The sequence below is a fragment of the Amblyomma mixtum genome, chromosome 3 (genome assembly GCF_055824585.1).
Source record: "Amblyomma mixtum isolate Tamu chromosome 3, ASM5582458v1, whole genome shotgun sequence".
NCBI lineage: Eukaryota > Metazoa > Arthropoda > Arachnida > Ixodida > Ixodidae > Amblyomma > Amblyomma mixtum.
In genome coordinates, this window is record NC_143014.1 from 244961277 (window position 1) to 245102403 (window position 141127).

Here is a 141127-nt window from a genome sequence, read left to right on the forward strand (position 1 = left end):
CGAAACTGTGCTAAGGGACGACGACAGAGCAAGAATTGCTACCCTGTGCAGTGATGTTGTTACCATCGTCTTTGTTCCTAGCGTTGCTTTACCAGCTCCACAGGGCTTATTTTGCAGTCTGCAAGTAGTCATGTCTGTAGCAAGCAGTCACAGGCAAATGAAGGTGGTAGCAGACAGACATATGCAAGTGCATCGACGAGATCTTCTCAAAGCTTTGAGAATGGCTTGTTAAACAAAGTGCTGCGGCTGACCCAGGAAGCACCGCTGAACAACCACTTAACACCAATAAGGCCGATTTCGCAAGCAGCTCTGCAACAATAGCATTGCGAACACATCCAGTTTCGTACCACTGATCCCCGGATCGAAAAGGACCATGAGCAAAATCAACAACAGACACTGTCATTGCCTATGAGGTGCTTCAAGACCACTGTATTTTTCTGATTGCAGTGGAAACCAACATCCCACTTGAACTGAATACTGCCAAGCATTTGTCAATATTGACTTAACACTGCTATGCAAAAAGAGAAAAAAAGCAATGGCAAAGGTTTTCTCAATATTTTTTCTTTTTCATCAAGACTCGTTATGCTCAACTTGCTCTGTGGTCAGTTTTGATTGCATAAGCTGCTGCCACACTTTTTTTTTTTCTGCGCTACATCAATTGAAATGCTCATGAAAAACAGACTTATGAGTTGGCACATATTAGAGATTTGTACACTGTCAATCAGTCGTGATTCAAAAGCGGCAATGATTCTTGTTTCCATGTTGTTACAACCTAAACCGAAATGGCTAGCGGAAGTGTTCAGTCACCCATTCATCACGCCGATATGTTTATTGCAGGCAAATGTGCGCACAGCCGGCAGGAAATAAAAAGAAATGACGCTCCCGAAGATACATTTGCACTGCACCGATGTTTTAACACAGGTTACACAGTTTCTCCGGCGAGTCGTAACCCGAGTACCCATCATCACAAAACGTACTGAATGGAGCACCAAAGCGCAGAGGATGGCGACATCGCTGTTGTCGCCGCAAAACAGTCCTACGGCCGTGCAGCCAAGCTCGCGTCGCGTCACGTCGCACACACGGCAATTCTCAAGCACAGTGCCAACACGAATCGCGAACAAAATGGTAACGAATGCGTAGCCAGCAACAACGTCATGTGCACGCTTCGGTCGCGATCACTGCAACCATCGCAACGAATGCGACTAGCTGCACAACGCCACGCTCATTTCAGCATTCGGAAAGCACGGCGTGCGTAGTGAGCTCTCGAAGGCGCACATTTCACTGCCTTGACGTAAAAGCACTCGCTTCGATCGCAATCACTTTCACTACGCGGACACTAGTCACTGTGCTACGCAGCTCATGCACGCACAAAAGTTCACCGTGAGCAGCTGTTGTTCGCCGCTGTGCGTGATGATCCTCGCAGGAATTAGGAACCCTTGCAGCAACCACAAACAGCTCCATATAAACACTTCGTGACACAGCCAACGCGTAGGTCTTGCGTCGGTTTGAAGAGGCGCTCTGTCAACTACATCAGCGTCGATTTCAACTCGGGAAACTGTCGCTGCTCGCCGCTGCTGCACGCGGAGAAGTTCGCAGTCGCTCTGAACACTCGTAATATCAACATGTGGCCAATATAGTATGCCTCGCGGCATAGGTGCCACCACTACAGCCACGACCTATGCCTCGCTCCCTAGTTCAGTCGACGGACGGCCATCTTGCCCGGCAGGAGCGGATGCCTACGTCACGTAAAAAGCAGCCAATCGCTGCAATTCGGTCGCCGGGCGGTTCGCTCGTCCGCCCCAAAGTTGAAGTTCACCAACTTTCCTTCCGCCTGCCGAACGGGGCGAATGCCTATTGTCTGGTCGTTCGGTCCGCCAGTCCGCCTGCCTGGCGGATCCGCTTACGCGCGCGCGGAGGAGCTGAAACTGCCAGGATTGATTGGCTACAGCGGCCCAACGAGGTGTGCACTGGTGGTATGCCAAGCAGTCCCGTGTCGTGATCCCACTCACCCTGACGGAAAAACCTCGCACAGCCCTATATGTGAGAAACACGCTCCTGCATGATATCATCCCGGTAGAAGACATTGTAAACGACGCAGTTGAGTGCTGTGTTCTCATAGCGCGCATTCGTAACACCAACATCGCAGAGTCTTTTTTTTTTTATTCGTGAAGTCTGCCTTGAGGCATAAGTTGAGAAAAGGGGGAGTGGAATGTAGGTTACAGAAAGTTAAAAGAAGGAGTGTAGACCAGTTTCGGCGAGGTACTCGCATAGGCTGCTGGTGAAGTGATTGTCCATAGTCCACTTCACAGAGTCCCCGTCGCGGTTCCACCACAGGCCGACCTCCCTGAGGAGCCGTTTTCTAATAGGGGCCGTCGCTGGGCAAGTCCACAACAGGTGCCGCACATCACAAATGTCCGGTGCAGCGCCGCAGTGAGGGCACCTGTCAGTTGCTGGCAGATATTTATCACCCCACCGATAACGGACAGATGGGGTCAGGGCCGCCCCTGCCCGAATCCGGCGCACTGATACCTCCTCCTGCCGAGTTAGACTACGGGGGAGAGGGTGCGAACACGGAGGAATTAGAGCGCGTGTTCGCTGGCGCAGAGCTTGTGAATCGGAGACATGGGACAGGAACGGATCTGGGGGAAGAGGGGAAGGTGGCGGGTCGTCTGATGTGTCAATGTGAGTCATAGCATCTGCTTGAATGTTATGTGGATCGTGAGCATGACCGCGAATCCAGTGTATGCGTACAGGACATGGGTATTTTGCGCAGAGTAGGTGAATTGATAGTGTAATCTGGAATGTGCGTCGAACAGCCTTAAGCTGTTTAAGGGCGGCGAGGGAGTCTGTATAAATATGAACTGCATTGAATGTGGGAACGAGCGGAAGGGAAGCAATGGCATTGTAAATGGCTTGAAGTTCCAATGCCAGGGGGGTACATGTATCTGCGGTGTACGTCGCACGAGAGTTGAGATGCGGATGGGAGGGACTATATAGAGCAGTAACTCCCCGCTCTGCAGTATGTGATGCATCGGTGTACAATATGCACCCTTCAGGCAGATGCGCGGCTGATACCGACCACGGAGGGAGCGTCTTTAAACGATGAAGTTGTAGAGACTGTTTGCGAGCTCTGTTTGCCACCCGCTGGTCGATGAGTTCACTGAGAGTATTAATTTGGGCGAACTCCTGAAGCACGGGTATGGGTGTCAAACGAGGCAAAAATGTTATTGCGCGCATAGCCTCACGATTGATAGCTTCAAGGGAGTCCCACTGTCTGCGGGTGAGACGTTGAAATTGTGCCTGGTATATTATCCGTGGCTGAAGGATAGAGCGCACAAGCTGGCGGGCCGTATGAGCACGTGCGCCACCAGATCGCATAGCTATGCGACGAATCAGACCTATAGTAGCGTGAGCTGATTTACGTGTGGCTGTCAGCCAAGGGGTGCCAGTCCCAGAGGTATGAAGGAGGAGGCCAAGAATACGAACAGTTTCTACCTGAGGAATCGGAGAACTATCTACTGTAAAGTTTAAAGGGACTGCTTTCCGTAAGCCGGCTTTGTTTCCAATGCGAATGAAACATGACTTAGTAGGCGAGAGGGTTAGACCCAGAGGTGGGAGGCGAGATGTCAAGACATCTAGCGCATGTTGGAGGGCCGACTGATGGATAGACGCATCTGGGTGACAGCACCACAAGGTTATGTCATCGGCGTACGCAAGCACACGGATAGAAGGGATGGTTTCTAGGGCTCTAACAAGAGGAATAAAAGCCACATTGAATAATGTGGGGGCGAGAACGGAGCCCTGGGGCACTCCTCTATTGGAAGTGAAGTTACCAAAGGGCTTTCCATGGACCCGTACACTGAAGGTTCGATTTGTTAAAAAGGCGTGAATGGATAGGAGAAACCGGTGAGGGAGACCAAGAGTTTGAAGGGAGGCAAGAATGGCAGAGTGAAGGATGTTATCATATGCCTTTGTTATGTCTGTCGCGATCACCGTTCGAACGAGGTGACTCTGCGGAGAGTGGTGAAGCACGTCAGTAGCCAAAGTAGCAAGACCATCCTCCGTTCCAATTTGGGGACGGAAACCTATTTGGGAATCTGGGTAACAATCGTGTGATTCTAGCCACCACGACAAACGTGCGGCGAGAATGCTTTCGTAAAGCTTGCAGATGGTAGGCGTGAGAGAAATTGGACGAAGGGCCGAAAGAGATACTGGAGGCTGACCTGACTTGGGTATTGGGACCACAATAGAATGCTTCCACTCTCCAGGGATGACACCAGAACGCCACACTTGGTTGAAAATATCCAGTAGGGTTTGCAAAGCAGACCCATCCAAGTTACGGAATAAAGAGTTTGGTATGCCGTCGTGCCCGGGAGAAGTGGTAGTCTTGAGGCGTTCAATGGAGGCTAGCAATTCTGCCATAGTTAGATCAGAAGTAACCTCATCGGAAGGCTCTGTAACCGATAAGACTGGAGGAGACATCGCAGAGTCAAGTGTACACGTTCTACCAGCTACACAGAGGGATGCAAGTTTTCTCACCGCGCTCACAAATCGACTCGGAAACGATTCTATCTTATATTGGGTCTTCAATGCACAGAATGCCACCTGGGGATGTGCTAACACTGACCGACGAGGACGCCAACTCCTAGCAGCCGCTGACAGTGCAAACTAAACATTATAAACTCTGGAAGCCCCACTCGCGTGTAGAGAGTGGGCTAACACAGACTTAACTCTTGTCTCCGGAATGTGTTCCTACCAGTGGAAGTGGGAACCGGACACTCAGGGCTCTGATCACCTTCCCTATAGTTCTCGTCCCTTCATATACGAGAACAGCGTCCTCGTATACAGCGTCCGTGCAGCAACTCGCACATATAACGTTGTGAAGTGGGATGTGTTTCGCGGTTTGTGCCGTGTTGCGCAGCTCATCACGACAGACATTTTCACCCACGTCGTTTCATGCGCGCGTGCGGCCACCGTGCGCTGCACAGTCCCAGCGGGCGCACCGGCGCAGACAAAGTTCCTCAACCTGCGAGCGGCACGAAGAGTAGCGCAGCGTAGAGCTTCGCGCACTCAAAAACCAGAGCATTGGACTTTATGCAACGCCTGTCACTGGGCACACCTGTATCCAACTCTCAACGACACCCGCAGACCAGGACGGGCATGGAAAATTTTTCATGCTATGTTACACCCCCCTGTTTCCCGTTGTCCTGCCCTGGACGTCGCCATCGCTCGTGGCATCGACGTGACTGCCGTGGCCGAAGCCATGGCAGAACACTTCTGAACACCGAACGGTGCGTCGTACAGCCTTGCGCTACAAAGCTCACCTGTCCCGGCTATCACTGACCAATTTGCACGCATCATTGATGATTTGTGCAGTGTCGAAATTGCCCCCCACCGCACGAGCTCAACAATGCCCTCCAACGCCGCCGAAGATGCAGCCGCAGTGCCCCTGGCGCCGATGGGATCACGTATCAAATGCTGTTCAACATTTACACGTAGCAACGACTAGCTCTGTTCGCAGCATACAACAAAGTTTGGACCACCGGCAGCATTCCTGGTGGTGGTGGAAAACATTTATGTACAGATACACTTCAGTAGGTTATGCATGAGCTGCCCCAAAGGGGGACAACCCTTACAAGTACTATAGGTGGAGGTCCCTAGTTCGGGACCCCCATGGCGTCGGCCGCCGCCCGGGCTCGCGCGACCAGGGCCCGTTGGGTCTGCAGGTCAGAGCAGCCGAGCAAGGTCGCCTCGCACTCCTCCCGGGTTGGGTTGAGGTGAGGGGCGATACCAGGGTTGGAGGGGCAGGCCACACCATGTGGTAAATGTCCGAAGACTTCTCCGCCCAATGCGGACAGCTGCCAGAGAAAGAAGGGTGCTTGAGAGCTGCGGGCACAGCAAAGTATTTGTATACAGGCGAAGCAAAAGCCGCTGCTCCGCCTTTGAGAGACCTTTACACGAGCGGGGAGAAAGACCGTGGCCAGATTGATAAAGTAAAACAGCGTCTTTGAAGGAGTAACTTCGGGAGTGAATTCTAGCTCCTTCAACGACAGCCGAAATCGCTCCCCTTCATCTCGCCGCGGACATCATTGCTGAGCAACCTCAACTGACGCGGGTGGCAATGTTGACCGACTCACGCGTCGCTCTCATGCAACTGCAACACCCGGAACGCAACCTGTGTGCAATGGCTTCATCAGAAACTGTCTGCTACTTGCGCCCGAGGCTGTCATCTTATTCTTCGATGGATACCGTCACACGTGGGAGTGCCTGGGAACGAGTCTGCTGACAGACTGGCCAAAGCTGCTCATTCCAACTCCTCTGCCCCAAATTCGGACGCTATTTAGGCCTTCGATGTGGCTCGCCACATCATCCGCTACAATGCAAGCCTCTCCCACCCGGACGCACGCGTCGCATCGCGAAGGATGCCTTGTCCTCTCCCACTCCACGCGTTCGGTAACGCAGCCCTTTCCGTCCTCCTGCGGCTTCGAATTGGATGCGTGTGGACGGCGGAGCGCCGCCAACCCCTCACCGGAGAGGGCGAGTCTCTCTGCGCGGAACGGCGGCGACAAAACTGTCGAACACCGGCTGTGCCTGTGCCCTGCTCACGCGACGGGGCGTGCGGAGATGTGCTCCGAATACCGCAAGCCTGGTCTCCCATCGGACAGTGTCGGTGCCCTGACCTTCCCACAAGGCCCCCTCCGAAAAGCCCAAAGTGCGCTGTCAGCTCTTGTCAGTTTCATCGACAAAGTGGGCCTGCACAGACGCTTCTAAGACAATGCAGCGTCCCCTCCTGCTCACTGGCTTCGTTTCCCCCACAACGACTCACACGTGACCCGCCGACCCGCCTTTGTGGCTTTGTGCGATGGCGCCCCCGCTGTTTGTGCTTTCCCAGTGCCCTTCTGATTATCCCGACCTTCTCTCTTTTCCTCCCCTTCCCCTTGTGCAGCGCAGCGAAGGTGATCTCAAGCAAGAGAGACAGTTCGACATGCTGCACAGAATTATTTCCCATTCATAAGAACCACACATATAAGAACGAACGGCGCAAGGCCAAGTGAGAGGCGGACACGCCGGAGCAGAGATAGGAACGCCTGGCCAAGACACGGTGTCGGGACGCAAAGCGGCGTGCCCTGGCCTCACTGGAACGCGATGCGACGATGGAGGACAACATGAAGGCCCGCCGTGTAACCGATCACGTGATTAGACTGAGTGAAAGTGCAAGTGCGACTCGGACATTCGAAGCCGACTTCACGAACAATCCCTTTGGCTTTACCTCCCGCTATGTATATCCTGGCCACTGCCAACTTCTTCCTCAATGAAGGACAAAATATCAGCAACTCTCAATATGAGCACGAATAGGAACAGCCTTGTTTATCGCCGATGTTATTACATTCACCATTTTTCGAGTTCTTGTTGATTTGAGTCTGCATCAATTATTTCTTATTTTTCTTTTGGCGAAAAACGGGGTCTAGGCTTCTTCCCGTAACGTCCTGTGTATAACATAAGCGCTGTTCACGTGTTCTACCACGAGCACTGTTTGTCGACCAAGCACACGACGCACTGTGGGACAGTAATTCGATGCAGTATTACCAGAGTCTTTCCTAAACTTCGTAAGTCACATTTCCTGCATAGCAAAACCACATTTACCATGGTGTTGCGGCCCGCTAGAGGCAGGAGTTCGGTGCAGCACTGAGGACTGGCAAAGCTGCGTTACAGCCTTCCGTCTCGACTGCTGCGAGGGGGTAGCGCGTTTCAGCTGCGAAGAAATGGCTTGGCAAAGCTGCGCCTATCCCTTTGCACGAAAGGCGCGCGACGTGTTTCTGACAATACATTTGTCCAGTGCTACACCCCATTTCTGTCCCCCAAAACAAGTTTGGCCTGAATGGTAAAGACCCTTCCTCTGTAAAGAGAAGTTGGCTTCGAGAGTTTTGCAAATTAAGGGTCGTTTCTACAGAAATTCCCACGTCATCCCAGCGGGCCCCGGCCTGAATCGAGAACATGGAGTCTCGTTCTGAAGTCGATTAAGTGCAATAAGTACAGCGCTGCCAAATTACTGCGTGAATGGCATGTCCACAGGCTCGTCAAGCTGGTCAACCACATCTGTGGACACATGCGATGCCAACACTCCTCTTGACAATTCCCTAAAGCAAGCCCACGAAGCTATTGTGGAGGGTTTTATAATGGCCGCACACCGGCGTATTTCTTTCCCGCAGAGCAAATCTGTAGTTGAGACTGGCGGCCGCCAGAGGAAAGAGGCCCATTATGTTCGTAACGTGTTTCTTGTCCTCGCAAGCATCTGTATACATAAATTAATAAATATTGTTTGCTCGATTCAATATTCATATTTTAAGCGCTGACCAGATTTCGTGACACACCAGTTGCAAGGCCTACAAGTCAACTTTACTGTATGGCGAAAGTTCCTGTACCATGTCGGCATGGCCTCACCTCGAGGATTTAGTCCTTAGGAGCAACGGTGCCTTTTCTAGTCCGAGCAGATGTGTGAGCACTGCCTGCGGACGCCTACCGCACTGTATGAGAGTCGGCCCCTGACTCAAGGACGCTGAACCAGACGTTGTCTTCTCGAAGGACAGAGATGCGTACGATGACCATGTTTGTAGGAAGTGCCATCACTGCTCCTAATTATGTGTCCTGATGTGGAAAGGGAATGTTCGCACCCCAGAATGACCAGCTCCCAAGGAAAACGAAATTCCCGCCTCATGCCGCGGCAAAAAAAAAAAATCCTGCCAAAGCCAACCCAGTCCAATCCTCAAGTCGCCAGCTTCGGCGCCAAGGTTTTTTTTTTGTCGCGGGTTGCGTTCGGGCGTAGTTTTTTGTATTGCGCCTTGCGTGACCTTTTCGTGCTGTGGTTCTTCGAATATGCCACAAAATTGGTGTGCGACCTGCGCGCTTCTAGAGACCTTCTGAAGATATTGGACGTCGTACTGCGCCTTGCACCACGCCGTGACAACGCCGGCATCAACATGGAAGAAAGAATGACCTGTTGTGATTGCTTAAGAATGTGAGTAAAGTCCTTGAAATGATCTTCCAGAGCGTTGTGGTGGGGTGCGTGAAGTGCTGGAAATGGTGCTGAGTGTTGTGTGACAACTTCTTCGGAGTACAGTGGAAGTTCAAGTTCGGCGCAACGGCTTCCGCGAGTGCGCTGTTTTCACGTGACCGCAGGCTTTTCACGCAACCACGGAAACCGTCGCTTCGCGCCCATAACTCCCTCTCCGCAGCGAAGCAGTTCTGATATGAAGTACAGTTGCTTGTTTTTAATCGCATGGTATCGTTGGGCTCATTATTGCGATGAATGGGACCAACGCGCGGAAAGCACTGTGTATTGGAACGACGTATGCTCCTCAGTGGCGGTGTTTGTGTGTGTATGCGTGTGTCCGTGCGTGCGTGCGTGCGCGCGCGCGCGCGTTTGTGTGTGTGTGTGTGTGTGTGCGCGCGTGCGTGCGTGCGTGCGTGCAGGGTATAATTCCAAGCTGAACAAAACATGGTCTGCCGATTCCACGTTACAAATGGGCACAGTACGCAATCGTTCAGTGCGTGGAAGTAGCGTGATGATGTAGCTCCAACTGCTGGGGTGCGCACTTAGCATGCACAAGAAATGTTGCTGATGAGTTTCGCTTCACAAATAACTTTTGCTGATCACTCTCCGGCGTTGTTCGCTCAGAGAATTTTAAGCATTTTGTGTGCACTGGCTTTGATTAATTGTTTTTTTGTGACATTTCAAGCATACTTTGAACTGGTGCAGTATGAATCTTTACTAAGAAAAAAAATGGTAACACACTTACACCTTCCAGCATGTCGCTGCACTGCGCTGCGAATTCTTTCATTTTTGTAATTGCGCACTTTGGACTGCACCATCGCAAACTGCATGTAATGTTTTTGACTGTGGTTTTAAATATTTTTATTTCTAAATACTCTATGCGTGCAATGGTGACAAATGCAGTTTTGCCAGAGTTCTTCAATGAGAGAAGTGCTGAGACTTGGGTTTCGCAGAGATGTGTAGTTGGAGCTTCCACTCGCTATAGTGTCATGCTGTACAAAGATTACTGTTTTACATTACGTTTTGTCATGTCTGTGGTTTTGGCACGGGTTCATTTGCCTGGCTATATTATCATTGCTTTTCTGCAGCAACTGGAACATAGTTTTATTGGTCTCCCTACCAGAGCTTGAGATTGTGGGGTTCTAATGTGTGTCTGTAACAGAAGGAAGTCATTTAAATGGATGCGAAGGATTATATTGGCTAGCGGTTTAAAATAGTTATGTGACATTGTTAATACACATTCTGTCTTTCTACAACTGTTTCAGCAGTGTCAACACAGCATCAGTGGAGCAGGAAAATGAAAAGTTTTCTAACTGTAGCAGGATCAGAATCCATGAAGTTCTCTCCAAGGGGGGTTGTTCGGTGTCACCATCTTGTCAGATGCTTAGTGACTGCAATTACTGTGTTTGAGGAGGAACCCAGATGTAGACGCTTTGTGCTGCCTGTGAGCTTTTCAGGTTGGTTCACAGCTGTTCTCACAGTTTTCACTGCGCCTAATTTTCTTACTGCAATTAACCAGTCACTCGTAAGACACAGAAGGTGAATTAGATTTCTAAAACAGAAGGTGAATTAGTTTTTAAAAACAAGCGGTTGTGAATGTCGCTGCATTATAGTGGTAATAAATATTGTTATGCATTAGAAGAATAGTGTTACAGGCAAATATAATAGTTATTATTCATTGTAATGAAATATTCCAATATGGCAGAGGTAGTAGTCAGAGCTGGATGGTGTTTACAGTTCTTTTGTAAAGGAACATTTCATTTACTTTGAAATAATATTTTCTGTGTTGTGCTGTTTGCACTCTTTGCAAACCTAGATGGCCAGAGTGCTACTGCTTGGAGATACTCATATGATTGCTGCTTCTGTTTGCATTAGTGTGAAAGCAGTTGTGTACTAGGCCTCACTGACCGTTCTTTCTTTGGCCTATATGCAGATGTCTGGGTACTTTAGACTGGCAAGCCTCGGTGGTGCCTACCTGATACCTCCTCGTCTCTGCACAGACAACAATGATGCACCTAATATGCTACCAGCCAGGTCACATCATTGGCTTACTGCAAGTCATCAGAGCATTTTATGAAAGAAAATACTGAGATCTATGCAATTGAATGATTGTACTGTGGTTTGCACACAATGAAGATCACATCCAAAGCTTGGCTGGAAGGGCCGATATGAATTAATAACTGCCTCCTTATGACCAATATTTATTTTAAAAATCATGCACTCATTTAAAAGATATCAAATACAAGCTAAATATGTCTGCTGTATCGTGGTTAGAAAGGAAGGCCACATATTGGGCATATGCATATTTAAAATGTGTGCTTTGAGTTCTATTTTAATATCCCTGCACACTTATCATCCTTATGATTTACTACAAAGGAATGAAATGCACATCAAAGAGATTGGTTTTTGAAATATTTGTTTTGTTTCTCCTCTAAACTGTATTCTTTTTGTTCACATTTTTCTTTTATTTCACATGATGCCCACAGCATATCATACCTTTCTTGAGCAGTGAATTTGGCAGCCTGCTTCTGATGACCTCAGATGTTGGAAGCAAGCTAGCCATTTTCAATCCAGGCAGCACTTAAACGTAGTGTGGGAAAGCATGTGCATAGGTATAATATTAGTTGCCTGGTGACAGCAGCACTTCACTGAAAAAAGGGGGCTGTAGAAGATACATAAACAGCTTCTGTCGTCACCTAACAAGGACTATCGAACTGCTGACTGTAAAACGTCCTATTCTGGCTGCCCTCTATTCCCTATGGTTAGACAAAGTTGTACATGTAAAGCCATGCAGGAAAAGTCAAGTGATGGGTACATAAGAAAAGAATCATGCATTTTGTTGTGCACAGTCAGGGATTTTATGTACAGCTTTTTTGTGGTTAATAGCGGGTAGTGAAACAAGGCATAATTGAAATGCCAAACAAGGCGCACCCTTTTACTGTTGAGTAATATGCATGATGGTTATCTGGCTTATTATTGCTCAGTATCAGACATTAAGTACTCCTTGAAATTTGAATTCTCCTGAGACGATTTTTAGTCATGTAGAGTAGAAATGATTGTTGCACTTTTTCTTTTGCTCTAATTAATAATTTATTCTGCTTAAAGAAGTATAGACACCTTAATTTTGGGTGAGCATTTTCTGCTTTGTAATTATGCATAAGGCATTATTATACATGGACTATCATATGGTATTCTGGTACGACCACTGAATCATTTTATCGAATTTATTTCTCTCACTGTTTGTTTCAACTTCTGAACGATGCCTGTGACATCAATGTGTGCTTATAGGTCACATGAGACAAACTGCGGTATAATCACTGCAATGCCTTAGCCAGCCGGTCTCAACAGCCGGAATGACAACAAATGTAGTGCTGTTTTTTTTCATTTGACCTCTGAGCACACTTTAACGTTACATTCGTTGTTTGGCTGTTGAAACGAAGCAGCAAGACAGAAAAATTCAATTATAATTTATTTATCGGGCTTAGGTGAATACCAACCAGTAATCCATGCCCAGTAGTGTCTTCCACATCATTGTAGAGAAGAAAACATTCCACCAAAATTAGGTGTCTTTACTCTTTTAATAAGAGGCAGTTTAATACTGAACAGCAGAGCTTGCTTGTGCTCGTTAAAACAATTTTGACCCCTTCATCATGTTCACTTCTTTATATTGTGCTCACAATGCTTGAATAGCTGTAAATGTTATCCTTTCAGAATGCTGCATAAGGGTACACAGTGCTTTCTAACTATAATTCTCACAGAATTAACTTGCAGCTAGCCTTTTGCTGTGGCGCGCCACCGCGGTGGCTCAGTGGTTACGGCGCTCGGCTGCTGACCCAAAAGACATTCGACCCGGGCCGCAGCAGTCGAATTTCGATGGAGGTGAAATTCTAGAGGCCCATGTGCTGTGCGAGGTCGTGCAGATTGAAGAAGCACAGGGGGTCAATTTCCGGAGCCCTTCACTACGGCGTCCCTCATAGCCTCAGTCGCTTTGGGACTTTTAATCCCCATAAACCTTTCGCTGTGGCTCTGACTAGGATTTTGCACGTGATGTAGGGCATAAATGAATAAAAATTAAGGTAGGCTCATTCTAAGTGGTATCCAAGCCGAAAGGGTATTTGTTTTCAGTTGGTACGCCGCTGCTTTTTCACCAAAACATGCTCCCTTTAAAATCTGCTCTTTGTAGCACAGTGGTGGAGAAAATAATTTTAATCTAAGTTACCTGGTTGTCTCAAAATAAAATGTGCTGGTACTGCTTATATGCCATGCCTCCTCTCAGTTATTTTATCATAATTGCTGCAAATTACTAAGGCTCACCAGGAGCTGTAAACATCGATTTCCATAAGCTTCTGTACAAGTTGCTAAGTGAAATATAGTTCACGTCATGTGGAGTGCTGTAGCTCCGTATAATTTGCATGCTTGCAGCAATAACAGTGGTTACATCGTGTATGTACAGGCTCTTTTTCTTCCCACCAGGAAACAGAGATCAATGTGTAATCCCATTCCAGAGCAATGCAGTGACCAAATGCCTTGCAGAATTCCTTGCAGATTCAAAAGAAGCAGTCTGCAGCAAAAAAAAAGTGTGAAAAAGGATTCATAAATAACTCCCGAGGAACATTCTAGAGTCTTACAGTGTGTCTCTTCAAAGCCATTAGCTAAGCTTCTGCAGGAATGTGGTGGCCAGTTAGTTACTGGAACTCATTACTCAAATATTATTTGGTCAAAAGTGTCATATTCAGTGAAATGAATGCTTTTAAATGGATTCCTATGAAATACTTTTACTAGTTTGAAAAGTGAGTTGTTAGTGTTTCTTTTAAAGGACATCAGCCATGCTTGTATAACAATATGGTGACCTGTCAGTTATTGAAACATTTTACCGAAATTCTACACAGATTCTACGCAGATTCAGAATGAAACGAGTACACTGAAAAGGGTTTCTAAACATACGCTCAAGGAGGCTCTAAATCAAGTCATTACAGTATTTCTTTCAAAGGAGGTTAGCCGTGTTCCTATAACACCACGATGACCAATTAGGTATTGAAACTTTGGATAAAATTCTACTCAGATATAAAAGATACACATTACATTCTAATGATTAAATTTGAAAGATTGTTCTAAGGAATCGCTAAAGCAATTTTTGTAAGGGGTGACTCCAGTTGTGTTTTTATGTGCCGCGTTTGTTGCCACTAACTTTTTGGTGGCAATTAGCAATGGACACGTCGAGGCGACGGCCTGTTGTGTTTTCAGTTGAGAGTATGCGGCTATCTGGAGGGAAGGGCCAGCGGAATAAATCAGGACATGAATGTGTGCAACACGTTCCCACAATGATATACATGCTTTCAAAGTGATTAGGCCTTGTGCTTGGATAGAGCGTTCACCATAAACGTGATTTAAAGACATCCTAGTCTAAATCAAGAGGAAGAAATAGGCTTCTGCAGGCAACCATAGCAGGCAGCAGCACCAAGTTAGGTAGCCAGATGAGATTAAGAAGTTTGCAGGGATATGGTGGCCACAGCTGGCAGAGGATAAGGTTAATTGGAGTGCCATGGGAGAGGCCTTTGCCCTGCAGTGGTCGTAGTCAGGCTGATGATGATGAGTGTGACAAAATTTTTGTGTGATCAGTTGTGTCAGTTACCTCTCTCGATATTGTGAGTTTGCCTGTGTTAATGCTCAAGCCGAAATGGCTACCCTTCAGAGAAAGTTGACAATGTGGAGGCGACAACGCGAATGTAATAGGGGACACTCGAGAAAAGTCCATGTTCTACGTAGCCTTTTCTTTTTCTTTATATATCCATCCCAGCTATCGGACACCATATACATGTTCCCAATCGAGGGCCTCAGAAACTCTCACGCATGCATTCTGCTAAGCAGCCCGCCAGTAAACGGATGCTCACATGTGACTCGAACGACATACATCGAAATATACAGGGTCTGTTCTGAAAGTACTAGGACGCATTTTTTTTTACAAAATTTCTTCAAGAGAATAGTACAAATGATTAGAATTTTTCAAAGTAGCACCCTTCCACACCTACACGCTGCTGCCAATGAGTTTTGGAGTTTTCGTGCGCCGCCAGGAATGCCTGAACCGGAGTGCTGTTTAGCTCCTTCGTCACGGCCTGTTGAACCGCCTCTACCGATCCGTGATGTTTCCCCTTGAGCGTCGATTTTATTCTCCGGAATAGAAAAAAGTGGCGGGGCCAAGTCGGGGCTGTAGGGGACCTGAGGCAGCGTTGCCGCCTTGTACTGGGCAAAGAATCGGGGTCCTCATTCACATGATGAAGAAGATCCTGGCAGATCGCTTTCCGGTTGCCTTTTGCTCCTCTGACAACACTCCCGGCACCAACTTCGGGAACACTTTCTTCATGGCTAAGTTTTCTGTCACGGTCTAAAAAACTTGGGTTTGAGAAATGCTCATGTCATCAGCAGTCATTCTGATACTCATCCTACGATCACTGTTCAGTAAATGTTTCACTCGCTACACATTTTCGTTGGTCTTGCTGGTCGAAGGGCGTCTGAAGCGGTCGTCTTCCTCCACTCTTTCCTTACTTTCTCGGAAAAGCTTGTGCCACTCAAAAAACACCTGATCTACCCATGGAAGCGTCACCGTAGGCCTCCTTAATCATGTCGTGAGTCTCTTTGCCCGTTTTACAAAGATTTACACAAAATTTGGTCGCGTATCGCTGATCCAGTAAATGCTCTGTGATTCTGCGTGACGAGACGTTTCGACAGGGGTTCACAGTACAAGCCACCTGCTCTCTTCAACGGCCGAGAGCCGACTGCCGATTTTCCCCAGCATTCCCAATATTCCCTTTCAACGATCCTGCACGCGCAAACCACCTCTCGTCTGCCCGTTCGCCCAGAAAAAAAACAGTCCTACTACTTTCAGAACAGACCCTGTATGTTGACAGAAGCTTAGAGAAGCATAAGTCTATTGTCTGTTTTGTGGGGGACCTATGGGGGCATAGTATGTTGTTTTTCTTTTCTGAAACTTCACATAATTTTGGTGATGAAATTACAAAAAGTCTTTATTCATAGATACCCCTCTTTTCCTAATTGTGTGTAAGCAGGGACGGGTTGCAACGTGGAAAAAAGATCATTAGTACAACGCATTTGGTTACAAGACAGTTGGTTCCACACTGTTATGGTTCTTGCAATAATCAATTAACGTAAGCGTTTGTTCACCAAACCAAATTTTTTCACCGAATCCACTTGCCTACCTCTTCATGGAGTTTTTGGGTGTGTAATGCATTTTTAATTTTTATTAGCCATGAAAGCAGAGAGGTTATATGCCTTGATTCTTTGCCGAGGTTTTCTTCAGCCACAAGTTTTTTTATGCAATTTTTGCAAACCGTAGTGCTCTTTCGTTTGCAGGTAACAATTTTCAATGTTCTGATTGTGACTTTTTTTGACAGTGCAGCTGAAAATGCCTGTCATTCATGCCCGACTACTTTGCTAGAGGAAGCTAAATAGCATATATAGAAGACTGGAAGATATCTTGAGGCATGTGTATGAAATATATAGCACACAAAGTGGCCAGAGGCAAATCGAATTTGTGACATGTAACATTCTGTAAAGTGGCTCAGATACCTAAAGGGCCTCTTCACTGCAAGTACTGCTTATAGATTTTTTGTTTGTGCAAATATTCTTCCTTCAAAATTCACATCACGCATCTACGAGGTCTTTTAGAAAAGTATCCGACCTTATTTTTTTTTGCGAATACCTGATGGATATGAAACAAGCGCGCTTGCACCAGCAGACCTTGAACTGTCGTGCGCATTCACGAATTTTTTCCCGCCTGCCGATAGCGTCAGTCGCTGGGAGGCAGCGTTTGAGTGAGGTAGTGCGCAGTGCTCTCGTCGGTTTTTTAGTGCAAGCAAAATGGCGGTGCGACAGGAGCAGCGCTAATGCATCAAATTTTGCCAGAAACGGGCGACAGCCAAGTGGAAACCATTCGGAATATTTAGACGGTTTTCGGTGATGATGCTTAGAGCAGCAAACAAATTAAGCAATAGTACAACTGGTTTAAAGATGGCCGCACATCGGTGGAGAGCGAGCCACGCTCCGGTCGGCCATCAACATGCCGAAATGGCCAGGTCATTGCCGAAGTAAACGCTGTGGTGATGAGGGATCGTCGTGTGACTATCCGAGAAATTGCGGAAGAGGTGGACATCAGCAGTTTTTCTTTACATTCCATTATCACCGAAGATTTGGCCATGAAGAGAGTTGCGGCAAAATTCGCGCCGAAGCTGCTCACGGTGGAGCAAAAGCAGCTTTGTGTTGAAGTCTCGCAGGGCACGCTGGATTCCATAAACAGTGACCCCGACTTCATCAACACCATAACCACTGGTGACGAGTCTTGGGTGTACGGGTACGACCCGGAAACCAAATCCCAGTCGTCACAGCAGAAGCATTCCACGTCCCCAAGACCAAAGAAGGCCTGCCAAATGCTCAGCAACGTCAAAGTGATGCTGACTGCTTTCTTGGACTCTCGCTGTGTGGCAAACCACGAGTACGCATGCCCCAGGGTCAAACAATGACCAAAGACTCAAACAGGGATGTCCTCCGTCGCCTACGTGATGCTGTGCGGCGCAAGAGACCGGAGTTGTGGTCAACAGGAAATTGGCGCATCCATCTCGACAATGCTCCTGAACATTCTTCGCACTTGATTAAGACTTTTTTGGTGAAAAACCAGACCCCTGTAGTTCAACAGGCTTCTTACTCTCTTGATATGGCCCCCTGCGACTTCTGGTTGTTTCCCAAAACCAAGAGGCCATTGAAAGAAGCGCGATTTCAGACAAGAGAGGACATTATGGCTGCAACGACAGCTGAGCTAAACTCCATTCCGAAAAAGGCCTTTTCGGAATGCTTCCAACAGTAGCAGCACATCTGGGAGAAGTGTGTTGAGTCCCACGGAGACTACTTTGAAGGTAGTTAGGTTTGCAACGCTCCAGTTATGCCATTTTTTTTTCTTCGGCCAAAGGTCGGATACTTTTCTAACAGACCTCGTATCTATTCCTTACTCAGATCTAAAGAAGTGAATCTATCTGCACCCTAGCTGTGGCTTCTTCAACCACGAAAGATAACAGTGTATCTGTTTCATAGAAAAATGGCAAGAAATAGAGCCAAGGTCTTGAGATGTGCAGGATAGGTATCACTTCAGTTCTCTTGGGGTGCTCTCCTGATGGCGTCGGCCGTTTGTCATGGAGGTGGTGTGGAGGGCAAGAGATGGTTTGGAGACCATATGCCCAATGAAGCTGCAAAATTTCTTTAATAGTTACCTTGAATGGCACCATATGAAAGAGGCCCCTCATCTTCTGCAGTCAATACCTTTGCTATAATAGTGTACATTTTGAGGCCACTCCATTCCAGGCATTGAAAACCTTGATTGACGAAACGTACATGGTACAAGTCATGTCACAGTTCCTTAAGGAAGTAAGGTATTTGGCATCCCTAATTGATGTTGGCTTTCACACAGGTAGTTCATAAACTATTAATTTTTCAGTCACCATCCTGCAGCTTAACACAGTGTGCATCCACATTGGTAAATACTGCATAAATTTACCCGAATATACGCAAATTGTAAACTAGGGCCACGCTCTGCGTATGAGTTAAACCTGTACAGCATACAGTGAAATACCACCGGAATGAATGCCAATTTATCAGTTAAACATTTTCTGGAACCTCATGTCCATCACACGTTGTATCTGGTAGGCTGTAGTTTGGCTTCATAACTTCAGAATGACTTATGCTGTCAAGAAGACTTCATGTGGCTGTATGAAACCTGATGTCACTTTAATGCCCCTCAAATTTCTTATCTCATTTAGATATTTTAGATATTTGCTTTCAATCTGGTCGCTGTTTGTATTCTGTAGCTCTGCACGGATTCACATCAACAATGTTTTTGTATTGGTGCTCTGTAATTAGTTCAACTGAGGTTTCACTGTGCTACGATGTTCACCAGTGTTGTGTGGGTACTGTTGGCGGAGATTGGTATGCATTCTCTACACTGGGCTCAAATAATTGTGATAACGTTTTGCAAGTGAATGTGTGTGATTGCTGTGAAGTAGTGGTTGGAATGGTTGAGATAAGAGTGCCATAAGACAGCAGTGTAATTTTTTCAAAAATAAATACAACTTTGCACTTAGTGTGAACACTAGTCTCATTTATTTATTTATCAAACTGTGCTGTTTGATGCAAATGGTATCACTGACACTTAACTGTACTGTTCCCTCCCTGCTTAAAACTAGGAGAGGGCTTTGATGTGTTTGGCACAGCCGTATAAGTGAAAACTGGTGTGTAATTCTTCTGTGGTTTATATTAAAAATATTCCATGCATAGTGTCTGTGTGAATATGCTTACTCATGAAAATACAACATAATTCCTTCTCAGTACAAGCTGATTATAATGGTACTTTGGTCGAGGCAGCAGAACACTACTATAAAAACTGAAAATTCAAGAAAATAATCTTGTGTACGTCAACTCGAAGTGAAGGCTTAAGGTAAGCGCAGCTCCAGTGGTGGTGCAGACTATGTGGGTATGTAGCAGCCAATAGCTATGTTAATAACCTTGTCTCTGTGTGTGGTTAAGTTTTCCATTTGATGTAAGCCACTGTAGAGCAAGCCTTAACACATGCTTGTGAGTAATGCCACATGGCTTCTGTATCATATTTTCCCCAAACTTACCATTTTATTCTCGGGCACAACTCGAACATTGCCACACTTGTTGCAGTTGCCCACTAATCCTTAGGGAGAAGTAAACTACGAAAGTGAGACTAGCGTAGGAAATAATATCAAGAGAAGTACGTACATTGGATGCAGATGCATTATTATGTACAGCAGGTCCCTATCATGGGGACACAGAAACACCAGTGCCTTGTTATGACAGTGTGCAAATCTACTGACAGGAATTCCTGACAGCCTCCTTGGTTAACTCGCTGCTGAGCCTGTGTGGCTTATTATTCAGTGCTTAGCAGGTTTTTAACATCAAGTGTGGCTTGGTATGAATGTTAAAACTGTTGTGCATGTGGACGCACATCAAATCTAGAAGGAGCTCCTCCATGCCACCGTGACACCTCCTTCCGAGCGAGTAACGCATGCCTTCCAGCGCGCGTCTCTGCTTACCCACTGCTCTGTGCGTGGACTTGGCTTCTAGGCGTGCCGGCTAGTCGTCGCTTTGCTGGACTCCACGCAAAACAAATACGCGGCTCATGTCTCAAGGGCAAACATTTACAGTCCGCCGAGCGGCGCCGAACATGCGAACGATCTCGCAAGTGACGCTCGTCACAGTTACTCGTGCAGTCCAGTATTGAGCCCTGTGCCACTGGCTCGTTGAGAATATATTCGGTGAAATAAGCAGACAATCATAGATTGCTCCCCTGCACGCATTTAGCGATCGCTTTAACTTAACAGGACGAGCTTGAAGTGGGGTATGATCCGTGTAGTTCCAGTTCTTTATGTGCACCGACGTTGCGATCGCAAAGGTGAATATGAGCACAACAGCTTGCAAGACTTTCGGTCCTTTGGATACTTGGAAAGGTGAAATCGTACCCCCAGAAGTGGCGAAAATAGTACGGTCGGTGTGACTTTTACCAAATCCGCGGAAAAAGCAGTACGTCCAATCCTCCGGGGCCGATCGTTAGCACGAAGAACATTTATTAGACGATGTGCCCCTGTGTCGACACGGACTGCGGAAGGATGCAGATTTGTTTTTCCCTTCGATTTTTTCGTATTGTTTTCTTTTAGCACGTGATTCCAATAGGCTGCCGATGGGCTTCTGCTACTGGACCTCCACTCTTCGTTTCTTTTGCCTGCGCCGCCAGGTGCTGCATGGACAAGTTCATTCGCGAATGCCACTCTAACATTCTGGAACCAATGGTACACTGAAAAGAAATTAATAGAAGAATCGAATATAAATGAAAATATTAGGCATGCAGAATGATGGCAAAAAAGTACTTGTGTGGTCATCTTCCAAGTGTAACGAATAAGAAGCAGCAGCAGAGCAGCGCGTGGCAACGCAGCGCGTGCATAACTCGCGCGACAGCGTGTCATCGTTCCTTTGTGCTGCGGCCGTCGTCATTCTCACACGGCCAGTGACTGCGGCAGGACTTGTTGTGGGTGAGTGGCATTTCTCTTCTTGCTGGTCCTCAACTGACTGCCACGGCGGAGCCGTTAGCACCGTTTCTCAATTCTGCGCTGTCCTAATTATTCGTGCTGATTTAGCAGCATTCCCTTAGGCAAATTTTCGAGGAGTCTTGCTTTCTCGTACCGGGAGTTCGAACGCCACCCTCACCATCCCATTGTGATGCAGTGCCACGTTTCACAACGCATGACAATCGTCTTGAGCCTTTAGCGCTGAGCGCATTGGCCTCTGTTGTCAGAAGCTGAATGCTTTTCAGATGAGGCAGCGAAAAGAACTGCTAGTTCTGCAGAGCGCTTTGAAAAGGGACTTCGCGTTCCGGTGGTCGATACCGGGCGCTCATTTTACATTCGGCTGCCTCGCAGCGTCGCCCTCCAGCATGCAGCTAGGCAGACTGGATAATTTCATAGGCTATCTCGTCGTCTATAGTAGATCTAACCTTGAAATGCAGCGCAGGAAAAGCGTGACGTATTATAGAACTGCTCATATAAGTTGGTACCCGCAATGGAGTCTTGAATAGCAGCAGATATTAGCCATTTTGAACATTCAGGCTTATCTCGTCGTTGAGAATAGACGCACAGAATGCACTGCAGGAAATGCGTATCGTATTACAGAACTGCTTATAGACAATGGTAGCTGCAATGGAGTCTTGAAAAGCCTCCGAGATTACCCACTTTTTCTTTCGCACATTTTCTCTTGCGAGCCAGAGCGCGAGGCGGCGGCATCCTTCGCAGCTTTCTGTGTGGCGACGCGCGTGACAAGCTGTCGCCACGTGCTGAAAGAAGCGGGTTGGCGCCAGCACGTGCTGCGCAGAACGCTAGAACGTTCGCCTAGGCCGGTCGCCGCTGCCGCTGCTGCGTCGACAGGCTGTAGGTCGCGGTTGTGTGGTAGGAAGAACACGGAATAATCCAGATTAATCATGACATGCACTACGGCATCCTTTTTCTTCTTTCCCTCCTTTCCTGATAACATTACAAATACGACAGCTGCCATACCTGCGCATTCTTTCCTTCGAAAACCAATTTTTTTCTTCGGGGTCGATCTCCGCGAAAATTTACTGCGCAAGACGAACGGATGAAATATTAGAAACTTTTAGGTGGGCATACGCTCCCCTGCTTAATAATTAAGTAATTCAAATGTTTTTCGGGGGAAAGGAAATGGCGCAGTACCTGTCAGACTTATCTCTGTGGACACCTGAACCGCGCCGTAAGGGAAGGGATAAAGGAGGCACGGAGAGAACAAAGGCAGGAAGAGGTGCTGTAATCGCAGTGCAGGGCTCTGGAATAATTTCGACCACCTGGGGATCTCTAACGTGCACTGACATCACAAAGAACATGGGCGCCTTTTTGCGTTTCTCCTCCATAGAAACGCTGACACCGCGGTAGGGTTCGAACCTAGGTACTCCGACTCAATAGCCGAGCGCCCTACCCACTGAGCCACCGCGGCAGGGCACGCCTGCTCGCCCGTTTTGGAATAAATACCTGTCACCGCTGGATTCTTTGACGCCATAGCTCGCTCAAATGGTAGCGGTTTGGTTATATTTCGCACACGCTATCCCGCACGTAGAGGTATAAGCGATAAGTTAGCCCTGTTTTGCAGATAATTTGGCGATTTTCAAGCTCAGTGTTTTCCTTGTTACAACGACACCTGGCGAAGCAGTTCTCATTCAGGTCATTTTCATGTTTTACATTTTCTTCTAATCGCATAATTTTTCTTCTTGGAACAAAAAAAGGCTCGTAATGCGCCCACTCTCGTTATGAGTAATTTAAGGATGAAACCTTCTTCAACTCAGCGTTGATGTGCTTTAACGTGTTATCACTAGATGGGGCTACCATTTACACATGCCCCTGCGGGACACCACGGGACGGCCAAGTAAAAGTTTCGTGTTTACGCTATTTACCAACGTTACTAGAGTTGGTTCCAGTAACGTTGCTATTTACGAGTTGGTTCCAGTAACGTTGCTATTTACCAACGTTACTAGAACAAACTGAGTTTCACAGCTCTGCCCGGAGAGCTGTCCCAAGTGGCGGTCGCGCGAACTAGTGGCGCTGCGATCGAGTCTTGCTCCCTCGTCGCCGCTCGCTGCGGCTCGCTGGCTCTACCGCGCCCTTCGCTCGCGACAGCCGTTTTGTGTCGTCTGCTTGTCAGTTAATTTTAAGGCGAAAGCCTTTAATGCCTCATACTGTCGTTAGCAGCCGTGTCGGCAGATATGTCCGCGTTTCGGCGTCACTACTTAAAAAAAACTGTCGAGGCTGAGAATCGAACCAGGGCCTTTGACATTTGAAGTCACTAACTACTCATTTGGCATTTGAATTAATCATTAACTCATGACGAGTTAGTCATGATTGGTTAATGACTAGCTATCCAGTCATGACTGGTTAGTCATTAATCACTCATGACTAGTTAGTCATGATTTGTTAGCCATGACTAGTTATTCATTAACTAGTCATGACTGATTAGTCGTTAGTCATGGTCAGTCATGACTGGTTAGTCGTTAGTCATGGTCAGTCATGGCTGGTTAGTCATGAGTAACCATGACTAATGACACATTAGTCATGACTGGTTAGTCATTAGGCAGTCGACTGGTTAGTCATAAACCACTCATGACTAGTTATGACTGGTTAGTCATGACTGTTTTGTCATGACCAACGTTACAAGAACCTAGTTCTGGTAATGTTGGTCATGACTAGCTAGTCTTTAGCCAGACGTGACTAGTTCGTCATAAACCAATCATGACTAGTTGGTCATGACTACCTGGTCATGACTAGGTAGTCATTAACCAGTCATCAATTAACTAGACATGACTACTAGTTAGTCATTAAGCAGTCATGACTGGTTAGCCATTAGTCATTGTTAGTCATGACTAACCATGACCAATGACTGATTAGTCATGACTAGTTAGTCATCAAGCAATCATGACTAGGTAGTCATTAACCAGTCGTGACTAGTTAGTCATTAACCAGTCGTGACTAGTTATGACTGGTTAATGACTGGTTTGCAATCGCTGGTTAGTCATGACTAGCTAGTCATTAACCAGACATGACTAGTTCTTCATTTACCAATCATGACTGGTTTGTCATCGCTGGTTAGTCATGACTAGCTAGTCATTAACCAGACATGACTAGTTAGTCAATAACCAATCGTGACTAGTAAGGCATGGGTCAAGTCATGACCCAGTTAGTCATGAATGCTTAGTCATGACTAGTTAGTAATGAACCAGTCATGGCTAGTCATGACTGGTTAGCCGCTAGTCATGGTTAGGCATGACTGGTTAATCATGACTAACCATGACCAATTACTAATTAGTCATGACTGGTTAGTTATTAAGTAGTCATGACTAGTTAGTCATTAACCAGCCATTAGTAGTTGTGACTGGTTAGTCATGACTGGTTTGTCATGACTAGCCAGTCATTAACCAGACATGACTAGTTCGTAATTGATCAATCATGACTAGTTATTCGTGGGTCATGACTAATTAGTCTCGACCCAATTTGTCATGGCTAGCCAAACCAAGTCACCCCATAGCCGCCTCGTGTGTGCCAACGGCCGTGCGGCCAAAGTTGCGTGGCAAGGCTTTCGCCTTTCGCACTTTAGATCGTCAACGTGGCCCCTGAATTTTTGTTAGTATTTTGTGACATCGGGCCTCTTCATGTTGACCTGCTTTGCACCGGGATGCAATAGCGGGTATCCCAACGATGACTCCACGGACAGGCATTTCAGCGTTTTTGCAATTTTTTCACAATATTAACAGCCTAATTTCGCATCACACAAACGTGTTCTCCAAGATAACACGCAGCTTCGAAGGAAAAGCTGCCGTAGTGGATTGTATTGGATTGGAAAACTTTATTCACCGGCAAAAAGTGATTTAAGGTGAGTTCTTGGTCGCGCAAGATGGCCGTCAGCCCGTGGCTTACGGCGACCTCGATGGCTCGCTCCACTGCCCGGAGTTGGATACCCGGGTCGGAGCTGAGCAGCACGGCCTCCCACTGCTCGGAAGTTAGGAGCTGAATTAGGTCTGGGGGAGGTGGATCCTCTGGACAGTTCCACAGGATGTGGTCTAGTGTGGCTCTGTCGCCGCACTTGTTACATTGGGGGGAGTATTGCCCGGGGTACATGAGCGAAAGTACCGCCGGGTTCGGGTGGGAATGGGTTTGCAAGCGACGCCAGGTGGTCTCCTGGGTCTTCGTGAGCGATTTATGCGGTGGAGGGAAGATACGTCTTTCGAGGCGAAAGTGGTGTGTTATGTCGTGAAACGAGTTCAGGCCATCCCTCGAGAAACTCGAGTCAGAGGAGCCCACTGCCCGGCCGACGAAACCTCGGGCGTAATCGTGGGCTGCCTCGTTCCCCGGGTTGCCCGAGTGGGCTGGAACCCATAACAACTCGATCTCCCTTGCGGGGGTGCGGCGGGTGCTTTTGAGGATTTCGAGGGAGATGGGGGAGACGCGGCCCCTCGCAAAGTTGCGTATGGCTGCTTTGGAATCGCTGAAAATAATGTCAGCTGATGTGTTGGCTATGGCTATTGCAATTGCCGCTTCCTCCGCCGTCTCGGAGGAGGTGGTGTGTATCGTGGCGGCTGTTAGGGGCGAACCGGTCCCGGTCACTGCGCCTATCGCGTACGCTTTGTGCGGTGTTAGATATTCCGCCGCGTCCACGTAAGCGGTCGCGGGGTAGTCCTTGTATTTGGCGTGTAAGGCGCGGGCTCTCGCCTTGCGCCTTCCCTCGTGGTGCGTAGGGTGCATGTTCTTAGGTAGGGGTTTGACAGTGAGCAATCTGTGTACTTCGGGGAGGAGTTGTTTCGAGTCCTCGGTTAGGGGTTCGGCGTTTATCTTTATACGGTGTAGGATGGCCCTACCTGCCTTGGATCGCGTGAGACGTGCATACTGGGAAGTGAGGTGTGCTTCGCACAGTTCGGGTAGCGTGTTGTTTATGCCAAGGGCTAGCAATCTGTCGGTAGGCGTGTTGTGCGGTAGACTGAGCGCTGTCTTGTAAGCTTGACGGATGAGGCACTCTATCTTGATCTTTTCCGCTTGATAGAGGCGCAGGTACGGTAGAGTGTACACGAACCTACTGAGGACGAATGCTTGGATCAGTCGGCAGAGGTCGTTCTCCCTCATGCCGCGTCTCTTGTTTGCTATTCGTCGTATGAGCCGGGTGGTTTGATTGACCGTGGCGGTCAGTTTGCCTATCGTTTTGCTATTCCTGCGGTTGCTCTCAATGAGCATCCCGAGAATTCTAATGGTAGATACTTCCTTGATAGGGTGTCCTCCTACATTTATGTGTAGTGAAGGTGGGGGTGCCTGGCCTGTGAGGCTGCCTCTCGGTCTGTCTCTGAGCACAAGCAATTCTGATTTAGGATGCGAGCATTCGAGCCCCGCGCCAGAGGCATGCGACTCGATTACGTTGACGGCCTCCTGCAGCGTCTCCTCTATTTGGCCGCCACTGCCCGTGGACATCCACAGGGTGATGTCTTCCGCGTATAAGCTGTGTTGTAGACCCTCGATTGCAGCCAGTTTCGGGGGTAGCGTGATTAGGGAGAGGTTGAAAAGGAAGGGCGAGAGGACCGAGCCTTGTGGCGTGCCTCTGCTTCCTAGGGGGATGGGATCGGACGTGAGACCTCCGAGCGATAGCTCAGCCGTTCTCTCCGAGAGGAAAGAGCGAACGTAATAGAACGTTCTCTCCCCTGGGTCGATGCGCGAGAGGTTCGTGAGAATGGCTTCGTGTGAAACGTTGTCGAAGGCCTTTTTTAGGTCTAAACCTAAGATGGCCTTCGTGTCTTTCCTGTATGAAGGGTCTAGGACGTCTCTCGAGAGTTGGAGCATGACGTCTTGCGTGGATAGGTTCGCTCTGAATCCTACCATCGTGTGTGGGATGAGGTCGCGGTCCTCCGCGTAGCTTTGTAGCCTGTTGAGGATAACGTGCTCCATGAGCTTTCCCACGCACGATGTTAAGGATATGGGGCGGAGGTTTTCTATAGAGAGTTTTTTGCCTGGTTTCGGGATGAATGTGACCCTGGCGTGTTTCCATACCTGCGGGATCTCGCCTTCCCTCCAGTACGAATTCATCAAGTCTGTCAGTGCCGTCACCGACGTCAGGTCTAAGTTTCTGAGTGTCTTATTGGTTACTCCATCTGGTCCCGCCGCAGAGGTGGTGCGGAGTTTGCCGAGTCCAAACCACACTTCGGCGTCCGTGATGTCCGCGTCTAGGGTCTCGTTGGGGAGTCCCTCGTACGCGGGAAGCGGGTCTGTGTGTGACGTGTTAAGGTAACGGTTTCGCAGGTCTGCAAGCAGCTCTGCGTTCGTGCCTTGGTGTTGGTGTATGAGCTGTGCAAGTTGATCACGCTGTGTGGACTTCGTCTGCGTAGGATCTAGCAGGTGCCGGAGCAGGAGCCATGTTTTTTTGCTTCCCAGTTGTCCGGTTAGATTGTCGCAGATCTGTCCCCATTGTTGTTTCTCCAGTTCTAGCGTGTACGCTTCGATCTGTCTTTCTAGCTGCGCTGCTCGGCGTCTGAGCTGTCTGTTGTGACGCTGGGTCTTCCAGCGTTTGAGTATGCTGGCGTTCGCCTCCCACATGTGCAGGAGTTTCATGTCCGTGGTTTGATGTGGGTCCGTGGTTTGTGTGTCTACCGTGGTGGCTGAGACGTCCTCTTTGAGCGTGCGAGTCCACTCAGCGAGGTCGTCAATGTGCGTGGGTGCGGTTTGTTCCCGGAGGCGTCTGAACTTGGTGGTAGTGGTGGTGGTAGTGGTTTATTAAAAAAAATAATAAATAAATAAAAAAGTGAAGCAAAAGAGTGTTGCCGGCCGCGGCAATTGCTATCTAATATCTTAAGCACCCGAGCTGCAGCCGGCGGAAATGAAAGGGAAAGGGAGAGGATAGTGAGGAGAAGTATAGAGGGGAGCGACAGCAAGAAAGGACAGGGGAGAGCTTTGTACACTATTTACAAAATACAAAAGTAATCAAGTTCGCGCCGCTCGCGCGCTAATGTCCAAGCATTGTCCGAAAATAAGTGCGCGCGAGCGGCCATTGCGCACAATTACTTACACAAGAAGTCTGAACTTGTCCCAGTCTGTGATTCTGGTGCGCGCGGGTGGGGGTTTGTGTGGCGTGGTATTAAAAGTCGTGGATACGATGTAGTGGTCGCTGCCTAGCGTGTGTCCGGTGTTTGACCATTGCGCTTCGCGCACGTTTTTGCTCAGGGTGAGGTCTGGCGATGTGTCCGCACTAACACTATTGCCGATTCGCGTCACCGCTTGGGGGTCGTTTAGAATGGTGAGACCTAAGTTTTGGATTGTCTGCCACAGCCTAGTGCCTTTGGGGTTGGTATTGCGATAACCCCAAGCCGAGTGGTGAGCGTTAAAGTCGCCCACTACTAATAGTTGTGCTCTGGCAGCCAAGCGCGTGACTTTTTGGAGGAGGTCAGGAATTCCCGGCCCCCTGTCTTTTGGCGAGCTGTACAGATTCAGTACGAAGAGGTTGGCATCCCCCTTCTTTCTGGGTACGATTTCGAGGAGCGTGTATTGCGCACTCGAACTGTCTATGGTGTGTTGGATCGCGGTTATGTTCCTTTGGACCAGCGTCGCAGTGACCGGGGCTAGCGTCGCCGTCGAGTCTGCCGGGGTGAAGGCTTTAAAGCCCGGTAATTTGACCGGGCTATTGGATTCCTGGAGCGCTATAATGTCCGGCTTGTTTGCCGAGTGTTGAATGTGAAGCTGCAGGTTGCCCCGCTTGTTGCGGAACCCCCTGCAGTTCCACTGCCATACGTTAATTTGCTGCTGCCGAGGGGCCATGTTGCGGCAGTTGGGGAGTCAGTGTTTGAGATGGGTTTGGGCTGGGTGGGAGTGGGAGTCTAGCTTCAACGGCCGTCAAGCGGTCCGAGAATTGTTGAAAGACGTAATTTAGTCTGTGCGCAAATCTGGCCTCAAACGCCGCGAATCTCAAGTCTAACTCGGCGTTGAGTGCGGATTTGATAATCTCTTCCGAGGCAGTAATCTTTGCGCTGACTTTGTCCATTATGGTGAGTTTGGCTTTGGGTTGCGGTTCCTCCTCATGGGAGGCTTTGGCGGTGCGTTTCTGGCCTGCTTCCACTTCAGTGGGGGCTGGGCGTTTAAGGCTGGCGGGCGCGTCGAGTTCCATCGCTTTTGTGGGAGAGCTCGGGGTTTGCGTCTGCGGTTTGCGCGTGGGCGTCTGCTGTAAGGGTGGTTGAGGTGTAGGTTTGCTTAAGGGGGTTAGATTGGGTGTAGGTTGGAGACGGTTTTTAAGTTCTGCCATTTCTCGACGCATGGATGCAATTACCTCCTCTAATGTGTGTATTTTTCCTAACAGCTCCTGTTCCCGAGCAGTGGCTTTGGAGGCCATGGCCGCCCAGCTCACCTGTTTTCCGGAGCGGCTGCTGCTTCTGTCGGAGCGGCTGTAGTCGGCGTTCCTTCGGCTGGCACTCGAATCTCTACTTGAACCGAGCGGTGGATAGGATGTCGATCGGTCGCGGGACTTGCTCTGCTTGCGCTCCTTCGGTGTTTGATTGGAGCGTTCCTTGGAGCGGGACTTGCGAAATTGCAGCTGCTGGTCCGGTTGGGGGGTGGAGCTAGCGTCTTGTTCGTTCTTAGACGGCTGGTGCGGGCGCTTGATGAAGCGGTGTTTGCAGTTCCTCCCGCCCGTCATGTGGGAGCCGTTGCAAACGATGCATTTGGCCGTGCATTTGGGTTCTTCGCCTTCGGGTGGGGCTGGGTGGTTCTCGCCGCATCTGCGGCATAGATGCGTCGCAGGTTTGGGACACACGTCGGTGCGATGGCCCGTCTAGCGGCAGTTAAAGCACGTCTCAATGCGGCTGTGGAAGGGGAAGCAATTGAAGAGGCCTGCCCTGAAGCATATCGAGCGGGGGACTTTTCTTCCGGCGAAGGTGATCACGATAGAGGTCGACCTGCCGAGGCGGCGGGCCGCCACCACGGGAATGTCCGGGTTATAATCGAGGAAGCCGTTGATGATCTCTTCGGGCGTCTCGTTCCAATAGGCGTTGTATATGATGCCCTTTACGGACTCGTCTGGCGGTGGGATGTATGCGGCCATGTCGTACGTTTGGTCACCCAGCTTGAGAGATTTGAGGTTGACGTAAACCAGGACTCTGGTCTTTACGGGGGTGCTGATGGTAAACGTGTTGTTGATGGGGTTGATACGGATGCGATCATGGGCTGTTGCCTCTTGATGCGGGAGGTTGAGTTCACGGCAAACTGCCGCGTGTATAACTTGTGGGCTTATGGTGCGTAGAGCCAGGCTACCTCGGGGTCTGACAACGACTTTATATTCGTCTGTCGGCAGGCGGGGAAGCGGCGGCTGCTTGCGTTTCGGTGGCGATGTCTCCTGTTTAAGCGTTGACTTAGACTTGTCCGTGGACGGGGGGGGGGGGGGGGGGGGCGTCGACAGCGACGCTGCGCTCCTGCGTCGACGGCGTTCCCTTGGCGTCGCGGGCGGTCTTCCCGGCGTTCGGGCCGGTGCGTCGATATCGGTCGTGAAGCCTAGTGATGAGCTCCCAGTTCTTGTCGGCAAGCTGGTCTGGGGTAGCGTCTTCACCTACTACGGTGTATTCCATTGCAGCGTTCAGGATGCCGGGCTCCATGACTGCGGCGGCGGTGGCGAGCCCCGGCGGCTCCGCGGCCCGCGCTAGACCTAGCGTTAGGCCTAGTCAGGTGGGGCACGGAGCGGCGGTAAAAGCCCTGAAAGCGGGCTAAATTCGGGAGTCTCCGGGCCAAAAGTGGTGTCGGTGGGAGCGGACCACTTTCACTGACCTTTTGGGACGAGGCACGGGGCCGTAGGTTGAAAAGAATCGCCAAAGGCGGGCTGTTAAACCGGAGCTCATGCGACGCGCGTCCACACGGCTCGGCGGCTCCTGGCGTTCTCCTGCCGTAGTGGGAGTATTATTTTACTGCAGCCATGTAGAGCGCGAATGCAGCTCGCCAAAACCTCATATGTGCCGGCCGCTCCACGATTCGGCGCTGCGTGTAGCAGACGACGCGCCCGGCAGGGAGCAAGACTCAACTGCAGCGCCGTTAGTTCTCGTGACCGCCGCTTGGGACACTCTTCTCCGCTGGGCGGTATGGGGAGCTGTGAAACTGAGTTGGTTCCAGTAACGTTGCTATTTACAGCGTACGCCCGTCTGCTGCGCGATGTCAGTGCACGTTAATGAACCTCAGGTGGTCTGAATTAACCCCGAGCCCTCCACTATAACGCGTCCCTCATTGCTCGCCTGTCGCTTCAGGGTTCATTCGAATGCACGTGAAACCGGCGGCAGAGATTATGCGCAACTTCTAATGCGGCATACTATCCACGCCAGCACAAGCTTGCCTTTCGCGACATTCCATGTTTGCGTTCAAGTCATGCTTATACGCAGCACCCTCTGTTCCTGTGACTGTGCAATGTACAAACATTGACAACGCAGCACAAATAAATTAGTAAATATACAGTGACACCATACACGGTGACTGCGAGAAAACAGATCAATGAGGCAGTGGACAGAACCTCCTTGGGACAGGCATGCAGTGAAACCGGAAGTGGCTAGCAGATAATTTTCCCACGACCCCTCGCACTGCTGCCAGAAACAGACCACCAAAATCACGTGGCTTTTCTCGATCGGGAGACCGTATTGTCCGGCATGGAGGAAGAAAATACTAGGAGTGAGCACGGAGGAAAAAAAAACTAGGAGAGAGTGCGCTCAGCCTCTGCTAAAGTCCCTTTATGAGCTTTTCTAAAAAAAGCTAAGTACCGAAAACGTTTGCGGCGCCGCCGACGCACACTATTGGACAGCGCCCACTTCCGGTTGAGAACTGGTTCCGTTCCGCCATGTTCTTCCTAAGTCGTCCGGCTGCATAGTTCGACGGCGCTTGCACGCTACGTTTCTTCATGACGCGAGAAGCGCCCGGACTAACCTCGACTGATCGAAGCCATGCAGAGCTGCATCTACGTTTTGCCAGATTACTGTAGATGATCCTGACCTGGTTGTCTCGAAGTTTCCTTGCCGGCTTTAAATTGAGCGATGTCGCGAGCGGCGGGCATTTCGTAGTTCGGCGACTGACGAGCACGTCTGTTGCTTACGGCGCCGCCGAGTGATTCAGTTGTTTTGTGGGCGCAAGTCAGCCCAAATAAAGAGCTTCCTTTGCAAGTTTAGTTGCTGTCTTCCTGACCGCTGGACTGCCGTCACTACAACGTGACAGTATAGTTGGGCTGGCCACGGACATTCAGCGGAGGTGACTTTTTTATATTTGTCGCTGTTTGCTGGAAGTCACTTTAGTTTATCGGACGCTTTTTTTGTGTCCGCAGCAGCACATGAAATGCCGGGCTGTTGCGCCTTCGGGTGCTCAACCCAGTCAGGAAAAGGGCTGGCGTTGTTTTCAGTGCCGCTGGCGAAGAACGATATTGTGCGACAGAAAGCGTGGCTCCACAGGATTGGGAGAAAAAATTTCAAGCTGACGAATTCTAGCAAGTTATGCGATGTAAGCTCAATTCCTGTTTTCCATCGTTGAGATTCGATGCTATAGTAGCAAACTTTGTCTGGCGAGTCAGAATTGGTAAAGCTCCCAGCTCGCACTATGCTTGACGATTGTTTGATTACGCGCTGCTGTCCGCCTTTGTCATTTCGTAAACATGCATGTCAGTGCAAGTATGCGCGCGTATTTCAGCCTACGGCTCAATTCCGGCACCTACTGCAGCTGGCCCATTGAGATCAAGTAGCCAAAAACTTTTCGCTCAGTAATGCGCCCTGAAACCGTAGCCTCTTGCGAAGTGTTCTGCAGTACGCCCCGCCAATTCTTAAGCCGACCAGCCGGCTTGTCAGCGCCTGATGACAGCGCTGAGCGGCAAAACGAGCGAGAAACAGTGCATCTGAAACAAATGCTCTTATTCTCGCTTGATTCGCGCTCCGCGCCATGATAAGGCGCTGACAAGTCGACGCTCGCGCGGTACTATTAAAAAATTGGCGGTGTGTACATAACTCGCGCTCCAATTAGATGAATTTACATGTGTTCACACTCGCGCATAGCATGTCTGATTTATTGGGGTGTTAGCTGCACAAGTGCTCTACGTGCCAAAAGTTTGTGACGCGGGCGCAAAGGAATTTTATTGCTGTGCGAAACCAAGGGTCAGTCTCAGCGTCCAGTGCCCATAATATTTATTTCATTCTATTCCCGCCATACAAGTAATCCGTGAGGCAGCACCGCAATTATTTCGCGCATACCGGCCCCCCGCAGACATCGGCTTCCCTGTCTGTCCTAGAAATTCATGAAGGGACTTGAGTGTGCTCACCTGCACAGCTGGGTTTTTGTATTTTTCATCTTCATATATATTCCTAATACGACTACCCTTCTTTAAAGCTCCATTTTACTGAAGATCAATTCGAGCCCATAATTCTGAGGAAGCTTGGCATAAAGAAACTGAAATGCACTGCTGTCCCGTCAATATTCTCCCACCGGCCAGCAAAGCTGCCCCGCAAACCGCCGTTGGTAGTATTTGCAATAATATGCTATATATAAAGTTGCACGCGTGTCCGTGTTCTCTCGCGAACTGGCCGCCGCACCACAACTGCAGTTTCGCCGTCTCCGACAAAACTCAACGCAAATCACATTCGGAGCGCATTACTGGTACGTTTCCCTTGTTCTCATACCAAGCTCATTTACTACATTTTTCACTGCCCCTTACAGCAAAGCCGCGACTCTGCAAGGTCCGCCGTTCCAGTCCATACAACCGCGCCGCCGGAACGCGTTAGGAAGAACATGGCGGACAACGCGAGCCGCAGGGGAAAAGGGGGTAGGAGAGGAGGGACTTGTCGCTACTTAGCAAAGCTGATCTAGGGACTTTAGCCTCTGCAAGCCATCCTCCTCTGACGCCGCTGCCGAGGGCCCTTTTGCGCACTGACTCTTGTGAAATAGGCCCTCCACAGTTACCAGACTGCCAACCAGCGGTGCTTTTTAGTGAACGTCCGTGCTCCGATGTAGCGCAGAAGCGCAGCGCCTGTGTTGCAGCTTTGGCGGAATGCGTACCGAGCTCGAGGTTGCCTGAAGGCTCCACGTCTCAACACTTCTGTTGATTACACTCTTGAGTTTTTGGGAGCACTGTAGAAAACTGCAGGTGAACTTTTCATCAAAGATTGCGGCCGCGACCTCGTCACCGTTCAACTGTGGTTCATAAAGAGAATGGAGAGGAATTCCTTTCGTCGTTATACACACATACGGAGCGTTTATTTCAGCACATGCTATAAGCGGAGAACTCGAGAGTAGGCGAAGAAAACGAGCCTCTAAAAAAGGGCGCAGTGGCTTCCAGAGCGCTCACGGCGGACCGACGTACGCGTGTTTAACGAGCGTTCTGGCGCGCTGCGCAAGATTCTATTTCTCGGCAGGCGGACTTCGGCCGGCCCATGGGCCCGCCGTTCTCCGCTATTCTCGAAGCACAAGTCGCGCCGAGTACGCTCGCGAACAATCGCGGTTCCGACGTGAAATGCAGCAGTGAAGTATTTCTCTCTCTCTCGCTGTCCAGAGAGAGAGAGAGCCGGCGGCTTTACGTCTGCCCCTGCGCGGGGTCTCCCGGCCACTGCGCACAATCACTTACAAAAAGAAGTAAACCGTATGTACTACATAGCCGCGCGCACGTATCGTCCTGTCTCGGACTAATCACGCGCGCGGCACAGTGCACTAGCGGCCGGGGTGGGACGCCCGGCCGCGTATACCGTCCGAGGTAGCACCCACGGAGCGTTCGTGTCACGCGTGCACTACATGGCGAAGAGCAAGCGGGAAGTCAAGTCCGCCTGCTCGATGAACGCACAGAGGCTCACTATTGTTCTGTCACGGATGCGCGCACTGCCTCGCGGCCACAGGAGCGCTTCGAGACTGTCCGGGATGATTCCCAGCGCCCTGTAGGCCGCCAGCACCTCGCGACGCGGCACTGCACTGCAGTAGCGGCACAGCGAAGGAAAATGTGCTCCAATGTCTCCACTGCGCCGCAGTCAGCGCACGCGTCGCTCGGGGATGGTGGCCGCTGCGTAGAGCGAGCAGTTTGTGCTCACCACGGAGCCGTCAGTGAACACAAGCAGATGATCGCGCAGTTGCTCGTAGAGCGAGAGAGCGAAACCGAAACCAAAATCCGGTTAAGAACTACCGCTGCCTTGTCACGTGAGGGCCCTTTTACCATGATGCTTTCCACTATATTTTTTATGACTAGGCTTCAAGATTGTGACGTCATGCTCCCTCCTAGTTTTTTCTTCCTCCATGGGAGTGAGCCTTGCGTCTCTATTCTTCAACTTACAAATCTACTCCACCTTGGGGGATTCCCCTAAACATTTGACCAACACACTTCCCACTTCGAGTAACTGATCAATTCGCTCTCGCCCTATCATAAGCTTGCCGTCCCGGTTAGCTCAATTGGTAGGCGACTGCTCCGGTGAAGCGGTGGTCCCGGGTTCGAACCCCGGACCAGGACGAATTTTTCTTTAACTACGAAGTTTCTGAGAAAGCTGTATAGCTTTCCTTTGTAGCCGTATGGCTGCGCTTGGGTGGATGCCAATGAGTAATTACTCCCTTATTACAAATCTACTCCACCTTGGGGGATTCCCCTAAACATTTGACCAGCATGTTTTCCTATGTAAAATTCCAGGCTTTGGGAGGAGGGTGACCCCCCCCCCCCCCATAAATCCTCCTCTGCCGTGTTAATATAGGCACTGTCAGCCCTCGCCGTTTTTGTCACCTCTATGAGTGCCTCTTGGAGTTGTAATTGTTGGCACTGCCAGCATTATTAACCCATTATGATACGAAATTTTGCATTCAGGGACGAGAACCCAAACTTTTTAGTATATTTGCCCATCCTTTCTGCTATATGAGAAACCATTCCTGTTGTAGGGTTCGGCACGCTGCCACCTCTTTTTGCACATGTGTTGTGAACATTCCGCGAGAGGGCAGTGGCCTAGGCTGCGCGTCCTGTTTTGTTTGTGTTGTTTGGTTTTAGTGCGCGCCGTTAGAAGGGGAGGAGCGGCTCGAACGCCCATGCTCTTCGGTTGGTCTCCCCGCTCGTTCTTGCGTTTTCCCTTGCCACTCCAGACGGCGGGTCTCTCTGCCGACAGCGACCTTGGGCTCCTGTCCCCCATCTTCCCGGAATCCTGTCTCCCGGGGGGAGAAGCCGCCGGCCATAAACAAGCGAGAACGGTCTCGGTTTCGTCGCGTTACGCGACGTGCGGTATACTAGGCCAGCACGGTTAGGAACCGAAAGTGTCCGTTGGCCCCAGACGTCTAGCGCGCATCCGGTCCACTTGGCGGAGGATTGCGCAACCACGTAGGGAGGAATTTCGGGGTGAGGGAGAAACCCTGACATCAGTTCTGAGCTTTCCCATTCGTTAAAACTGACGTCAGGCGGGAAGCGGGAACACAGTTCACAGTTCAATTTTGCGTGTGGAAAGGGGCGCGGGATCGGGGTGAACTCGTGAAGAGACCCGCGCCCGAGGGCTTTTGTCTCTAGCTACTCGTAGCTGTCAGGCGCTCGGTCGGGCCGAGCGCGGAGGTAGCGGCCGTTGAGAGCTGGTGCAAGGCGCGCCGGTTCGACTGTTGGGACGTGGTGTCCCTCGCCTCTGTGCAGGCGGTCGGCTAGGCCGGCCGCGGATAGTTTGGCCGTACTGAATCTTGTACCCATCTGTAAATAGCCTGTATAAAAGTTCATCGTTTCTCTCTGAATCGCTTCGCCTGGAAGTCACTTCATCGAGAAGCCCTTCGAGCGGTGCATCCAGTTGCTGGAAACCACCGGACCAACACCACCGGCACAACTTTACTCCTGTCATGGCGAGCCACACGAAAACATGCTCTGAAGATAAATACAGTAATCAAGACCAAGAACAATATACTGCAGGTTTTTCTTGTCCTCAATGATGCAGCAGAAGGCACTGTTGGCACAACCAGCTGCCCAAACATATATCCAGTGGAGGCAGGTTGCAATATTCAACATCAAGCGCAGCATTATAAGGCAGGTTGACTCTAAGCTGTGGTGTGACCAGGCATGGCAGCATTCTTCATGACCTTGCTGAAAGCAGGCCCATGCACACTTATTCAGCATAAAACAGATGGTTGTGCTATCCACCAGAGAGCGTGATTAAAGTGTGGCCAGTATGTGGGCCACATTTAGGCGTGTATAGCAGGCAAACAACCCGAGATCAAAAACATTGCTCAATGATCTCATGCATGAAGTTCTAAATTCATTCTCACAAATCGACTTTTTTTACAACCTCACGGGCACGTAACAGCTCTCCTCACAAATATCATTATGTTCACAAATACGAAGCCTCCTTGCTTCGAAGCTGGACATGAAAAGCTTCCAGGACAGCTTTTCAGGAAGCTTAAGCTTAAAATCAGTACTTTTCACTGCATTAAGGCTAGGTAGTTGGTTCAGAAGCATCATGAAATACACGACATGATTTAAGACGCACAGTATGTAAAGAAAAGGAATGAAATATCATACACAGCACAGAGTAACAAGTTCGATGTGAGTGGCACCATCTGTAAGAATTTATACAAAAAAAGAGAACACAAACAAGCTTTCTCTTCAAAGTGTATGCTAAATTTTGTTTCTTCCTATCTTCTATATTTTGGCAGCAGCTGTGTATTTATGCACAGTTTCACTGAGCGAAAATTTTGTGCCCTTCACCTCATTTGTTGAAATGAACCTGCTAGACCTGTGATTAACACGAGACTACGATGAACCCGACGTAACTATAGCAGCATATTTCTTCAAGCGCGGCCTGCAAGTATACCCCAGGGGCGCATACCTCCGCCGTCGCTAAACGAAGCGGTCAAAAGCGGCTGAAGACACTGCGCACCATGGTGGGCTACCGCAATAAGCGAAAGTTCCTTCCTGCGCTTGCCGCATTTGCGATAAGTGCCTTCGCCGAATGCTACTTGATTATGACGAAAGGCGGACTGTTTGGTTCGAATAAGAGAGAGAGGGGATGATGCGGAGGCGACGCTGCCCAGAGCAATAACTGGAAGCAGCCGAGTGTCTCGCACGGATATATTTCCGAGGTCTGCTGTGGTAAAGAACGGCCAAAAACCAAGCGTCCCTCGCACTGGAGTGTAGAATAGCTCCTTCGCTTGGTTCGAAATCCAGCGAACAGTCTAATATGAATGGAAGACCATTAGAACTTCGGTTTTTCAGTGTTCAGCCTGTTGAATGCATTTGTGATGTATAACGCATGACTGAAATTTCTCGTAAAGCTTTTCCTAGCGAGCTGAGGTAACAGCGTTGAGGCGGGCGTGCAGCAGTTTATCGACGCCACCTACAGTCGCATAGCTCGAGACTCCGGCATCCGTGCTCTGGCGCAGCCTTACGTGGCGTGTTCGCTTGTGTCGTAACGTGTAAAATGCTCTATAGTGTTGGTTTCCCGAAAAGCTGCTCTGGATGACACATTTGAGGGAAACAGTGGAATGACTGCAGCGCAGGTCCTTGCCATGTCTACAATGAATGTCTTATAGATGCCCGTGTGATTTGCTGGTGGCTGGCGAGAGGTGCTTCTGGAGAATAGCTGGCTTTCCGACTACGTCCTTGATATTCAATTTCGTCGTTGCTTTTGATACGGCAGCATTTAGGTCGTCGTCACACTATACAGAAAGGAGAAAAAGGGAGTAAGCTCTTCTCCAGCGCACACCCTCGTTTAAAAGGCTGCACCCAAGAGGAGAGCTTGCCTCCTTTTTGCTCCCATATAGGTGTATTCCTGTTCAGAGTGCGCGCAGCTTCCGGTGTCTTCGCAACGAAATTCCCTGATTCAGTCACGTGACCGACCTTGCGGCAATCATCATCAACCCGCCCACCGTGGCAGGTGGCAACCTGCTCACCGGGTTGTGAGCAAACTGCCCACCTTTGCCAAATTCAATGCATTTGCCACCTGCCCATCGTGGCGCTGCGCATGAGCCTCACCGGAGCTTGGTAAGAGCAACCTGGGTCTCCCAAGCCCCACGGGTGGCTGAGTTTTAAGCAGCCACCTGCCGGGGCAGTGGGGCTTCACCATCGCACCACTGCACTAGCATTCGTACCCAGACTCACCGCGATCTAAGAATGCGTTTCAAAGGGTCATGACGTCTTCAACACCACGTGACCATCAGTGGACTTATCACAAGGCACAGCCAAATATGAAAACCTAAGGGCCTCCAAAATTTTGAAGATCGCCTAGCACAGAAAATGGATTAAAGTGGTTTGGTGGGTCAGATGAGCATAATCACATATTATAATCCAACGGAAGGTACTGGAACAAGAAGGTGATGACTCCTGCATACCAATCAAGGGCAACGGAACCTGTTCAAACCTCTGCCTTCGCGAAAAAATAGTATGAAGAGAAGACGATGACGAGTCCTTTCCCCTTCGTCATCCAGTTTGTGTGTGTCAAGAAGAACATTAGACAGTCATTGTAGACACCATAGCAGGTAACCTAAATGCTACCGGATTTTTTTCTTTGAAGAGTGTGGTTAAGAAGGCGCTCAAGTTTTTGTTCTTCCGCTGCTGCATGTGCTTCTGGTGGGTGGTGGATCGCTCTTCTCGAAGATGAAGTTGGGCGGGGGGGAGGGGGGGGGGGTAGATCGAGGGACACGGTGGGCGGGGGGGGGGGGGGGTACCCTGTATGAGTCCTACGGGACAGCTTTCTGTGGCTACTCTTTGGAAGCTACGAGCGCGTACCGGCAGCTTATGCGCCTGTCGCCAGTGTCTTTCGCTCGTTAGTGCGTGTGAAGTGCGCACTTGTGCAGGCCTCTCGCCTCGTGCTCATAGTTTTCATTGAATAGACACAGAAAGTTGTCCCCGAGTATGGAGTGGTGCAGCGGGGAGGTTTCTGCGGTATGTGCTTGTAGAGCGTGGAGGCTTCAGACACGACGCCAAGATTTTCCCTCAGTTCCACTGCTACTGTTATCGCAGTAAAAAAAAAAAGGGCAGGCATATTGCAGGTACGGCCTCGAACGTCCGTTGGTGTGCAACTACCTCAAGGCAATGCGACAGACGATGCACTGACATTTCCTGCGCTCATGGAAGGCGATGGCGCTTGGTAAAATTATAAAGAACGCTGGTTTTCTTGAGGGTTTCCTCGCCCAACTGAATCAAACTTGTCGATCGCACTCCGCTAAAACTTCCTGCTAAGACACCTGTCCTGCCTGCGCGGCGCTGCGGTTGGCGCAACGAAACCGAAAACAATCGTCGCAACCATTTTTGACGCGACACCACGCGTTGCAACTAGAGGCGGCGCCGTCGTGAATTCTCGTGCCTCGAGTTCAGGTTCGACCTTTGGCGCCACGGTGATAGTGGCTTTTGCAATGGAAATAAATACATTCTAGGGGTGTGCGAATATCAAATTCTTCCAATACGAATCGAATACGAATACTTGGCTCCGAATATCGATTCGAATATCAAATAATCAAGGACCGATGCATTTAACCACTACAAAACATTTATTTGAGCACCCAAGAACATCACAGTTCAACTATCGATGATTAAATGAACACAAAAGGTATGTGTGGCTGCACAAAAAGTATCAGACTCGAACATTATTTTTAGAAGAGTGGAAATATCAGAGAAGATGGCTGGTACACAGCATTGATTAAGGCTAGCTTGCAATCAGCACGAACGCGCGTTGCTGGGTTGAACATAAAAGGTTGTCGTGAAGGAGAACCCGCTGCTCCACATGTTCAGGCAGTAGTAGTTCCCTTCTAGCTGAAGCGACTCATCCAGCCACAGAAAATGCCCTCTCACTTGGCACTGAACTGGCACGTATTGCGAGGTACTTCGTCAACAGCTCTGACTATACCAGCTTCGCAGGTATAGCCACAAAGAAGCTCATCAGCGCAGTCAGCTGCGGCATGGCCCTCGGAGGAAGGAATGCGCATTGCTGCGGGCGCTGCCTTGTTGTTATGTCTCTGCCAATAGGGCTTGCGGACCGAAATAAACGACGGTGCTCACAATGAATTTTCGGCTAGATACGAATATTTCCGCCGGGTCGAATATTCGAGACAACACGATTACCTGGATTTCGAATCGAATACGAATACTAAAAGTATAATATTCGAATTATATTCGAAAATTTCGAATATTCGCACACCCCTAATACATTCCCTTTCCGCAATGGACCGCCTACGTGTAAGCTCTCTTGCCGTACACAGCTTCAGCGAGACTATTGGGGCTATGTATACGCTCGGTCAAAACTCAGCCGCATGGTCGGCTCTTATGAGCATTATAACGGAGGATTCACGGCACCCTTAAGGACTAATGCGGCTGGCAACGGCTAGACTAAACGCTCCTTTTGCCTTACATAATTTAACACCTGGAAGGGTGCCTAAAATCTCCTACGTGCAAGTGGATGCAAAGCAAACCCTGCGGGGGGTAGACTTTTGCCGGGTTTTGTACATGTCGCCTCCTCGCTGTTGCAGTCCTTGCGCCATTTGCGTTTGTCACACGTGCGTTTAGATTCGCTCTGCCTACCTGTCGCTGCTCTGACCGCACGGCCTGTCGTACACTGTAAATTTCCCATTGGGCAACGTGCACTGCAGTTTTGGCGGTGAGGCGGAGTCTTTTTTCTCTGCTTCTTCATCCTGGCGTTCCTCTGTTCGTGCAGACCGCTGAGAGCACTAAGCGATCCGCTCGACCTCGCAATCTTCGGTCTGCCGGACAGGCGGTGTGCCTCGATCCGCCCGTCTCCGTTTTTTCGTGCCATTCACCCTTTACAGTCTGTATGCATACGGATCGAATAACATTCCATGCGTGCTTTCAACTGTACCCTTTATTCTTCGTTTTTGTACTCGGCACACCGCTCACACAAACGTGTGCAACGTAAACATGTTTGTCACTGTTGCTTCTCGACTTCGTCTCATTCCTAGCTTACGAAAGCCTCGTCATTTTGGGACGCTATTCTTCCAGACTAGTTTGAACTTATGTTTGCCTATAACGTTCTTTAAATTAAAGAAATATAATTGGTTCTGCCAGCAGATGAGCTTAATTGTTGCAGTACACTCATGTGGGTCTGTTCAAATTTTCAGGTCGTTTTTGACCCTTTAAGCAAGGCGTCGTCGGCATGAGCCCCCATCACCACCGACGGGACAGGCCCAGTGAAGAATCCACACACGGGACTGTCCGCTCCATGACAAGTCATCATCTCATCTCCAGCAAGACGCGGAGGAGTCGGCTGGCGCCGCCTCTTGGCTCCCAAGCGCCAGCCACGGAGCCCGTGGCGAGGGCCAGCCGACCAGGCAGGAAGCTGATCCCGGAGTTCCTTCAGAGGCAAGAATCTCGCTGTATTCGTGGGATGCTTAAAGGGTTACAGACGCAAAATTTCGAACGCGCACAAGCGACATTTGTTTCATGGGCGATGCCTTCTAGAAAGCTTCGGTCGAAAGCATTAGAGTCGAACATAATTTAATATGACATTGAATGTTGTCCGAGGACCCGCTAAGGTTTTTGATCTGAGTGGAGGGACGTCAAGGTCAACCTGCTCCAATTCTGGTGACGTCACCGAAGCCAGTGGTTGTTCGAAGGACTTGCCCGCGATGCCGGCCTCCTCAGAAATGTGGGAGCCCATGCAGGTTGGCCGGTCGACCGTGACGGCAACGTGCACTTGAGCGCTGGCGCCGACCACGTCCGAAACTGGCAGTAAAAAAGCGTTTGTAATCATTAAATCTGCGCCCTGACGTTTTAAGCTAATTTTCATGATTACTACGCCCAAAGGCATTTTTACAAGGCGAAAATACGGACGCCCCATAATCATGTACCCTTTTCTGGGTGTGTTTAAAGGTGTACTGAAGAGGAATCTGAACTCTCCTTTTACCGCTGGAACTCGATCTACACGTTCCGAGCGTTCTTAGGAACTTCGAATTATTGCCCTGTGCGGCCGATTTCCAAAATTTAAATCCGATTAAACGTCCCGGCTCCTGCCTTTTTTTTCATTTCCGCCGACGGTGGGAGGAGTCAACCAACCTTTTAATCAGTCGCATGGCGGCTTGCCGCTCTGCCATCGGCGGAGTGATACGTAGTGATTGGCGAAAACAAAGAGTCCACGGGTATTTTATTTCCGTGGGCCTAATTCGCAGCTATGTAGTCTCTGACTAGATCTATTTATTCACGGAAAGCTAAAAAACAAAACAAAATAAAAGCGAAAGCAAAGCCGCCACGTGACTGCCTGAGAGGCACTCCATGCGCTGGATGACTCCTCCCACCTTCTGCGGGGTATTAAAGAAATGGCGGGAGCCGGACGTTAATCCGATTGAAATTAGGGAAATCAACCGCACAGGGCAATCATTCGAAGTTTCTAAGAATGCTCGGAACGTGTAGATCGAGTTCCCGCTGCAAAAAGACGAGTACAGATTCCTCTTTACTGCACCTTTAAGCTCGTTTTGCCTGCAGGCTATCACCGCCGAGCTCTTTTGATAGCGTTAGAACAACGCTGCTTCTTGTGTTTGATTCACGTTGGTGGCACAAGCACACTGCACAGGAAGAATAGCTTAGTAGAGTCCGCGCCTCGTCTCTTTATTTCTTCCAGTATAGGCAGCGCACGCGACGGCTACCACATGTGAGCTATAATCAAGTGCTCATGAGCAATCCGCGCTATAGATAGTCTGGAAATGCATATTGGCCTCCAGCGCATAGATTCTGCGCTGTTGTAAGTGGGTGGAGTCCACACTGGCTGGGGGAGGTCAGCGTGCACTGCATTTCTTTGCCGCATGCGATGAAATTCAGGCGCGAAAACGGGGACGTACCAGGTATGGCTTATTGATCTCCTAATCTGCTGGCGGCAGCTAAGGGCCTTGAAATTCTCGACCAGAGCGTGCTGTGGAACCCGACTTCCGCATTTGTCGCGTCTCGTAAATAACTGATTACAGCCAGCCATGCATGACTCTGTCCGTCGCCAACTGAAGGAACGGTGTTCTAAGAGGGAACAGCCATTTGAGAATTTGGTGCTTTGTGATGGCGTGGTGTTAAGCATTTCGCTTAGCGCTGGTTTCACTTGCAAGGTGCGCCACTGCGAGTTGCGCCATTGCGACGGTCGTGGAAAGCATCCACGGGGTGGTGGATGTACCGAAGGTCGCGCGCCCCTTTCACTTCGTTTCGTTCTATGAGCATTGTACATGAATTGATCACGTTAAAACTCCATTTGGTTAGCTAGATTCCGTTCACCCAGGCAATTAACTTGCTTGCAGTTCGGGGCTAATCGCTTGCATCTGACCTGTAACGTATTTTTTTTTTAATTTTCCGGAAAGGTGTATCTGTGCAAAAACACTTGTTATGCGATGTACAGTACTCACGGATTGAAATAGGACACTCGGAGCGCGTGGCCACGCGCCTCGAGTGTCCTATTTCAATCCGTGAGTACTGTACCTGCTGATCACTGCCAGATTAAATGCTATCGAATCCAGTAATAAAATAATAATCAAAATAATCAAATGTGCAAAGAAGTTAGCAGAAGCAATGAAGTACGGAATGGAAAATCAAAAAGGTGTCCATTACTCTAAACACATATAACGCCACAGCAACGAATAGCTCCTGTTCAGTCCGTACTTCTGCCCTCGAGAGCTGCTAACGCGCTGTCGAGGAGTTCTCTAATAGGGGCCTTCGGAGGTCCCCCCCCCCCCCCCTTTTTTTCATCCTTTTCTTTTCTCCTTGCTTCACTTCGTTCAAGCATTCTTAGGATCGTAGTCAGAATATTTTAGGGTGCTCCTTTAACAACTATTTTTGGCTGTGCATTCAACGTTGTGTACCTAAATCTATCTCATTTGAGACCGTACAGTACACTTCCCGTGTGGTTCGGGGAATCAGAAGAGCCCAGACATATTGCAGCTGCTCAAAGGTTCTAAACTCGAACCCTACAGGCAGTTTTTTGAGCCAAGCATATACAAGCAACAAAGCGTCTTCCGTTTCGAACGCCGTACGCTTTCTGGCACTCTGCCTTACAGGCGGCGGAAAAGAACAACGGCAGCTTCTGCCATGTCCACCGCTCTCTGCTGGTACACCCGTTCGAAATGGAAGCGGAACCGTGGATTGCAGCCCCTAGCGAGGCGCATGACAGACGGCTCTGCGGCTGTGGCTGCAACGGGTTCCACGGACGGATGTGATGTGGCGTCATCTGGCTTCAACAGGGCCCCGTCTGGGGCCCCTGCCTTGCGTAGACGCTCTCCCTCTCCTGCCCCATGTAAGTGAACGTTCAAGAAATGGGTTGCACACTTTGGACTGCTTTCTTCGAGGACACTAAACGGTTCATATGATCACAGTTTAATTACCGTAACTCTTATTTCTGATTCGTAGCATATGCAAACGAGTTATACGCGGGATTAATTACGCTGAATGGGTTGTTTTTGCGTTTTGATCTTTATTCTGCATTGTTAGACTTTTCGATGTCGGCTTGCAATCTGAACCCAATGGAACTCAGATTGTTGGATATAGTGTTTAATGAAGTCTGAAAATTCTTCATTAGATGGTAACAATGTTGATCAGCTGGCTGGACTGCAATGTTGTTATTTATCGAAGTTATTTCGTGGATCGGCTTTCTCTCTTGCATTCTAGATCATCACTGACTGTTTCATTCGCTCTGGGAAATGTCCTTGTGGGTGCGCGTGCAAGCGAATCATTGAGTGTTGGAAGGCAGCTACAACCGCTGGCGATTGGTGAATATGCTAGGCTTAGAGGGGCATAGAAAGCAAAATTTTGCTGGCGTGCTTTCATCTGTGAAATGACAGTTTAGACACTAGTATACTTGGATCATCTTGTGGTATTCCCGTACGATGGCTAAATTAATTATATTTGTATTTCTTGATGCTATTTCGGTTTCAGCTTCATCAACTGAACTATGGCTTCGATGTCACAGATGCTTTAGGTCAAGTAAGGCATAAAAAAAACGGCAGTATTATCGCTGATATGTGATTTAAATTCTCTACAACGGTTTAGCCACCCTACTTCAAGAGCCGAAAAGGCAACGAACGACGCCTCATCGATGATATTTCTCGTTTTTTTGTGCTTCACGTTACCTCAAGCCACTTTTCCCACCACATTTATTTCGGTTGATGAAATCGAAACCTCTATTTAGTGGTCCCAGGCGAATACCACATGACGATCCAGGTATACTAGCGCTTAATGCGTCATTACAGAGAAGAAAACATGCAACCGAAACTACGTGTCTGTAATTAAAGAACCACAAGCGGCCGAAATTTCCGCAGCCCTTCACACACGGCGTCCCTCATAGCCTGACTCGCTTTGAGACGTTAAACCCCATAATCCCAGTCTTTTAACAATTTTTGAGTAATAAAAATCAACGCACTAACATCAGTAGCTCCCGCTATGCACACCAAACTTCTCGGAGTCATTGGCAAAGATATGCAGACGAGGATTGATGTAGTTGCAAATCAACTCGGGTCTAGCCGCTCCTGCTGCTGGGCTAAAATAGAAAACGTCGTTTTCAGATTTTCATGTCTGGTCGTCGTTAATGGCGCTTCGCTCAGGCAGCTTGATAGTCTGTGAAAGGATGAATCAGCGCGAGACGCAAGGGGGAAGATAATCGAACGGGAGGTCCCACCTACGGTTTTTTACCATGGGATTTGTTGCTTTATATTCCTTGTGCAATTTGTTGTTAATTGTCGCTACACTTTCACCTTCAACCCTAATATAGGGCGTTTCCTTGGAGCAAGCCGACGTGGACCGGTCGGCGTTACTCCGAGCTGTACTTCAGCTACACAGGGTTACAGCTCGGGCCGGATGACTTGTGCTGCTGGCACGCAGCCCGACTCCCGACCTCGCAATGGCGCCGTAACGGGAGCGGGAAGAATCCCTGCCATCCGTGCGTGCCGTGCGTGCCATCCGACTCCATGCGCCGGCCACCGATCGGGACTTCGTGAGTGTGCTGGCCATTCTTTGTGATTTTCTTCCCCTGTCTAAATTGCGACAGCCAACGAGAACTGTCAGGAGCTGCTACGGGGCATCTCGCCGGTGGCTTGCTCGAAGTTTGATGTCTGGCTAGCGAAAAAAAGTCACACAAAAAATTACCGAATAATCAGACAAAACGACGGAGACCAAAAATAATCGCGTCCTAGGCACGAAAAATAGTCGCGTAAAACTTTTTTATAACCAGAAATTTATATCAAAATTAGCACTTGACGTTTTGCCAGAAGCTATATTCAGCGGCCAGAAAACCGGCGATGGACTTCGTGAAACGAGGCGGGATCTAATATTGTGTCCTCCTCCTCCCGATCAACACTAAATAACACAATGAAAAGAAAGAAAGGAATACAATGCGCAGCCTCCTCCCCACGCAGTCAGCTCGCTCAAGATTGACTGGAACACACAAGCCTCGACATGGCGTCGGCGTTCCCGTTTTGGACCCGCTTTTGGTGTCGCACTTTTGCAGGGCCAGCGGCCATCGAGTGAGCATACCGTATGCGGACTTGCTACGATGACGTAGCGGAGAAGATTATGATTGGTGATGATCTCTCCCACCTTAGTTCCGGGGTGGATTATTGAAACCCGTGATTAACGAATTAAATATCGTCCTATTCGATTCGCTGAACGAAGCAAATATTCATTCAGAAAATTATTGGAAAGGAAGAGAATATGTTTTAAAGATTTGGAATAGTTTTGAAATAATTCGGGCTAACTGCTAAAATGGCTCTAAATAGTTTTCTTCTACAACCGTTTCCTAAACAGGGTCCATTCGAGCGCCGCACAGTACGCTGCCGCAATGCATATGTGACGGGAAGGCAGGTTTCATCGGCACGACGCGGTCCATTCGTGAGGCGGCGTCCACAATGCTCATACAACGCCTCCAAGGTTAGGCGATGTAGCAGGGCTCGCGCAAGTATTCTGAGCCCTGTCTTAATGCCCAATCTGAGAATCCGTGACCCGTGCATTGCTCTCGCCGCCCTCATGTACTGACCTGTGCTGTTAGTTCATTCCCTGTCGTCAACAAGAGCAAAGCGCGATTTTCTCAAACGATCGATATGAAGGTCGCCGATCTTCTACGCTGACTTCATGACGCGTATTCTTTTGTAGAGATCAGTGTCGCATATTTTAGCAGCTACAGCCATAAAGCTGTAAAGTTTTAGCGCCTTAACGCAGCGCCGCTGTTAGCGCTTCGCCGTGTCCCACATTCATTCGTTTCGCACGAATACTGACGCAAGTCAAATATTCGATTCGTATTCGATTTGGCTTTTACCTACACTATTCATATTCGATTAGATTTTCAAAAAATTTCGTTCGCACAGCCCTCTTTCTGATGTCATTCTAGAGGCCTGCGTTCGACCCCAGGCGGTCGAAACTTCAGGCGCCCTGCGCCGCCACCGATCGGGACTTTTTGAGTGCTCTGGACATTCCTTGTGCTTTTCTTCCTCTGTAGTAGTTGTCACAGCAAACGAGAACACGCAGGAGCTGCTCTCGCCGGAGCCGTGCTCGAAGTTTTAGGCCTAGCTACCGCAAAGAACACCCACACAGATGTATCGTATTATCAGGAAAAAAGTGAGAGAAAAAAAAAGGGTGTCGTAGGCGCCAAGAACAGTCGCATAAATGCCTTTCTGACCAAAAATTTAGACAAATATAGATACCGTAGGTTTTGGCAGAAGCAACACCTGCGGTTAATAAAACAAATATTTTTAGGGGAATCCCCCAAGGTGGAGTAGATTTGTAATAAGGGAGTAATTACTCATTGACGTCCACCCGAGCGCAGCCATACGGCCACAAAGGAAAGCTATACAGCTTTCACAGAAACTTCGTAGTTAAAGAAAAATTCGTCCTGGTCCGGGGTTCGAACCCGGGACCACCGCCACACCGGAGCAGTCGCTCTACCAATTGAGCTAACCGGGACGGCAAGCTTATGGTAGGGCGAGAGCGAATTGATCTATAACTCGAAGTGGGAACAGTGTTGAACAAATATTTTGACTGACGGTGGGCTTCGTAAAACGGGGTGGGATCAAATGGTGTAAAAAAACGCGTCGTATAATGTCTCAAAACACGGCTCGGGGCATGAATGAAAGGTGTATTGAATAAGACTTCCCAGCAAAACTATTTTCAATTTGTAAAGTTCCAGAAATAAAACATCAGGAATGAATCCCACTAGATGGTTCATCTAGTCGAGTTGGTTCAGGTGAATATTGAAGAAGGAGCACAGAAACTCGATGAAGGACAGATGGGGCATCGCAGTATTAAAAACACATTTGAAAACCAATAAGTTCATTTGGTACCCATATTTTTTAGTTACTTTGCCTTTAAATCATAATTGTGATTTTAGCCGTGTCTGCAACTTGCAGAATGTTCCTCGTGTACTTTCTGCAGCTTGTTGAGCTTACTTTCATTGCCTGCACTTTGAATGAGTATATATTTAGCATGTGTTTCAGGCAGAGCAGTTGGTGACAGTTAACAAACATGCTTTTCTCGTTTCCTTTAGACCACACCGCTGCCTTCGAGAAGATCTATGCAGACGAGCTGGGCAGGGCTGCGGAAGGCGATAAAGATAAGGAGAACGACGCAGCAATGCCATCAGTCAAGCAGAGTGAGTGCCAATTGCTGCTCCGTGAGGTTTACAGAAATGTCAGTACGAACTTAAAACCTGCGACTTTCACAAGTTTTTTTCGTTGTAGAAAACGTATGTGCACACTACTGAACTAATGCTTTTTGTTGTTGCATTACTCCAAATTATTTCGTACTATATTTTAACTACGCTTGCCTTCTCTTGGAATCCACTTCGTTAGAAAGTTAGGTGGGCGGATGAGATTAAGAAGTTTGCGGCGATAGGGTGGCCGCAACTGGCAAAGGACAGGGTTAATTGGAGAGACATGGGAGAGGCCTTTGCCCTGCAGTGGGCGTAGTCGGGCTGCTGATGATGATCCGACAACATTTTCTCTGAAACCTTTTCTTCCTCTTCCTGGTCTAATAAAGAACAAGATGTGGATATCATGCTAGTAAGAAAACATTGTCAAAAAAATCTGTTGTGGCTTGTAAAGCATGTAGGTGCAAATATGGCATCGATGTCTAGGTTTCTGTTGAATTTGCACACTGTGCGCCGCAGACCAGCACTTACCCCTGCCTCGCGGTGCTCGTAGCAAAAAGCAAAATATGGCTCATAATTGGGTTCTCCCTGTGGCGTCGGATGAGCGTGGCCCCAGTGGGCAATATCGCGCACTATCGCTTCTGAACTGCTACTGCATGGGTCGAGTGTTCCGCCGCCTTGTTTCTTGCTATGAGAGACTCCTTGGCACGCGTCACACCGGCTGCAGCATGTTGTCAGGGGCCGCATCTTTTGAGCCGCAAACACGTGCACTGATGCCACATGCGGGAGAGGTATACTGTGCTCTAAAGATGACTGCAAAAGTTTTCTTGTGGTAGATATCCAGAAAAGCAGCTTAAGTGACTGCCTTCTCAATTTGGCTGGATAGCATTTGCAAGCTAGAAGGAAAATAGAATTCGGTCGCTGTGTGACAGATTTAAGCCGCATATGTATGTTCTAGGGGCAAGATAGAACTAATTAGTCAACCTTAAAAGCTCTGTGAGCCACATTCGTATACACGTTTTGGTTTTTTTGAGAAACTTGTGCATGTGAACACACTGAAGGAGACCTCGCGTGTTGGAGGAGGGTGATGATGGCATGGCTGAAAAAATGAACCGAGCAGGGATGTAAAAAGTGGTTGTCATGTTATTTTTTTCTTGTTATCTTAACATCCTTCTCTAGTGATAGTACTGAATCAGGTTGTGATGTCACTTACTGCACCTTATTTTTTGCACGCGATCATGTTAAGGTTCCTGAAGAGTTTTTATTTCATTGCCTTCATAAGTAGCGTACCCTAACATAGCCTCTTTTCCGGCAATCATCTCCATCCCGTATATCTTATTTATGGCAGCTGTTATTACCTTATTAAGTCATATTTGCAGTTCCTCTGACGACACGTCTTAACTGCGTGCAAATTCTAGTGCCACTGGGCGAGATCAATAAACCAGAAGCCTTGAAGCTGGCGTCCCCGGCTGCAGCAGGAGGAGCCGTGCACAGCGGCAGCAAAGGAGATGAGCCTGTTGTGAAGGTGTCCGTTGCACGGGGGGCTGACCTCTCGGCGAATGCCATCTGTCAGACGGGCGGCCGTGGTACGCTTCCCGTCAAGGGGCCAGTCACGAGGCCACCTCTCGAGCAGTCCTTCTCCTTATTCTTGTGGGAAGCTTATCTTCTGGGAAGACCAATGGATTTCGCCGTAGTGCAGCTGCTAAGCTGTCCACCAGCTCACTAGACGAGGCCAAAGCAGGTCAGTCAATGCATGCACTTTGTGGTTCAGTTTTAGGCAAAGAGATTTCTGTATCACAAAGCAGGCTGTTATCTTCTCTTCAAATGCTAGAGTGATGAAATTCAGTTAATTCATATCGCTGTTTTGAATGCACACAATAATCTATTTCAGGAGAATTTTGCCATTGCTGTAAAGCAGAAGTAGGGGCGAGGGAGCTTTGATCCTAAATTAATGGGGAGCACCAGCATCCCTGCATGGTGGCCACTCTGCCCATTTTAGATAAGAATGATTTAGCTATGAAACAGAACTTATGAAAACCTTTCAGGAGCTTGCTGAGTATAGGTACAGAGGTCTCTGCTTTGAAGGTGAGGAAAGTGAAAAAAAAAACATGCAAATGAACATAGTGTGAACATTAAATTTCAGGTCAAGTATACCTTCAACACATTGTGCTGGAAAAAGGTACAAAAGTCTGAGCTAAATGGAGCTTAAGCAGCTATCATATACTGCATGCTTCTTGCTTTGCTTGAAAGTGTATGTCCTCCTTTAAATTTGACTTTGAGTTTCAGCTTTCATGTCCAGAGAATTCTGTAGACAGGGGCAATGAGGCATAATTAAGTCAAGTCCAGGTTGAATTGCACCGCAGTTTTTGTAAGGAGTGACTCGGGCGCTGACCATCATCCCCTGGTTTTATTGCAAGAATATGATACCTGAACGTCACAAAAAATTCGGGAAGCACACTCAAGACTTCACGGAATGCGACAGCATTACTGTCCTTAGGTGGATTGGCGGACAGACACGCGCGCACGCATGACGCCACCCGGAACGCTGTACAACGAACGGTTGCGTCACAGTATTGATACGAACGTCGGGAAAACTGGCGCCAGCTAGGTGTAGGTCGGCCAGCGGCGAGAATATACAGACGAACGTCGTTTATAGAATTGTTGAAGTAGAGGTGCCTCATAGCGCCCCATGAATTCGTCACCCTATTTTTCTTGCCATTGGTGGAATTTTTCATACCGTCTGCTTGTACACACATGCCGCCGGCTGTTTTAGCAATATTACTAGAAGTGCTGTCGAATTCAAAAGAGGAAATAAACCGTGGAGGGAACCAATAAAGCCAATATCAGCAGTCCCCAAGTCGAAGAATGTTTTTGCTCTCAAGGTGACATGTTGAGGCGTATTACTATCGCGAACAAATTGAGTGATTCTGCCATCGCGTGTCAATCCATAGCAAACTGAATGCGAGCACACCCTGACGAAGCACTGCTGATGTCGAGACCAGCGCAGCGCGGTCGTTGCTTCGCTCTGCTCGAGATCGGGCCAGGATTGCTTTGTCGGGCGGCGCTTGCGTGTAGTTTGGCACGGATTGGCACGCGATTCCAGGGGTCTCTATTTTGCTCTCTCGCTAATACCGTATTGCACTCTAGCGGTAACATACCCAGCAAGTCTGGTAACGCGCAATTTTTCTAAGGGAAGTTCTTTATGAAAGAAACATTTAATGCGAAAGCTCTACTTCGCTAGCAATCTTGAAAAAGGCTATGTCTTTGTGAAGATTTTCAGATGCCGGCAGAAACGAAATAAATATTGCCTTGACTGGTATCGAATCGTGGCGACGCGAACAGATCAGCTTTGCTGGCCACTGCACGAGAGCACTGTAGGCTATCTCCACAGCCGGTCACGTCTCGCGTTAATACACTCTCGCGCTGTGCACTGGTGGTGAAAACTTTTATTTTGTGAAAAAGAGTTTGGGAGCCACAGAGTGGCCCCGCTACATGGTCGGCGTCCCTAGTCCGGGACACCGCATGACGAGGAGCAGTTGAGGAGGGCAGCCTCCCATGCCTCTCTGGAAGGGGTAGGGGAAGGGGTGAGGTGGGGATTCTGAGTACATGCCCACACCATGTGGAAGATATCACAGGTCTCCCCACAGTGTGGGCATCGCCCATCCGTGTTAGGATCGTAATGTTTTATTATTGCAGGACAGAGTAGAGTACCTGTCTGCACGCGCCTTAAAGTTCGCTCCTCCGTCTTACTCAGCCATTTTGCAGGGGCCGGGAAAAGGCGGTGGTTGTCGCTATAATGTGTTAATATTTCCCTGAATCGCAGCAGCGGCTGGTTAGTCTCTGAGCCAGAAGAGCTGGGATGAGGAGCCCGGTGAGTAAGCGCTCAGGCAGCCGCGTCAGCGGCCTCATTACCTCGTAAGCCCTGGTGGCCAGGAGCCCAAATGATTCGTTTGGGTGTTGGACCAGTGGCAGTCCGTCGTAGAATACAAGCAGCTAAGGGGGAGATCTCCCCTGCCAAGTAATGTTCACATGCTTTTCGGGAGTCCGTGATGATTATTCTCGAATTGGCGTGGGCGGCAGCAAGCGCTATCGCTTCTTCCTCGGCCCGCATTGAATTCGGGGCTCGAAAGGAGAGTCCATCAACGTGCATTTCCTGGTGAACGACAGCGGCCGAGTAAAATCCCGTGGGCGATGGCCCTGCTACGTCAACATAATATACGCCGGGTCGGGAGCCGTGTTGTCTCTCAAGAGCCCGAGCCCGCGCTTGCCGTCTGTTTTCATGCATGTCGGTGTCCATGTTACGGGGGAGCGGGGAGACCCAGAGCATATGGCGCCATAGTACTGGGATACGCTCCGTCTCCTCTGGAGTGCAGTCGTGTTGGATGTGTAAGCGGTTTAGCAGGCGGCGCCCAGGAGCCATCTGCGTGAGCCGCGTGTATTGGTTCACGAGGTGGGCCTCCCGCAGCTCCTGATAGGAGTTTAGCACCCCCAATGCCTTGAGTTTGGCATTAGAGGTAGCCACCGGGAGATCCAGGGCTCGCTTAGTTGCCTTCCGGATGATGGCGTCTATTCGCGCCTCGTCTTGCTTAGTAGTGCGGAGATATGGCACGGCGTAGAGGATCCGGCTAGTCACGAAGGCATAGACAAGCCGAAGCGCGTCCCTGCCCCGCAGACCACCCCGCTTGTTGGAAACGCGGCGGATCATGCCTCTTGAGTTTCGAAATAGTGGAGTCCGGTCTGAGGCTCTGGTGAATGAAGAGGCCCAGAATATGGAGCTCCTCCACCTCTCTAATAGGACCTCCTGACAGAGAGATGTGTATTGCTGTCCTATCCTTTGGGTTCGCTCTGACATGCAGAAGCTCTGATTTTGCTGGAGCACATTGGAGCCCACAGTCATTAGCATACGCATCGACTATGGAAGCAGCCTGCTGAAGGCGGTCCTCCATGTCCCCAAGGCTCCCCTGAGTGGTCCAAATTGTAATATCATCTGCATATAACGCGTGTTGAATGCCTTCCACCCGGGCCAATTGGCTTGGGAGGCGCATCATAGCAATGTTGAACAGGAGCGGTGATAACACTGCTCCCTGAGGGGTACCCCGTGTTCCCATCATGTAAGGGCCGTATTCCTCGTCCTCAATCCGAAGAAAGGCATGGCGATTAGACAAGAAATCTCTTACATACGCGTAGGTACTAGCCCCACAATCGGTAGAACTCAAGTTGGCCAAGATGCTTCCGTGTTTCACATTGTCGAAAGCCCCTTTCAGATCAAGGGCGAGGATGGCTTTGTCATTGTGTTGCATAGTTGTGGGTCGTATTACATCCCTGTGCAGCTGGAGAAGGACATCCTGTGCAGACATGTGAGGGCGAAACCCGGACATGGTGACTGCAAAGAAGCCCTTACTCTCCAGGTATGGAGAGAGGCGATCCCGCACCATCGTCTCCATAAGCTTGCCCGCACATGAGGTCAGTGATATGGGCCTCAGGTTGTCCGTATTCACGGCCTTACCTGTTTTAGCGATAAACGTCACAAGTGACGTTTTCCACTCGGGAGGGAGTGGACGCCCGTCCCAGATCTGGTTGATGTATTCTAATAAATGAAGGTAGGCTGAGTCCGGTAGGTTCGCCAACAGGTTCACTGTTATGTGGTCCCGTCCCGGAGCCGTACCCCGGCGCATTTTTGCTAAGGCCGCCTTAAGGTCGTGCAACTCAAAAGGGGCATCGAGTGTTTCATTAGGCCTGCCAGAGTACATGTACTCTGGCCCAGGCGGGTCCTCCATACGACAGAGATATCTGTCGCACAGAGTATCCGCAAGTTGCGCCGTCGTACCTTGGAACCCTTGCAGAGCCCGCCGGAGCTGCTTTTGCGTCTCCCCTCTCGTTTGGGAGGGGTCGATTAGACTGCGAAAGAGACGCCACGTCCCCTTCGAGCTCATCTGATGAGCTGCGGCGTCGCCGCGTGCTATCCAATTTTAATCTGAGAGCTCGGCAGCATACGCTACAGCCTGCTCTGTGAGTTTGGCTATGCGGTCGCGTAATTTGCGATTAGTTTTCTGCTTTTTCCACCGTTAGTTAAGCTCCGGCGCGCCCCCCACAAATGCAGGAGGTGGGTGTCCACTGCGGGGATCTCTTCGGTGGTTTGTAGTGTTGTGACGCGTTGTTTCTGAATGTTGTATATGTGGTTAGCCCACTCCGCGTAGCCGCCGGAAAATAGTACGGGAGGGATAGTGTGATTCCGGAATTTGTGCCAATCGGTCAGCTTGGCCTGACTCCATTTTTTGCGCGCTGCCTTTGCCTCGAGTGTAATCCGGAGAAGGAGGTGATCGCTGCCTAGAGAATCTCCCAAGTTCTCCCAGGCAGCCGCTCTAGCATTTTTAACGAGAGAAAGGTCTGGACACGTGTCGCGGGTTACCGAATTCCCCACTCGAGTGGGATACGCCGGGTCCGTGAGCAACGTGAGGCTGAGGGTGGAGATGAGCTCCGCCAGCTTACGTCCTCTTGCCTGTTCGAAGTGGTAGCCCCAATGAAGGCTGGGAGCATTGAAGTCTCCAACGATCACTAGAGGCTCTTTGGCTGCCAATTTTATCGCGCGAAGGAAGATTTCATTGAAAGTTACGCGCGGCTTACGCGGAGGGCAGTATATGTTGAGGATATGTATTGACGGGTCGCGGCGTCTGAGAGGCAGTACTCGGACCATTGTACGAGGGGGTACCCAAAAGAAACCGGACTTATTTTTGTTTGATCTTATTTGTTCACATTTTAAGCACAGACCTTCAATCTCCTTCAAAGTATTCCCCACTTGCAATGATACGCTTGTCGAATCTTTCATTTCATTTTTCAAAACATTGTTTAAATTCATCTTTTGTTGCGCTTGACAGTGCCTCCGTCGTTTTTTTCTTCACCTCAGCAACATCAGCGAAACGCTTTCCATTTTTTTCATTATAGGAAACAAAGAAAGTAGCACGGGGCAAGGTCGGGAGAGTATGAGGGTTGAGGAATAGGGGTCATGCCATTTTCGGTCCAAAATTGTCGTAGAGGACGGGCTGTGTGAGCAGGGTCATTGCCATGATGGAAAAACCAGTCACCCGACCGCCACAAATCTGGCCGCTTCCACCGCACACTGTTGCCCAATCTTTTCAAAACATCCAAGTAGAAAGCCTGGCTAACTGTCTGACCCTGCGGAACAAATTCTCAATGGACGACTCCTCTCACGTCGGAAAAACAAATCAGCATTGTTTTGAGGTTTGGTTTCACCTGACGAGCTTTCTTGAGGCGAGGTGAATTTGAAGTTTTCCATTGGCATGATTGTTGCTTTGATTCAGGATTCGATTCAGGAACACTTGAGTTGTCCCCATAGCATCGTCCTTGTAGGTCTTTCATAATATTTCAAGAGTTTCCATTCAACTTTTTCCGAGCAAAAATCAGAATTTCACCGGCGCACGCAGTTCACGAAAATCAGCCATTGCAAAAACGACATTCACACAAAACGGTCGTCACTCTAAAACCCTGCCTAAACTAGTCTGACCTCCTTCAACGACGGCACTCGGCTAACTGACTCTGGAATGTTCGTTCCATGCGCTCCTAGTGGCAAAACGCGTTACCACAGAAGCTTTGCCGACAAAAAAATTTAGTCCGGTTTCTTTTGGGTACCCCCTCGTATATTCTTGCTCGGTACTCAAGTCTAAGTCGACCTGAACCACGGTGTAAGCCTTATTCACCAGGATGCACGTAGAGGGGCCCCCCTGAAAGGTGCTGTAGCCTGATAATTTAGCGTCTATGCCGGGCTCCTGTAGAGCAATGAGCGCCGGCATGTCACCTAGGGACTGCAGGTAAAGCTGGAGGTGTGACCGCTTTTTCCAAGATCTGAAACCCCTGCAGTTCCATTGGATGATCTGGAATTTTTCAAAGTTTTTAGCATTCCTATTACATCTGATAGCCATCTTGTCGTATTTATTTAAGGGTGATCGGAATAGCTCTGGCCGGGAGCCGGCGCAACCCCAGTGAAGCTCTGGCCGGGAGCCGGCGCAACCCCAGTGAGGGGCCGCACCGACCCACCAGCTGCCGAGCCTGAACCATGTTCCTCCGCTGCCTGGCGGGAGGCTGTCTGCACATCGTCGTCTTCATCAGCTTTTATCTGCGCGCACGAAGTCACGAAGGAAAGGCGTATAACTGGCTCCAAGTCAGTGGACATCCCAATCGTGCTTTGACCTGCGTGGCGGTAGTGACACAGATGTGCGCTGCTTCCGTATGCGTTGACAGGGTTTTATCCGAAACGCGATGGAGAAATATGCCGCCGGTGCTTTATGGGTCTGATTGGCGTTGACGTTGAGAACATTGTAGACTCCGTTCATTTTTAGGAAAGGAAAGGCGCATAACTGCCCCCCCCCCCCCCCCCCCTGGGTTTGTAAGCACCTCAGTTGCGATTTTAGGTAGGTGGCGATGGAGGTCGCCTGCAAAAAACTGCTTCCCCATAATATTCCGTGCTTAGCAATGCCAAACCTCCAGGTTTTTTTTTTTTCACATATCGTAAGTTTACATAACAGCAATCAATATATCCGCAAATCTCTCCCCGAGACGCGGTTGATTTTCTTCTATTTTTGATAGAAATACAACCCAATGTTTTTATATCGCAATCTTAACCACTTTGCTCAAGCGCAGGACAAATTTTAAAAGCCAGATTTTTTACAAATCGGCAAGTTAGACCATTCCCAATAACATATTAATATCAGTACCTTACAACATTCTACATTTGCGTCGCAAATTAAAGTGATATCCAAAAAAGCTGAACTTGAAACCAACAGTTGGCAGGCAGTGCTAGTGCTGTGCCCTTTCCGTCATTCGCCGAATTTCTGCGCGGTTTCTCCTGAGGGACATGAGTTAATGAGAATTTTGTAGGGACAATTACTTACATCCTTAGGACGTCGTGGGCAGCTAACAAGTACGAAAACGCCAATAGTGTGCCCGAAAAATTGTGAAATTCACGAGTACGAACACTAGTAGTACAAACAAAAGGAGGCAGTGAGGGGACGTAAGCGCGTGTAAAGTCACTGTTCTTTAAATAGAGATTACGCTGATGTGTTCGGAATAATGTGAGGCGATAAAAAGGCCGAAGCGATTCAGAATCGCTTCTTAATCGTCGGTGGTATAACCTTGAGATGGACGCCAGACAAACGAAGCATGTAGTCTAGCATGGATTAAGGAGTGGCAACTGCGGAACTTGTTTCTGAAGATGAATTAACAAGATTACGTCACAAATAGACTAGTGCACGACAGCGAAGGTGTCAAATCTAATCCAGGAACAGGAACATATTGTTGCCGCTCACGCGTCTACGAAATCATTGCGGAAAATTAGATTCCGTCGGAGATTCAAACTTCTTTTCGGTTTGGTTTGGTTTAATGGGGTTTAACGTCTAAAGCAACTCAAACTATGAGCGACGCCGTAGTGACGAAGAAATTCAACCGCCGCGGTCGGTATCGAGCCCGCGTCTTCCAGGTCAGCAGCCAAACGCCGTAACCTCTGAGACACCGCAGCGGGGTCAAACTTCGTTTCGTCTGCGTTACTGAAGTGTCTTAACGAACATTGATCGTACTTTCTTCGCAACAACCCGCCTTTAATATTGAGAACGATAGCAATATATCCTTCCCTACGAATGAGCCACTGCGCAGCCCTCGCAAACATGATATCAGGCAAATCCTCGATAGCGGCCATGACCATGCAGTCCTTCTGGCGTAGGACAACTTAAAAACCGTTCTCCCAAGCCAGCAAGATAATGCGGATGTTTCCGCTTGAGGATTCGGTCCCGGTTTCGTACCGCTGCGGTGGCCTACTGCTTTGAGCATCCGCCTCGTATGCGGAATGTGTGGGGTAGGAAATATGGGTCTGTGACCCCACCTTGAGTGCACGAAAAACAGCTTGTGCCTCGGCGCTCTTTGGCCAAAGTTTCCCTTGCGCGAATAAAATTCATCATCATCATCTGATCCCGGTTCCGCCATACTATTGCAGGCCGACGTCGTTCACGTCACAGGGGATCGCGCATAGAGCGGCCGCTGTGAAGTTAGGGAATATAGGTGCCAACGTGCGAGCCTGTACTTCATTCGCACCGTAGCGCAAGCCTATCGGAAGCTCGCTGGTACAGGATGGCCACTAATTATTTGGCGCAAATTGAGTAGGAGGTCACAAGCGCTGTTCGTTTACGTAGCCCTTCGTGTTCATCATTTTCAGTCAACCTGAGTTCCCGTGGTTGAGGATTCATGATGGCTATAATTATCAGCCTATAATTTGTGCCGATAGATTAAAGATACCATGAACACGCACTAAAATGATTTTTTTGGTGTGCGATTATAGAAAACCGCGAATAAAGAATTTAATGTCCTCCAATTCGATTAGCTGAACGAATGAAATATTCATTCAGAAAATTATCAGAAAAGGAAGAGAATATGTTTTAAAGTTTTTTGATAGTTTTGGAATGATTGGCGCTAACTGTGAAAAGGGCTCTACGTAGTTTTCTTCTACGACTGTTCCCTGAAAAGGGTGCACTCCGGCGCCGCACAGTATGCTGCCGCAATGGATATGCACGGGAAGGCATGTTTCATCGGCACGACGCGGTCCATTCATGTGGCGGCGTTCAGAATGCTCACACATGGCCTCCAAGGTTAGGCGATGTGGCAGGGCTCAGGCAGGTCTTTTAAGCCCTGCCTTAATGCCCAACGTGGGAATCCATGACTGGTACATTTTTCTCGCCGCCCTTATGCTGTGAGCTGTGGTGTTAGTTTATTCGCTCTCGTGAACAGGAGCAAAGCGCAATTTTCTCATACGTCCGACATGAAGGTCGCCGATCTACTACGCTGACTTCACGACCCGTATTCCTTTCTTGAGATTAGTGTCGCATATTTTAGCAGCTACAGCCATAAAGCTGTAAAGTTTTAGCGCCTTAACGCAGCGCCGCCGCTAGCTCTTCAGTGTGTACCACAAGTATCCGTTTCGAACGAATGCTATTGGAAGTACCGGATATTCGATTCGTAAATATTCGATTCGTATTCGATTGGGTTATTACCGACACTATTAATATTCGATTAGATTTCGAAAGAATACCGTTCGCACAGCCCTCTTTCAGATCTCATTCTAGAAGTCTGTGTAGTGCGCGATGTGATTCCACGTTTAAGAACCCCAGATGGTCGAAATTTCCGGCACTCTTCACTACGGCCGTCCCTCATGGCCTGGGATGTTTCGGGGCGTTAACCCCCCCTCCCAAACCACATTTGACTAAAACCTGGCCCTCGTAAAATAAGGTAATCTACACAAGTCTCAGTGTGTTCACGTAATAAAATCAGGTTTGCTGGTCGTGCCGGTATTTACGTGAAGCCAACGAACACAACTTTTCTGATCATGTCTGACGAGTTCAGCGAAGCCTCTTGTAACAGTTAGCCCTAGCTGGCGACCGGCGCCCAAGAGCTCTCTTCGTCTGCGCAGCTCGTCGTGCCCCTCGTCACCCGGACCTGCGACGCCGAGGCTGGGACCCTCAAGAACAGGTCCGCAGGCCCCGCTGTATACTTCTGGCCGGAGTCTTGCGGGTCTCCATGGCGTCCCGCGCAGCAGTCGGCGAGTCGGTGTTCTCCTCTTGCAGCGTGCTGCACATCTGCACGACACGGGCCTGCGGCAGGATGTACACATCACTGTCTCTCGATGAGCTGCGCCACGGCGACCGGCGCGAACCGCACATCGAGGTTAAATTTATTCTACATTAAATATATTTCGATGATTATAAAAAAAGCACTACCTTAATTCGACCCTTTATTCGTATGGAATCGGGATTCGCCTATGGAATCCAGAGAATAAAACCAAAGTTTGATTCGTCACTCATGTCGTCTAAGCTTTTTATCTCCTGGAGGAGTTGTCATGGTCCCGATAGCACACTTCATTTAATATCTGAGTCTGATCCATATGTGAGTATTGTCCACTCGCTCTATTTAATTGCATTCTTTCCAATCCCTCCGTTGCTTCACTACGAAATGAAAACTACCGACAACTGGTTACTATATACTATAAGTGTTTTTTTTTCTGCTACCTGCTTCAAGCTTGTGCAAATCAAAACTGATACCACATTTATATCAGCCTAACTAAGCCCACTGCAGGGCAAAGGCTTCTCTAATGTCTGCAATTAACCCTGTCCTATGCCAGCCTGAAAGCCAGGATTCCTTGCATGTCAGAGTTGATGAGAATTAAAGTTCACACAATTACAAAAACTAACCGGGCTATCTTTACCCAGCTTACTAACTACGGATCACCTACCGCCGAGTGTAATCGCGTTATCAGAATTCGCAGATAATAGTGAAGTTGCAGTGCCTTACGATGAGACTGAGTGACGTGTAAAATTAGGAGAGTTTTTGTTCTCTACCGCCGAGAGTCAGCACTGGACGCAAGCGCCGTCAGGCACTGGACGCAGTTAACCTAAAACGTTAAGCCTTCGCCCGCTGAGCTCCCAGTGCCCTTTCGCGATGAACTTTTTTGCGGATGTGGCGTCACAGGAAAAACAAAAAGGGAATTCCTTCTGGAAAGGCCTATTAAACGCCCGACCGCTCAAGGGTACCTTCCAGAGAGATCCCAAGTATCACAGGAATGGTACTCCGAACGTTACGCCCCAGGGCCTTTCGCTACTCCCCAGTCTAAATCACGGCTCAGGTTTATCCATTCAACCCTGAGCGCACCTCTTCGCAAAGTGCAGCTCCGTGGAGTCAGGCACGAATGCGCACCTAGGTGCTTGAAGTCCCCCTTGGGGGAGCCTCGAGAAAAAAAAAGAACAGCGGAACGTTTTAGTGTTCTGTTACCGTCCGTGCCTGCAGCTTTGCACCTATCTGGGAGAAAAGCAGCCTGAACGTTCAAATAGCGATCTGGGGATACTGCAGCGATAGGTTCGAAATATGGCCTGGTTTTACTATACAGAAGTCCAACTTTCGCCTCTACAAGTGGAATTTCGAAACACACCAGGCAAAAAATTACGAGGAACTTTAGCGACTAAAGTGGTGAAAGGCGAAAGCCTGAGTGCTGCATTCTGCTACGCGATTGTTGCGCATGTAGCGATGAATGCTGCCACGAGTAAACTGAGCGACTACACTTTCACATTCTGTTGGTACATTTATTAACTGCCAAATAATGACGCTTAATCTTCGCCTTTAGGAGTGGAACGCGAGAGCGTGTTGTAGCGCTGCCAGGGAGTCCACGGAACGCCACCACCCGTTCGGCGCGATGTCTGGCCCTTTGAACGCAACGCTTTTTGAGGAAAGGAAATGGCGTTCTAATCCTCTGTCATCCTAGTGGACACCTGAACCGCACAGTACAGGAAGGAAGGAAGTGGGAGTGAAAAAAGAAAGAGAAAAAGGGGCGTAATGAAGAAAATGAAAATTTTATTTAAGGAAAGGAAATTACGCAGTAACTGTCTCACATATCTCGGTGGACACCCCTCAAAGCGGGACACATTTTTCTCACGACAACGATGAGCCATTAAAGGCTTTCGCCTTGATAAAAAAGCTTATGCTCTATGGTTGCCTCTCTAGGGTGAATTCGAGACTTTTGTCTCCGATAGTACGTGTACATCTCTGACCGGTAAGAACGCTGTGCTAAAACATCCTGATAACGTTACAGTAGTATCCCGGCGGTGAATTTTTTAAGCCGGATACAACAGTAGATTCTCAGTGGCACTGAGAACGGTTACTCGAAGACGAGAGACAGCATGGAGCTGGTCTGACAGAGGAAGCCGACCAGACAGCCGGTTGATGTGAGCACCCGCAGCCAGATGGACACCGACATCGCCGAAACTAAAGCTCAGAGGGGCGCATCCTGCGGCGCTTATATGCATGCTCGGGTGGCATTGACTGGCGACGCATCTGCGGCAGCTCCAGGAGTCGAAAACGGCCGTTGAATGGTCACCTCGAAATTGTCTTGGGCGTGTGTGCTGTCCAAGGATGAGATCGCGTAAGCATAGCCCTTCAGCCATATGGAGAGCGTGTATAGTCCAACTCTATACTCCGTTTCATGCATCAGACGCAACGCTGTGAAAGGTACGGAAGTAGTCCGCACGGAAAAATAAAGGGAGGCGTGTTACTCCGCCCTTGTTTTGTGGCGGAGCGGTCTATGATACGAGAGAGCGAGAGCGTGTCGTCAGCTATAAGAGTGTGTTTATATCAAGCTCATGACAAAAGTGTCATGTAGAAGCCTGCAGGCAAAGCATTTACTATGTTTCGCTCACCATAAGGAGCGCATTACTCTCTGGTCGCGGATGCAGACAGCGCAAACAAGAGCGCTAGCTTTGACAGCGCTGCACGTGATGTCTGAAGCGGAGTTTAGAATCGAGGTACTGTGTTGACCCATAGTGGCGTTCGCGAAACGCTTGGCCACGTTACGGGAGCAATGTTGGGCAGAAGCAGAGATATATCAATCATGCACGTACGTGAAATTTTGGCGGGCCTCTGCCGACATGCTGATTTGAAATTAGATGAAAAAGAGAAAATACGATAGCTTCATGATCTGCGCTTTGCGTATAACCCCGCATGCATGCGTACACACAAGCGCTCCTCATATCTCCGCAATGTTTCTAACACTGCAAGCGCAGCGTATGCCCACTAGTACAAGCGCTTGCACTGGGTGATTCAGGCTGGATGACGAACCGCGAAGTTACCTTACAGACTCGCTGTTGAAATAGGCCCAACATAAGCGTCTGCCCAACGGTCAATGAAAGCGCACGCTCGGTTCGATACCCCTGCAGAGTCAATGCGTGGACGCGAGATACACAACCGTGCGCAAGGTGCCAGGTATTTCGCGCGAATGGCGGCGCTCTGATTCGGACGATTCGGGGCGGTGTGGACCGCCTGGCGTTGGAGACCTGCGGCCCAGAGGCAGGCGCTGTCCCGGTGAGGCGAATGGCGGAGATCAGCAGCTCGATGTATTTATGTAGCTCATGAAACACAGGCGAATAGAATTGATCTAACACGCCCGCCTCAATTTCTTCGGCTTGTCACACCAACTCCCTCGACAGCTAGCCCGCCATTTTGGAGTGTGTAAGGAATCAGCATGGAAAGAAACAAAACGCGTCGAAATAGCACAGAACCGAACTGAGCAGCGGCGTTGGCGGCGTATAAAGCACGAGGCGGAAAACTGCACGGTGAATAAACAGGGCATGAAAAAATAGCACGTGTCATAACAGTAGGCTGAAAAAAGCAGTGCGTTGATAAAACAGCACAGTGTTGTGCGCCCCCTGCGCGCCCGCGGTCCGATAGCTGCTCTAGCAGATGCAAAATGACACAAGGCTAGGAACTTCAGCTTGGGACCGTGAACTGTTCCTCTTCCAAGTCTCGCGTTTCTGAAGTTTGTCTGACGCTTAGAAAGTAGAACGCGAGAATGGAACGAACGAGTGCGAATTCCGTGCCAGCGTATCCCCCTGTCTCGGATTTTGTTCGCGCGTTGCGTCCTCTTAGCTTGAGTTCCTTTCATTCGGAGCGTGCGAACTCTTGAGCGCTGAGGTTCCGAATTGGGGCGGTTACACGGTTGTCCGGTTTTTCGTGCAGCAGTCTGTATCAGATGTGGCTATCAAGCAAGCGGCCTGATAACATGTCAACGCCCCTTCTTCCTTTCCCTTTCCCTCGCTGCAGCCGCAGCTATAAATCTATGCGCAATAAAGGACCGGGCGTCTTTTCTGGCCTAGCTACTGATGTGTCGCGTCTCTGCATGAAGCGATCGATACATGGTGTCAGAAGTGGCCCGGTGTGCCCAGCTGGATTATTCAAGCAGCCGAAGCAATGGACATCGTGAAACCGCTGGGACCACTTCAGTTGACTGGGAATGTCAGAAGAAACTGGCTAATATTCAAGCAGAATTAAGCTGCAACTGTTCCTGACAGCGACGTCGACCGCCACCCCAAAGTCAGCAGCGGTCAAAGCAGCGATCCTTCTAAGCGCTGCCGGCGACGAGGCACTGGACATCTACAACAACTTCAGCTACGCGAAAGATGAGTCCAAAGATGATTACGACACGCTGCTCAAGAAATTTGACAGTTACTTCGACGAAAAAGAAAACGAAGTCTACGAGAGGAATGTATTTCGTATGCGGGTATACAAGGTGAGTCCGAGCCATTTGAGCACGAGACCTCAGAACGCAAGCTAAGCTCTGCAATTTTGGTGGCCTTGAAGAATCCATGGTACGAGACCAGATTGTTTTCGGCACTAATAGTACCCCGCTCAGAGAAAAAATGCTACGAGGTAAGAGTCTCACATTGCAGAAAGCAGAAGAGATGTGTAAGGCAGCGGAGACTGCCGCGCAGCAAAATGCTACCTAGTCCAAAGGCGACGTCCACGTTGACTACGCCGTAAGAAACCATCCTGGTAAAGAAAGGCGGATTCGATGCAAGCAGTGCAACCAGGCGCACGCGCCGCGACAGTGTCCAGCTTACGGGAAGCGCTGTTACACTTGCAACAGAATGAATCACTTCTCGTTGTGCTGCAGAAGTCGCCAAGTCAACCAAGTACAGGAAGAGGTGGAAAACGATGAAAACTTCCAAGTTTTGGACGTCAGCATATGTGGTGTCAACAGGCAAGCAGGGCTAGATTGGACAATGCAAGGCTAGATTGCCGGATGCGTCATCAGTTTCAAAGTTGACACGGGCTCCCAGGCAAACCTTCTTCCCCTCCGCATCTTTCGACGCATCTGCAGTACAACGCCCCTGCGCAAGAGTACAGCGGTTCTTACTGCCTACAATGGCAGCGTTATCAAGCACGTGGGTGTCGCCACAGCATCACTGCTCCTGAACAAAGCGAAGCACGAGACGAATTTTTTTATCGTGAAAAAAGGCCGACAAGCAATCCTTGGCTTTAACACATGCCTGCAATTTGGCCTCATTCCATCAGTTGTCGATGCCGTTAACATGCAGGATGGGCATGAAACACCAGAGCAAACGGCCCCGCACCTTTTCAGTGGAACCGGCTGCGTCAAACGACACTACAAGATGGTCCTGCGGCCCGGTGCGGTTCCAGTGGTACAACCAGCTAGGAGGGTACCCTTCTCCCTAAGGGAACCACTACGTGAAGAGCTCAACCGCATGGAGAAGGCGTCCATCATCAAAAGGGTAGACGAGCCCACCGAATGGGTGAGTCCCTTGGTCATAGTTCGCAAAAAGCCTACGGGTGTGCATGGACCCGAGAGAAATTAACAAGCACATCATGCGTGAGCACTACCCTATGCCCGGACGTGAAGACATTGAGTGCGAATTGTCAGGGGCGCGACTGTTTTCCCGCCTTGACGCCAACTCCGGCTTCCACCAAATACCGTTAGATGGGGCCACGTCGCGAATATGCACGTTTGCGACTCCGTTCGGCCGCTACAGATTCCTTCGGCTCCCTTTCGGTATTTCGTCTGCTAGTGAGGTCTTCCAGAAGACGCTCGCAGAGATCTTCGACGGCCTGCCAGGGGTTCATGTATATGTTGACGACGTGCTAATCTGTGGCAACAGCAAACAGCAGCATGATGAGCGCTTGCGAGCAGCACTGAGAAGGGCAGAGGAAGCTGGTCTTACGTTCAACCGTGAGAAGTGTGCCTTCGGTGTGAAGGAAATAACATTTCTTGGAGACGTCATCAGTGGACATGGCATACTGCCGAGTTCTGATCTAATTTCAAGCATTCAAGCTATGCCACACCCGAATGACAAAAATGCAGTACGCAGAATGCTTGGAGTCGATAACTATTTCCGCAAGTACGTGCCTCGACTGAGCGATAAAACGTCCCTACTTCGCAGCTTGGTGAAGGAGAACGTCGTTTTTGACTGGAGTTCGGCTCATGAGCGTGAGTGGAAAGAGGTCTGCGAAGCATTAACAACGCCTCCTGTGCTGGCCTTCTTCGACGCGAAGAAAGAAACCAAAATTTCGGCTGACGCATCTGGGCTAGGGTTAGGCGCAGCATTGTTGCAGAAGCATGGCAGTGAGTGGCGCCCAGCCATGTACGCTTCGCGAGCGCTCACCGATAGCGAAACACGGTACTCGCAAATCGAGAAAGAAACCCTGGGCATTGTTTTCGCATGCGAAAAGTTTCACCAGCTGGTATATGGCCGCAAGATTGTCACTGAAACGGATCACAGACCTTTGCTGGCAATCGCGAAAAAGGCAATCGGAGATATGCCACCAAGGCTGCAGCGTTTCGTCTTCTTCGTTATGACTACGAACTGCAGTTTGTTCCTGGCAAGGACCTGCTGTTGGCGGACATGCTGTCCCGTGCTCCTGCCTTCCGTGCCGTCCTGGAGTCAACCGAAGACGTCGACGTTCAGGCTGTACAGGTCCTCTCAAGCATAGTAAGCACACCAACAAAACGGCGCCTGCAAAGTGAGACTTTAGCGGATCCATACTTGAGCAAAGTCTTGGAGCAGGTGGCACAAGGAACTAAGATTGAAGGAGAGTTAAAGCCATTTGCAGCAGAACTATCGGAAATTGATGGAATACGGCTGAAAGGATGCAAAATTGTCGTACCGAAGACAATGAGAGTGGAGATGCTGCAGAAGTTGCACGCGGGACATCTTGGGCTGAATAAGAGTAAAGCCAGAGCTCGGGGCCTGATCTTCTGGCCAGGAATGGGCAGTGCCATTGAAACGCTCATTCGCAAATGCAGCGCATGCCAAAAGTACGCCTACAAGCAAGCTTCTGAGCCTTTTATTTTGTGGCCAACACCCAAGGTGCCATGGCACCGGGTGGGAATCGACCTTTTTCATTTCGCTGGTGACATGTACGTAGTGGTGTTTGATGCGCATTCAAACTTTCCAGACGTTGAGAAACTCGCCGTCACCACTGCGCGCGAAGTCGTTACAAAGGTTGCGTCTATTTTTGCGCGGTACGGAATTCCTGCCCAAGTGTGTACCGACAACGGACCTCAGCATCACGTGCAGCTGGTGGATCAAGCATGGACTTGCCACGTGATGGACTTGCCACAAGCACGCAGCTCACAGCATCAGGTGCAGCTGCTGGATCAACCATGCCAGCCATTCCACGCAGGACAACCCGGCCACGCATGGAACCTAAACGGCTGACTTATGATCACAAGTTTCGGCAAATTTCTTAGAGCATTGTCAAAACTGATCTTTTCACAGAGGAAAGAAGATGTATCAGATGTGGCTATCAAGCAAGCGGCCTGATAACATGTCAACGCCCCTTCTTCCTTTCCCTTTCCCTCGCTGCAGCCGCAGCTATAAATCTATGCGCAATAAAGGACCGGGCGTCTTTTCTGGCCTAGCTGTGTCGCGTCTCTGCATGAAGCGATCGATACACAGTCAACACGAGCTGCACTTTCCCCTTAATTAACTCTTACAGTTTCACAACAGCAGCAACAAAATAACACGGTGTAAAAAAAAATAGTAAAGACCTTTAGTAATCCGTAACGATAGTATTTGGAGTAAAAAGACGGTCACTTCGCTATTAGCGTGTCAGCAGTACCGGATGTAGTCGGCCTTTACCGACAGGGCACGACGTTCTAATCATAAACGGACCACTCTCACCCAAAAAGGAGCTTTTTCAAGCTAGAAAAGTCCAAAGAATGAAATACAGGAGTTGCCACAACCGGAGGATTGCGCAAGTACAACGCGGGTGTCGGGCCTTCCGCTGCGGATCTCAGATGCGACGCTCCACCGCCATTCACTTCAACACGGTGGCAATCCGCCCTCTTCGGTAACGCGAGGATTTTTAAATGCAATTTCCATGCCTTACACACGTATTTTGTAGCCGGACAAGCGTCACAATAGCCACAAGGAACCAGAGACTTAATTTGCACTGAAAACCATAACAGCATTGAGCTGCCGTGTCCTTTAAAGCTGGTTATCTAAATTACAAAAGTTAATTCTTAACTATCAGCAGAGTTGGGCACCTCGTTACAGTTAATGATTTAAATCTGGAGGAGCAATAAATTTTCACTAACGCGATTCTCATTGGGACTGCATTGCCAGTAATTCTGGCTCCCCGGCCGGGACAGGCCGAAACAGCAACGAGCGATGAGCGCACGCAGCAGCACTACCGAAGATCCACCGTTCCGGCAAACGCCTTACTGCGGCCGCCGCTTTCCCGTAGCCGAGGTGTGATGAAGCGTCGAGGGCATGATGTCATTTCGTGTAGCCAGTAGAGATATCGGCCATCAAAAAAAGGCTTAACACTAGGGGTGATCGTTCGTTAAACAAAAATCCTCTTCCTTCCCTCTCCAGGTTTCCTCTCCGTCTTCTCTTCAAACCGTTCTGCCCATTGTCAGACGCACTGTGGAAATAGCTGGGATGGATCCTAAAGGTTCCGTTTAATTAAAGTGGATTTCGACGGAACACGATGCCCATTTCATCGTTATTTTGCTCTGTCGCTCTGAAACCACCTTAAAGCACCACTTTTAAACGAGCTGGGTACAGCACTAATTAGCACATTCTGATATCACTACGGTCTGATAACACTACCTTTACGTTATCGTGCCATAGAAGGCCGTGAGTGCCAGCTTACAGTCGTCTTCGGACTTTAATCTTCAGACATCAGCAAGGGTTGCCTCTTTCATTCGCCCGTCTAAAACGAGAGCGCTGAAGGAGCTACCGACTGGTTCTTAGCTGCAGTCCCGCGGCACTCTAAACACCTATGAACGACGCTGCATTCGAGAGCATGCTGGTTTAGGCTGGTTGATTGTGCTTAACATCTCAAAGCGACTCAGAGTATGAGAGACGCCACAAGTGAAGGGCTCCGGAAATTTCGACAACCTGGGGTTCTTTTACGTGCACTAACATCGCATAGTACACGGGCCTCTAGAATTTTGCCTCCATCAAAATTCGACCGCCGCGTCCGGGATTGAAGCCGCGTGCCATAACCACTGAGCCACCGCGGCGGGTCGACAGAATGCCTGTCGCCACATTCAACACGTACCGCCACCCCAATTTTTCCTGTTGTTGATTTTGTGTCAAACCAACGAAAATCCGGGCTATTCGCGAGCAAACTCAACTTCAGGGGTGTTGCGAAGCCTGGCAACATAGCGCGAGCGGAGGTCCGTGCATAGCTCGTCGCTTATGATGCGCGATGTCAGCGCATGTTAATGATTGTCTGAATTAACCCCGAGCCCTCCACTATACCGCGTCCCTCATTGCTCGCTTGTCGCTTCAGGATTCGTTCGAATGCACGTGAAACCGGAGGCAGAGAGATTATGCGGCATACTCATGGAGGAAAAAAAACTGAGGAGGGAGCGTCCGGCGACAACCTTGAAGCCTAGCCTTTACAAGTAAAGATATAGCAAAAAAAAGAGAGTGTGTCCCCCGTGATCGCACCACGTGATAGCATGCGGTAAAGTCTAGCCCCGCTGCGCGCGCGCATGCGCCGATTAGCGCGGCAGACTATCTGTAGATCAATTTCCTTGCTGTAGACGCCCGCGCCGCGGGTCGCGCATACGCGCGCACTAAAACATACCAGAACCAAAACAAAGAGGACAGACTCGGAGAGCGAAAAACTGAGGGAGAAAACGACTTCAAAACACTCGGCTTGCGAACGCTGGCCGCGTGACGTCACGCTCCCTCCTTAGTTTTTTTTCCTCCATGGGCATACTATCCACGCCAGCACAGGCTTGCCTTTCGTGGCTGTCCATGTTTACGTTGTGCAGTGTACAAACACTGACAACGCCGCACAAATAAATTAGTAAATATACAGTGCCGCCATGCACGGCGACTGCGATGAAACAAACCAGCTGAGCATGCCAGTGAGGCATTGGACAGGCAACCAGTGAAACCGGAAGTGGCTAGCAGATGATTTTCCCATGACCCCTTGCGCTGCTGCCGGAAACAGACCACTAAAGAGCAAAACTTAGGAGAGGCCACGCCCTGCCCATACAACCGCATAAATGACACAGGCCCAACACCCTCTGAGAAAAATGTGGAGGAAATCACGTGGTTTTTCTCGATCGGGAGGTAGTCTTGTCCGAGTCCAGCCGTCCAGCCACGGCCGGTCTCGAGGGGGGCGCGCGCTCTTTCCTACGGCCTTCGCATTCGCCGCGGAAGAAATGCGAGTTTTTCTCCGGGGGTTACGCCGTCCGCCGCCGCCAGGGGCGCGACGACCCCACCGCTCGTAGGGGGCGCGTGCGCATCGAGGCACCCTCGAGCGCAGTAAGGGGCGCGCAGCAGCGTCGCCGCCCAGCACTTCGGTGGAAGGAGCAAATAAGCTTCAGAGTCGGTTTTCTGAACCTTCACGGTGCTTGACGAGAACAAAGGTGGGCGGAACTGTACAGCGCGCTTCGCACAGAGGAAAAAAAATGGCCTGGCTTAGCTTATGGTTAAGCCTAGGAAGCGAAGCGTACCGCCGGTGGAGGCTGCGCGTCCGCAAGCGAACGCACGAGTTGAGCCCCAGCTTTCACAGCTGTTGTGACGTCAGCTCCCCTAGCGGAAGGAGCGGGAGTTAGGCCGCCGGTGGAGGCTGCGCGTCCGCAAGCGAGCGCACGAGTTGAGCCCCAGCTTTCACAGCTGTTGTGACGTCATATCACGTGGTGCGCCGATGTAGGTCAAGTGGTAGCTACGCGGCCGTGCGCGGCGCAGCATGGAAGAGCTCGGTTGTGCGGCTAGTACGCTTCGCATAATATCCGTATACGCGGTGGCCGAAACCCACCTCCGGGACCTCGAGGAGCCTCCCGTCGACCCGAGCTGGTGTTGGCGGGCAAGAACAGATTGGGTGAAAGCCGGAAAGGTGGAGGTGCGGGAGTGATGTGGCGCTGTGAGTTGGAGTGGCAGGCGCAAGAGTGCAGTGATCGTGTGGGGCATGACGAGGGATGCAGAGACCACTCATGGGTGGTAGGTGATCTTATCGGGGTCCCCACAGCGCTATGCGTGGTATATTTTTCCGTCCGCAGCAGTCGTCCCGAAACCGTGGTTTAGTGGAGTGCGTGTGCAGAGACGCCCGCCTGGTTGCAATTGACGGGGAGGTGATCATTCTTGGGGACTACAACGGCCACCTCTCCGAGCTTGACGGATACATTGACGCTAACGGTGACCTCGTCATCCGGCTTGCGGAACAGCTCCAGCTCAACATCGCCAATTTGGACCCGAGATGCGACGGCCAGTATACGTGGTGCGCCAGAAACAGTGCAACATGTATGACTATGCGCTGCTATCGCCTCTTTTACTGAGCCTTCTGCAGCACCTCGACATTGATGAAGAGGGCCTGGTTAGCATGGGCGGCGACCATAATCGCCTGCGTCTGGACTTCAGCCGTAAACACCGTAGGAAGACTCGACCGCGACGGTCGAAAGCTATCTACCTTCCGGTAAGACAGATAGAGGTCGTCGCCAAGGAATTTGAAGTCGTCTTAAAGCAACGAAAGCCGGGATGCCCGTGGATAAATGGAAATGTTCTAACCGCGATAGCTGAAAAAGAACTGGCCTGGGCGCGTTGTCGTCGCTCCCCTAATAATCAGCATCTTGGTGAAGCTTATAAGATGGCTCGCAATAAAGTCACTGCTGTGCTTAGAGGTGCCAGGCGAAAGCACTTCCAAGGTAAATTTTCTGAGTTTAGAAATAACCCGTCCAAGGCTTGGTCTGTGGTTAACGAATTAAGGGGTCGTCCCCGGAAAGGCGCATACCAAACTATTGCTAAGAATTTCGGTCCACCATCTATAACGTTAGCAGACCAATTTAATTCCTTTTTCTCGTCTACTGCAACAAGTCTGTCTGGTAATACGGCTAGTTATTGTATGCCACAATCGGTGGTTGAGTCTGCCTTCCTGCCTGAGTGTACTGAAGATGATATTCGTTATATTATTCAACTTTAAACAGCGCAAGTCGGTTGGATTAGATGGTGTGTCTGTGGGCGTCCTTCGCACAAATTTCGAGGCCCTGAAGAATGTTCTTTTAGCAATTATAAATAACATTATAGCCACACAAGTAATACCGCCTGGCCTCAAGGAAGCGCTTGTAGTTCCTCTTTTCAAAAGCGGACAGGTTAATGTTGTCACAAACTACAGACCCATTTCGATACTTTCGTGCATTGTTCTGATACTTGAAAAACATATTTTTCACGTAATGCAGAGCTTCATTGATGCGCACAACATACTGTCGCCTAATCAATGCGGATTTACTTGCGGGCGTGGCACTAGGTTAGCATTAGATGAATTAACCGATTTCCTTAATAGTACTCTCGAAAGTAGTGCATTCGCTTGTGCATTATTTCTAGATGTATCAAAAGCTTTTCACTCCGTAGACTATGAAATATTACTCCGTAAACTTCATAGCTATGGCTTCCGAGGGCCCTTCCTAACTTTCCTTGAGAATTATTTGCACGGTCGAATCCAAGTAGTAGTTTTCGGAAATATTAAAAGCAAACCTAGACAGTTGACCGCTGGAGTTCCCCAGGGGTCGATTTTAGCTCCCCTTTTATTCGACCTGTACGTTAATGATCTCAGTCAAGCAATTTTTCACTGTTGGGTGTTTCAATACGCAGACGACACGCTTTTAGTATCGCGTCATACTAATTACCATCAAGCCGTGGCTGAATTACAAACTGACACTGTAAATGTTATCAGTTGGTACCGTAACAACTTAATTTCTATTAACCAAAGTAAAACTAAATTAGTCTGTTTTCACGATCCACTGAAATCTGTTTCTGTCATCAATCCAGTGTTTCTTTATTCTCCTCTGTGTAACAATTGCTCTTGCTCTCCTATTCCATACCTCTCAAGTGTCAATTATCTGGGTGTCCATTTCGATTCTAACATGTCCTGGAACACTCATTCGGCTAACGTTTGTGAAAGGCTAGCTGCGCAAGATAGCCTGCCTGTTATATTCTATTAAAGCACTATGCCCAATTTACACAATGAAAACAATAGCACATGCATTGGCGTACAGTGGGCTGCGATATGGAATTTGTTCTTTTTATTTTTGTTCAGTGTTTTGGCGCAACAAAGTGAATTCTTTACTAAAATCTATAATTCGGGCTGTGATGTATGGTGTGCGCATTACTAATAATTCCAATCTTTTTTCATTTTCGCACATGCCTTCGTTCAGGCTATTATTCAAAGAAACTGTGATCCTTATGTATATATGGAACAATGAGTTCTGCCTCCCGTATGTCCCCACCAGAGCATTACGTCCACGCGACCGCTTTACCTTGCCCAGAGTACGGAGAAGATATGGTAAACGTGTCCGTGCCTTTTATGTACCTGATGTGTTGAACGACCTGCCAGATAATGTTTTATCTTTCAGCACTCGGAAAGAAGTGAAATCTGCTATCTTTGATTTGTATGTGTAATTTTGTTTCTTTTCTTTTTTTTCCTCCCCCCCCCCCGTCCTTTCTCACTGCATTCCCTTAGTTTAATTCTAAATTTGTGCAGTATTGATTAACTGTGCCGTTCTCTGGCTTGCTCCATTCTGCCGAGCACTGCCCCACAAGCACATTGTTGGCTTGGGCAGGCTCGTATTTGTACTGTGTAATTTTTCAAATAAATAATTTATTATTAAAAAAAAGAGAGCCAGAGGCGGCTCGGAGCCGCTACGTACGACGAATACATGGAAGCCCTGCGTTCGATAATGCACTCACACGTGGTTCACAAGGGACATGGGCAAGCCTAGAAGAAGCCATGGTGGGACAGGCAGGTGGCAGAGGCATGGCAAGCGCGCAGGGACGCGAACTGCGCCCACCGCAGGGCGGTGAAAGATAAGGACCCTGAGGCAGCAGCAGCGACATGGGACACGTACCTGCAACGCAAACATGAAATGCAGTCATTGGTGCAGGCAAAGTCGGCGGCCGCAAATCTCAAGCAAATGCAAGAACTACGGGCAGAGGGCAAGTCGGCGGCTCAGAGATTCTGGCGGTACGTCAGCTCACTGGACAGGAAAAGGGAGGGGCCAATAGAAATGGTGGATAGTGCTACAGGACTGCCCATCACCGACCTGCAACAGCACGTCACTGACCACTTGTCAGCCCTGTATGGGCCACCAGCCCGCATGCCTGAGCACAAGCTTGAGAAGACATCGTCCTCAGCTCCATCCCAGGACCAACCGGAAATCACATGGGAGGTCGCACTGCCAGGCATAAATCGGGCACTGGGCCGCATCAGCGCTTGCACAGCCACTACTCGGTCCAAACTCGAGGGAACAGCTTGCCGATTTGTTTACCACCATGATCAACGGCGGAGACATACCCGAGGACTGGCACAATGGCAGGGTGGTGCTCTTGCTGAAGCACGGCGGCAATGCTGCCCATATCGGCGACTACCGGGCACTCACGGTCACCAGCGTGGTGTATCGAGTTTTCATGCAGGTTTTGAAAGCCTGGATCAGCGGATGGGCTGAATCAGCGCCCGTCTTAACGGAGCTGCAGAATGGGTTTCGTCCGGGCAGGCGGCTAGAAGACAACCTCTTCGTACTCACCAGCTGTATAGACATCGCCAGGAAGGAAGGCAGGAGACTCATCTGCTGCTTTCTGGATGTCGAAAAGGCATATGATAACGTTCCGCACGAAACTCTCTTCCACTGCCTTGGTACTCTGGGGATGGCACCACCACTCCTCGATACGATAAAGAGGTTGTACCGGGAAAATGCAGTCACAGCCTTATTTGGCAATGTGCAATCGGAACGGGTCTGTGTGCGCAAAGGGCTTCGGCAGGGATGCCCATTGTCTCCCCTCCTCTACCTGCTGTATGTGTGCGGACTGGAAAAAGCACTCCTGCAGGCAAACCTGGGATTCGGCCTTAAGTACAGCACCAGAGGAATCGACAATTCCAGCCGACTGCCGGGTCTTGCCTTTGCTGATGACATAGTAATTATGGGAGAAACACCACAGGATGTACAGAAAATGCTAGACGTTTGTGCCGCGGAGCTGCGAAGCCTTGGCCTCAAGTTCAATCAACGAAAATGCATGGTTGTTCAGCTGGCGGGCGAGGCGACTGATCAGCTGTTGCTTACGTTGAACGATGAGCCCCTGACAGTCGACACATCGTACAAATACCTGGGCATAAATTTGTGCGCTGAGACTGACATGTTCAGGCTGCACGAGGCCAAGATCCGTCAGCCTGCACTCTGAGCGCAATGCATCCTCAGACGTCGGTGCTTGTGGGGGTGCCACCAGTACACTATGGTCCGCGACCTCTGGAAGCTCGCGCACGTACCAGGACTCACGTTCGCCAACACGGTGGTCTGCCTCCCATCAGCCACCAGGAATTGGCTAGAGCGCAGACAAACAGAGGTCGGCCGCACTGCAGTCGGTTGTCATGGACGGGTGGCCAATGCAGCCATCCAAGGTGACCTTGGATGGTCTAATTTTGAGGCAAGGGAGGCATGCAGCAAGCTAGAGTACCGCGGTCGACACCAGTTCATGAGCCGCGACCGATGGGCAAGGCGGATCTTTGAATACCTCGCTGCGACATGCCTACGCACTACATGGGTTAAGCGCCTCCTCTGGATAGAAGGCAAGTATGGCCTTTTCCAGACACCCATAAATTCCTTATCAGCAACGGCGTGGAAACAGGAGGCAAGGAGACGGGTTCAAGAACTGGAGAATAAGCAGTAGCTGCAGGCGCTCACCGAAAAACCGACACTGGCTGTGTACCGCGAGTGCAAGAACAGCAATGGATCCGAAAAGATCTTTGACAACGGCCTGGGTAGCACATTGCTGTTTGAGGCCCGGGCCGGAGCGCTGCGAACACTGGTGTACCGCCGTCGCTTCGATGCAACACCAGAAGCACAGGCAGCACTATGCCGAGCGTGTGGCGACGCGGAGGAGACCATCGAGCACCTGGTGATGTCGTGCCAGAGACTCCATCCGATGCCGACAGAGGGCACCACATTCTCTCAGGCGCTCCGCTTTCACGGTCATGCAGTGGACGACGAAGGAGACAACTCCAAGCACAAGAGCGAGGGTGTGCTGCGAACCAAGCGTCGACTGACTCTTTGGTGGCGCACTGTGCCTAACCGCGCGAAACCGCAGAGTCGGATATGAACGCGGTCGATGAGCGAACTCCTTGCTTTAGACGGTTTTTTTTTCTCTTTTCTTGTGCGCCTTTTTTCTTTCTTTCCTTGTGCGTTTTCATCCAGTTTTTTTGTGGTTGTTTTGTTTTCTTTTTCGGTCTGGGTGCTCATTTTAGTGGTGCCCGCCCGTTACAAAGGGTAAGGCCTCAAGTATATATCTATCTATTTACCCTAACCGGTCGCGACCGCTCTCTCCTCGCCTGCTTCTGCGGCGGAGGCCAGTGATCGCCTGGTTTCCTGCTGTTTTCCGCTGCTTCTCGGTGAACGATTCACCGAAACGAAAGGAAACAAAGCAAATGCTTTATCTGCATGTCAGACAAGAAGTTCACACGTAAAGGAGCTTTTAGAGCAAAATTCGGACGTTAGTATAAAAACGCGTCCTCCGCGGCCCGGAATGAACCCGCGTCGTCTGGCTCAGAGCTGAGCACTTCAACCACTGAGCCATCGCGGCGGATTCATACAGGCGGCATTAGGTCCAGTCAGAAGCATCAGCGACGCCCTGCCAGAAAGCTACGTGTATCTGGCGCATCTGGAGCACAGCATCATCTATCATTCCTGGGCCCATAATGGCCACTACTGTTTGGACCGTTTCTCCGCAGGGCAGACCTGTACGTGGGACCCATTCCAGCCGTCGCCCTTTTCGTGGGGTACTCACTCGATCTTTTCGTAGATACTCTCCATTTCCCAAGCCGCTAAAAGTATTCATAGTCACCGCTTGCCTCAAGAGCGTTCATCCAGACTCACGGACACGTCATTGTCAATGTAAACTCATTATTGTTACTTAGACACCATCATAGTCATGTGTACAGGGAAGAGGGGGTGGGGGGGGAGAGGGCTGGCAGTGCGGCTGCCCCCTGTAATCACGAAAGGGGGGCCAGGCCTGCCCCATACCGTTACTCTGTCGGACCTACTCCGTCACTTTTATAGTACACTGCTATGACCATTCAGGTTTTCTGTAGCAGCCAAAGATCAATGATCTTGCGTTCCAAGAACTGTTTACCTGCTGGGTCACTTTGAGGCAATCTTTTCAGGTTCTTTTTTGCAGTTAACAAAGACAGATGTCCCAGATGGGGGGTCCCAGATGCTCAATCTGGGACCCCCAACAAATTAACCTAGCCAAAACCCTTGAGTGCGTCCAGAGCCGCGCGCTAAGATTCGTATATTCTGATTACTCATATCATACGAGCGTAACAGCATTGAAAACAAAAGCTAACCTCCCCAGCCTTGAATCCCGTCGAAAAATAGCCAGACTCTGCCTTTTCCACAAGTTTTATCATTCGCATTTCAGCCAATCCGTTATCACCCCTGCATACCGCCTTTCACTTCGAATCAGTCATCCGAAAGCTGTTCATACACCTCGAGCATCTACTTCTGCGCACCTAAAATCATTCTTCGCCCAGACCGCAAGAGACTGGAACGACCTCCCCGCTGAAGCTTTCATCCATCCTGGCCTGGAATACTTCAAATCATTCATCACTGATTTTTTTTTTCAATGATATGTATGCCCACCCCTCATGTAATGCCCCTAGTGGGCCTTTGAGGTAAAGAAAAAAAAAGAATAGGGGAGAGGAGGTTGGGGGGAAGGGACGCTGCGCTGAAACTTGGTTCCCCCTTATGGAGAACCCTGCGCACGCTGTGGAAGCCGTTCAAAAACGTGTCTAAGCATTTTGGCTTGTGCTATACAGGCACTCATTGTTGGTTGTTGGTGTGAGTGAGTGGTTATGAGCGCCAACGAGTGGTTGTGAGTGTGAGTGGTGGTGAGTGTGAATGTGAGTGAGTAGTTGTGAGTTTGAGTGGTCACGAGTGCGAGTAGTGAACGCTGTGGAAGCCGTTCAATAACGTGTCTAAGCATTTTAGCTTGTGTTATACAGGCACTCATTGTCTCTGCAGCATGCGCGGGAACATTTGTGCGCAAGATTGGTTCTGGGCATGGAAGATAGTCGATAAGCGACCACTTCAAGCGACCACTTGAGTGAGTGGTTATGAGTGCGAACGAGTGGTTGTGAGTGTGAGTGGTCATGAGTGTGAATGTGAGTGAGTGGTTGTGAGTTTGAGTGGTCACGAGCGCGAGTAGTGAATGCAAGTGTGAGTGAGTGGCTGTGGGTGCGAGTGTGAGTGAGTGGTTGGGAGTGTGAGTGGAAATGAGTGCGAGTGGCAGTGAGTGTGTGACTCAGTCGCTTCTCATGGTGCCGAGGTATGTCACCATCTCAGAGAAACATAACACCCAGACAAGCTGCAGAGAACCTAAACCAATGTTCAAATCTAGTTTGCTTTTTCTTCGATTTTTTAAGACTCGTGTCTACTTCGTATGACGTGTTTAAGTGTATACATATTTCACAACGTCTATTTATGAGATATGCTCCGGCGTCACATGAGCGTCACGTAGCAACTGCAGCGAAACAGTACGATACGAACTGCTTGTCACAAAGTACGAGCCTGCCTTGTCCTTCTTTTGCTTTTGCGGCCTAGGTAGCCAAGGTGCCTTTTTTCGCAAACTGCCCCCCGCGTGGACGGCTGACCCCTCGCGACGCTGGAGGGTCAGTCGAGGCTAAAGTCACTGCCACTTCGCCCCCTCCTTGTATTGTCGCCTGAACACGAGCGCTGGTACGTTCTAGGAACGGGGGGCTGTGAGGTCAAGGCCCCAGCACCCTTCGCGTCGCTCCTCGGTAGAACTGTGGCTTTCTCTCTCGTGTTTCTTTACCCATTTTTTCGTGTTTTTTTTTCTTTCAAAATCTGCGTCTCGTTTGTACGCGGCGCCTTTTTTGTATGTGTGTGTGTGTGTGTGTGTTTGCCACGAGAACGCGGCCGCAGGAAAATCGCGAGCTGGGCACAGTGGGCAGTTGGCTTCGAGAAATCGGTGCGTGTGGACGGGAGTGAGGCCAGTGTGGTCGGCAAGCGAGCCTAGGCGGGGGTCTGACGCATACAGCACGCGACGGCAGCCCAGAAGACGCGTGGCCCAAGTTCGCCCGTATCCGCAAAACCCCATCAGCCCCGCGACGAGAATCCGCAGCCCGACGCTCCATGCGACCGGACCTTGCCACCTCGCAGCTAAGCCACCGTTTCTCCCCACTCTTTTCAACTCTTTGTCTTTTTGCTCGCTGTTTCTCGTCTTAATCCTTTGTGTAGTATTTTTTTCTCGCGTAGCACTGTTGCGTAGTAATCGCCCTGATGTTTCCTTTTTTGTGTTAACTGCAGTGTTCACGTCCTCATTTTGCGCTTATTTGCGTCGCGCCTGTGTACGGACGCTACTTTGTAGGGCTTGGTTTTGTAACGTTTTGTTGTTGTTCTTTGCCCAAGTAAAGGGGTTTGTTACGGAACTTGTCTACGCCTCATGCCTCCGGTCAACGGCTAATCAGGCGCGGCCCCTATCGCTGGTGAGCAGTCGAATTTCATCTTTCGCACGCGGGGTGGAGAAGTTTTTCGCGACTCCCCCTCCAAACTTACGGAGAGTGCAGTGGTGGGCAGGTTGGTCCGATTAATCATGTTTTCGGCGCCAACCTATCATCAAGCCGCGCAAAATATCCTGACAGTGCTAGCGCACAGCGTCGGCAACCAAGCCAATCGCGTAGACAGGTGCCTAGCTTTCAGCTCGCTTAGAGAAAAGGCAAAGCGCGCTAAGGGCGTACGGTAAACAAGTTCCCGTGGAATATTGTAATATACTGTTATGAACATAATGATGGGAGTTGTTCACCTTCCGATGTAGAGCGAAATGTTGCTTTCAAAGTTTGTCCGGTACTGAATAGGTAAGGCTGCCATAAAAAACAGTGAAGTGAGTTTTCGGCAATAAATAGCAGATAACTACAAGCGTCCCGCGGAAGTATCAGCGGATATGTTGATTCTTAGGGCGCACTCTTACGGTGTGCGAAAAATTCCGATCGTAAACAACTTCCTGAGAAAAAATTACGGTTGTCCAGATTTCTTGCGTATTTCTGATTTCCGATCAGTCCGCTTCTACTGAAGGCATTCGAAAAACTCTTGCTGAAGGAGATCCAGGAAGCGTGCACGTGTCCCCCAACACCGAATGCATACCGTACTTACTATTTTACTACAGTCTTTGAGCGCCTGTTTCAGGATTTAATCTAATGGGCACTTCTTTTGAGATCCCATGACCGAATATGTTTTTCAGTTCGTTATCACATGCTGCACTAGTAATTAACGTACACATTCACTTCAGTTCTACTGAAAAATTTCTCAAAGATAGTTTGACGGCGCCTAACCTCATTCACCCCCCCCCCCCCCCCCCCTCCCGCCCTTCGACCCTTGAAGGCTGCCAATTCGACACAGGCTGTCATTTGCCTAGAATTTAAGCCTGGTTAGACGGGCACGCTCTCGAACGGCACCACATGCCCTCACAAATACGCCAAGCTGTCTCTGCTGTAATGGGTGCTGGGACAAGCGCGCGAACCATGAAAAGCTAGTGGGTGCAAGTTGAAATGAACAGGGTAAAATTGTTCAGGCTTTATTCTACCCAAATCTCTTTAAACATGTTGTTTTTTCGCACGACTCGGCAGTGCGCCAGTAAAAAAGAAGAGCATTTTCCGCTATGAAAAGGTTGTGGAGAGACAAGTACGCACGTGGAAATTCTTAAAGGGTACTCGAAGAAGTTTCAACATTCAAATACGTGAACTTAGCGTTTAGATGAGGCGTGTTATATCGTCTTTACAAAATATTACAGCCCTGCACGCTGCGAGAGACGGTAAAGGTTCAAACCAAAGCTCATTTGCCCTTTCTGTCTACATTGCCCATCACGAATTGCTCCGCTGGTAACTTGCGAAGGCGTACCGGCACTATTATCCGCCCTGGGCTGCTAAAATTTCGTATGACGGTTGAACGGTTTCATTGGTGCCTGGATACCGGCACTCTTCGGCCGCGCGGTTACCCTGCTAGGCTCGTTTTCGAACACCTGGCTTCGCTCCACCTCACAGCCTGTCCGGAGAGAAGTGGACGCTACGATAGCGAGATGACGGCTTCGAAACCGATATGACTGGCTTGTGAACTCGAGAAAAAGCGCACCTTTGAAATTCGCCGGCACGAGGTCATATCATCCACTCCATTGGGTCCAGGCTGTGAGACATAGCCACTTCGCGTTCTTTTGAGGCCTGGATGTTTTATTTTCACTTCTTTCGTCCACTTGTTTATTTTTCTGTCGCTAAGTCGATGAGCAGTTTTTCCGCTCCGATTGGATATGTTTTAAGAACGAAGTGGGAAACGCCCTTGCAAGAAGGCTCACCTCCCACTGACTTTCACCCGTGCTCCGAAGTCGTGGTCAATAGCCTTTTCCTTGCGAGTCATATGCGATGCACGCTAGCAGGTTCAAGGCACTTGACCGCGACGTCGTGAGTGCCGATGTCATTCACACATGAGGCATTTGCTGCTTAGTTCTTGGTTCGAATCCCACTGTAGCCCGCGCTAAGGCATTGCAGAAAGTGCACTGCAATCCACTGCTCTGTTTCGATAATCGTGTTTTGAGCCACTGGGATCCGCAGCGTCCTGTAACCTCTTACGAGGATGTTGCACACCTGCCACAGCGGAGAAGGCCCGCATGACTTAGGCCCAAACTCTGAAAGCTCCCTTTCCTTCGAGGTCTTCCTAAACTTACGCGAGGCCTCCTTTCCGCGAATCTGCGATGCAGGAAGCCAGCTTACTCTGAAAGTTCTCCTCAGCTCTCCTCAAGTTAGGAACGCATGCCGCGCATCTGGGTTTGAGGGTTCCGTCACAAGCTTTACGCGTTATTCAATAAAAAAATAGCTAGTCGCACAAATCTTTAACTGATTACTGGAACACCAACCGGTACAGGACCGATATCTGTTGTTGTTAGTGGCTATTTATTGGTAATAAAAATAAAAAATAAAAATGGAAGGAAGAGATGTTGCTAGCCGCGGAATCTGCCATCGAAACCTGAAGCACGTCAGCTGCGGCTAGCGGGGATAAAAGGACAGAGAGAGAATGGAAGAAAGGGGGGAGCGATAGAAGAAAGGATATAGGGGTAGGGCGGCAATATACGCTATGTACAGATAAACGATATTGAAACAGAAATAAATGTTGGGTGCTGCGCCGCGCAAGGTTGTCGAGAGTACACGGTGCGCGGACGTGCAAATTGCATGGTGGAGGGGGCGCCGGAAAAATTCCGCAGATTCCCATAGGGACCGCGCGACCGTTGTATGGCACCACCGTCGCCTCAGCGGAACTGTGCCTCTCGCGGCAAGGAGGGAGCGGCGTAGCCGGTTGTGCTCGGCGAGAATGGCTCTACCTGTCGTTCTGCGGTGCGACTTTCAAAGCTTAAATAATCGCAAGCAGTTTTTTTCGATCAGGCAATCTAGAAAAAGGGAAGAGCCTTTACGAAGCAAGCTATGAATACGATATGCGCGGGTGTCAAGGTATGGTCACGCACACATTCGGTGAGCGCATACCAGAGACAAAGCTGAATGCGCCAAGCTACGATGTGGACCTGTAAGTGCAACTTCATTAACGCATTTTACATGCCCTATTACTGCCTGCACGCAGTTGGACGCATCGAGGAACATAATTGCAGCAAAATGCTCCAGCAAATCCGACGTGGACGGCCGATGCAAGCATGCTGCGGCGCTCGGATTCGTCGTTGATAAAGAAACGGCGTCGTGCACGAGAGCCAGTTGAAGTTGGGGGGGCGCTTTCTAAGAATATTCACCCGAAAGAAAAAAGGCTGTGCTCATGGGACGATGGTACGTAACCTCATTACTTACGGCAGAATCGAGGCAAGTTCACGGCAATACGAGGGTGTTCACAACAGCCGCCGGAATGTGTTTCTTGATTAAACACCGTTTGGCAGTAAACAGTTGCTTCATATGCGGAAAGGCAGTATGGCTGAATTGGAGGAGAGAAGCGCCGTGCCAAACTTCCCTTGCTGTTCCCTGAACAAAAATTGCAAGCGTGCACCCAAGTCTGCTTAGGGGTAGTAATGAGAAAGCAGCATTTCTCTTACAGCTGCCGATTATGTTGCTGCGTGTTCCTTATTTTATGCCTTTGCCGTTTCTAAGCCGTGCCTTCGCTCTAACTTCGGTTCTATCGCATCCGAAGACGTGGGTCACGTTGCTAGAGCGTCTAGTAAGCATCCAATTGGTTAATTCAGGTAATTATCCAAATTGGTTAATTCAGGTAATTATCCACATTGGTTAATTCAGGTAAGTAACCAAATTGGTTAAGTCAGGTAATTAACCAATTAATTATTCAAATCAGCAGTTAGATTAAATTATAGACGAATGTGGGAGGTAATTCACTAATTATGGTAATTAATATCGTAAGTTAATTACCCACACAATTAACTATTTTCATGCCTTAACTGGACATAATGCAATTTAATTGTTTACGTAATTAAATAACTAATTAACCAATTCACGAATTCAAATAAATTACCGTTTGATTTGTTAACTGATTAATTCAAGTAATTACTTCGCCAAATTACTGATTTACCTTTTAATTAACCACCTTAGTGACCAGTTGTTCATGCATGACATTTAAATATTTATTTCATCAACTATTTTATTAATTAATTCGATAATGGATGATTGACAGTTCGTGCGGGCACGCTCTGATGACACACTCTGCTGACACGCTCTGATGACAGGTCCTGCACACGCCACTCGTGAGACAAGAAATGCTTTCGCATTAATAATGCGTGGAGGTCCTGCGCTAGCTTCCAAGAGTTTCCCTCAGTTTCACAGCCGAATGGTGCGATCGCGATTTTTTTTTCTAAGTTTTGAGATTTTGGCTGCTCATATATATTATGACTTCCTCGAGAACGTAAGTGTTGAGGACCGCGAGTGCACATACGAGGTCTGTTAGAAAAGTATCCGACCTTTGGCCGAAAAAAAAAACGCATAACTGGAGCGTTGAAAACCTGATCATCTTCAATGCAGTTTCCTTGGGACTCCTCACTCTTCTCCCAGCGGTGCTGCCACTGTTGGAAGTATTCCGAAAAGGCCTCTTTCGGAATGGAGTTTAGCTGAGCTGTCGTTGCAGCCATAATGTCCTCTCTTGTCTGAAATCGGGCTCCTTTCAATGGCCTCTTGATTTTGGGAAACAACCAGAAGTCGCAGGGGGCCATATCAGGAGAGTAAGGAGCCTGTTGAACTACAGGAGCCTGGTTTTTCGCCAAAAAAGGCTGAATCAAGTGCGAAGAATGTGCAGGAGCATTGTCGTGATGGATGCGCCAATTTCCTGTCGACCTCAACTCCGGTCTCCTGCGCCGCACAGCATCTCGTAGGCGTACTCGCGGTGTGCCACACAGCGGGAGTCAAAGAAAGCAGTTAGCATCACTTTGACGCTGCTGCGCATTTGGCAGGCCTTCTTTGGTCTTGTTGACGCGGAATGCATCCACTGTGACGACTGGGATTCGGTTTCCAGGTCGTCCCCGTATACCCAAGTCTCGCGACCAGTGATTATGGTGTTGATGAAGACGGAGTCACTGTTTGTGGAATCCAGCATGTCCTGTGAGACTTCAACATGAAGCTGCTTTTGCTCCACCGTGAGCAGTTTCGGCGCGAATTTCGCCGCAACTCTCTTCATGGCAAAATCTTCGGTGATAATGAAATCTGTAGAAAAAGTGCTGATGTCTACCTCTTCCCCAATTCCTCGGATAGTCACACGACGGTCCCTCATAACCACAGCGTTTACTTCGGCAATGACCTGGTCATTTCGGCATGTTGATGGCCGACCGGAACGTGGCTCGCTCTCCACCGATGTGCCGCCGTCTTTTAACCAGTTGTACCACTGCTTAATATGTGTGCTATTTATTTATTTATTTATTTATTTATTTATTTATTTATTTATTTATTTATTTATTTATTTATTTATTTATTTATTTATTTCAAAATACTGCAGGCCAGCGTTGGCCCAAGCAGGAGGGGCATAAGGTAACACAAATTACAACACCACGTGAAAACCTTTCATGTGACACACAGCAAAAATGGAACTTAAAAGATGAACATAGCAACTATAAAGAGAAATACATGCTTAAAATTGAATACAGGAGAGTCACTTCCTTTTTACTGAAGCAAAAATGTTTTTAGTGCCTGTTCTACGTCAGGAGAGTTAAAAATCGATTCAGGGAGTGCGTTCCAATCTGCTATTGTTTGAGGGAAGAAACTGTGCTTAAATGAGTTCGTTTTAGCAAAAAGAGGCTGTAAGGAGTGATCCCTTGTATGGCGAGTCCTTCGAGCAGTGGAATGCTTGATGAATGAAGGGGGAGAAATGTTAAGCTTGCCTGAGATAATTTTATGAAGGAAAGAAATACGGTTAAGTTTTCTGCGTGTACGAAGCAATGGAATGCTATTGTCTTTCATGAGCTGTGTTGGGGAGTCAGACCTTCTATATTTATTAAAAATGAAACGTACTGCCTTCCTTTGGATGAGCTCTAGTTGATAAATATGTTTCTTGGTGTGCGGGTCCCAAATTTCAGAAGAGTACTCAAGTTTGGACCTGACAAAAGTTTTGTAAGCCAGAAGCTTAATACCTCTAGGAGTGTGTTTTAATTTGCGTCTCAAGAAACACAGCTGAGAAAAAGCGGCTGAACAGATCTCAGAAATATGAGTACCCCAGGTTAATCGGTTGTTAAGAGTAATTCCTAGATACTTGTACTGTGAGACCTCTCGGATGTGACTGTGGTGAAGGCAATATTGGTAATTACTAACATTTTTTTTTTTCTCGTAACTCGGAGAAACGCACTCTTATCAATGTTTAAATCCATGTCCCATTCTTCACACCAGTGACATATTTTAAGCAAAGAATCTTGAAGCAATTGATGATCTGCAATTGAGGTTATTTCTTTGTATACAGCGCAGTCATCCGCGAACAACCTTATTGACACAGACGGAGGAATGGTGTCTATTAAATCATTTATATATATTAAAAACAACAAAGGTCCTAACACACTGCCCTGAGGAACACCGGAAGTAACAGGAAGCGATTCAGAAAGAGTACCATTCACATCAACACACTGAGTTCTACTGCTTAAGTAAGCTCTGACCCATTCAATAAGATACAACGGAATACCAAGTAACTGCAGTTTATAAAGGAGCTTTGCATGTGGTACCTTATCAAAAGCTTTCGCCATATCCAAAAAAGAACATCGATCTGTCCCGAGTTGTCCAGCACTCTAAGAAAATCATCAATAGTAGTAACTAGTTGAGTGATGGTCGACATTCCCTTCCTGAATCCGTGCTGAAAAGGTGACAGAATGTTTCTTTCATTTAAAAAGTCAATTATAAAGTGGGCCACGATGTGCTCTAGAAGCTTACAGGATGTAGAGATAATTGAGACCGGTCGGTAATTAGTCACGAGTAAATTGTCACCTTTTTTACGAATCGGCACAACACGAGCCTTCTTCCAATCTTCTGGCAACTCACTGGTTTGTAAAGATAAAGTGAATAGTTTAGCCAAATGCTCCGAGATCGGGAGCGCGTAACGCTTGAAAAAGGCATTTGGAATGTCGTCTAGACCATGGCTCTTCCGAATATTTATTTTACGCAGCAAAGAGAGAACCCCTTCTGTAGAAATAACGAGAACTTCGTTAGGATCGAAGGATTGTTTGGGTGCATCAACAACCATATCTGAAGGTCTCCCGACCTTCAGATATGCTCATAGCAGAGTGCTGCTCATTCAGAGTGCTGCTCATAGCATCGTCACCGAAAGCCGTCTGAATACTCCCAATGGTTTCCACTTGGCTATAGCCAAGTCTCTGGCAAAATTTGATGCATTAGCGCTGCTCCTGTCGCTCCGCCATTTTCCTTGCAATAAAAAACCGACGAGAGCACTGCGCACTACCTCACTCAAACGCAGCGTCCGAGCGACTGACGCTATCGGCAGGCGGGAAAAAAATCGTGCATGCGCACGAGAGTTCAAGGTCGGCTGATGCAAGGGCGCTTGTTTCATATCCATCAGGTGTTCGCAAAAAAAAAATAATAAGGTCGGATACTTTTCTAACAGACCTCGTACTTGCAACTTTTTATGGCAGGAGAAAAAGCGCAGCTTGCATTTTAATCAGCCAGCGTTTCGCAGGCAAAAGTGGTTTATTTTATTTAAGTGTGTATGCAAAATGTGGTTCCAAAATGGGGAAAAAATGGCTTAGGAGCGTTCGACGAGTTTGCCTAGCTGTTAGCGCAGCCAACAACCCAAAATGTCTGCCTAGACTTCGTTTCAACGGACATATTCACGCACAACCACATCTAAATTAAGATCACTGAAGCAAACTCTACAGAAACCAACTACAGACTGCGCACTCCAGTGCGCCATATGGCGCCAGCCCATTCCGGCGACGAGGGAAGCGCCGAGAGGCGGCGCCAGCAGTCCGGCGAGAAACATGCATGGTTGCGCCCTTCGAAGCAGGACCCCTCGATTCAGTCTGAATTCATCGTTGTTACTGCCTTTTTCAGTGTGTTCGCTGGCCATAAATGGGGCACCGATCTTTCGCTTCGTCTCACCTCGCCTCTAAGGAAACGTATTAGTGATAAATTTGCTTAACTTTTTTTATTTAGATTAACGATTCTGCTGCTTTAAGAGGACCGTCGGTTTGTTGACAGAAATGGTTCCCGTCCTAACAACCAAATAGCGCCTCTAGGCTGAGCTGCGCGCACAACTCGCCGACTCGACGCAAAGGGAATAGCCACATAATCGTCAATCGTGATGTCGTTGCGTCGTTGTTTGCATACGCTCAGCTAAAAATGGGAATGTCGGAAATGGCGGAACGTCCCGCATAATACCTGCGTTTAGCGTACGTAAGCATGCATACGCTGATGGTAAGTTGAGAGCGTCGATTTATGCTCTTTTCTAACCATATCTCTGTACGCCACGAGCGGCGACGTGGTGGCCCGGAGGTGTCAACGATGCTACGTTTCGGTGGCGGCGGATTTCGCTAGCTCTCGCAGCTGAGTGCCCAAACGTGACCCAGCCGCACCGGTGAGGAATCTGAGCGCGAATTCTTCCTCTAAGTACACTTCCATAGGATTCACCGCGTCGCGAAGCGACCTAGCTGTTGGAGAATACAGGTACACTTCATCGAACGCACATTCGCAAGAACGGTTAAAAAACTGCGTGTGGACGCCCGCGTAGCGGTCAGTCCACGCTGCCATTTCTTCCCGACTGCTCAACTGCGCTCACGCGGGGCTCGTGTCCTTGCGTCGCGTCTCACCGCCCGTGCGAGAGTGCGGAGCCACTTATAGCAGTAATCAGGTGAAGCGCTCCTCTAGGGCAAGTAAAGACGAAAGGATGCATGAAGGCAGCTACTAGCTCCCTTACTCGGAGTATGTACCAAGGACGACTTTACTTAGGGCTCCTCAGTAAGAGAGACTCCAGATTGACATGAGAGGGCTTCACTGCAGTGAAGGCTTCATTTCGCCTCACCCCAGAGGGCCACATAGTCCACGCCCGGAGAAAAGCGACTTCGGAGCGGCTTTTACAGGAAAACTACAGGGCCGGGTTGAGTCGCGTTATCGGGTCGAACACCGGTTACTGGGTTCATGTAAACGCGCGCCAAGTCGGGTCGGGAGGTCGGATCCAGTCAACTCCCCCGCAAAGGGTAGGTTTACCCAACTCGACCCCGCCTCGATGGGCTTCTAAACAATTTCGAATCGAAAAGCCGGGTTAGAGGGAGGGGAGAGGATAAATGGGGGGCTGTTTTTGGCTTGCGCCGTCATGCCCCAGAGAGAGGGGTGGAGTGCCGCGATCTCGGAGGCTGCCACTGCTCGCTCGCATCGCGCTGCTCACCGTTTGGCGTCGCTGCAGATGAACCGGTCTCGGTTCGCTAACAGCGAATTCATGTAAACACGCAGTCATCGAGTTGGGGTGGCCTATCTCAACCTGACTCGACCCGATCTATTGGGTTCATGTAACAGGGCTTAGAGGGCACGGATAAGAATATCGGGGCAAACTGCATGGCTGTGAAGGCTGTAACCGCTGCTCATGAGCAGGCATAGGCACCCTCATGAGGGCGCGCCTTCATAAGCGCGTTTAGGGTGCCTTGATGTCCGCACGCCTCCGCGTCCTCACCCTCACCTCATAATGGCTTCACTCAGTGTGGTGATGGTGAGGGAGGATTAGCGCACAAAAATATGTGAGGGCGAAGGTAAAGGAGAGCACAGGTGGGAAGGAGAGGGTGAGGGAGCGAAAGATGCATGGGTTGAGGTTGAGAGTTGGTCTCGAGTTCGTGTCTGCCCTGGCCTTTCTATGAGCTTCCCGTCCAGGGCGCATCCTATTCCAGAGCACACGCGGACGCGGGGACGACGACTAAAGCAAAGCACGATCCGCGCGGCCCCTTCATTTCGAGCTGCGTACTAACTACACATGAAACAGGAGGAGGAGGAACAAACTTTTATTTGTCATAAGACAAGGAGAGTAGGGGAAGGCGATCAAAACACAATGGAACCAGATAAAAAGCTTCAACAAGCGATGTAGGAAAATGCCCGGTCACCAAGCAGGACAAGCTGTCTTTCTCGGCAGGCAGCCAGCCGCTACAGAGGAGCCACACAAGTTGCGCCGAATACACTGGTCCCCATATATCACCGTGAAAAAGCTTCTCAGTCAAAGGCACATTGTAGAAGACTTTCCCAGGTTCCAACGAACACTGCGATTGTGCAGAAGAGTAGGGGCTGCAGACAAACTGAAGCGTTTTATGGTTTATTGGGGTTTAACGTCTTAAAGCAACTCAAGCTATGAGGGACGCCGTAATGAAGGGCTCTGGAAATTTCGACCACCTGGGGTTCTTTAGCGTGCACTGACATCGCACAGTACATGGGCCTCCAGAATTTCGCCTCCATCGAAATTCGATCGTCGCGGCCGGGATCGAACCCGCGTCTTTCGTGTCAGTATCCGAGCGCCATAAACACACAGCCACCGCGGCGGCCGAAGCGTTTACGATACGAACCACTGCCAGTGAGGATGCGTCATCTAAAATTAAAAGCAACAAAAACGAGACAATCGACGCGTGAAAAAGATATAACAAGACGAACAGCAGGCGCATTTTAACCGAAGGCGACTGAAAAAAAAAAAGGATGGCCGTATTGTCGACGGAAGCTGTCCGCACCTCTCGAGCGCGCGCGCATGCTGCGTTGACCCTCAGAGCTCAGAGGCCCTACTCTGCACGACTATCATGCTCCCCCTTCGACGAGCAGCGAGCCTGCCCGTACTGCGATGACACTTCCCTCTCCCCCACCCTCACCCCTTCCCGTAGATGGACAAGGCCTGCCATAAACCTGCATATGTTTATGTTTTATTTAAACTATACTTATTCGCCGACTATAGGTTTTTTCTGCTTCTGTTCCCGTCTACCTCTGCTGTTCTTTCAGTCATCGCTGTTCTTGCCTTCCCAGGGTTGTGTATTTTCGAGGTTTTCCCCCCTCCATTTCTTTTTCCATTTTTTTTGCTCTTCATCCACCCCTTCACTACCCTTCCCGGGCAACAAAAGTGGCTTAACGCCGGTTTTCACCCGGCCTTGACAGCGCAAAACTTGGCGCACACTTGTTTGTGGCCTCGCTCCGCTATGATTTTTTCCTTCAGCGCCTTTATGCTTCCTGAGGGTGTCTTTTTTCACGGCAGGCCTCTGAGAAGTGGCACTCGTTTCGTGTTTCGTCCCGCGCTTTTGTTGTTTTTAAGAGCGATAGCTCTTTGAAGGACGTGTCTGTCTGCAATGAAGGTCAAATTGACCAAAACAATAACTACGTGAACATGTCACCACACTATATTACATAGCAACAGTGGGCGTGCAGCGCTTCAGTCGATACCTATGTTTTCGATCCGTTATATATGTGGCATAGTGCACTGCACGGGCTCGGGCCGGCCCAAAAGCCCGGGCCCGGCCCGGCCCGCGGGCCGGGCCGGGCCGGGACATGATCTGTTTTGCCGGGCCTGGGCCGGGCCCGGGCCTGAAGTTGCGGGCCCGGGCCGGGCTCGGGCTTAAAGCTGCGTACCCGAGTCAGGCTTGGGTCCGTACAGAAGCGGCTGGTGTCCGACTATTCATTCACTATTGCAGAGTGAAGTACACAACTGCGGCATTGTAGCAGCGACACGGATGAGCTGTGGGTTATAGTATGCGCGGAGAAAAAAACTAAGCTTTATTCATTGACTTATATATTTCCTTATTTCCATGCCATGGTGGCTTAGTGGTCAAGGCGCTTGATTACTGAGCCGGGGAACCAAGGTTTGCTCCTAGCCTCGGCGGCCGCATTTCTGTTTGGGCGGCAAGCATGACAGCTATGTACTTTGCAGTATCAGTGCTCGTTGAAGAAACCCGGGTGGTCGAAATGATCCGGAGCCCTCTGCTTCGGTGTCTCTCACAGCCTGACTCCCCTTGGAACATAGCTTTTATTTTATAGCTATATTTTTCTCATGTCGAAAAATTTCCAAACTAAAGCGCGTTGGGTTTTCTTTTTGATCGGCTCACTGGAACGTCTCGTAAATGAAATAGCCACAAAAGCCCGCGAAAGTTTGTAAAGCTCATTTCATAACCACATCTATCCCTCCTCGCTTCTTCAGCCTGGTTGTCATGACAAGTGTTGATCTGTAAGTTATCACGTGGTTCGCGTTATCTTCTGCTCCACCAGTAAGAGTAAAATTCAACCGGTCTTAATTGGCCATTGATCGTTCGTCATCCCAAAACATACCAGCACACTATTAGAAATGCAGTCGGGAAGAGCATGTTACTTTAGGATGCTTATAGTCTTCAAACACACACCGTGAAATACCCAAGCCTTTTAGCTTTTCGTTTCTGCTGAAAGGCGACCAGTTCGGCTATGAGTTGAACCTGTGAGATCGCGTTCACTAAAAAAAAATGTCATCCCACTGCTTGCTAGGCAGCTTTAATGTTTATACTTCGTGGGCGCCAAAATATAACTTCTTAAAATCATGTGGGAATGAAAAGTAGTCCATTACGCGCGCATGCAGCCCCTTTTATTTGGCTCTCGGAACTTCTGAGTTTATCTCTGCGCACCTACACGAGATCACTGTCCAAAAGATGGGCCTGGCGAGCACAACTCTTAATCACTTCGTTCTGGGTTAAAAAGAACCAACCTTCTGTAAGCCAAACTGTGGTTTCAGAACCTTTGTCGGCCAGTTTCTTATCCGTCTAGTAGCAGTGTACTTGCTCAGAGTGAGCAGTATACCTCAAGTGATACTGTGAAACGGGCCGGGCCGGGCCCGGGCTGGGCTTCACTCCGTGATTCACGGGCCGGGCCGGGCTCGCTAGAGCGATAATTTAGCGGGTCTGGGCCGGGCCCGGGCTTGAAGCCGCGGGCCTGGGCCGGGCTCGGGCTTCAGGTCTCGGGCCCGGGCCGGGCTTGGGCCTCAGATTTAGGCCCGTGCAGTGCTCTAATGTGGCAGTATTGCGGCCATCGAAGTGGGACCCCGCCTCCCTACCCCGGAACCACCATTTGCACAAAATTTGAGGGGCCACCTGTTTGACGCAGAATGTTTCAAGTAGTGTCAAATGACTTGGCGTGTTCCTGAGGATAAAATTACTAATTACTGAGGAAATTCGCCGCCGCGGTGGCTCAGTGGTTATGGTGCTCGGCTGCTGACCCAAAAGACGCGGGTTCGATCCCGGCCGCGGCGGCTAGAATTTCTTTGGAGAAGAAATTCTAGAGGCCCGTGTACTGTGCGGTGTCAGTGCACGTTAAAGAACCCCAGGTGGTCGAAATTTCCGGAGCCCTTCACTACGGCGTCTCTCATGGTCTCAGTTGCTTTGGGACGTTAATCCCCATAAACCAAACCAAACCTAATTGAGATGAAGCCCAAAATATGTGTAGGATTCGCAACGACGACCTTTCAGCCCCCAAACCATGCATTCTGAGGAACTTCAGACAGCCATTACAGCCGAAACGTTTGTCGCAGGGGGTTCCGGGTGGTGTCAAACGATTCGTCTTGTTGTGATATACACGTTCATAAAATTTATTTACTGATATAGCGAGGAAATATGCCGGATATAGCTAAAGTGGTTGTAAATCGAAACAGTAGTGATGTTTGGATTTGCTCTTCTCCACGTTTGGTGAGTCGAACACTGAGGCTTGGCGGATAATTTTTTTGTTTTGTTCTATTTTTGCTGCGGTTGTCAGTCCTCGACCCCTGTAAATCATAGCCTTGGCCAGGGACGCCGGAACAGGGGAGGGGAGGGCAGGGGGGGCAGAGCCTCCCCAAGTATTCTCATGAGAGGGATCAGCCCCTCCCCCGCTTGAATTCCTGCCTTGTTTACATTTTTTTTTTTTTTTTGCTGTAGCCTAACTTACGACCTCCGCGTTCCCATGACATCCCAGTAGGAAACTACACGTTGAAGACACCCCCAAGTCTCTGGAACAGGCATGAATTACAGTGCTAACCCTCATTTTGGTTTTCATATATGAGAAAGGCAATTTTAACAATAAAAACACTCTGGCACAGGTACCACACCGAGCGCCACTTGCTCGCTAGTTTCATTCTGCGCTGAAATGCAAATAAGGTAGTAGAATGACCGAGCCAAGCATATCTCATAGCCTTCATGTAGAAAACCCTTCATTTTCAATCAAAGGAGACCGGTCTTTGTCGTCGCAAAGTGGCTGGTGGGCTGTATACGGCTGTTCGTTGTTCGGGCTAGGGGTATACGGATGGGGTAAAGGGAGGAAGTGGGCGCGACGGTGCGGGTCAGTCTAATCAGTTTAGGAGAAAATTCTAAGAAAGTTTAGTGCGAGCAAAGTCCCAGTATGAGGTAGCCCACTCCTGCCGTCACGGAAGCAAAGCCCGTTTCCTTGCATTTCCTGCCTAACCTCTACTGCGGTGCAACAGGAGCTTGACAGCGGTCCCTCCTCTGTCGGGGCCATTTTGAAGTCAAATGGCGATATTCCAGAAGTTACTCAGAAGGGAGAACCCGACTGCACAAAGAATGCGAGAGTCTCGGAACGAGACCTTTTGGTTGGAAAACAAGCTTTGCAGAAAGCTGACTTACAAATTTCCCCAAATGGTCCATCATTGTGCAGGAGTTTGTCGCGTCGAGAGGACGTCGTGGAAAAGCACGTTCAGCGAACTTCTCTAGTATTCAAAAATTCAGTCGTCGAAATTGGCGGACGAGTAGGCTTTGCGCATGCGCAGGACGTTACTGGAAATCCAGTGGCTCTATATAAAGAAGCGCTGTTGAAGGGCCTTGGGAGTCGACCATTAGGGAGCTTGGCAGAAGCTTGCACCGCGATCAAGGAAGGCCGGCGCCGTTTGTCAACCTCCGTGGACAGTTCCAGCCTTTTTGGGGGCTTATTCGGGTATGTACCGCTCTATCTACGCTTACATTATTATTATAGTTGAGTTTGCCCGCTTAGACTTGCTCCTTTTCAAATAGAAAATTCTTTAGACATACAGGTTAAATTATAGAAATGTGCTGGCGCTGTCGGTGCAGCTATGGTAGTCGCCATATCTGTGGCAGTATGATGTAAGACGCTTTTATCACGCGCATCGTACTGTCGCAACTTGTTGAGTCGCGACTTGTTGAGTCGCGACAGCCTCTTCTGAGATTCTATGTCGAATCGGCACATTACGACTTTACGATGTCAAGTTGTCATAACAGAGCGTTGCTGCATGGTAGCAGCTCGATGTTTGCTTCCATTTGTTTTGATGGATTTGGTTTCTATGCTTGAAGTCGGAAAAAAAAAACTGGCAGCCTTTTCTCTGTCCCCGAGGTAGGCCTAAAGCATATAACGCTGCATAATTAAAAAAAGTTGCAGCCAGATGTCGGACTGTATATTTAGGTACGTATTTGTGTACGCGACTATCTACGTTTTTTTTCTGCTTTTCCTGGCAGTCGGCGCTTGAGTTTTCTGTAACCCCTGGTGTTCTCGTTTTGCTTACCAGGCGTCCGCCTCATCGCATCGCAGTTATGTGAGCAGCGATTGAAAACTGACTGCATTTTTTAATTGATTCCAGCCTTACACGTAATGTCTGGCTCCCCAAAAAAGAGTTTCTTCATACCGGCTCCAAAGCGTACATGGCTAAGAAGAGGAGAATCTCAAGGTACGATATTGTCACGTTGTAGTGACGGCAGTCCAGCGGTCAGGAAGACACCAGAAAGACTTGCAAACGAAGCTCTTTATTTGGGCTGACTTGCGCCCGGCAAAATAACTGAATCACTCGGCGGCGGCGTAAGCAACAGGCGTGCTCGGCGGTCGTCGAACTACGAATGTCCGCCGCTCGCGGCATCGCTCAATTTAAAGCCGGCAAGGAAACTTCCAGATAACAGGTCAAGATCATCTACGGTAATCTAGAAAAACCTAGATGCAGCCTTTCATGGCTGCGAACAATCGAGATTAGTCTGGTCGCTTCTCGCGCCACGAACAAAAGGGATAACGACCCTTTCCTGCTGCCTTGAGCGTGAACGAACACACTGCAATGATACGTGGCATTACCCCCCTTCCAAAGAAGCATCGTCTCGATGCTTTAAAATGAAAATAAACACGGAGAATGCTTCGAGAACTTAGAGTCCTTTAGCGTTCCTAGTAAGGTGTAAGGGCAGCGGTAAAAGCTTCAAGTCTGGCCGTGTCGTCGTCGTCGGTGTCATCGTAGTTTTCGTCGTCGTAGTTGTCGTCGTCGTCGTCGTAGTTGTCGTCGTCGTCATCATAGTTGTCGTCGTAGTTGTCGTCGTCGTCGTCGTCGTCGTAGTTGTCGTCGTCGTCGTCGTAGGGTCGTCGTCGTCGTCGTAGGGTCGTCGTCGTAGTTCTCGTCGTAATTCTCGTCGTAATTCTCGTCGTAATTCTCGTCGTAATTCTCGTCGTAATTCTTGTCATTGTCCGCATTGTCACAACCGCATTGTCACAGACGAACACGCCCGACCACTGCGACAGAGCCCCTACCGCGTATCGCCGCTAGAACGCCAAGCTATTCGCAAGCAAGTTGAGGAAATGCTACGTGACGACGTCATCCAGCCATCAAGGAGCCCCTGGGCAGCACCAGTTGTCCTAGTGAAAAAGAAAGACGGCACCCTTCGCTTCTGCGTCGATTACCGCCGCCTGAACAGCATTACGAAGAAGGATGTCTACCCCCTCCCCCGCATCGACGACACACTGGATCGGCTATGCAACGCTAAGTACTTCTCATCGATGGACCTGAAGAGCGGCTACTGGCAAATTGAAGTCGACGAAAGAGATCGCGAGAAGACTGCGTTCATCACGCCAGACGGACTCTTCGAGTTCAAGGTGATGCCTTTCGGCCTCTGCTCTGCACCAGCGACGTTCCAGCGAGTAATGGATACGGTGCTCGCAGGCTTGAAGTGGCAGATTTGCCTCGTCTACTTAGATGACGTTGTTGTCTTCTCCTCAAACTTTGAAGACCACCTCAGAAGGCTTCGGATAGTGCTGGAAACGATCAAGTCTTCAGGCCTGACACTGAAACCAGAGAAGTGCCACTTCGCCTACGAGGAGCTGCTGTTCCTTGGTCACGTCGTAAGCAAGAATGGAGTTCGCCCAGACCCCCAGAAGACGGCTGCGATCGCAGAGTTTCCACAGCCTAATGACAAGAAAGCTATACGCAGATTCCTTGGATTGTGCGCTTATTACCGGCGATTCGTCAAGAACTTTTCGCGCATCGCTGAACCTTTGACCCTTTCCTGCTGCCTTGAGCGTGAACGAACACACACTGCAATGATACGTGGCAATATCTTACAGCTCTTAGTATTTCATCCCGACTTCCATTTGTATAAGTGTATCCGTTCAACCACACTTCTTGCTTCTTCCCGGTCGCTACCAGATGGCGCTACTTCTGCAGAAATTAGTCCTACCCGTCCCGACAGCACGAACACCGTCGATGTTCAACCATTCGGCGATGACTGCAGCCATCATTCCGAGCTGTCCCTACCATCCTCAAACTGCTTCGCGGGCAAGTATTTTCAGTGTTTCCAACCAAAAGAAAAGTCCCCTATCTGCTGTGCTAATGATAATTCCTTGTTATACATTGATTCGGGAAAATGTTGAAGAAACTTGATTTCGCATGTTTTAAAACCATTCACTGAAAATAGGAGCCCGTTGTGAAAAGCAAAATGTGACCATATGTCTTTGAATTCATTTGTAGAAGCTCCAACACCGGGGCCTTCACGTCGACCAGCAGGAGGAACCAGCTTTGATGAAACAAGCAATGTGCATTCGCCAATTGCCTTCACGAATTCAAGAAACAGATCGACGAGGGAGGACAAGTCACCGCTGTACGAATGTCGGTCACTTCCAGCCGAAACCTACAGGTTCCCCAGAAAGCAACGTGGTAGATCGTGCCAACGGGATTGGTTTGCGCGATTTCCTTGACTTTATTTTTTTTTTTTGAAGGCAAGAGCGACGTAGTCTTGCGTCACGAGTGCCGTCGACATTTCTATGAAAAAGGGGACCGTGCTGGAAGTATGGAACCAGCTTTTGTTAAGGTTGGTTTTAACAAGTGGAAAAAAGCTACCGAGAAGTTCCAGTCACATGAAAAGAGCAAATTTCCCTTGGTCTCCGTGAGCCGAAACTTGCCAAGCCAGGCAGGCATTCCTTTTTTGCGTCTCCTTTCGCAGCAATACAACAAAATGCGGGAGGAGGCGAGGGCAGCACTTCGTGTCGCAGTTAGCTCTGTGCGCTGCCTCTGCCGCATAGGTCAAGCTCTTCGCGGATGAGGTACATGTGATGGAAATTTGCTCAATTTGCTCGACGAGAGATCGGAGGATGTCCCGGCCCTTAAAACGTGGATAACTAAGAGAAATAAATGGGTGAGCGGTGACATGCAGAATGAGCTTATAGAGATTATGGCCCATAGTGTGCAACAAGAAATTGTTGAGGACGTGCAGTCTAGTCCACTTTTTAGAATCATTACTGATGGAACAACCGATGTAAATGGTGACGAGCAGTTCACCTTTTGCGTGCGGTGGGTGCAGAGCGATATCTCGAAGTTCGGGAAGAGTATTTCGGCCTGTATAACGCGCCTGACAGTAGATCTGAGACCCTGCACTCGGACATCAAGGACATGATTTTGCGCCTAGGCCTAGGCTTTCACTGTGTATGTGGCCACTGCTTCGATGGGGCGGCGAATATGTCCGGTCGTTTTTTGGGTGTGCAAAAATGACTTAGTGACTGTGAGCCACGGTCATTGTATGTCCATTGCAGTAATCACTGTTTATATCTGGTACTGCAAGAGGCCAGCAGGAGTTGCGACATAATGGGAGACGCTCTTAGCACTGTTAATGACGTTTCCAACGCAATCCTCGACTCCAAGAAGCGCAAAAGTGTTTATGCTAACATAGTAACTTCCTACAGGACGCGAGTCAGCTGTGGAGAGTGGATCAACGCCAAATAACTTACTGCCTCTTTGCCCGACGCGATGGACCGTTAGAGTGAAGTCGATGCAAAGATTCGTTGAGAATTACGCCACAGTCCAAGAGACACGCAAGGAGCTCTTGCAGACACCAGATTCAGTGACCGAAAGCAGCAAGGCTATTTTTAGAGGTTACGATCGGCTTTTGCAGAAATTTGAAACCTTGTTAAGTATCGACATTTCCGTAGCCTTCTTTGGACCTTGTGAAGAACTAGCAAGGGCTCTCCAGAGCTCAACATATTGCGCCGCAGGTGCAAAAAAGGCAGCAGAGCCTCTCTGCGAAGCGATCTCCCAGTTGCGCTCTGAAACTTCGTTTGAGAAGTGGCAGCACACGAGCACAACAGCAGTGCGCCTAGGCCTGAAAGAACCTCGTATGTCAAGGCCGACAAAACCTCCTGCGAGGTATGAGACGACTGATAGACCTGTCCAGCCAGTTGAACTTGACGTTAAGGCCGCGCTGCGCAAGGAGTATTTCGCTGCTGCCGACCGAATCATAAGTGAAACAAAACAGCGTTATGAGCAGCCGGGCATGGAACAGCTCGTAAAACTAGAAGACACCTGAACCAGCGCCGCTGGAGGTAGTCGGTATACAGCAGATGAACTATAGGCAGCTTTGGGAGTGCATGCAGTTGATTTTGACTTGTGCATAGTCTCTCGGCGCAGTTTATGCTATTACCAACTCTTCTAAACGGTGCTGATTCGACCACAACTCTGGGCATTTTGGAGATGCTACAAAGGCAATCGCAAACATGCGCGAGTTGATGGATCAGGTCGTGAGGTATGTTCAGTTTCTGTTTTCCATACCAGCGTCTCTCGCTCCTGGGGAACGCTCTTTTAGTGCTCTGCCCAGAATAAAAACGTATTTGCGCAACCGAACGACTCAAAAGGGGTTATCGCATCTTCTGATTTTGCATATACACAAAGAAAGAACGGCGCTCCTAAGCTTAGACGGCGTCATCAAGGAGTTTGTGAGCAGAACAGCTGAGCGAGCAGCAACCTTTGGTCCCGCCTAAGTACCTATAGAAAGAGCAGCACTGTCCGAAATGTCTCCGGCTTGCGTGCATTATTGGTAACTGTTTACATGTACTGTAGCGCGTTTTGCGTGTATTGGGGTATTTAAACTGTTCTTTTATGCTATGGTTCTGTTCATGCGCGAATGCCTAAGTATGTAAATTTGTCAAATGTGAATAAAAATGTGGGCACTGAAAATTCGTTTTTTTTCTTGTTAATGCTTGTATAATATATATGCACCATCTATTTTTTTTTCTCGCAGTTAATTATTCTCTCTCGAGCCAAACTTGGATTGTAATATCTGAAAAACCTAAGTACATAAACGAAAAAAACAAGTAAAAAAATTTTTTCCAGCATAATAATGGAGGCCGACACTGTTGCAGTGTCGGACCGAGACGACGAAGCGCTTGGTGAGCTCGGCAACCGACTCCCTGACGCGGATGTTGGAGCTCGTGAAACACCCACGCGACGACGAGTGCCATGTGTGCACTGTTGCAGTGTCGGACCGAGACGACGAAGCGCTTGGTGAGCACGGCAACCGACTAGATGTTCGCAGCACCCGCCACTGTTGCGGCAGAAGCCGACTCCTTGACTCTGATGGCGGAGCTTGTGAAGCACCCACGCGACGACGAGTGCCACGTGTGCACTGTTGCAGTGTCGGACCGAGACGACGAAGCGCTTGGTGAGCTCAGCAACCGACTAGATGTTCACGGTACCCGCCGCTGTTCCAGCAGAAGCCGACTCCTTGACTCTGACGGCAGAGCTTGTGAAGCACCCACGTGACGACGATTGCCACGTGTGCACTGTTGCAGTGTCGGACCGAGACGACGAAGCGCTTGGTGAGCTCGGCAACCGACTAGATGTTCACGGCACCCGCCGCTGTTCCAGCAGAAGCCGACTCCTTGACTCTGATGGCGGAGCTTGTGAAGCACCCACGCGACGACGTGTGCCACGTGTGATCTGTTGCAGTGTCGGACCGAGACGACGAAGCGCTTGGTGAGCTCGGCAACCGACTAGATGTTCACGGCACCCGCCGCTGTTCCAGCAGAAGCCGACTCCTTGACTCTGACGGCAGAGCTTGTGAAGCACCCACGCGACGATGAGTGCCCCGTGTGCACTGTTGCAGTGTCGGACCGAGACGACGAAGCGCTTGGTGAGCTCAGCAACCGACTAGATGTTCACGGCACCCGCGCTGTTTCAGCAGAAGCCGACTCCTTGACTCTGACGGCAGAGCTTGTGAAGCACCCACGCGACGACAAGTGCCACGTGTGCACTGTTGCAGTGTCGGACCGAGACGACGAAGCGCTTGGTGAGCTCGGCAACCGACTAGATGTTCACGGCACCCGCCGCTGATCCAGCAGAAGCCGACTCCTTGACTCTGATGGCGGAGCTTGTGAAGCACGCACGCGACGACGACTGCCCCGTGTGCACTGTTGCAGAGTCGGACCGGGGCGACGAAGCGCTTGATGAGCTCGGCAACCGACTAGACGTTCACGGCACCCGCCGCTGTTCCAGCAGAAGCCGACTCCTTGACTCTGATGGCGGAGCTTGTGAAGCACCCACGCGACGACGAGTGCCACGTGTGCACTGTTGCAATGTCGGACCGAGACGACGAAGCGCTTGGTGCGACAACCGACTAGATGTTCACGGCACCCGCCGCTGTTCCAGCAGAAGCTGACTCCATAACTCTGATGGCGGAGCTTGTGAAGCACCCACGCGACGACGAGTGCCACGTGTGCACTGTTGCAGTGTCGGACCGAGACGACGAAGCGCTTGGTGAGCTCGGCAACCGACTAGATGTTCACGGCACCCGCCGCTGTTCCAGCAGAAGCCGACTCCTTGACTCTGATGGCGGAGCTTGTGAAGCACCCACGCGACGACGAGTGCCCCGTGTGCACTGTTGCAGTGTCGGACCGAGACGACGAAGCGCTTGGTGAGCTCGGCAACCGACTAGATGTTCACGGCACCCGCCGCTGTTCCAGCAGAAGCTGACTCCTTGACTCTGATGGCGGAGCTTGTGAAGCACCCACGCGACGACGAGTGCCCCGTGTGCACTGTTGCAGTGTCGGACCGAGACGACGAAGCGCTTGGTGAGCTCGGCAACCGACTAGATGTTCCCGGCACCCGCCGCTGTTCCAGCAGAAGCCGACTCCTTGACTCTGATGGCAGAGCTTGTGAAGCACCCACGCGACGACGAGTGCCCCGTGTGCACTGTTGCAGTGTCGGACCGAGACGACGAAGCGCTTGGTGAGCTCGGCAACCGACTAGATGTTCACGGCACCCGCCGCTGTTCCAGCAGAAGCTGACTCCTTGACTCTGATGGCGGAGCTTGTGAAGCACCCACGCGACGACGAGTGCCACGTGTGCACTGTTGCAGTGTCGGACCGAGACGACGAAGCGCTTGGTGAGCTCGGCAACCGACTAGATGCTCATGTCTCGCAGGTCGATGTGCAACCGCCGCTGTTGGGCAGAAGTCGACTCCTTGACTCAGACGGCGGAGCTGGCGAAGGACCGACGTGACGAGTGCCCCGTGTGTGCTGTCGCAGTGTCGCACCGAGATGACGAAGCTCTTGGTGCGCTCAGTGACCAGCGGCTGACTAGATGTTCCCGTCTCACAGGTCAATGTGCACCCGCCGCTGTTGAGGCAGAAGCCGACTCTTAGACTCTGACGGCGCATTCTAAAAAGAAAAGGTGTGATTGGGGGCTTAGTAACTTGTCGCTCAGCTGACACCTTTTATAAGGTAAGGTTACACTGTTTCTTGGAGACTAAGTACTTATGCTCTGGCACACAGTATGTTATGCTTCTAATAGCCTAAACTTACACTGCCATTAGAAGAGTAACTTTAATCCAGTTAGGTATAACATTACGCCTTTCTAAGAGATGTAAATGTTAGTCTGAGGACAGCATAAACATATCCTAGCATGAAAGGTGTAAATTTGCACCTTTAGTAGGTAAATTTATGCTAAGTCTAGAAGTGCAAAGTTACTTTGTCAAAGAGTAAACTTATGCTGTCATAAAGAGAACCAAGTTTACTCCCCTGTTGCGCAAGCTTATACCTTCACATCGTGGATAAAGTTACCCTTCTAGTGGTACAAATAATGCCCCATCGCAAAGGGTGTCTACGCATTATTCAGTGGTATATACATGTCCCCACAAAAGTATTATTACCCATACATAGCTTAAGCATGCCCAGTGAATGCAGGACTAAAATAGACCCATATGGTATAAGCCATAGTCTTTCTGGAAGTGCAGGCAGTATCGAAATGTTGCGACAAATATTTCATGCGAGATTGGCTGTGTCATCTTTTGTTCAGGTGCAGGTACTACTGCAAAATGCACGCAAAGAATTCACCAAACAATCATGCTACACCATATTACAGCAATGACCCTTGCAATCTTCTCTATACAGCTGGGGCAGTATGCATCATGTATTTAACTTGCAGAGGAGAAAACATGTAATAAATTTTGCAACCACTAAGCTCAGTACGACTTGGCCATGGACTTAGTTCATGACTAAAAATGCAAACTGCAGAAAAGTCAGGGATAAAGAGACACGCATGAAAACAATGCCATAAGTGCACGCTGACGTGTGATATGGTGATGTAATCAAAAGCACACTGGCTTCTCAGGAAAAAATTCAAGCTGTGGCCAAGAAAACAAACAAACACTAAGGAATCAGAAAAATCCAGAATATTGTTCCCAGCTGCAGGGTCAAATTGTAGGCATCCCGGATGCCGGACTACTAAGAGGGTCGTGTCAACAAACAGAAAAACACGTGCATGAAATGGAAGCTACTAAAAGGTTATAAAATGAAATACAATATAAGAAATCTCTCCCTCCATTCTCATCCATTTAGTTCTCCATATTTATGGTATTTAAGGTTTGATGCAGCCCCTGCTAACAATATGGCTCTGGTCTCTGAAGCCACTATGTTTTGTTGCGCATAGTGTGAATTTTTTTTCTAAAAAGGAAGTGTAGGTGACTATCTGAGCGTCAATGAGTGATATTGCCAGCTGTAAATTTCAGTATGTTCTGCTTTCCTTGCATAGATTACTTGTGAATTCATTTCATATTAGTAAACAGCAGGAAGCTTGTGCTTGTGATGACATTTCTGGGTGCATCCCATTGTCGCCGCCTTTTGATATAGTTTAAATTCCTGAAGAAAGGCTGACACAAAGGCTATGTGCTATAAATTTTAGTGTACTGCTCCTGGAAAACAAGGTAAAGCTTCAGGCTAAGCGTGAAATAATAGCAAAGCCAATTTACACATCTAAAGAGTTGTCCCCACTCATATGATAATAAGGTGATGTCATACACACAAAATTATATAGACCATTATAATAAAGGTATCTTTTATTCAGGTTTATAGCCTGTTTCATACTACGCCTCTACATTATGCCTGTGCAAAAAGCTTTGGTTACAGCACCGGCCTTCACTGAAAGACTATCTTAACTACAAATGCAGCAAAAAGTAATCTCATTCCAAAGCACTATTTTTGCTTGAGCAAATTACAAACCTCGACTTTTTGTACAGACAGTGTTGCTTCATCCAATGCTTGCAGCATATGCAGCAGGAACAATTCCCATGAATTACATTTTACCAAAACAGTAGAATGCAACCTCTACATAACATCTTTTTAGATGCCTAGCATAATGAAATTGTAAATACTGACTAACAGCATGCAAGAATGGCTATGAAAACAGTTGCCTTCCATATCTGCTGTCACGTGCAGGCCACGTGAGCTTAATTAAATTTTAAGTTCACTCCACTCTGAAAATAAAACTAATATGGGTTCATGCGAGTTACTGAAAATTATTCATACCAGTGAACATCGCCTTCCTGCTCAAAAAGGAAGTGTGAACTGTGCAAGGAAGATTAACACTCTCACACAGCTGCACATCAGATTAAGCTTCACATGCATGAACGGTGCTAGTCATATTAGCTTGGAAGCATGCCACCCTGCCAAGCATTACCATAACTGCGCGTCATTTTTTTCTGACTTTTCCAGCAACATGAATTGAAGGCAGTGCCTCTCAATTTTTGCTCAAGTCCAGCCTGCTTTTGCAGAAAAAAAAACTGCATTGATACTTCATGCAATAAAAAGAGGTTATTATTATTCAAACCAATATTCAAAAATTTTTTCACTATTAAGTCCTAGAAAACATTGAACAGCTCCAAAACCTGTGTAATAGAATGGCTGTAGCTGCACAACATAGCATACTATGTTCATTGATGACATCAAGCAATGATGAACTTGCTAGATTGTCACAATTACATAATAACGTACATACCACACAAATCATCTCGACCCCTTGTGCGGTTTGGAAAAAGCCAGGCTGGACTCCGGAGCCAAGGGTCACAGTGTTTGCGCACCTTTGAATTCTTCCTACTGCCAGGTGCACTGCAACAGAGGCATCATTGATAGCTTTAGTGCAATAGATGGTCATAACTTGTATATTCATTAAACTACATAATGGCAGCACACATGCTCAAAAAACAACAGGAATAATTTGAAAATGAGAAACTACAACATTTCAATCCAAATTTTATCCATTACAGCACTTGCCAAATATTTATAAGAGGCGTAATTGACGCAGTGCACTAGTTTATACCAAACAGCTGCTGACACAGTAAGCCTAGACAAACTTCTACAGCACAATGGCTGAGTACCAGTGAATTATCACTAAGTGTCTAACATAATTAACATATTTTCTAACAGCAACTGCAGAAGGACGAAAGAATTCGAGGGCTCGAGCTGAGATGTGTTTGTTCTGAGCTCTGTGTTTTATTCTTGTTTCTCCTGTTCACGGTCATCTTGTGACGGCTACGAACTGCCTTCTGTGCAAACGAAGGCCAAGGACACCCCTCTGGATAGATTTCCAGCAAGGTGGGAAAAATCTCAAGTAAGAAAACCTAATCGACAAGCCCAGGCGCAAGCTTGGCTTAGCTCGTCACTGCTGAGTGAGGCCATGCTACGCGCCTGTTTCATGGACTCAGCTTCATCGGTGGCAGCCACGTGGCCATCTGCTGCCTCCACGTTAATGCAAGCTTCGGCGGCTACGGCCTTGCCCGCTGGAGCGTCTTCCGACTGTGCGACTTGTGACATGGACAGCTCCACCACTCTCGTGCCTCTTGCACTGCCTCAAGGAACTGTGCCCGTGGCTCCAGTTACGTATCCCCTTCCAAGTTCAACAGTACCGGCTGAGCCCGACACCTCGTCAGATGCCTCAAGTAACTGCGCCTGTGTAACCAGTTGTGTCTTCCCTACCAAGGCCACCCATACCGACTGAACCAACTGAGCTCCTACCACCTCAACAGAAACCCCACGGTGAGTAGCGCCTCAGGTGCACTTCTACCAACTCCAAAACTGTTCCGCGTCACCATCAAGCCTACATTGCGCTTTGACATAAATGCCACCCCTCCCCGTTATGTTCAAGCTGCTATTGATCATGTTCTGGGCTCATCTAACTACTGTGGATTTGTTGTTCATCACCCTCCCAACACTATCGTGGTGAACCTACCATCCTTAGCGGCCGCTGAGAAAATGTGCACTGTTACACAGATACCCCTGGACTCAAGTAAACATGTACCCGTACAAATATATTACGCATCCGGGCCTGACACCCTCCGATGCATTGTCTACCACATGGACAGCACAAGCCCTCCTGAGGAAGTGAGAACAAATATCCGCTGTTCAACACACGCAGTACTCCAAGCCCAGCCTACGGGGCGCCCTTCAAGCCCCATCCAATCTACCAGACTACATAACCTGCAATGGCACGATTGTCAAGCCACAGCCCTTTCATCCACGCCTTATCTTCTGTTATCATTGTCATAAAGAAGGACATATGCAAAATACCGGCCCCAATCCTGCAGCAGTGGCCTATATGGACGAGACAGCAGGCCTTTGTGCCCTTTGCAAATTGCCAAGTCACAACATTCATTCTCCAGCTTGTCCGAAGAAGGCAAAAAAGTTGAATAAGCCGTCTGGGAGCACTGGTATCAGCACAAGCAATCGTTTCGCTGCTCTAGCGTGTTGAAGACCGACTTCCCCGAACTTCCTACACCTGACTCCCCAACTCTCAACGTGCCTGCTCAGCAACTTTCTTACACACAAGCTGCTCACCGTCGACGAAGGAAGGCCGCATCAACACGTAAAGCCATGGACAACACAGATGAAGACACAGCTCTCGAGAATGCTTTCGCAGAGGCTATCACCATTTAGAGGAACTCACTGAGCGCCGAGAACAGCGGCACTCACAGCCATCTCGGAGAAGCATAACAAACGAGCTACATCCTCACAAAGCATCAACAAACAGCACAGAGCCACATACCGGTCCCATTAAATGTGCACTCCCCAACAGTGGACAAAATAATTCGCTCATAAAGCAGTTGGCCACCCTGATCGTTGAAGCTCTTCGACCTCGCCATGGATAGTGCATCATCTCTGATGGTGCAATGGAACTGCCAAGGCTTTGCTAATAAGTGACCTGAAGTGAACATCCGCCTGTGCAGTGGCAAACTCAAGGCCTGGGCCTTCCTTCTCCAAGAGCACAATTCCTTTCCTTCCCTCTCTGGTTTGTGCGTGTGCCATTCTCCTTCCATCCCTGATCGCCGCTGCATCGCTTCCTCCCTCCATCCCGGTAAATCTGCAATTTATGTTCACCATTCTGTTCCCCATACACCAATCGATCTTTCACGGTGGTGCAACACTCGTCAAGAGGTCGTTGGCCTTCTGATACACCATACCTGCACATACACCAATGATACTTGTATCTTTCTATTGTCGTCCGGGAGCAGCATCTCCCAACCTAGGTTGGTTTTGTTTCCTACTCGGGCACCCCTATTTTAATTAAAGGCAGACTGAAGCAATTTTTTTGAAAATCAGGCTGGCAGCGGCATCCTATAGTTTTTCATGCTGTATACTGGAATATCGCATCCAAATAAGGTAAAAACAAGCGCGAATTGCCTTTTTTAGCTGAAATATGCGGCCTGTGCCGCGGGGCACATCGTGCGGCGCGGCGCTGCCCGTGATTGGTCAAAAGAGGTCGTGACAACACTTTGAGGACTGGAGAAGCTGCCGATGCGGATCCGGCGCTGCGTTGAGTGCAGATCGCAGCTTTCCGTAGTGTTGTAAAAGCGAATATGGCGACTATTTTTTTACTGACCTCCAAAGAAAAGTATACTACAGTTTGTGCATTCCACGTATTACCTGAAACCGAAAAAGACACAAGCAAAAAGTTCTACGCCTAGCACAAGCATACTCCAGCATGAAAGGCGCGTATGCAGACCATGCGTAAAAGGTGCCAGACAACCTCGGCTCGTATTCTCGGAAAGGTAGGGGTGCGAACAATACTCAAGTCAATTGCCACCACCGGACGCTTCCTGGCTCGCCCGAAAGAGCGTCATCCTAAAGAAAAGACCCAAAGCGCTGTGTAGAAAAAATCCTGTTCTCAGTACCCAGCGTTGTAGGTTGGGGCAAGAAATATTTCAAGGAAACGATGAAGCAGCACAAAGTTGATGTCAAAATGAGCAAAGCGCAGTGGCCAAGCGCTGCGAGGCATGTGACCACAGGATAGTGACGCAATCATTGTGCGCTCGAGACCAAGTCAAATACGCGTACAAGGCTGCTGCTTCACTCGTGGAGCGTTCAGCTGATGCCAGAAAGTATTAATCGCTCCCTCGGAAACGTTCGCCCTTCCTAGATTTGCAGTTTAGGTTCAGTGAAGTGGTGGCCAACTATATATGTGTTTAAAAGCCAAGCTGGCTGCAACTTGCCCGCTGCCACAACTTGATGAAGATACCGAATAAGGATGTGAAACATCGTGTTTTTTTGCAAAAACTTGGTTGGCATTCATTTCTCTCTTAAATTTGCATCCGAAATCAGAACGTTGAACGCTTTCATTTTAATCGCTTAGCTATGATTAAACGAGATGCCGCGTATGAACAGCTTTGATGCTTGCTTTGCTTTATTGTGCTTTGCTTTGCTTGCTTGCTTGCTTGAACACGTCGAACCGAGTATAAAATCACTAACCGAGCCTTGCTGAGCACGCCTCAGGTGGTCTGGCCATCATCTAAGCTGAGGAGAGCGACATATGCTTGAGCCTCTATGAGGTTTCTGCAGGGGCTAAGTGAACATGTATACTTAGAAGAGGCGCTTCTTCGGATTGGTGACACGCCTCTCATGCGCGAGAAAATTGAAGGAACTATGTCATGGTTCAGCCGCGCCTTTTCGACAGAAATCTCCAGAGATCATATTAGGGACAAGCCCTGCATGTAGCCGCACTTAAGAAAGTGCTTCGAGCAGAGTACGCTTGCTTTGGTCGGCTGGAATTCTTCGCCAGAGCAGCGAGCGCTTGCGCTGCGAGCTTATGGCGGAAAACAGAGGAAGACAACACAGTCGCGGCCGTGGTTGTTCGTGGACACGAACGCACAGTAGTACCTCGTGTTGAACATGATTCTCAAGGTCGGCTGACACGCTTTGTACGTCACAACAGACGCAGTATGACGAACAACGCTCGCTAAAAGCTCGCTCAGGGGCCGAATCCACGAAAGAGTTCGCTTTGGAACGCGTTCACTTTCTCTCTTGCCACCTCGCTCCATTGGTCGTGTGTCGTCACCGCTGGCGGTGACGTCACTTCAAGGAGGCGGGAACAGGGATTTTGTTTACGTCACGAGACATGTCAATCAAGTGAAAGAGAACGCGTTCGGTCGCTGTGTGCGGAACTCTGAAAGTGGCGTTCGCTTCAGCGCGAGGAGAGACATGCCGGTACCTCCCGCTGTTGTTCGCGGTGCTCAGCGAATGTGATCGGCGGCCCCGGCGGTCGCGCGTGCATGACAATCCTTTCGACATGCCTGACGATGCTTTCCTAAGGCACTTCAGGCTGCCGAAGCTACTTGTACGCCAGCTATGCGAAGAGCTCAAACCCCACCTTGGACCAACGAGGAAAAGTGCGCTCACAACAGAGCGCAAAGTACTCTGCGCCCTACGGTTCTTCGCTACCGGGGGCTTCCAGGCGGCAGTCGGCAGCGAGGCAACTATACGGCTCCCGCAGTCGTCTGTGAGCCGTACGATTTTGACCGTCGCTCAGGCAATCGTGCGTGTCGGCACGGAGAAAAACTGGGTGTTGTTTCCTTCGACTCCCGAGGAGAAGTCCCGCGCCAAGGCAGAAGAGTTTTTGGAGCGTGGTCTCATCCCTGGCGTCGTCGGGTGCGTCGAGCTCACACGAAGGCTTCACCATGTAGGTATGTTCACGGCCGCTAGATACAAAGCGCTTTGCATCAAGCGGCCGTGGTATGTTCCTCCATGAACTCAACGAGCACTTCACGCTGGCGCATCGAGACGTGCGGGCCCAGGCGACAACCTTTGTGCGTTGACATGACTAGTGAAAATGTCAAGCTGACAAGCGCTGACACGTGAAAAGTCTCCCGCGCAAGTTCAAAATGCCTATCGTCCCTCTCGTGAACACAAAATAAAACACAATTCAGAGCGCCCTCTCGGGAACGCAAAAGAAAACAAAGCAATGAAGAAGCATTGAAACCGTCTCAAAATAAAATCTATTGTAAAGAGGAAGACGCTTAGCAGACGGAGCAACAGAACCGATGCGCGGGGCGAGGCGAGAAGACGACGATCGGCAGCTGAGGCAGCAGAACCGACGCGCGGCGCGTGGTGGAAGCATCAACTGTTCTGCGACCGGACCTGTCCTTGCCCGTTCTAACCGGCCTTCACAATCAGTCATCTCTTGCCAATAAAGGCCGTTACATCTTGGTGGAGGTTGCGGAATCCCGTCCTGGAGCTACGTAACCGGACTTTCACTACCCCTATGCCTGCCAACGCCAACCAGCCAGCCAGCTCCTCACCGGCACCCGTCGCTTGCCATGGTGCGCTCCGCCAGCGCGACCCTGCCGTCTTCAGCGGCACGGACGATCACGACGTGGAAGACTGGTTGTCCTCTTACGACAGGGTGAGCGCACATAACCGATGGGACGACACTATGAAACTCACCAATGTAATCTTCTACCTAACCGGCGTTGCCCACCTTTGGTACCAGAACCACGAATCGGACTTTACCACCTGGACCGCATTTAAAACCAGCTTCTCCGACATCTTCGGCCGTCCTGCAGTACGCAAACTTCGCGCCGAGCAGCGTCTTCGCGTTCGCGCACAGCAGAGTGGTGAATCATACACCAGCTACATAGAAGATGTCGTCAATCTCTGCAAGCGCGTCAATGCGTCCATGGCGGAGGCCGATAAAGTTAAACACATTCTGAAAGGAATCGAAGATGACGCTTTCAATATGCTTGTGGGCAAGAGCGTTACATCTGTCACCGAAATCTTCGACCACTGCCAAAGCTACGATGAGCTCCGCCGACAGCGCGTTTTCACTCGGCAGCCCTCTGCACAGACAGACACAGTAACTAGCCTCAGCATGACGACAGAGGACAGCTCGCTACTGCTCCAGATCAAGCAGTTTGTCCGTGAGGAGGTTGCGCGGCAGCTGTCGCTTCTTCCTACTGTTTCGGGTTCATCTACCCTGACTCCGACACTTCAGCACGTGATCCGAGAGCAAGTGTCCGAAGCCCTGCCACCGGTTTCCTCCCAGCCTCCTGTCGCTGCGCCACTTACCTACGCCGAAGCAGTCAGGCGTCCCCGCCGAGACACGTTAGTTTCGTACCAGCATCCACCGCAGTCGACACCATTTCGTCCTGCCCGGCCACCACCGCAACGTTTCCGTCCATGGCGGACGCCGGACAACCTACCCATCTGTTATGCCTGCGGCATTCCTGGCCACGTGATGCGTCACTGCCGCCGCCATGTTTTGTCCCCTGCTGCCGATACCGACCCTCGCGGTTACGCCTACGCCCCTCCCCAGCATTTTCATCGCACTTCGCCTTCTGAGACCACTGGTTCCTCCGATCACGGCCCCTCTATTCGCCGCCGCTCTCCATCTCCGCGTCGCCGCTCGGTTTCCCCGATGCGCCGTCGTCCCTCTTCCCCTTCGGAAAACTAGTGCCCGCAGTTCCGGAGGCAAGAACTGCGTGCTCGTCGCCAAGCTCAAGACCTCGACTTTCTCCGGCCAATTTGATCACCGTTTCTGTGGAGGGCACCGATGCTTTTGCGCTTGTTGACACCGGTGCTGCTGTATCTGTACTCAGTGCAAAATTATGCCGCCAGTTACGAAAAGTGATGACTCCGCTATCTGGTTTTATGCTTCGCGCCGCTAATTCGCAAATTATCGCGCCTTTGGGGGCCTGTACAGCCCGAGTTGCTATTCAGGACGTTGTGTACATTGTTGAATTCATCGTCTTCGCATCGCCGTCTCACGATGTCATCTTAGGCTGGGACTTTCTCTCCCAACATGAAGCTGTCATCGACTGCACTCGTTCCGAAGTCACCCTTCTTCCCTTCGGCGACGCCTCTGTGAACGCTTCCATTAATCCGTGCTCCAAGTTGACTGTGGCTGATGACGTCGTGATCCCGCCGTGCTCTGCTGTCCTCGTCTCTGTTCATTGCGACGCTGCATCCAACGGCCCTGTCATCTTCATCCCGTCAGACTCCTTCGCTTCTCGTCACTGTCTACCCCTGCCATTCGCCGTGCTTACCGTCTCAGCCGGCTGCAGCGCCATGCCCCTGACGAATCCATTCATGTGCCCCTCTACTCTTCTTCGCGGTGAATGCCTGGGACGTGTCCAGCCTTTCGCCTCCGTCGTCGCCTGGGACCCTTATGAGGATGACTCCTGCCGCATGCAAGTGTCTTCACTTACTTCTTCCCCACCGTCTCCTGATTCCGCTCCCGAAGCCGTCTTTGCGCGCTCAATCGACTCGAATCTTTCGCCACCGGAGAAGACCCAGCTTGCGGCCCTGCTCAATACGTTTCGGTCATCGTTTGACTTCTCTCACCACCGTTTGGGCCGCACCTCAGCTGTTACCCATCGGATCGACACTGGTGCCCACTCGTCGTTGCGCCAACGCCCATATCGCGTCTCGTCCACCGAACGCCAGGTTATCGACGCCCAGGTAAATGACATGCTGCAGCGTGGCGTCATACAGCCATCGCACAGTCCTTGGGCTTCCCCCGTCGTCCTTGTCACCAAGAAAGATGGCTCTATACGCTTTTGCGTTGACTACCGGCGCCTGAACAAAATCACCCGCAAAGACGTATATCCGCTGCCTCGCATTGATGACGCACTTGACTGCTTGCAAGGAGCTGAATTCTTTTCTTCTTTAGATCTACGTTCGGGTTATTGGCAAGTCCCGATGGCCGACGCTGACCGCTCTAAGACAGCCTTTGTGACGCCTGACGGGCTGTATGAATTCAACGTCATGCCCTTCGGACTCTGCAATGCCCCTGCCACTTTTGAGCGGATGATGGACACAATACTGCGCGGCCTGAAATGGAAAACATGCTTATGTTACTTGGACGATATCGTTGTTTTCTCCCCCGATTTCCAGACACACCTCGTTCGCCTCGAGCAAGTTTTGGAATGCCTCGCGACTGCCGGGCTTCAACTCAATTTAAAGAAATGTCGCTTCGCCGCTCGCCAGCTGACTATTTTGGGCCACGTCGTGTCGAAACAGGGTGTCCTTCCTGACCCAGCAAAGCTTCGTGCTGTCTCTGAGTTCCCAAAGCCCTCTACAATGAAGGAACTTCGCAGTTTTATCGGCTTATGTTCTTACTTCCGACGCTTTATCCGAAATTTCGCTTCTATCATCGCGCCTCTGACTGCCCTTCTTCGTGGCAGTAGCGACCTATCAAGCTGGAGTCCTGCCTGTGACGAAGCGTTCATCACGTTGCGCCGTCTACTTACCTCTCCGCCCATACTGCGCCACTTTGACCCTGCTTCTCCAACTGAAATCCACACAGATGCCAGTGGCGTTGGTATCGGTGCTGTTCTTGCTCAACGCAAACCGGGGTATGCGGAGTATGTTGTTGCATACGCGAGCCGCGCCCTGACGAAGGCAGAGCAAAACTACTCAGTCACCGAAAAAGAGTGCTTGGCGATCGTTTGGGCGATCGGGAAATTTCGGCCTTACGTATACGGCCGGCCTTTCGAGGTCGTCACGGACCACCATGCCCTATGTTGGCTGTCCTCCCTAAAAGACCCAAATGGCCGCCTCGCCCGATGGGCCTTACGCCTTCAAGAGTACGATATTCGTGTCATCTATCGCTCTGGCAGGAAGCATAACGACGCCGACGCATTGTCTCGTTCACCTCTAGCCAATGAAAGTGCCTCTCCTCCCGCCATCGACTGCGCCTCCTTGTCATTGGACGATATGCTCAACGAGCAGTCTAAGGACCCTTGGATCACTTCTCTTGTACGCTATCTTTCAGACCGTTCTGCCGTGTCGGTACCGCGCGCAATCCGCCGTCAGGCTGCCCACTTCACTATTCATGATGGGATTTTGTACCGCCGAAATTATCTCTCTGATGGCCGCAAGTGGCTCCTAGTGATCCCTGGACATTTACGCTCAGAAATATGCGCAGCCTTTCATAGCGACCCGCAAGCTGGTCACGGCGGTGCTTTCAAGACCTACAACCGGCTTCGCCTCCGCTATTACTGGCGCGGCATGTATAACTACGTTCGAAAATTCGTCCGGTCCTGCCCCGATTGCCAGCGCCGCAAGCCGGGTCATCACCATTCGACCGGCGCTATGCAGCCTTTGCCTTGCCCATCCAGGCCATTTGAAAGAGTTGGCATTGACCTGTATGGCCCACTTCCCTACACTGCTGCAGGAAACCGCTGGGTCATCGTCGCTGTAGACCACCTGACCCGGTACGCCGAAACAGCTGCTCTCCCAGCTGCTACGGCGCGGGATGTTGCAGCCTTCCTTTTGCACCATTTCATCCTTCGGCACGGAGCCCCGCGTGAACTGTTGAGCGACCGTGGGCGGGTGTTTCTGTCATACGTCGTTTCATCTCTTCTGCAGCAATGCAACATTACTCGCCGCACCACTACTGCCTATCATCCCCAGACGAACGGCTTGACAGAACGTTTCAATCGAACATTAGGTGACATGTTGTCAATGTACGTGGCGGCAGACCATTCCAACTGGGACGTCATCCTCCCCTTCGTCACATATGCCTACAACACCGCTACGCAGAGCACTACTGGTTTCTCACCATTCTTCCTTCTATACGGCCGTGAACCATCCTCGCCGCTCGACACTATTCTTCCGTACCATCCTGATTCGTCGGAAACCACAACCGTATCTGAAGCCTCCCGACACGCTGAAGAGTGCCGCCAGCTCGCCCGGTCATTCACGTCCGACGACCAAGGGCGCCAAAAATACCGCTTCGACCACTCCCATGGCACAGACACTTTTCAGCCGCAATCTCTTGTTTGGCTCCGTGTGCCTTCTGCTGCACCAGGTCTCTCTACCAAATTGCTGCCCAACTACCACGGACCCTACCGTGTCCTTGAGCGCACTTCTCCCGTCAATTACGTCGTTGAGCCCGTGACGCCATCACCCGATCTCCGACGACGTGGGCGTGAGACCGTCCACATTTCGCGTTTGAAGCCATACTACGACCCCTGCGTCCTGTTGACCCCCTAAATCGCCAGGATGGCTCTTTTTCCCCCGGGGCCAAATGTAAAGAGGAAGACGCTTAGCAGACGGAGCAACAGAACCGATGCGCGGGGCGAAGCGAGAAGACGACGATCGGCAGCTGAGGCAGCAGAACCGACGCGCGGCGCGTGGTGGGAGCATCAACTGTTCTGCGACCGGACCTGTCCTTGCCCGTTCTAACCGGCCTTCACAATCAGTCATCTCTTGCCAATAAAGGCCGTTACACTATGCTTATTTTATAGGCTCTGAGTAATAAATTTGCAGTATTGTAGCCAAACGCATTCATTTAGAGGTTAAAAACGCAAAGAAGTTAGCATATGGCCCCTTAAAAATACAAGCAACCGAGATGGGACCGCCCAACAAAGCCGATTGGCTGTTGCCTGCCCCCTTGTCCTCCCGCAGTGTTCCTCCCACCGTTCTCCCGCCGATAACAACGTCAAAATGACGTCACGGCAAAGCGAACGCGTTCCAAAGCGAACTCTTTACCGGCTCCTCAACGTGACGTCACGTTGGCTGACATGGGCGAGGTTTCCCTCTCCGCTATTCTCCTCTCCTGCGCTCGCGGGGGGCGTGGGAGACTTAAACATCGCGCTTTCAATTGGTGATTGCGGCACTGTTTTAGCCAAAAGTGAAAAAATAATTTCACAGGCGTGATCAGCAATGGCAATACTTCCAAACCCTAAAAAATTGGCTGATTCGAAAACCGCCTCAGTATCCCTTTAATGGAGACTTCAACGGCGCTCACACTTTGTGGGGCTACGCTTTGAATTCTTCCCCGGGTGCTCACATTCTTGGCACCTTTCTAGATCATTCATTTCTACTACTAAATCAACCACACACTTCAATGCGCCTACGGGGTGGTCTGTATTCACCTGATTTGTCTTGGTGGCTACCGGCAACCCTCGTTCGACTGTTGAACCAGATACTTAGGAGAGTAGAAATTGGGGCCTGTTGGTAGTTCATGATGAGGAAGTTAGAGCGCAAAAAAAGTTAGAGCGCTGCAGTGGCGCAGCGTCACACATCGACATGGAGGAAGGAAACTTCTATAGAGTCTATAATTTAGCCAAGGTTCCAAGGTGCACGACGAAGCCGACGAAGTGATCGCTGCCCACAACCAAACACGAAACGCACCACACGGGCCCGTACAACCTAAGCGGCTCGCTCTCCCATTGTTTGCGTTTCGCCGGAGTTGCACGCTTTCACCGAGGATTGGCGCCACGCTCTGACATTGTCTCGCGCGGCGCTTCTATGGGTCGGGAAGGGCCGTTCCAATGGGCGGGCGCAGCAGCGACTTCTCGTTCAACATTTCTGGCTGTGGCTGCTAGGAGATTATCACATGTATATGTTAAATATATTTCGCGTCGGTGTCAAGTAAATCATAAAGAGCTTGCAGTACCGGCGCGGCACAAAGAAGGAAGAAGAGCGATCGGTCCGGTTCGATAAACAAGCAAAAATGAAGGACGCCGCGTAGTAGCGACGCAAGTACGCCTGTAAAGTGTGTTTATTTCACCCTTACTGTGGGCAGGTAAAGTGATTACGCATTGTCTACTTCCTCATGAAAGGGAACCTGCAATCGTCGGGCGGCGCCACCAGCGCGCCGACATCTGCGCCACCAACGGAGAAGCCACCAACCATGGTTCTAACATTTCCACCTTCCTCCATGATTGCCACCATTCCTCCATGATTGCCACAAACCACACAGGCGCTCCCACGGCCGGTCTCGATGAGAAAGCGCGCGCGTCGAGACCGGCCGTGGCGCTCCTTCATGTGCCGGCGAGCACCGCCTCTTTTCGTCGTGGCTGCCGACCGTGTCTGTAACGTTACGAACATCCTCAACCTTTCACCGCAAGTGCGTTTGCTCTGGACGTTTTTCTTTTTTTTTTTTTGCACTCGGCAGCATCCGAAAAGCGCAAGCTACCCGCACTGTCGCGGGTTGTCCATTGCGGATTCAAGCCAGTCGACGTCCTCAACAAGTATTTTGCTGGTGCCATTGGCTCCTGCTGCCTCAGCTGTGGCCGCCGCGGTGGCTCAGTGGCTATGGTGCTCGGCTGTTGACCCAAAAGACGCGGGTTCGATCCCGGCCGCGGCGGCTAGAATTTCTTTGGAGGAGAAATTCTAGAGGCCCGTGTACTGTGCGATGTCAGTGCACGTTAAAGAACCCCAGGTGGTCGAAATTTCCGGAGCCCTTCACTACGGCGTCTCTCATAGCCTTAGTCGCTTTGGGACGTTAAACCCCACAAAACCAAAACCAAAACCAGCCTCAGCTGTGTGGGAAAAAGCTGATTCGAGGCCAGCAGGTGATGCAGTGGCAACAGGTGATACAGAGGCAGCAGGAGGGACAGATGACCCTGAGTGCCGCTGTTTCCACCTGCCCATTTAATAGAAGCTTTAGTGCCTCTAAATCTTACTTGTCAGCACACACGGCTTTTGTTTTGGTGAACGCACACATTCAGATTTCTTGGTAGAGACCAACCGCTTTACGGTAAAGCTAGATAAAAAAAACGCTCATCTAAAAGCCCCGGGTTTCACAGCAAACTTGAGCTCCCAAGCAGCACAACAGAGACAAGCTTACCTGTTAAATCTAGCCAGCTGAGCAGAAGGCGAAGTGGAATGCTTTTTGTACACTCTCGGTATTATTGTAGGTCCAAGGAAAGGGCTGAGTCGGGCTGGTTGGTTGATGTTGGTACCACGAAACAGCGCTGACGTACGGGACGGAAGAAGAAGAGACACACATGCGCTGAACTAACAACCAAATGGTTTACTGCGAAAAAAAAGAGTGTGTGGGGGGGGGGGGGGGGGGGGCAATATGAAGCAGCAGGGCAAGCCAAAGCACAGAAGGGAAGCAAATGCTGGATGAACATGACGTGACATACATACGGGAGCTATCAACGCATCACTGATTAAGAAAGGCGAGCTCCTGTGGGAATAGAGCCACCGATTGTTGGCTTACACATCAGTTACCAAATTCGTGAATATTAAGCCTCTGATATCAGGCGCGAGGAATGATCTCCATATTGGCGATAATAGTGGTTTGGTACAGAAATTCCTCACGGTATTTGCAACCTGCGGAATGAATGACTATGTTATTTCGGCGTGACTGGTTTTCAATATCGTTCGCGTGTTCGCGTAGTCGTTCATTCACGCACCGTCCGGTCTCCGCGATGTAAAAATGGTCGCATGACAGTGGGACCTTGTAGACTTTGTAGAAACCATTTGGTTGTTAGTTCAGCGCATGTGTCTTTCTCTTCTTCTGTCCCGTCCGTCAGCGCTGTTTCGTCGGACCAATTAATTACTGTAGGTACAGGGTCAGTCCCACTTTTAAGGAACACGGCTCCGCGTGGCTACGTACCTGCGGAGTGCCATTGCATCTAACCCGCTCATGAATCAATGCAGAGTGGCGCACGAGAAGAGGGGCCTCGATGTGGTTCTTAGCGCCATCTGGCCCTTTGCATGGGTTTGCCACCGGCTTGGTCGCAATAGTGCTGCGCACACGCGGAGCCGTGTTCCCTCTAAGTGTGATTGACCCTGTACATAGCCAGGGTGGCTTTCAAAAATTGTGCTTTTTCCGCCATTCACAAAATGCTTGGAGCACACCCTCGAATCCCTATTCGGTTGCCACCTTGAGGATTCCCCAAAACTTAAACGAGTAAAATACCAGTAATTACCATCAATCTGCTGCAACATATGTAGCTGAGTCAACCAACCAAAGAGTCATTATTAAAACAAGAAAATGCGCTACGCATACAAATCATTTATGCATGGGCGTCCGGAGGGGGGGGCAAGGGGGGGCGGTTGCACCCCCCTGGAAAATCACTCACTCGAACCGTGAGTGATGGCCGCACACCAGGGGCGGTGGTGCGCTCAGTCAAAAGGGTAAAAGCAGCCCCGCATGGTCACATCTGCGAAATGCCGCGTCCGGGCGTGCGTCGTTCCGCCGTTTTCAAACCACGCCATCGTTAGCTCTACTGAAGGGCGACCTGTTCCAGACATACAGCGGCACCGGCGAGCATGTGTTTCGAGCCGCCTTGAGATGGGTGTCTGTTTCTTTGATCTCTAGAGAGATAGCGACACGGAGGCAGACAGTGCACGGGGCATCTTGTTTTCGCCTATGTCGTTACGCCGGTCACCGATGAATTCTTAAAGGGCCACTGACCAGGGTCCGGACATTTTTGAAAAACAAGCCCACTGCATAGATGAGGCATCGAAGATAACCTCTGCAAAATACTAGAGCCATGCGCGCCCCGAAAAGCTGCGAAAATTCAAATCAAAGCCCGTTCGTTCTTTCCTTCCTTCAAAAACGGGCCCCGCCCACTACTCTGCACCCCGCTGACGTCAAGGGTGGCTACTTTCGCTAAAGGCACTCCATTGGTGCATCGTTCTGACTGACGGGAGAAGGTTGGGCGTAGCCTTGGCGTCGCGTCGTCTGCACAAGGCTTTCCGCAGCGCCTTCTGTTCTGGCTCATGCCTCCAAACCCGCATGAAGGAAAAAAAAAAAAAAAACTGCGGAGGGAGCGTGCGGCGACAGCCTTGAACCCTTGCCATAAAAAGTAAAAAATAGTAAAACTGAGGGAGTTGGTTCGCCCCCCCCTCCCCCCCCGCCGTGATCACGTCGCGAGAAGCTCTGCGTGCGCGCTCCCTTCTCAGTTTCTTTTCTTCTATGCGAGCCCCCCAAAACAAGGTTTTAATTAGTAGTGCAGCAGAGCCTTTCCCTCGCTCGTCCACTTGAGCGCTCCGCATAGACACCGCTTATCCTCCATGCATCTTGCGTACGCCCTGACTCCAATGAACGACATGGGCTTCGGATGGGAGAAAAGACACAAACACACATGAAGAAAAGCAAACGGGCGGTTGCCGGGTCCGCACTTCGCCGTGTGTTTCGAACAGAAACGACTTCCGCCCATCCGCTCGTGAAACGGTGGGGAGGCCTAAAAAAAAAAATGAAAAGGTGGCTCGCTAACTGGGAATGACAAACAGATGTATGAAAGGGTGCGCTCGCTAACAAGTCTAGGTGGTCGAGCCGATCGCGCCTCTCGATCGTTCAGTGTGCGGAGAAAATGCGACGACGCTGTTTCAGCCCCAGCAGCAAAAACCAAGAAAAGAATTCTATTGAAGGCGGGGCCATGACGTAGCCCCGTGACGCACTCCACAGACACCACGCCTCCGGCTTACGTCGGAGAAGGAAGGGGTGATTTTGCCTTGCCGAGCCTACTCGACAAAGAGCGGGAGAGAAGAATTTCGAGGAGGGAATGGAAGGAGAGGAGGCTCGCTGAAAGAGAGGTAGAGAGTGTCTGCTGAGCTGGGGTGGTCCGTGGCCCTTTAAGGAGGGAAGGAAAAATCAGCCGTGTCCACCCCCGCTTTGTCGGGCTGCTCAGGGGCAAGCGGGCGATGAGTTGGCGCCGCCGCCGCTCGCTGTCTCCTCCGATCCACGTGTAGCGCAGTTCGGTAGAAGCGCCGCTTTCAGAATCTCCGGCAAAGGGGATTAGCTGCTTTTGTTCACGGCGACGCAGTCTCCCGAGGCGCCCCCACACCAGCGTTCTTTGCGTCTTCTGTGAAAACCAGCGCCTTTGGTCAACGCAGCCCGATGGCGCCTGCCTGGCTCGCCTGTCACCTCTGGCTGGGCCTCAAATCACAACAGCGCCCATGTGCTGTGCGTGTCAGTGCATGGTAAAGAGACCCAGGTGGTCGACATTACCCGGAACTCTGTACTACTCCATCCCTCATAGCCTGAGTCGTTTTGGGGCTCTGAACCCCATAAAAACACAAAAACAAATTTTCCGACCGGAGTGGCGAGTGTCCCTTCCCCTCGGAAGTTGCGCGGCGTTCCTTTCACCCCCAAAGTGCGCATTCGGGGATACTGCGGCAAGTAAGCCCTCGCACGTGTGCGCGCCTCTGTGTTTGTGCTTGGGTGTTTTTAGTGGCCGGTTGTCAGCGAAGCTGAGAACAACCAAGACAGCGGACGAGAAAACGACGAGCGGCGAGCAGTGTGTGTGGGGTTGCTCGACTGTGCGGATGCGCAAGCAAGATGGAGCGAGGTGTATGAAGCTGCGAGCGTGCATTTATCTTGTAAATAAGTTTTCGTTGTATATATAGTCATCTTTTGTTTTCAACGTACGCGTTCAACAGTTTTTCCAATCAATGTGTATGATGAGTGTGCACCGAGAGCGTGTAATGAAGCACAGAAGTGAATTTATCACACGTGTAATTACGCAATTCGCCCAGAAAAATCCGAGGCGCCTACAGTTGCTGTTCAAGGAAGACTGACTGAGTGACTGTAGTTGCGTGTTTGCGAACATATTGTGCTGTGTGCTGGTCATCAATCCGGGTGAGTCGAGAACCCGTATGCAGGAAGACTGAGCACTCTTCTCCACGAAGTGATATAGCATCTTTTTGCATTTTTTATTAATTTTAGTTGTTTCTTCGTTGATAAACTCCAATGTACCTCTCCTAGCCGCGCTTTAATTTGCTGTTTGTAATTTTTCTTTCATGTGTGCATTTTGTTTAATTTTTATTTATATATAAATAAATAAATTTACTCCGCAAATAGCGCCTTTTTGCTACGAACATACCCCCCCCCCCCCCCCGGGGCACCAACGGGCCCCCCCCCTGCAAAAAATTCTGCGGACGCCCTTGCATTTATGTAGGTATTACTGACTTCATACACTTCACACACACTTTTCTCCCCTGCTTGAGTGCGGGAACAATATTTCAGTTTTAAGAATGGACAGCATATTACGCACTAATACAATACATAGTTCGGGATAATTCCCATGCGTGAACAGTGACAGCGGACATTAAAGGCGCCTGACAGCGCTGGGCACTGAGCGTTTTTAACTTCGTAAGCACCAATTCGATGGGTACCGACCCCAAGCAAAATCGTCCCTTGTCGTGTTGTCTGTTCGCAGCTGGCCTAGCGCGAGCACTCCGTCTTGCGGCACTGCCCGCTCATCGCCGTCTTCTACGTAGCACAAATCCGAGCTTTCGCACTGATGCGAATGTGGTAAACATTCTCTGCAGTTTTATCCGCAGGCATGAACCACGCACCACCGCGAAGAGCATGTTGTGTCATGTTGAGACAAAATAAATGCCGACCAAAACAGAGGACGGCTTCTTTCGTAGTAGTTGCGGTGAACACGTCTACGAGTATTTCGGTCGTCATCCTCAGAAAACAATTAAGCCCACAAAAGACGAAGAACAGTGCATCGTGAACTCATGCACTTTCCTTATTTCAACTGGACGATATGCCGCATCGTGCAAGCTATCCGTGCCCTGACAAACGGACCTCCCAATGAGCGCCCAAAAAGGATGGAATGTCCCAGTCCCAGTACAGCATTTATCAAACGTTTTCAGACCTTAGAGGCAAGACATAGAAACACAAGCAAAAAGGCAATGCTCCCACTAAGGGTCTAGACATGTTTTTTCGAGAGTTTTAAGCAGCAAAAAAAAACGAATTAATTTTGGTCCCAGAAAGGTAAGTGCTATAACGTTTTCGGGACCAATGGTTTTCAACAAGAAATAAAAATCGATTGCTCGCTTTCTTTTCTCTCTCCCTCGCGCCACAAGCTGCGGGGAGAGAAGGTTTTGCTCTTGCACTCGTCGTTTTGAGAGATGAAACAGCAGTTTCATTCGAACAGCCGAAGGAAACGGTAAACCCTGCATCTCTCTCGGCGCATGCGTTTCTCGCACGTGGGCCGTCGGCTCCATGCTGCAGGCAGGCGACAGCGGTCTGCATTTTCATCGCGCCGCCGGCAGCGGCGGTCACCAGCTTTCCCGTCTTCTAGCGTTTTCCCAGCTTGCGCCCAACTTCAACATTGTGTGGTGGTCCCTCCAGGCGTCTCCGACTATCGACACTCCTCGCTGCGCCGCTGTCTAGCAGAAGTGCAGTAATGGCCTCCCGTCGCTCGCCCCGCTGCCTCACTGGACGGAAGCCATTTTGCGCGCTCTTATTCGCGCCGCCCCGTACGTTCGAGCACAAGCCCCAGCACGCGGCAGTTCTTGCTCTCGTCACTGCGCCAACTGGGCTGTTGTGGACTTCGTAGCTACGGATTCACGGCAGTTTTCCCGCGCACCTCGGCGTGCCCGTACCATTCCTCTTGGAACTGATGCCGCGCGCAGGATGGACCTTCGAAGACCCACCACTCTTTCTGCGAGTGCCCATGGATTAGCCTGCTCTACCTACTTCACCACCGCCCAGCTATCCTGTCGCAGCGGTATAGCTTGTGCAGTGTTCGCGTGGTTATATTGACTCTCCCCCCCCCCCCCCCCCCCCGGATTAATCGTGCCTTGATCTCGACTCCCACGCCGGACTGTGCCGCATGCGCGGTCTGCCGCACCATGGATGCAGAGCGCCATCGCACGCTCCTGAGCACGTTCACCTTCCCGCCTGGCTACAAGCAGTCTTGTCCCCACACTTAGTCACAAGAAAATAAAACTCCCAGGATCATTACGAAGGTGTAACGCGTATGTTTGAGCGTTCGCTGTGCTTGTGAGAAGGCGCAGGACAGAAGGCTGCGTTGAATTCATGGTTTGAGCTGTTGCAACCTTCTATTTCATCCCTGGGTTTCCGTAGGCAACGTCGTCAAGGTATGTTGGTTTATTTTATTTATCTATTTATTTAAGCATACTGCAGGCCCTTTTCGCACTTTTTTTTTATTTTCGCCTAGTAGAACTATTATTTTTTTCTGTTTTGATAACACGTTGCTGAAGCTTGCTCCGAGTCTTTAAGCTTCAACTTGAAGAAAATCCGTGACCTGAAACTGCTTTTCTGCAGCGTACGCCCATCTCGTCTTTTCTTTTGTCACCCAAGTTGCTCTTTACATACGTTTGCTTTTGCGTGTGCATATCTGCTTTTGTAGCCCTTATTAAGGTGCATCAACATTCAGCCTGTATTCTGTTTTACTTGCTTCATTTTGCAGATTTCTCAGAGCTGGAGAAAAAAGTGGCCATCGTTATATGCATGGCGCCGTAGTGCTATGTACACTGTGTATTAAATGGTGCATACATTTGTGTCTGCTGTTTGTATTCATTCAGATTTGCGCCGTTGAACGTAAGTTTTGTTCGGCATGGACTTTCAATTCGGTCTCTATTGTTTTTCTTTGACTGAAACATGACTGCATTTTGATTGTAGTGGTGTATGTGCGGTCGCCAGTATGGACGACAGGATGCAATTCGTGCCAGAGCACAGCTAGTAAACTGAAATGACTTCTGTATGGCGCTGCTATTTGCTCTTATGAGCCAAATCGGGTGACTTTTTGAATTCATATTTCCTTTGTGTGTAAAATGCTAGGACATTTCACGTAAACGGATAAGTGCAGAACGGCCGAGCCAGCACGCATTCACACGAGTGAAAAGGTGTATTACACCACCTGTAACGTAAGTATGCGCCTGAAATTTGGCAGATATGTGCGCCTGGATGCCTGCAGGCTGCACGAAAAAGGAGGAATAATTTTATTGAACCAGAGCCGACAAATCTAGCATTAACCTTTTGAGGCTTTCCATGGGACGCACAACTTTTTGGACATTGCTAGTTGTGGGGACGTTTTTTAGATGTGTTCGGGAAAAATGAGCACCTCCTGGGGAGATTCCTGATGTCCCGATGTGTCATTTCTGGGAGATTTTGAGGAGGTTTTGTGTTTGTTGGGCTGTTACCCGATTGAGCCAACTGAAAAATGAACCACGTCTTTGGCTACTTTCGTAACGCGCAGAAATTACCGTTTACAAATAGGAATTCACTTCCGTGAGTCGTCGCACGGCGGTAATCCATTTCTGCCTTCTTGCTTTCTCCCAAGGCTTCGACGGAAAGCTATACAGCTTCACGCCCGGCGTCCCTTCGCGACTGTGGCAGTCTTTGACACAGCAATACCTGCGCCCACTTCTCATCTTTGGCAGGGTGTGCATGTTGCACGGTTCCGATGGTGCCGTCGAGTCCTCAACTGCAGAAATAGGCGCACCTACTTCGGACGCGAAAGAAAGAAGCCCAGAAAACGCACGCTAAGCAACTTCAGCAATGCAAGGCTCGAGCGTGCGAACGCCTTCGAGCTTCTTGCGTGGGCCGCCAGAGGGCGCGACCTGTAGAAGCGTTGTCGCCCTGTTTCTGTCCGTCACTCCAATGGCATAGTTCGTGAAAATGGGCGGCATAAAATTCTTTGCGGCGGTGAGATGCAGAACCATCTTTCTTTGTTTTTCGTCGCACTTTTCGCAACGGAGCACAGGATGTTCCATGAGAGCCCAGACGCTTCTTTCAACGCAGACTTGTAACGACTTAGCAATAGAGCTTCTTTTGTTCAGCACGGTATCAGCAAATCTCCGAAGCCCTCTAGAACATTTACCAGCTCCTCGCTCGCGTAGTAAAGTCCTCCTCGGTCCTGGTGAGCGATGAGACCGTGTAGGGGATTGTTGCTTTTAGGCGCCTGCAGGAGCGAAATGCAATTTCCGCATGGGATTCGCTCACTTGCTGCGCGGACGATGAACGCTCCTATTAAAGGGACTATGAAATAAATTAATTGAGATTACCTAAAGATAGGCAATCCATCACTCGTCACCCCAGCGCAAGAATTTTTGAGCTAGCATCAATAACAACGAAGTTATATACGATTAAAAACCACGCTCCTCCTCTCCCCCCTCAACTCGTACGCGCGGGGCACCATACAAAAAAATGGTGCACCATAAAAAACGGGGCACCATAAAAAAAAACAGCTCCGGGACTGGGCTCCGCCCATGAATACGTCATTCGCTGACGTTCGGTTCGCGACTTCCGGTTGTCGCACTCCCGAGGAGCAGCGTGCGTGGGCAGCGTCTCTCCGGTCTCTGCGCTTTCATGGCTCCCGAATTCGCGACAGAAAGAGGCGGCAGAGGTAAATTGAAAACATATGCGTGAAGGTAACGCCCTGGTAGGGTGTCTAGCCCTGGCTCGCGCTTGCCCGAGCGGGTCGCGCGGCGGTTCGAGCAGACGATTTTCACCGCTACCGGAAGTGTGCCCGTGACGTCGTAGCTGTCGCGGCTCGAGCGAATGACAGCGTGTAGTGGCCTGCCGACGTCATGGGACTAGTGACGTCTGTTTTCCCGATTTTGGTTTCATATAGCGTCCTCGATCACCTCGCACCAGGTGCGCCCGAAACCAGCGCGGTTCACTGCGCACCGCGGCGGTGGCGCACCGGCGAGGGTCAACATCGAGGACAAGCTGCACCCCGCAGGGGCTCGTGCATGCAGCGCCGCCTTTAGGGTGCCTTTCTTCTGGCGCGTGCATTTGATTGTAAACCACGTAACACCGGTCACAGGCTCCTGCTCACCCGAAAATGCTTTCGGAACTGCAAATAAATCACACATTTCACATGTCAAAGGCCGTGCACACTGCAGCTATAGTATATGCCAAGCAGTGCAATGTAAACCACAGACGCTCACTCCGGTATCGGCGAGGCGCCTGACGACCCGATCAACGAATTTTCGGTCGTTCATCGCCGTGTTTAGGCTATCAAGTCGATTATCATGTCATCTTCGCTATCAGACGAACTTGGCAGCAGTTCATCAATAACGGCAACCATCCGTATTCTCTGCTCCATCGCGTGAGTCTGTGCGCAGACACGAGCAGCATAGTATGGGCCACCGTGCACGGCTAAAGGCGGCTTGTCCGCAGCACGCGTCCCGCAATGCCTGCCGGAATTGCACTCTTGCGAACCGCCGATTTTCCGGGTGCGAGTCGGGGCAACGAAAAACTGACCCGGTAGGGTGCGCTTCCGGTGATCGAGGACTGCGGGTGCGCACGGGTGCACTTGATCGAGGATGGAAGGTGCGCACCAAGGCGCTCCGGTGCGCACCGGTGCGGGCGATCGAGCTCCCTACGAAGACACCAAACGGCCCGCGAATTTTAAAAAACGCGATTTTTAAAAATTCATAATAAATTGCCGGCTCAGTTCCGGAGACTCATACTTGGTGTCAATGCTTCTGAGCATCACTTCTAACATTTACAAGCGGCTTTTAATTCTTTGCATGGTCCCTTTAAAGCTACACTAGCCACGTCCGGGTTTGAAACGAGCGGCATTGTGTTGACGCATTGTTCCGACAGTTTCTACTCTGCTACATTGAGAAGCTTCTCCATTGCTTCAAATTGAGTGAGTGGTAGTGCTGGTTAGCTTGAATTAGTTTTTTGGCCGAGAAAGAGGATGAACTCTGCACGTTGCTATCACTCGAAGCAGCAACAATTCCAGTCTTGAGCATCTCCTCCAGCCCGTATACAGCACTTTTCACATCCAGCGCAGGGTAGCCAGAGAAAATGCTCGGCACAACGCCTGGCTTCAGCTGCCGGTTCTTGCAATTATCCTTGAAGTCCAATGCGTTGAAATGCAGGCTGCACACTATCGAATAACTGGAAGTAGAATTTGGCTCCCAGTCCTTCCCGGAAATCGCTTTGAGCCACCGTGCACGTGCGTTGAGGTCAGCGGGTATCTCGTGAAACGAGACACCTGGCTCCTTTTTACGCTGACGATGCGTGCACAATGGCACGCAGAAATACCGCATAATTGCAGTATTTGGCGTTACAGAAGCCTCGAAAAGCTTGGAACAAGCAAGCGCACACAATAAGCGCACCACAGCACCACGAGGATGGATGGATGGATGGATGGATGGATGGATGGATGGATGGATGGATGGATGGATGGATGGATGGATGGATGGATGGATGGATGGATGGATGGATGGACGGATGGATATGAGCGCCCCCTTTGAAACGGGGTGGTAGAAATTGCCACCATGCTCAAGTTTTTTTTTTCCTTATTTTTGTTCAACTGTGTTGTTCTCATTAAGATTCGCCTTCTTTCACTACGGTTTCCTACACTTCTAACCTGATGTCACCTCTCTGCTTTTCAGCCACCAAACATACAATCACTTACTGCTAAGCATTCTGGGTTTTTTGCGCAAAAGACACGACACAAAAGAAACGAGGTAGACAGGACAAGCGCTTACTAACAACTCAGGTGTTTATTGACGGAGCATTTGCTTAAATACAGCAGCTGCTCTTATCAAACAAGAAGCGGGAAAGAAGAGACTTCGCATACATACATACCAGATTAGCACAGGTCCCATCATCGCACGAGTGAATGCATGCTTCGAACTGTAATTCTGCGCAAGATACGTCACCATAAGCGGTATTACATCGCACTGCATTCTTTCACAACATTAGAATACATACACTGTAGTCATCGAGCCAAGCATATAACAGGTTAAGGGCGTGTGCAACCCTATTTGCAACATGCTCTGACCTTAAGGCTCGTCTCTGCGCACCAAGGCCGCAGCTATATTTTCATTTTTGTTTCATTGATTTTATAACATTCGCAGTTATTTAAAATCTACCGTGTAGGTTCCCGCGGAGAGGAATCTCGAGACTCCTGCAATTTGGGTCACAAACTTCCCCCGTGAAACTGATTTCTTTTTTTGAGAGCAAAATTGAAGGATTGCTGACACACGAGTTACCCGATTTTTCTATCTCATTAGCCTCAATTATCTCTCTTCCAAGTTGTGTTTTGCACCGGCGCAGTACTGACGTTTTTTCGAGCGCGGGAGTGCAGTTGCGGCAATTCCGAATATGGTCAATCATTTTGCTACCTGACTTGTTCCTGATATCTCTTGCGTGCTCCCTCAGCCTTTCATTAAGGCATCTCCCAGTTTGGCCAATATACTGCTTACCACAGGCAAGCGGTATCGAGTACATCATCATCATCATCAGCCTGACTACACCCACTGCAGGGCAAAGGCCTCTCCCATGCCTCTCCAATTAACCCTGTCCTTTGCCAGTTGCGGCCACTGTATCCCCGCAAACTTCTTAATCTCATCTGCCCACCTTACTTTCTGCCGTCCCCTGCTACGTTTGCCTTCTCTTGGAATCCACTCCGTTACCCTTAAGGACCAGCGGTTATCTTGCCTTCGCATTACATGCCCTGCCCAAGCCCATTTCTTCCTTTTGATTTCAACTAGGATACCATTAACCCGCGTTTGTTCCCTCACCCACTCCGCCCTCTTCCGATCTCTTAACGTTACACCTATCATTCTTCTTTCCATAGCTCGCTGCGTTGTCCTTAGCTGAACCCTCTTTGTTAGCCTCCACGTTTCTGCCCCATAGGTGAGTACCGGTAAGATACAGCTGTTGTATACTGTGGGAATCCTGGCTTTCCGCCGTTGCCCTTGCGCGGCTGTGCCGGCTTCCTGCGTTGTTTCTCCTCTTTCCCTTGCTCCCGCCTCAGGCGGTGGAGAGGCGGCTGGGTGACTAATCACTGTCATTTAGCCACAGCTCCGCCCCGGCTCCCCAAGGGCCTTTGCCATTGGCGCCTTTTGGCGGGAATTCGGGACCCGTTTTGGGCGGCCGCGCACCGCGCGACCGTCCGAGCGGGGCCCAGAGAGAGAGATCCCTCCGAGACAGCGTAAGGTGCGTACGCTACTGTTTTGTCCGTGCCGGCCTTTGACGTTCGGACCAGTGCTTACTCGAGCTCGCCCGCACGTGTCCTCTGACCTGCAGCGGCTCGAGCCTGTCCAGCGGGGTCCAGCGACCTCCGACAGGCGTACCTTGCGTTGATTGCCACTCTCTCTCGCAACCGGCCCAACGGTCGACACGAGAGAGAGATCACAGCACTGCCGCGGGGACATTCTCCTGCAGCGGCGTGCTAGCGGCGCGCATTGCTCGAGTCGCTTCGTGCGCGCAGCGGAGCCTTGCTCCTCGCGCGCCCCCGGGACGGGGTGACGATTGAGTGTGTGTGTACTGCTGAAGGAAGACGTGAATAAACGTCTCCTTGGTGAACTTGGAGGCCTATTTCTTTGCGGCGAATCGCTCTCCTCCCAGCGGAGGTTGAGTGCGCTGCATCGGTGTCCCAGGGTGTGTGTGGTGACGGCTGATCGGGGCCCTTGGCTCGCGCGAAGCTCGAACCCGCGGTGGGTGGTGGCCTTTGTCCACGTAGAAACCCACAATACTTTTCTCTTGGGGGATATTGGTAAACTGCCATTCATTATCTGAGAGAACCTGCCATATGCACTCCACCCCATTCTTATTCTTCTAGTTATTTCCTTCTCATGATCCGGATCTGCGGTCACTACCTGCCCTAAGTAGACATATTCTCTTACTACTTCCAGCACCTCGCTACCAACTGCGAACTGCTGTTCCCTATCTAGGTTGTTGAACATTACTTTGGTTTTCTGCATGTTAATTTTTCTGCTCTGCCTTGTCTAACTCATTAAGCATGCTTTGTAGTTCTTGTCCTGAGTGGCTTGACAATGTCATCAGCGAATCGCAAATTACTCAGGTATTCTCCATTAACTCTTATTCCCAACTGCTCCCATTTCAGGCTCCGGAATACCTCCTGTAAGCAGGCGGTGAATAGCATTGGCGAGATCGTGTCTCCCTGCCTGACACCTTTCCGTATTGGAATTTTATTGCTGACTTTATGGAGAACTATAGTAGCTGTACAATCGTTACAAATATCTTCCACTATATTCACATAACACTCTTCCACACCCTGATTCCGCAATGCCTGCATGACAGCTGAGGTTTCCACTGAGTCAAATGCTTTCTCGTAATCAGTGAAGTCTATATATAGGGCTTGGTTATATTCGACGTACCACATGGCAACCAGTTGTGCGTATCTGCTGCCCAGACCAAGGTGTTAGCTCCTTTCTGAGGGTCGTGGCTAGCTGGCTGCTCATAACCGAAAAGTCGGCTCCGGTATCTACGAGTGCTGTCGCCTCATAGCTGTCGGCAGCAACTAGAATTTTGGCGGCGGAAACCATTCTTTTACAATCCGTCGGAGAGGTCTTCGGTGGCGTCGTCGATGAGGTCGTCATTGAGGTCGTCGTTCAGATCGTCGTTAACATCGTCGTTGAGGTCATCGTTGAGGTCGTCGGGGAGGTCGCCGATGTGGTCTTCGGTGGTGTCGTCGATACGGGCGTCGGTGGGCTTGCCGATGAGATCGTCTTTCGGGTCGGTGGGTGAAGTCGTCGGCGTTCGGGTCGTCGCATAAAATCGTCGGATGGAGGCTGTTCCCTCTGTGGCAGCGGCGCTCCTATCCCCGGAGGACGCCGTCTTCAGTTTTCCCGGCGGGGGGCCATGCCTCTGAATTGACCGGAGGATGATGCGCGACTGGGAGAAACAACCTGTATTGGAGATGGCGATCTAGACTCACGTCGTGGCGGAGTCGAGGGCAACACGTGATCGGCCAGGTACTGTTCAATGGCCAGCGGTCTCTCATCATAGTGCGGTCGAGATTCGCCCGGTGGAAAGCCTCTTAAGCCCATCCTCCCGTATGTGCAGTTGCGGAGGGCATGACCTGGCTCCCCACAGTGGCAGCATAGCGGCCGGTTACTAGGTCTGTGCCCCACGTCTGCTTTTCGGAGAACAGAGCGCGGGTCATGTGGGGGGGGGAGGTACCCTGCGTTGTTTCGGCAGCAGGACGGAATGCATGCGGCACCGGAGCAGGTCTGCGTAGGGCTTCGCTGTAGCTCATGATGTACGGCTCTGGCAGTGATGTGCGTAGGACTTCACTGTAGCTCATGATGTAAGACTCCGGCTGTGGTGCCGGTGGTGGCTGCGCCGCTCGCCGAATTTTGTCACGGACGGCATCGGCTACAGCTGCAACACTTGCAGCTGGAGCGTCTAAGCGGAGGTTGCGCAGTTCTTCGCGGACCACATTCCGCATAAGCTCCCGAAGCGCCTCGTTCCCGGCGACTGGCACTGACGCACAGTAGTTGGTGCTGCAACACTGCCCTGACGACCGTGCTGCGCACTGCGTTCCTGCAAGGAACGTTCCATACCCGTGGCTTCTTTGGTGAAGTCAGCGACGGTCCTTGGATGGAGGGTCGCGTATGAGGCCAGCGATGAGCTGCTCCTTCACACCACGCATGAGGTGGCGTACCTTCATTGCATCGGGCATGGAAGGGCCAGCCCGATTGAAGAGACGTGTCAAGTCTCCGATAAGCATGGCAACGTTTTCGTTCGACTGCTGTGACCTGGAGCGAAGGCGATTTTAGCGTTTTCTTTTCGTTGATTTGTACTGAAGGTGGTGAGCAACTTACGGCGGAACGCTTCCCAGTTGGTAAAGGAAGCCTCATGGTTCTCAAACCCCGTCTTTGCAGAGTCTTGGAACGCGAAATAGACATTTCGTAGCTTTCGCTCGTCGTCCCATTGGTTGAAAATCGCCGCACGGTCAAAGCTGGGCGACCAGTCCTCGACATCCTCGAACCGATCGACGTGGAAGGATGGCGGCGAGCGAGGTGTGAGGAGTACAACCGGCGGGACAATACCGGAATGCTGACCTGTCTGACTGCCAGTAGTGGACCTCATGGTACGCCCCGGCGTCGTCAGTGGCTGCAACTCAGTTTCCAGGCCTCGCAGGCGACGGCTTGCCTTGTGGACGGGTGTTGTTTCCAAGCGCCGGGAATCAGCGTCCAGATTGTTTTCGGGATGAGCGTACATGGGACGATACCCAGCACCTCCATCAAAATGCAATAACAGTTTGGTTATTGGTGTAACCAGCGAGCCACTGCCCGCGCCGGCGCGAGCGCGGCGCGAATATCTGACATGGACAGATATTTGTCAAGCGCCAGCTCGCATCTGCGCTTCGCGCATGCGCAGACCGGCTCCGGCCTACGCTGGTACGCGTAGGCGCTGCGCTCGTGCGCCTTGGATGGGCCCATGGAGATGGGCCATAACTCTTTCCTCAACGCTATATAAGAGATTCCGTAAAGTTCTAGCGGCCCGGTAATGGGCGCGCATGCGCAGATGTCGCTAGCCGAGCCCGGTAAACGGTAACGTAAACACGGTGACGATATGTTGTAACTCTCTAGTGAGAACAATCTGCTTGCCGGTCACGGAGGGCTAGCAACATTTTGAGAAGGCTATACGAGCGGGCATACTGCGAGGAGAGGTGCGTGCCGGGTACCAGCGCTCGATCCACCATGCCGCTGCGCTCCACTTGCGGCGCGTATTCTCACTTGCATATTGCAGTTTGCTCAATTACAAGCAGATTGCGGTGGCAGTTTACGGGAGTGTTTTTTACTGAGCCGGTGTGCACAGTCACCGAACGAAAGCACACCTCCCCCGTGAATCCGTCGTGTGACTTCGTCTCCGCAAGCACGCCTGCTTGGTAACAGCTGCTGCCGCTACACCGCCGCCGTTGAGAAGATGTTTCTTTTGCCCTAGATATGAGGCACACCCACAAGATTTTGAGAGAACAGGCTACGGGCGTGCTTATTAAGCTCGAGTGCGCAAGAACGGAGACCGCTGTACACGTCGCTGGTGCACGTTGCCTGCCGCCTTCGCTAGCTTGCTTGGAGGTTGCCCACGACGGAGCGAACGTCGCTGCGCCGCCTCGTCGCTCTCTTTTGAAGCGAAAAGCTTCACTACGCTAGTCAACACCGCGCTTCACGTGAGCCGGCGTATGTCGGAGCACAAATGACGTCACGCATGGCGCAGGCTACTGCGCATGTGCGCCGCCGCTTCTCCTCCTCGCCACTCTTTCACCTTTCGCCGCAGCCTTGCGCAGTGCGCATTTGAAAGGAGGGGTATATTGACGCTTTACAGCGCCGTATCATGGAGGCTGCCATCTTTGATCACGTGATCACGCCGCCATTACTCGCCTCCTGACTGCTCGGCGCGCGCCTCGTCGCGACGGCTGCTGCGTCTGATGTTTCGGTTCCGACAGGCAGTGTTTCGGCTGATGCGGTTGTAAAGGAGTGGCAAGACGACACTGTGGTTGGTCCGAAGCTTCGAAGGACATGTGAAAACCCTAATTGTTCATTTTAGGCGTGAAAACGTGATCGGGCTTCATGTCGCGAAGAGCCGCTGAGCTCTCCGCCTGTTCGAGGCAACGGGTGGATCGCCTGAATGCCGCTGAAGGCTTTGCTTGATAATTTTTTATTGTTATTATCTAAAACAGCAAGGTTTAATGACCCTGCAGCTGCGCAGGTCGTTGTCGTATTGTGTACATGCATGCGGAGACTGCTCTAAAACGCTCACATGCGCATCGTATACGCATTTGTTTATAACCTGTTAAAGGTGCTTAGGAAGCCTAAAATATTTTCTGTTGGTTTGCTAAACAAAGGAAGGCGACAAAAATAAGTAAACAAATGTTACCCAATCATGTAAGCAGTACCATGCATCAAGCAGCCTTCACAAGTTTGCATGCAATGGTTTAAAAAAATTCCGCGATATAATTGTTATAACGCGCGCATGGCAGAGCGCTCACTACACGAAGTTCATAATTATGTCAGCCTCACATAGTATAAAATTGTGGTACGCTCCATGCTCGATATGCGGACATGAAAATGCTCGAGGTCTCGTTGGTTGTAAGTAATCAGCCGGAGTCACTTCTAGTGACCGTCTCGTATGGACCGCGAGGAAGTGACAACCGCAGAGCACAGAAGCCGTAACACAAATGCTTTATTCCGATTGTGGTCCACAAAAACCGCGCTACTTGGAGCGAAGTTCAACAGTAGCACCAAGGCGATGTGTAATACGCGAACTGACGGTAAGCGTTGTCCGCTCGCACGGCTATGCACTGCACAATATGCACTAGCGGTATAGGAGCGTAAGTCGTTTTTTTTTTTGTGCCGCATCGGTGGCGGGACAGCTTGTTCATGCGGCTATGTTGCGCACTTACCCTCGCAGATTTTCCAAGATCGAGACCTTTCCTTCTATATTCGCTGTCTAGCGCTGGCGAACGCGTGTGTTGCGTTCACCCGTTCGGAAAGGGTGGATGTCCAACGGGCGCGAACAGGGGCAGTACGTCTTTGTGCAGTTCGGTTCCGTGTGAAGCTCGCAAACGATCGCATCCCGCATCCTTTAAATGTTTGTCGCACTTCTAGCAACCCACAACAGAGCATGTATTTTCTCTTTCCGCATTTCCACTGCTACGTCGAGGCATACACGCCGGCGACTTACGAGGCAAGTAATGACGCCGTGTTCCGAGCGCACCCGTGGCGCCATCTGGTCTCAAACGGAAGAACTGCGCGCTGTAAACCGTGGCCGCCGCGATCTGCTCCGGCGGCGGCGCGCGCCGTTGCTCCGGCCGTCCCATTCGGCGCCTCGCCCAGCAGAAGAGTGTAATGCTGCTAGTTCCCTAAAACGCCACGAGGTGGCGGTCTTAGCCTAAGCATCGAGCGGCGCTCGTCCGGCCGGCACTGCCTGCACTTTCAGCCGCTGCACCAGCTTTGTTGGCGCGCTTCGACACTGAATGACTAGGCATACGCAGGCAGTTTTTTTCTGACTCGTTCCTGAGGTGACAAAGAAGTTGAGGTACATTGTTAAACAGTTGCGAATGTCTTCTCCATGCAGCTTTTGTGGTAATTTAAGAGTTGATGGGGGCAACACATGCTTTCACCTTGCGACATGTCGTCTAAATTGCTTGCCATCGCGCTGAGTTTTTTCTTCACATCCTTGAAAGCGATGCCCACTCGTTCACCTACTCCACCCATGAAGTGCAACCAAAAAGCGACCACTTTGCTTTATGTTAAGGCTATAACAACTGAGTGGCAACAATGCCATGATTTGAAAATTTTGCAATACATTGCAGAAAGTCTAGGTCGGGATCATGGTCGGGATACTTATATGGGCATTTTCTATCTCACTGCAGCGGCCGCCATCAGGCATCACAAATGCCAGCATTGCTTACGTATATAGCAGGGTTCGTGGCGAGAGCTCTTGAAGAACGTAGAAGGTGCAGCTCCTGGCCTGCCCTTTACCAGTCGGATGGGTCTAGTCCGTTGCTGACTCATTAGCCTACAGTCAAGGGGGGGATTAACCTACCCAAAATCAGAGTTCGTCAGTGTTCTGGTGGCCACTAAGAAGGCTTGATATTGCCCCGCCGCATATAAATATAAGCAACGTGCGGCAGCAGCTGGCTGCAGCTATTACTTTCGAGGATCTGGCAGTGCTCCCTTTTTGTTGGCAAAGCAAGGGAGGACCACGCTGCAAGCACAGTATCTGTGGTGTTCAAAAATTTCGTGAGGTCACTCTTATCTAACGTAGGAGCTACTGTCACAGACTATAGGGCAGCATATACCGCAAAAAAAGCTCGCCAGCCAGCCGCTCCACAGGAAAGTGCTCCGTGTTTAGAATGAACACTATGCGAGAAACATTATAGATCTGGTTTAATCTGCGTAATTAAATCAATCAGACTATATGCGCCAAAAAACCTCATGCACTGCAGGCTGTTGGGCACGGCCCTGCCCAACATTCGACAGGGAAAAAGGAATTGACTGATATCTACAAGCGCCGAAAGCAAACGTTTATTGGATGCATTAATGTTCAAATGAAATACCATTGCTACACACGATAACCGACAGAACGCTAATCTCTCTTTATAATTTAAGGCTCTAAACTAACGTTCACGTGCACAGCAAAATTAAAATTGACCGCTGTGCTCAAATGTAAAGTAATTCATGTTTGGTGCCGTATACAACTGCACAAATAAAAAATAAACGCTCTTATGACGATCTGCTTTATCTCGGTCCTAAGTCTGCTTCCGAATTTAGGAAGATATTATACCAGTAAGCTATCTTGTCCTTTGCCGGCGCTCCTGTGCGGTAATTTTCTAGCGCGCATCGCACACAGGCCTGCGACAGCTGCGTTTTCGCGGTTTACGCACGACTGCCTCAGGGAAAGCGCGCATGGGGTAAGCGCGCCACCGTGCGGCGAGAGGAGCGGTCACACCGCTCTCTCAAATTACGCTCTCTCCGTGCGAATGGGATGGCCGGAGCAAAAGCGCGCTTCGATCGCGGAGGCCACGTGTAAACGGTCTATATCAGGCGCGCTTGCCCATCGAACAGGCGCACGCTGCCGCGCGCTATGCGTCATCGTTTGACGTTCGCCGCAAGCGCGCGTTTATCGCGGATCACCGCAGCTTTTCGCTTCGAGATATCCAGGCTTAACCTTAGCTAAGCCCCAGCCAATTTTCTTTTTAGTTCACATGGAGCCCACTCTTCCGCATCGAGAACAGCGCGGGAGCATAAGCGTGCATGGAAACCTATGACAGGGCCTTCTGCGCACGCAGAACAATCGCGTGTGTAGATCAAGGGCGACAGATCCCAAGAGCCACGAAGACCTTCGAATTCTAGAGAAGTACGTTGCGCTTCCAGAAAATTAAAAATGAAGTGGCAGACAACGGCGTACTTTTTCGCACGCACAGACTGCAATAAACCTCGGTTAGTGCCTAGCTGCCGCTTGGCTTCTCAGTGTGTTCTGCTACTACGTTTACAGGCTGGTACATTTCCTTCTTTTACCGCGGTACTGTGAAAACTTAACTGTGGGTTCGTCGTGGCGCACAGGCTATCTCGAACCCGGGCTCCGTTTGGTGAAGTGTTGAGTCTTCGGGCTGAGGAAAGACTGAAGCTTCGAAGTTTGGGAAAACGAAAACAAATGGGTTTAATGGCACTTTTACGAAACTTATTTACATACTGAAGGCAGGAGCGCAAATAATCGAGAATAAAATGCACATGGCGTCGAGCGACTGGATGAGCCTTTTCGACAAGGCCCAGAGCGTCCTTTCGCACTCAGCACCGTACTTAAATCCCCTAAGTTTCCGCCCCTCCATCAGGTGGAGGCCGATACAACACGAGGCACATTTCCCCAAGATGGGAACCAATCAAAGTTGCACAGCACTGTAGCAGGCGGAATCACTCGCTGTAAAGTCAACCCGTGGGAACGGGAAAGCAGAAATTGCAAGTCCGCTGCTAATTCCTGTGTTATGAGAACAAAGAATAACTGCGCAAAAATTCTTTGTTCTCATAATCTCGTACCAACTAGCCCCTCACCGCAGCAACTGTGGTGCAAGCGGCTCAGTGTCACCGAAAACGCATATGTGGTCCTTGCGACGCCGTGGCCCTCAAATGCGGCGAGCTGTATCTATATGGTGGGGCCGGTTCCTGACGGAAACGGGTACTTGATGGTTCCGTCCCTTTATTCCCCCGAATGGGCGCCCTTGGTTCCGCCTGTCATCAGTCGTTGTCCCCAGGCGCCCTTCTCCGGGAAGGTCGTCCCCACCCCGCGAAGCGTGAGAAAATCCCGCAGGCGCTTTCTCAGCGCGGCATCCTTCTTTGAGGTCGTCGGCTGGTCAAACGGCGGGTCGCAAGCTGAGTCATAGCAGAACAACAGCAATTTCGAGATCGGCTTATTAGAAATACCACTATATACAAAAAGTTCTGGAGGTGACAATTTGCAACGCTGATTACATCGGATAATTCGCGCGTTGCCAACCAGACAACAGACGTTGGTTGTGGCCTCCAATATCCTTGTACGGGTGAACACCACGCAGATTCAGCTGCTTATATCCGAATATGTTTTGGCGAATATGGAGGCCACCCTCAAGCTCACCTCATCGTAGACGACACGCGGTTCCACAGCGCTGCCACTAACTGCCCAAGGCCGCGCAGCAGTTATTGGCAGCGCGCGGAAGGTGATCGAAGAGCGCCGTTACTTGTAGGGGGGGGGGGGGGGGGGGGCCGCGCGCAGTTCGATATATCGAACGACCGGCGGAAACTGCGGTTCGATACACAAAAATTAGTTTGGGACTAAGAAGAAAACTTAAGCCAAAAGTGTCCCGGGCCGGTTTGATACACAGCGGGACTTCCCTACTTTTACACAGGACAGCGTATTCGATATAGCTGATCATTTGATATATCCAGGCCCGACAGTAAATATCAGCGGTCCCATAAGTTTCATAAGGGGCACTGGTGTCACGATGCGGTTACTCTTCAGAATGATGATCAAATTTTAATGGAGTAATCTTGACGAGAAAACCATGGCGCTTCTTTTTTTCTGGTCTGCATGACCGGTTTTTTCACAAGAATCATGGAGTTGCATCACGGGAAATGCGTGAACGTGTTCTGCATACGATTAAACCGCCGAGTTTGAAATTGCAGAGACCGGCGACGACTCAGATTACGACGAGTACGCTTCCCAAGCGCGTGCGTGGTTGTACAAAGTTTCTCGCCCGCTTTGCGCACAACTCAGATGCCAGCTAAATTTGTTGGACGTACAACAAACTATTTCTTTTCTCGCGAACGTTTCCGCAGCAACGGCTGTACGCATACCATCCCTTGACCTCTAGACTCATGGAGGAAGGAAAGCTAACAAAACTTAAAAGGACGCCGACCAAATGAAAAGCAACAAAAATTTGTTGGAGGCACTTAGATATCTCAAGTGCGGGAAGGCGAAAGCCGTTTGCGACTCATTGCACTGATTTGAATTTGCCGCGCTTGAATTCATTTCACGACAGAGGAGAAGAGCGTGGCGAGAGGAAGCGGTGACGTCACGCTGCGCATGCACATCGCATCGGCAGTTGTTGCTTGGCGGCGGATCGCACTGCTTCGGCGTCCTTTCGTCTGATGTGACATCATCATCCAGATTTCCTCGTTTTTGAGCAGTTTTTACCCGAACTATAGATGTTTCGGTGATCTTAAGTACTAATTATGCTTAATCACACATTTTCAATCTAATTTGGCATAAATCGGCGTTTTTCCGCCTGTTCTGTGATAATTTTCATGTGACGACTTCCGGGGGACGTAATGAAACACCGTTCCCGTCGCTATATCGACGTCCGCGCTATATCGACGCATTTCGTTGT

The 141127-nt window shown here is 50.0% G+C and overlaps 1 protein-coding gene, 1 long non-coding RNA gene and 1 pseudogene across 4 annotated transcripts; all 3 read left to right on the forward strand.

The window, feature by feature from the left end:
- The first annotated feature begins 8777 nt into the window (after positions 1 to 8777).
- LOC149354225 (uncharacterized) lies at positions 8778 to 19200 on the forward strand. Its single transcript, XR_016291243.1, has 2 exons — positions 8778 to 9016; positions 10986 to 19200. It is a non-coding gene; the product is annotated as an uncharacterized LOC149354225 (long non-coding RNA).
- A 1835-nt stretch (positions 19201 to 21035) lies between these two features.
- LOC149354226 (uncharacterized) lies at positions 21036 to 61454 on the forward strand. Of its 3 annotated transcripts, none has more exons than XM_089577474.1 (7): positions 21036 to 21162; positions 42202 to 42442; positions 45109 to 45344; positions 46815 to 47036; positions 49578 to 49682; positions 51098 to 51420; positions 61147 to 61282. In XM_089577474.1, exons 2-6 carry the CDS (start codon positions 42237 to 42239, stop codon positions 51403 to 51405), a joined length of 1077 nt encoding a protein of 358 aa, XP_089433600.1. In that variant the 5' UTR covers positions 21036 to 21162; positions 42202 to 42236; the 3' UTR covers positions 51406 to 51420; positions 61147 to 61282. The 3 variants fall into 3 exon arrangements, with proteins under 3 accessions (XP_089433600.1, XP_089433601.1, XP_089433602.1); XM_089577475.1 differs by lacking the exon at positions 61147 to 61282 and adding an exon at positions 55010 to 55058; XM_089577476.1 differs by lacking the exon at positions 51098 to 51420 and having other exon boundaries at positions 61147 to 61454.
- A 10943-nt stretch (positions 61455 to 72397) lies between these two features.
- On the forward strand, positions 72398 to 77623 carry LOC149354227 (uncharacterized; annotated as a pseudogene).
- Positions 77624 to 141127: the final 63504 nt, after the last annotated feature.

What these genes read in the sequence shown, in the direction of transcription:
- LOC149354226 (XM_089577474.1), top strand. Translation starts at nt 42,237, where the DNA reads ATGAGCCCCCATCACCACCGACGGGACAGGCCCAGTGAAGAATCCACA. An exon ending in CTCTCCCTCTCCTGCCCCAT is followed by an intron (nt 45,345 to 46,814) that starts GTAAGTGAACGT and finishes ACCCTAATATAG; the next exon opens with GGCGTTTCCTTGGAGCAAGC. An exon ending in AATGCCATCAGTCAAGCAGA is followed by an intron (nt 49,683 to 51,097) that starts GTGAGTGCCAAT and finishes TGCAAATTCTAG; the next exon opens with TGCCACTGGGCGAGATCAAT.